The sequence below is a fragment of the Rhinolophus sinicus genome, linkage group LG02 (genome assembly GCF_036562045.2).
Source record: "Rhinolophus sinicus isolate RSC01 linkage group LG02, ASM3656204v1, whole genome shotgun sequence".
Taxonomy (NCBI): domain Eukaryota; kingdom Metazoa; phylum Chordata; class Mammalia; order Chiroptera; family Rhinolophidae; genus Rhinolophus; species Rhinolophus sinicus.
Genome location: NC_133752.1, coordinates 91025238 through 91135758, shown reverse-complemented (window position 1 = coordinate 91135758; position 110521 = coordinate 91025238). Strand labels below are relative to the sequence as shown.

The 110521-nt window shown below is 35.9% G+C and overlaps 2 protein-coding genes across 3 annotated transcripts; one reads left to right on the top strand and one right to left on the bottom strand.

The window, feature by feature from the left end:
- Positions 1-3690: 3690 nt before the first annotated feature.
- STAM (signal transducing adaptor molecule) lies at positions 3691-62388 on the bottom strand. 2 transcript variants are annotated; one of them, XM_019752083.2, is made up of 14 exons: positions 62107-62381; positions 49061-49145; positions 29603-29678; positions 29424-29519; positions 27714-27860; positions 23353-23443; positions 21279-21471; positions 19959-20053; positions 16639-16727; positions 14946-15033; positions 14404-14458; positions 13667-13820; positions 11748-11923; positions 3691-5006 (listed from the first exon to the last, which is right to left on the bottom strand). In XM_019752083.2, exons 1-14 carry the CDS (start codon positions 62144-62146, stop codon positions 4772-4774), a joined length of 1620 nt encoding a protein of 539 aa, XP_019607642.1. In that variant the 5' UTR covers positions 62147-62381; the 3' UTR covers positions 3691-4771. The 2 variants fall into 2 exon arrangements, with proteins under 2 accessions (XP_019607642.1, XP_019607643.1); XM_019752084.2 differs by lacking the exon at positions 49061-49145 and having other exon boundaries at positions 62107-62388.
- Positions 62389-81559: 19171 nt separating this feature from the next.
- On the top strand, positions 81560-108953 carry HACD1 (3-hydroxyacyl-CoA dehydratase 1). The gene is made up of 7 exons (XM_074324825.1): positions 81560-81915; positions 90241-90358; positions 90549-90567; positions 90644-90732; positions 93726-93847; positions 98418-98596; positions 101256-108953. Exons 1-7 carry the CDS (start codon positions 81659-81661, stop codon positions 101336-101338), a joined length of 867 nt encoding a protein of 288 aa, XP_074180926.1. The 5' UTR covers positions 81560-81658; the 3' UTR covers positions 101339-108953.
- The last annotated feature ends 1568 nt before the right edge of the window (positions 108954-110521 follow it).

Here is a 110521-nt window from a genome sequence, read left to right as displayed (position 1 = left end):
TTTAAAGCACAATTTTTCTTCCGTGACTGAGTGCAATTCGAAGAGAAGAACACAAAATTGTACTGAGCTACATGGTAGAGCCAATGACCTGAGGTATCGTCTGTTATACAGAGTAACTACACGTTACGGTTAAGAGTATCAATTTATATGTACACTTATTTGATCTGAGCCGGAAAATTTTAGATTCATCACTTTTAACCATAACCCATATGGTTCTGATTGTAATTCTTTTCGGATTAAGTCATAATAGATTATAATGAGAATAGAGCACCAAGTTAAATAAAGAAGAGATAAATCCAGAATGTGGGACATTCTACAAGACAACTGGTATAGACCTTTAAAAAGTCAATGTCGTGGAGAGAAAAAAGACAAAGAGATTAATCTAGATTAACAGAGAATAAAGAGACATAAAAAAATGTGTTATATGTTCCTAGATTATTTTTGAAATGTATAAAAAAGTTTGGGGGGCATTTGATAACAGATATATTACAGAATTACTGCTAATTTTCCTAGATGGGTGTACTTACCTTTATAGGATATATGATGAAATACTTAGGAGCAGTTTGCAATGTCTATAGCTTGTCTATTCACAGAGTAAAGAAGGTATACGTATACATACACACCAACACACATGAACATGTACACACACATGTATATATAAACATACATAAAGAAATAAAAGCAAATGTGACAACATGTTAATGATTAATGAATCCAGATGAAGAGTTATTTGGGTATTCAATGTATTATTCTTTCAATCTTTCTGTAGGTCTGAAAATTCTCAACATACTTGTAAAGTTGCTAGGAAAAGCACCACTTACAGTATCAGATACTTACTTCATGGGACAACTGAGCAATATCCCACTCCCTCTCTCTGTTTAATCTCTTAACCTCTAGAACAGTGGTCTCCAAAGCACGTATACACTTAGGGCACTGATTAAAAGAACCAGAGATACGGGAAGAAAATATTAGAATTTCTACTAATAATTTTTTCACTCACCCTCTTAAGATTTCTAATTTTTGATGTGTTTTATAACGTACAATATATATTTACTCATATACAGAACTTCTGCAATTTATAAATACATATATATATATGTGTATATATATACACATATACATACATACTTTGGCGCTACATACTCAAAAATATTTGTTATTGATGAGGGTATCAGAAGAAAAAACTTGGGTACTACTTTTTTAAAACAGATGAAAAATTTTCTTAAAGTCTCTGATCACCAAAAGATCATTGAAACCACTACCTTTTGTTTTTGTCCAGGGCCTGCTGACTCTTATCATTTAATACATAATCCTCCTCAGAAATTCTGTGAGTCTATAAGAAGCAGCACACAGACAATGATGGCAGTGGGCAGTATTAGCATAAACTGCAGTCAGAAAATCATCAAAGTTCAGTATAAACACAAGTCATCACCAAAACACTGTTAAACTTTGTTCAGCAAGGAAATCTAAGATTTTTACATACTGATTTTTAAAAACAACTCTGGAACTCCACAAGGAAAAAATATGTTGAAGCTAGGAAAACTACAGAAAAAAAATTCCTAAGTTTTACAATTTCAAAGGAAGATCATACTAAAAAAGAAACAAAAAACTCAGAAAGCTTTGCTTAGAAACCAGGGGGTGCAGATCATTATAAATAATACAGAAAATAATCTAGGTACTTGACAAGAACACTTAATCGAACCATGATTCTAAAATAAAACTAAATATAAGGCCTTTGAGAAAATGTTTACATAAGTTTCTTCTAAGTATTTTATTCTAAGGGGTACAAGCAGTTAACAACAACCACAACAAAAAAATCAAAAAAAAAGAAAAAAAAAGAAAATGATGTAAGAGTGAAAATTTTAAACTATAATTCTTAAATATTTAAAAAGTGAGATAACAGGAAGCCATAATTATTAGTATAATTGGTAAACAAACCAAGGAAATATGAATAAAGAAAACTGATCTTCATGTATTAAATGGAAAAAAATTTGACCAAATATAGCCATGGACCTAATTTTAGAAAGTAATTTATACAGTTTTTGTAGCTGCATAGATTATCATACAGGGCCCTAATCTGTCTTATATAATCTTGGAGGTTTGGACTAAAGATATTTTCAAGCTGAATTATACATGTCATATATGAAAATTGTATTAGCATAGAAAAGAATATTAGTGGTCTAATAAGCATTTTCAATACAAAATAGGTATAGGCACAAAGCCGCAGAAGTATCTAATATGAAGAAGGGAATCTACAGGTACATAAAAAGGTCCTTCACTCAGTGGAAGGGACCCGTGACAGGGAAGGACAACCACAGAGTTAGAAATGTTGTAAAGCCACAGTAAGTACGTACGTACTCCACAGTGCTCCTAGGAGGTTTAGGGCACTGATTTATTATCACCCCCAATCAGCCATGGGGTCTGTTGGCTATTTATGCTAGACGGTAACTGAACTGAATTTTTCCAATTAAATGTCGCTGGTTTTGGGATACGAACTCAAACTTTATCAAAGAAATAAATTGAGAAAATCTGCTTCACAGAAATTCACATTATAGTTAGTTCATTTTATAAATAATTCTATTCCTTTAAAAAAGGACAGTTAAATTTTAAAGACAGATTTTTCTTGAAAGTACAACACATACACTGGTCTCAGAACAAAATCACTATGCTCCTAACTGGTCTTTTCCTATTTCTGTCCTCGCCATGTCATCTGAAAGATAGAAAAACCAGTGGTTCCTTTTCGTTGGAATTGTTCCATCTGGTATTTTTGTATCTAACAAATAAAAAGCACAGACTAATATAGTATCAGTTTTAAGTATTTATCATTTATAAGCATACTAACGTAATAGATAAAAAATGTATATGCACTGTAGTAAGGGGAGCTTTTTCATTTTCTATTCTTTGACTTTCACAGGGCAAAAGCAACTATGAAATATGTAACTGATTTTGCAGCATGAAGGATATCAAAATAAAATGGGAAAATAATACATGTGTCATTGGTAAATAGGAATTTATCAAAAGACAAAGAAAAAAATGCAATATGACTTGGGGAAAAGTGTATCAGTTAAACAAGAATATTCAAATTGGAATGAAGATTACAATCTGACAATATTTATCAAAAAGCAACAGATTAAATCGTTTTAATGTAAAGTTTGAATTCAATTTTAAAAATTACTATTTGAGGGCAACATACTCTAAAGTCAGGAAAACACAATACAAGGGAAAACACTTACATTGAAGATGGTGCTTTAAACTTGAACCTATAACATTGGTCACCATTAAGATTCCTTGCCAAAGATGGAATCGTTTGTCAAAAGAGAAAGCAAACAAGTTATTGTTACCTGACTACAATAGTCTTAGAAAATACAAATTAAATTTTCATTTATGGTATGAAACCTGTTACATCAATTCATTTAATATGATGCTCAACTCAATTTTTCAGTTATTTAAATAATAGAGTTAAATAATTATATAGCACAACCAGGAAAATTATAAATATTTAAGATTAAAATGTCAGTGGAAAACATTTCATATGGATTAAAAGAAAAGCATTCATTCAAAAATACTCCCAAATAGGAAGCCAACATAATTCCATTAGAACTTTAAACGAGAGAGAATGAGCAGCCCCATCATCCAATTTGAAAGATAAGAATAAATATTCAAACTGTTAAGCAAAGCCGGGAATACTGATTACTTTGAAACATCTACTTATATCCATTTTAATGAAGAATTAAAGGATACAATGCGCAGATTAGTAGCGGGATAAGACAGATGAATCAATTTTTTTATATCCTAAATAATTACAAGAGACTTTGAAAATGTAGTGTTATTCATGGTTTCTTTCCAGTTTAAAAATTTCTATCCATTGCCTCTATCTTTGGTGTCACTGCCACCAATGAACACAGTATACAGCTTATAAACCTAATTAACTATTTTCAACTAGGAAAAAATAAATCAACATTGTCTTTCAAAATAAGATATAAAGAACATGACCCTACCTAATTTTGTCTCATGGTCCCACAATATTCTCAAATGTCATGCCGAAATGTAAAAGTTTAAAAGGGAACATCATTTGCTATAACCGCACCAAAAATTTAGCTACTGTATGCTGGTATGATGACAGCTAGTAGTATGCAGAGGCTACAGAAAGACAAAAGATACAAGTGTTTAGCTCACAATTAGTCAAAGGAAGGTTCAGTTTAATGTGAAACTGAAACCTCGACAACACAATGCCTTCATGTAAATATTCTACAGCTTTGTTCTCTTGCAGTTGAAAAGGATAGTGTAATTATCTTAAATTTACACAAAACATTATGAAGCATGGTAGTTGTTCATGATTAAAATACAACAGCGATGTAAATTAATTTAAGTGTTAAATATATTCACATGATCACCGTCGTGATTCAAAATGGCCACTAATGAAGTTACACAGCAATATATGTACATAACAGTTGCCACAGCAGTTTTTGTAAGTTTTTGACTTTTTGCAGACCAGGTATTTTTATGAGACAAATAACCTTGTATCAATTCTTTCATATCATGAAAGGAATTTAAATGTTGTAAGTAGTTTCATTCCTCTGGGGGAGGGGGCGGGGAGAACCTCTCAAAAGTCAGTGCAAATTGAAGAGTTCTACTTTATTGAATATTTGAACTTGTTGACCACGACAGATTCCTACCAGCTGAGGATAAACAACCCTTAAGATATCAAAGACTCTCGTAACATTGTCAGCGGCATTTAGCAGGTATTTGCCACAAACCAGAATCCCAAATCCTATAGCAGAGCCTTCTGAGAATATGGTTGCTGTGGCTGAGGTGGTTGTTGACTGCCTCCTGGTTGAGGCAGCGGTGATGACGTTAAATTATAGTTTGGCACATGGGACATATTAGTTCCTGCGTTCTGGTATATCGTGACGTCCGCAGTAGCAGTAGCAGCAGCAGCAGGAGGTGGGCTATACACTGAGGCTTGGTTGGGATACGCGTTTCCTTGAACAGAATTGACCATTGCACTGTGGAAGGGAAAAGAACAGTCAGTTAGATCAGTATTGATTACCTACCCATTTAGAGATAAACAGGAAAGCTACTCATTACACATTCACTGAATAAATATTTATTATATACCCATGAGATGCCAAACATTGTTATTTTAGGCACTGGGATATCATCAAAAAAAAAAGAAGAAGAAAAAGTCCCAACCATCATGGAGCTTACATTGTAGTAGGAGAAAAAAAGTAACAAATAACTTTATAATACGTCAAGTGGTGATAACTGGTATGAAGAAAAATATAGGAGTACCAAGAGTTCCTAAGACAAGAGATTCTGGCTTATTCAGGGTGGTAGAAGAAAAAGATGTCTCAGATAAGGCAACATTTTTAAGCAGAGACCCGAAAAAAGTAAGAGGGAGTCCTATCGATCATCTAGAAAAAAAGCTTATCAGGCAAAAAGAATGGCAAACACAGAAGCCTTTGAGAAGAGAAAATGCCAGGCATATTCAAAGACCAGAAAAGAGGCCACGAGAGCTGAAGCAGAGTGAGCAGAGAGGAAGGCAGCATAAGATAAAGTGACAGAATTAAAGGGAAGAGGAGCCTTAGAACATATAGTGCCTTACGGGCCACAGTAAGGATTCTGGCTTATATTTCAGTGAGGTAGAAAGACACTGGTTGGTTTTGGACAGAAAACTGGTGCGATTTGACTTAGGTTTTAACAAGCTCACCGTGGGCCAAGGACAGAAGCAAGGAGACCTGACTGGAGGCTATTACAATTGTCCCGGTGAGAGCTAACAGGTGGGTCGAGCCATGGTGGCAAGGAGAGGAAAGGGTCAGATTTTGAAGGTATCGCTGTCAAAATTGGCTAGTGGGCAGGGTGGTCAAGAATGCCTGAGGTTTTAGACATGAATCACTAACTGGTCGAAATAACTGGTAGACTGGCCATTCACTAAAAAAAAAAAAAAAAACAAACACACAAAAAAACATCACACATGAAAGATAAGGACTAAAGTAAATTTGGGGAAGGAGAATCAAGTGAGGTACCTGTGAGGTTCACAAGAAAACATGGTGAATAAGTGGTCAGCTATTCAACCTGGAGGCGAGTGGAGCGTTAGGACTAGAAATACACATACGGGAGGCATGAGCACACACCCACGGTTCAGAGTCAGGGATCTGAATGAGGTCCCCTCAGGAATGATACAGAGAAAAAAGCAGTCCACGTTCTGGGCCCTCGATCTCCAAGTCAGGAAGACAGAGGCAGTAGGCGAAGAAGCCTGAGGAGGGACAATAAGGTGGAAGGAAAACGAAGAGAGAATGGGCATGGTCAAGTGAAGAAAGTATTTCAAAAAGAAGTGACCATTTCCATCCAGCAATAGGGAACGCACCAGTCCTGGTGGATGGGGGGAGATGAAATCTTGACAACCTCTTTTATTTCCCTGAAAACACAGACGCAAATAGAAGCCCTTCCATCTACTCCCACCACCGCCACCACCGTTTATCAACTGCACCTACACCCATTCGTATGCTCTACCTTCCCTCCTGTAACTCATCCGCCGTCACTGCTCCCCTCCAAGGTATCCGTTGCACCAAAAAACTTCCTTCAGAGTTGTTTTTATTCACTGTCTCTGCCTCTTCTCTTCCCATCCCCAGCTTTATATTTGAGTTTCTACTATACGTAAGACACTATCTAGTTTAGCTATATAAAGAGAAATACGAACAGCTTCAACAGAGACTTTTCTCCCACATGTCTATTAAAAATGTAAAACAAGCTATACAATGGGCAATGGCCCAAAATTTTAAAATATTCCCTATTTCTAAACTTCTACTGCTAGGTTGTTTATAAATCAATTGCTGGTCAATTCAATGCTCTTCTACTTTGAACAAGTTAAACGAATTCATTATTATAATTGATGGTCTTTTGTGGATACCTTCCACCAACCAATATAACCACTGAGTAATGCTTCAAAAGCCTCACCCATTATCTTTCCATATGTATTACTTTCTGAGATAAAAAGTATTACAAGAAGTCAGATTTCATGCTGATTTACATCCATGCTATAGTAGAATGTTGAGACTAAGTGCTAAGCTCTGGAGCCAACATGCCTGGTTTTGTATCTTAGCTAAGTGGGACCTTACTCCTCCCTCCGTGCCTCAGTTTCCTCATCTATAAAATGGGGCTAATAGTGTACTATTTCATATATTATTAGATAAGTGCATTAGTCCACGTAGAAAATATAGCATAGCACCTGACACTTTAAACATCCCATAAATGTTAGTCATTACTGTAATTTTCGCACTTTGTACTACGTTCCTCATCTTACCTCACAGTCCCACCATCCACCCACCCACTTGCCCAACGGCAAACTCCAGCAATTCCCTAATACTTTCTCTCTTATATCTGCTCTGCACTATCTTCCCCACCTTGTCACCCACATGCAACCACTTGCTAATCTCCTAAGTAACTTTTCCCATCTCTATCACTGTATCCGGCAGTTAGACACTCATTTCTTATCTAATATGCATAGTAGCTAGGCTTTTAACCTAGGTACTACGAGTTCCCCTATCCTACTGCCATTTAAAGCCCTGCATGGGCTTTCCCAGGTAAGAGCCAAGCTCCTTAACGTGGTATCAAGGACCATTCATTATCTTTGTCACTAACTCCAAGTGTCTCTCCTACATCTCCCACCAGAGACCAATCCTTTAGTAACACTGTACTGCTGGCCATGTCCAACATGGAACACGTGTTTTCACAATGCTCCATTTTACTCATTCCATGGGGACCAAGCTACTTCACACCACTATATATTCGCTCGTGATAGAAAAATCTTTCTTACTTTCTTCCTCTAGGCTAAGAATAACTCAGCTTGAACATGGAAACCTTCCTGAGCCCTGAGGCTCCTAAAGCACCCTGCATGTACCTTCATCTGTGATTTATGTTGTAACTGCATATTTTTTGTGTGTTTGCCTCTACTAGCCGGTAAGCACACTGACACTAAGGAACTCTAAATCAGTGGCCGACTAATAAACCAGGGAGCCAAAAATACTCAACGGAGAAAGGACAGTCTCTTTCCTGAATGGTGTTGGGAGAACTGCACAGCCACATGCAGGAGAATGGGACTGGGGCCCTGTCTTACACCACTCACAAAAATGCACTGGAAATGGACTTAAGACTTAAATTTAAGACCTGAAACCATAAAACTCCTAGAAGAAAACACAGGGAAAAGGTTCCTTGACAGTGGTCTCAACAGAGAAAATATCTGCAAATCATATATCTACTGAGGAGTTAATATCCAAAGTATATAAAGAACTCAGGCAACTCAATAGCAAAGAAACTAACAATCAGATTTAAAATGGGCAGAGGAACTGAATACAGTTTTCCAAAGAAGACGCACAAATGGCCAACAGGTACATGAAAAGTTGCTCAATATTAATCATCAGGAAAATGAAATCAAAACCAAAATGAGACAATACCTCACACCTGTTAGAATGGCTATCACCATAAAGATAGGACACAAATGTTGACGAGGATGTAGAGAAAAGGGAACCCTCATACACTGTTGCTGGGAATGTAAACTGGTGCAACCACTATGGAAAACAGTATGGTGGTTCCTCAAAACATTAAAAATTGAACTATCATATGATCCAGCAGTCCCACTGCTGAGTATATATCTAAAAGAACTGCAATCAGAATCTTATAGCGGTATCTGCATCCCCATGTTCATCGCAGCATTATTCAAAACAGCCAAGATATGGAAACAACCCAAGCATCCACAAACTGATGAATGGATGATGTGGTGTGTGTGTGGCGCACACACACGTGCACACACTACGGAATATTACTCAGCCATGTGAAAGAAGAAAATCCTGCTGTTTGTGACAAGTTGGATGAGATTTAAAGGTACTATGCTAAGTAAAATAAGCAAGAGAAAGATAAATACTATTATGACCTCACTTACATGTGGAATCTAAAAAAGTCAAACTAAGACACAGCAGAGTGATGGTGACTGGCGGTTGGGGAGTAAGGGAAATGGGGACAAAGAGTACAGACTTCCAGTTACAAGGTAAACCAGTTTAGAGATCTAATGTAGAGGATGGTGATTTTACCTTACAATACTGTATCATCTACATGAAAGTTACTAACAGAATAAACCTGAAATGTTCTCACCACAAGAAAGACATGGTAACTGTGAGGGGATGGAGGTGTCAGCTAATAGTATAGCAATCAATCTGCAACACATAAATGTATCATCACATCGTACACCTTAAACTTACACAATGTTATATGTCAATTATCTCAATAAAGCTGGGGGTGGGGAGTAAATCACACTTGTATGTCAAGTGTCTAGCATAGTATCCGGCAGAATAAATGTGCAATAAATATTTGTTTAACAGAAGTAAACAAATAATAGACCAATAAGTACATGGCTTTGTTGCCGTAATACTATCATCGCCACCATTACGACAGGCAGGTTTAGGAAACTCCATCCATACCACCAGTGACACATAAGTGTGACAAAGATATAACCCTAGAACCAAAATTATATGTAAAACAATAAGAAACTGCCTCCTCGACATGAACTAGGGCAACTAAAACACCTGCCTACCAAAAATGGAAAAAACAATTTCCTCCTTGACCTTGACTTGCAATTAGAAAGCTTGAGTCAAATGTGCAGTAGACCTTCGATCAAGTATACTTCCAACCCCAATTCTCTTCCTTCTAATTTTGTTATCCTACATTTGCTTTGCCATCAATTCCCTCATTTAAATACAGACACACACACAAATTATTCTTACATATTTATAAATATATTTTATAAATTATATATTTTATACACTTATATATCCTTTTGAGACTTCACTCAAAGCCTTTGTAAAGCCCTTGCAGAGAATTTAAAAATATATCTTACTGGCTTAATGCAGCCATTGAAAGTGTCCCATCAACACTTAAACATTTATTTATCAAATATTTACTGAGTTGCTACCAGGTGTAAAAGTCCGTGCTACACAGTGTGGATGTAAAGGTGAAAGAGACTCAGCTCCAGGTCTCAAAATACGGTAACTCAGCGAGGACACAGACAAGTCTAAAGGCGATTACAAGACAGTACTCATTGTGCTGGGGTCTGGGACGGTAAGAGAGGAGGAACAGTGTTGGAGAGGTGGGAAGGCATTCTAGTAAAGACGCAGCTAAGAACGAACAAATAAATAGGAATTAGCCAAGCAACGAGCACTAAAGGTTTCCAGGAAATGCTCTACACAGAGCACCTGTTCAAATGCATGTGTTTCTTGAGCGGTGACAGTGACAGCGACGGTGTGTCGGCAGAGTCAGATTCTGGAATACAGCACAGGCCCTGCGCCACCTGTCACAGCCCAACTGTGGGAGCAGACGGAGCCACCCCAGAGAACAGCCACAAGTGTCACTGCTCGATAGCACGACATGATTAGAGCACCCACCAACAGATTCTCTCATTTACAAGGAAATTTCTCAAGGCCCTGAACTAAACATGGGCCCAAGTAATCTCCAGGAACAAGGTAGGCAGACGTAATTTCAGAGGACCTGCTGAGAAGGAGGTAGCATTTCCGAATGACACAAAAACTTCTAAGAGGTTCCTACGTAACTCACGCACACCGGCTGATTTCTTGACAATCCATAAGGCAGCACGCTTCTCTTCTCTCCATAGCTGCTCCCTACCTGTTTACTTATTTTCCATGTAAGTGTATTCATTTTCATCACATTTCAATTAAAAAAATAAAAAGTCCTGGGACAGAAAGAGTCATACCTACCATGTTCCCTGAGCTCCCTAAGGCAGTAGAGAGGCTGTGACCAGCCTCCTCATTATCATCCTTCTTAAGGTCACCTCAGAATACCAGAGGTGACCACAAAATAATATCTGCAAATCCCCAAGCATCTCTGGAGCAAGACTCTTTTGAGGGCGAATAATATAACAGTAAGGGCAGTACAGAAACATCCCTGGGCAACTCCAATACTTAAGGAAAGGTTTCTAGAAACTGCCTGTGCCACCAAGGAACTTCTATCATGTGTCAGAACACCATGACTTCTAGAATTCCACACTGTGAACTCTTAAAGCCTATCTTTCATTGGTTTCAAGGGAAAGACTTCAGCTTAGAAGAAAAGGCATTTATATAATTATGAATTACAAGATATATAATCCTTTCACTACATGGTAGAGGGCAGTATACGTAAATGACCAAAACAATGAGCCTATCATTTTATATTCAGATATTCGCTCCTTGAAACACAGGGACAAATGGCTTTTGCACCGTCTCTTTTCAAATGGTTTATCTTGCTGTGATATACACTAAATTTCAATACAGGGAAAAAAGAAGGAAATAGTTTTCTTAGAGACAGCCTTCAACCATAAATTCTGAGGCAACAACAAAAAGTTAGATTTTATATGAAATTTGTGGAAAATTATAAATTATAGTCATCAAATCTAAGTCATCAAAGTCTTTAGCAAATATCATCATAGATTCAAATAAAAACAAAAACAAATTACGGCAGAGTTAAAACCAGACTCCCGCAGTTCAATGCGTCAGTAAGAGGACTGACTGGCTTGCTGACTACACTGCAATACTGCAGGGGTCTGTGGGAACCTGCTCAGGACCCCAGAGAGGGCTGATCATACGGTATCCGTGATGCCGTCTACCCTGGATTTTTCTTGTCCGGTTCTCATGGTGACAGATGACCGGGGGCACTGAAGAGTTTTAACAACACTAACTCCAAACAATAGTCAATAATCAAATTACTTTGGGTAAGGAGCCTGGGTCGGCTGACTAGGAAGGGCTGGGTTTGCAGATGGTGGCACCGCTCCTTGGCTGAGAGAAGACAGCTGCTCTGGCGGAAGACTGTAGCTCTGGAGATGGCTCATCTGGGCATTCCCTGCCACCAGGTAAGCACCACTTTGAGGGGGCCCTGGATACACCTAGAACAGTTCATGATAGCACACATTAGATTTCCTAAGATTTTAATAGGCATGTCAAACTTTCTTTGTAGAGGCATTCAGTTACAAAAAGAACAACACTTACATCTCAGAAATCTTTTTGTTAAATTATTTCTGTTGACAGGCATTTTAAAAAAAAACAAAACTTTTCAGTGAAGCTGGCTTCTGATGATTTTTCTTAGGTAAACATTAGCTAAACTTGTGCTTCCACACAGAAGCAGTGAAGGAACTTATCTTGAAACTTTATACTAATATAATCTTTTTCCATATTGATATTTTAAGTACTTCCCTAAAAGGAATTCCAAAGGATGTTTAAGAAGTGTCTTTGAATTGCTTTCTATCAAGAGATTACACTTGCTTATAGATATAATTTATATTTCCTAAATGACAGTTGATTGAATATAGAGTTAGCTTACTTTCTAAAGCACGGACCAGCAAACTGTTTTGTAAAAGTCCACATAGTAAATATTTTAGGCATTGTGGGCCATACCATCTTTGTCACATAGAAGTCAACTCATAGAGAAAACAGCCAGAAACAATGAGTGTATAAACGAATGAGAATGGCTGTGTTACAGTAAAAGTTTATTTGAAAAAACAGATGGGAGGCTGGATTTGTCCCTTGGGCCACTGAATGCCTACTCCTGCATCTAAAACTATACTTGTTTTAATCTAGAGACTGAAGTCTTAAATGCCTCAAAATCTTAAACACACATAAGTTTCGGAAATATTCATTAGATCCTTCCATTTCATGTTTGAAAACAGAACTCCACTGTCTATGCAGTCAGACTCTTACCAGCTATTAAGATAGTAACACAAGCATCAGGAGACAACACAAGCATCTTAGCACTTGTGTGAAGTCCTAAGAGACTCAGCAGGCATCAGAATCCAAAAGGTCTGTATTATAAAGGTGGCTATTCTAGTCCTCATAAATGCTTTTTTTCCCCCTACTTTGCAAATTGAACGTGAAGGTGTTTTTGTTTTTTTGGCTCAAGTGAGTGGGTGTCATCTAGTCCCACGTTACTCAAGCCTGCCTGCTTATTTTCAGGGTTCTGGCCCCTTATTTCAGTGGAAATGGACCACATTAAAAAAAAAAAGAAAAAATTACCCTGTGCCACAATGCATGGAAAAATGGAGTCCTTGGCTCATTACTCCCTATACCCTTAACTTACTCAGTTTGTGGAAAAGAGGTTTTTTCAAATAGTTGCTTGGGGTAGATACAAGGAAAGGGCTTTGTATTGTACTACATGTGTTTTCATGTAATGATGGAGGAAAAATCCAGACTAAAGCAGCTCACTGTAAAACTGAAAATTACAGATATGCAGAAGAATTCAGTACTAATTTAGAAATTTTACTCAGATAAAAACTGCAGTTAACCAGATAATTACATGCGAAGCTTTAAAAATACACAGATGTTTGGGCCTTGCGCCTGAAGATTCTGATTCAATAGGTCGGAGGAAGGGCCAAAATGCATCTGTATTTTTTTAAAAAAAAGCTTGATGGCACCCCTGCAGAAAAAACAATAATAATAATAATAAAAGAACTATTTATATATTATAAATCGTATTTGTCAAGTAAAAAGTTCTTTTAAACTTTATTTTTATTCTAAAAATTACTCTTAGAAAGTTTCACATTTTACAAAAACATAGCTAGCTATTCCAAATAATCTCATCTACATTAGAGAATCTAAAATGACATACTTGTATACTTGAGTTTTTAAAAGCTTACCTGAGAAGCAGAAACACCAGATGACTGCATATAATACTGCTGATTCTGTAATTTTGCATACATGGAATATACTGGGTCTTCATTCATTAACTTGGTATACAGTGAAAGTGCCTCCATCACTTTAACATTAAGTTCTGAGAGTTCTGAATGTTTTCTGAAATAGCATACAATAATTTGAAACATTATTATTTGAATAATACAATGTTCTAAATGATAATATATTAAAATAGCAAAAAAGTGGTATAAGTAGATATTATTAAAAATGTAACCTTCTGAAAGACAATATCCTGTATCTTAGTCCCTAGGCAACCAAAACTATTTAAATTTTAGGTACTGTGCTGGGATAACTCTAGCTTATCATACTTGACTTTACTTCCAAATATCTAGGTTTCCCTAGTTAATAACAGATGGCTCATTTGGGCTCTAGTAATGCCACTTATTGCAAACATGATTATAATAGTTAACCTTTGTTTTTTTAAAAAAAGACTAATACAGTCAAATAAATCCTCCCTTTTTTAAAATAAAAAGGGAGAGACAAGTCTAATTCTAATTCCCACATCTAGTAGAAAACAAGTAAATAAGAACTGGGTCCTCTGGCAAATACAAATACAAGTAAAAACAAAAATAAATAATAAAATACAATAAACTGGCAGCTCCACCCCAGTGTGCAGTTTATAGAGAGCTTTAGGGAAGAACGGTACACAATACAGAGGCAGCACACCTGCCTCTTCTTTTACCTGTCAATATCTTCCAGCTTTTCATCAATGAGAGGTCCCATCTGGTGACACATTGCTAAGATGACAAGATTTGAAGAAATATAAATGCAGGAAAAGAAAGCAAATCTCTGAAGGATAGTCATATAATTTAAGAAATACAAGACCTAATTTGGAGTAATAAAAATTACATTAATTAACAGCCCACAGGATGCAAGACTGATTTATCTGGGTATTTAGAAAATCAATACTTTAGATTTATTGTACTGATCTCAAAAATATTAAAATACCAATTTTTTTTACAACATTCTAAAACGTTTAATAAAATATTTGGATATTTTGAATAAAATATTTAATTTGGATAGGAAAGTGTAAGAATTTGAATTCTACCAAAGGTTTAAATTGTATATACATGTGAAACTGGGTCACATGTATATACATTGTGATATATTACTATTTTTGTATCATTCTCAATTTTATTTACATATAAACCATTCTGTTAACAAAACACTAGATATAACCTCTAATTATTCTTTATTTGCAGGTAACTGGAAAACAAGTTTTACCTTCAAGATGCAGTAACTCTGGAAGATCTGGTTGATCATCACTGGGATCTGTACTTTGCAACATCTGTAGCAACTGGTCCATTTTATCCTACAGAAATGAAACAGTTAAAATAAAAAGTAACACATTATTATGCAACAATATGTTCTCACTTCCCAATTAGATAATGGATAGAGAACTTCTGGAATTCGCAGCTATGGAGATTCCAATTTTGCTTTTATGTATTTAGGATCTGCGTACTCTCTTTAGTATCCGGTGAAGTCAAGAGCCTTGAAAGCTCTCCCTACTTATTTTTGAAATTGCTAAGAGATTCTCTTAAAGGAGAAGAAACAGCCACATTCAAACTTACAATGTGTGAGTTCTTCAATCTCTTATGTCATGCTAGTGGGTTTCACTGTTTTGAAGCAGCTGTAGCCCTGCCATGCTGACAGGTGTAACCTCTCTCTCAAGATGGCATTACTTATGACTAACAACTCAGTTATTACTTCTCCCCCATGGTGAATACAGCAGCTGTTTTAGTAAGGCATAGCTCAGCTATGTTACAGCTGTTCTCTTTCTAAGTAGGGCTGTAAAGACTTAGTCTACATTTTCTTCCCACCAATGTTTCAGTTTGTGGTATCTCTACTCTCCTATGTGGGAAAGGCTGGAAGGTATCTCAAAGCAATGACTTAGATCTAGTTCAGAATCTTTTAAGGACCAGTGGGACTAATGAAATCATCATAACATAAATACATCTATACATTATATAAGTACATATGTATTTACATGTAGGTTTAAAAAAATCAAAATATAGATCTCATGTACCAAAGATTATTACTATAATAATTACAGACTTTTCTCCACGCATGGTTTTTACATGGTTATATTATTAACCATAGGTACATTAGGTAAATAATGTAAAGGCTACCAATTCAAAGCAAAGTAACTATTTAAACCAAAACAAAAACTTTGTATTTTGTATAGAACAGTTTAATAGATGAATTAATTTCTAGACAGTGAAAGTGACACAAGTATATAAAAAACGCTTCTGAAGGCAAAGAGTTTTGTATTTTGAAATGGATACTATTTTTCAATGTAAAAGATTAACAATTTTTATTTTAAGTAGTCTAAAAAAGAAAGCACATGTCAGAAAAGTTTGCCTACAGCAAAAAAGGGGGGTGGTGGTGCTAAACTGAGGTAAGAATCAACAAGTGGATAATTATTGTCTTGTTTCTTTATAAAATACTACATCCTATTTGAAATAATCTAGCAGAAAAATAAGGTTTCTAGATAGACCACCAGTCTGACCCTACTTGCATCTTCTTACGTGATGCATCGGCCCACACATCTACCTGACCCAGTTGGATTCCTTGGAGCCCAGCACAGTCTTCTACCATTTACTTCTCTAAAACAACACTCTCCATCAAACTTTCTGCTCCTGGCTCCCTTAAAGAAAGGCTAAAATCCTGTAAATCCCTTCACATATTTTAAAGATGACATCTCATTTTTCATCATAAGTTTAAAATGTTACAAAGAACATAATTTCCAGAATATTAAATACTGACATTCAAGGGGAATCTTTGCTTTGTCTGTACTGTTTGAATTTTTATAACAAAATACATGCATTAATCAAGTAATTTTTTTTTAAAGAAGGTAAGAAAAACGTTTCAGCTTCAATACCAAGTATGAACTCCTCTCATGGAGAAAATCACTTACTTCATCAATAAAGGCTTGTTCCGGCTCTGGCTCTATTGTTTCTACCTGAACATCATCACTAAATTGTACCGTCTTCTTCTCCGTTTTAACTGTAAAACATGTAACATTCATCTTTTCCTTGTAAAATTTAAAATTCTATCTGAAAGCAATTTAAGTCCCAAGAGAGAATTTCAGTTTTTCTTATATTCCCATTAAGCTGATATACTCAATTTAAGAAATAATTAGTTTGCAGATTTAAACAATAACGACAGAACATAACTTCATGTCAAGATTTCTTAATTTTCTAAAAGGTTTTTCATTTTTGATAAAAGATACTTTATCAAACATAAGAAGTATATCTCTAAAACAAAAGTTAATCAATCACCTACTACACAAGAGAGTTTAGTATATTAAGAGGGAACAAAAAGCAAAGGTTTAAAATAGCATAAATGGACTCTGCAACTTAAAATAAATTCTCTTTTTAAATAACCCATCCGTTCAAAGAAAAATCTCATTTGTTAGACCACGCTATTTCAGGGTAACAAATTGGAAAGTTAGCTGTATGTTCTTCAGCATGCCACTCAGACTCTTTACTAAGAGAATGTAACCAAGCCAGTGGAGAACTTTACAAACGGCCTTGGCAGGGATCTGAATTTTCCACTAAATCAGCCTATATTGTTTAGTTACATTATTTTTTGCAATGAAGAAAACAAATCTCAAATCGTTGGCCAGAAACACATATTTTCTTGCTCAATAAAGCAATCTTTAAAAATCTAGTCACTGTAACCATTAACTAGTACATATAAGATTATGATTAACAGAACAATTAACCTTCTCCAAATAACACTGAGAGGCACACAGAGCTTTACAGAAATGAACTTCATTTCTGAATTTTTCATCCTTGTACCAATGTGGTCAATCAGTACTCATAAAAAATATAAAGATGAAAAGGGGGGTGGGACAAGGGCAGAATTAAGGAAGGGAAATAATATCCATTAAACTATTGAATGTGTTTAGTGGAATATATACTACATTTCCTCCAAAGATTCTACAGTACAATCCTATGAGCTATACCCATTTCATAAATGAGGTTAACAGTGACTTAGAAAGATTATATAAACTCTTGCACAGGTGAAAACTAATGAATGGCAAAACCTGGATTTGATTGCCAATCTGCCTGGCTCTACTTGCCCCCACCACTGGAATTTGGCCTGTGATATTATTCTGAGAACAAGAAGTTTTTATACCACTTATATATTCTACATTCAGAGATTCCATATAAAATAGAAATAGTTTAATTTCCAACATAAGGAATATATTCATCCCATTCAAGTCAATACAAAGCAAAATTCTACATTCAAAAAAGTTTCAGCTGATTTCATTTTCCCATGAGGGAAAAGAGACATCTACTATATATGTTTATGCTTTTTATATCTCGAACTATTAACAAGTAGAAAGCCAGGATAGCACTGTATTGGCTGAAACCCATAACATACATGGTAGACTTCACGTCCTACCAGCTGACATGCACAAGTTTGCAGTGCTTTTGTCCCTAGGAACTATTACTGTGTACACAATATGTGTATATTGTGTGTATATAACATTATCTTTACATATGTAAATGAACCTTAATGCATCTCCAAAACAAAAGAAGCTAAGCAGGGCAGGCATTTCTACTTGATACAAGTGAAGTGGGCTTGTTTCCTAATAAAGAATGATGCTACGAGGATCATGCTAGCACTTGTTTTCCAAGCTTGAGAACTATAACTCCATTACCTAAGCTCTGACGCACCTGTTTCCCTTGTCGGTGGTCCAGAGTGAAATATCTGAGATAAGCTAGAATACTCATTTTAAAGCTGCAATGCTATATGATGGGGGAAACATGATATGGCTACATGATCTATACACATGAGATCTTGGATCTCATCTTGAACAAAAGTCCAAGATAATTCTGCTCTTTCCAACAATTGATTCAGGAGAAAAAAAAAAAACAAAAACTCCCAAGCCCCCAAAAATCACCACCATGAGCAGCCCATGTTAAAAAGCTGGCACAGTATGCACTGCCATTTAAATAAGATTCTGCAACAATGTTTTTTGGCTTCTCATGAAAAAAGAACTCCATTAAAGGATTGGGTGTCAGGAATCTTTCTCTATGAAAGTTACACAAGACAACCACGCAATAACTATGAGAGGGCATCGTTCTATTAAAGATCTGTAATATCTGGTTTACTAAAGCCTTCTCTTGAAAGAGAAGTGTTCTTATGTTTTTTAAAAAAGTATCTCTTTATTGTTAACATATATATTTACATATACATGCACTTTTGTATCATTTATTGTATAAATATTTATTTACATAGTCTGTATTCTGGATAAGATTCAGTACTAGGTACTGTTGGAAATAAAAAGATGACTAAGACAGATCCTTTCTTAAAATTCTTGTAAACTAAAAAAAAACCTAAGCCTCTTGTGGTTTATAATTTTGATTCCTTCCACCTAGCATTATAGAAAGATGAGATGAGCTGAGATATTCCGCCAGATAACTGTAGCTTACTGACTTATATAAAAAAACTTTTAAATTTTAAATATTTCAATCACTAACAGAAATCTTTCTAGACTAGAACATATCTGTTTCCTTAAACAGAGGAAGGTTATGACTTAATCTTGATGACTCAAACTCATCATTATGAAGAGTCATTAAAAGTGCAGTATTATGAAGAAATATAGTCAACTGTCTACCAAAGTTTTGATAGGATACCGGCTATTACATCTCCTGCAACTATTATGCCTATCAGTGATATCACTTTTCCTCATTGGCCCCACTTTCTAGTTTATTTTTCCTAGTCAGCAAAGATTTGGAAATCAAACTGATTAGTTATGGCTCCTTCTGAATATGACATAGAGGCTAGGAAAGCCATTATTGTTGCTTAGTGACCACAGCTCCCAAGTTTGAAGCTAGAACACTAGAGAAATAGTCTCAATCTTTGAATGGGAAGAATTCTCTACGAGGTTACAATGCACACTTTTATCAACTGATGATAATGAAAAAACATAATGCATAAATTCCATTAACAGTTCTTAGCGTGCATTTTTACAGTGCGGTGTGTGTGTGTCTTTGTTTTTAAGAAAGTCCATAATCTGTCTAAAGATAATCTTGGTAGACAGATGACTGCAATTCTTAGATGATTTCTGGTAAATAATCTACTGACCAGGAAGCTACATTTTTAAACAAAACACCTTAGAGGCACTAACATTTGAGAGTGCCTGTCGTAGAAAGTTCAACTTTACTCAACTTAAGAAGTGGATTATAAATTATCATCCACTGACAGGTGGAAAATACTCACTCATTTCTGGTTCAGCAGTGAGATCTGCAGTCACAAAATTAGAAGGAAATAACCCTATGCCTTGATGGGTTTCACCTTTCCACCAGTTGGGATCACTGTGGGGAACAAAAAAGAATGCTTTAGTATAATAAAGATTTTTATTTCTACAAATATTTTACCTTTAGTAGTGTTTAGCTCACATTATTACCAGATTTGAATCCCACAACAGTCCAGTGGAGGAAATGAATGTATAATTATTACAAATAAGAGATGAGGTCTCAGAGAAAATAAGATGCAATTAAACAGATATTCCTTTATCTTTTGGAAGGCTGGTGAATGCTTTGGGGATCTAATACAAGGCTCTTAATTCTCTCCCCAAAAAGAGGTCGCCACAATTAAAAATTGTCAACTTCCAGTGGTTCATGGGCTCCAGAGTAAGAATCCTTTGTAGTAAGATGTGGGGTAGGCTCTTAATCCAGATTTCATTCAGTGCTGTCTAGTACATATTAGCAAATGTTTCCCCACAAGAGAACACATACGTATGACAGATGACACTTTATTGCATAAAACGTTCCCAAGGAGCATACTCCCAGGTGCATCCTCATGTTCTCTCCATATCCTCAGTGTCAAGTATAAGAAAAGCTAGCAAAAAAATAAATATTGTTTGAATGAATGATCAAGGTTTTGTGCAATTTCCAGTGAACCAGCTCAAACTTAACTTCATTTTCTTCCACTCAGGAAAACGCATTATAGTGTGATATTACAGGAATAACCTTAAATGTACTTGAATTTATTTTTAAAAACCCCTTGTAAAGTTTAGTACTTCATTATCAGTAACAATTTTCAAGTAAACATAAAGCTGTAGTATCACATAAAACATGTATCACCTCCCCTATGATAATGTAAATGTGTAATGCAATGTAAGGTGAATTTGTTCCACACATATACACATTTAGTATATACTAAATGATAAATAAATTCCATATATTATGTATTTCTTACAAATTCCATAAATACATATACATACTTGCTGTGTTCTCTAAAATTTTAACTTTTTAAGTAACTTAACAATTTTCATTATTAGATGGAACCAAAAATGAATAAATTAAACTAGGCCTCCAAATAAACCCAAAAACTAAATAATAGATGAGAAAAAAATTAAACTACAAAATAAGAATCTAGCTAGTCTGACACAACCAAAGCAACTGTCATACAAAGAAAATATCTACATCAATGTTTTTTATTACACCTGGTGGTGGCATCCAACAGGAATAACGTGAAACACAAAAGTAACATGTTATATATGTTCATATAAATGCTCAATTTAATATTAACCATCACCTGTCATCAAGAACTGTAATAATTTCTCCAGCTTTAAAAGTAAGTTCATTATCTTCAGCAGCTTCAAAGTCATATATAGCACGAACTTTTCGGCCTTCATGTTGGTGGTTAGTTAAGAGATTAGATGTGCTTGGATACAAAGCGGAAAGGGTGGTTGACTGCTGCCTTTGTTCCTTCAGGGACAACTCAATGGCTGGAAAATAATGGGTTTAAAAAGACCCCAAATGTTAATATAGCCAACAATCCAAAGAAGTACAAAAAGAAAACTGACGGTAAAAAAGTATTCTTTCCACAGTACAGCTGAAAACTAAGAACATATCCTCATATAATATACTGAACAAAAGTCACTTTACCAATTTTATGCATTAATTCACAACTAACAGTTTAAAAACTAAACAAAAATACTGAACAGCATGATGACTATTTTTACTGAACAATTTATAGTATTCTGAGTAATAAAAAGAATAAACGCTTAGATCCATTTTTTGAAGTTTAGCTGCAGATGTATTTTCTTTTATCTTTTCAATGTACTTCTATAACTTAAGTTCCCAAAATGATAATCAAAATCACTTGGAAAGTCAGAGTGCTAAGCCTCTTGGAGGACTTACTAAATCAGAGCCTCCAAGGCAGTGTTTGAGAACCTGCATGTTATTGCTCCAAAGGTAATTCTTATGTAATCAGTCTCAGAACTGGATTTTAGAAATAACTACAGTAAAGTCTCACCTAACAAATCCCCCCAAATAGAATTCAAATTTGTATCCTCTATCTCCTCCTGTGTAGGCCAACGCCACATGTCACTCAGGTTCTGCCATGTAATCTTAACAGACTGACTGCCCTGCTTTTAACTCAACCCAAAACTTTATAACTACCATAAGAAAACGTAGGAAAATATCTTGTAGGATCTTGGGGTAAGGAAAAATATCTTAAGACAAAAAAACAAAAATAGTAGAAAAGCAAAAATTTTGACATCAAAAGTTAAAACTTGTTTGATATAACATACCATTATAAAATTTACAGTATAAACCAAAAACCAAGAGTAGGTACCTACAACAGATATAATAATCAAAAGATTAGCATGGAAAGTAAAAGTTTCTAAGGGTAAATAAAGGAGGTCAAGTATATAGTGATGGATGGAAATTTGATTTTGGATGGTAAACACACAATGCAATATACTGATGATGTATTAGAGAATTATACATTTGAAACCCATATAATTTTCTTAACCAACATCACCCCAATAAATTTAATAAAATTCACAAAAAAAATAAAATTTTCTACATACCATTAATTTAAAAAAGACTCAATAGAAAAAGAGAGACAATCAGAACAGCTAATAAACATACAAAAAAGGCCTCAACCTCACTAGTAATCAAAGAAATTAAAATTAAAATAATTGGACATTACTTCAAACCTAGGGGGATTCACAAAAATTAAACTCTGACAGTACCAAATGTCACGATATTAAAAACAGTAATAATAGCTTTCATTCATTTCTGATAGAAGAGGAAATAATACAACTATTTAGCAAAGTTGAAGATGTACCTATCCCATGAGCTAACAATACCACATTCAGTCACACAAAATAGTTATGTGTGTGGGTATGTGTGTGTGAGTGTGTACACAGAGAACATGTAAAGGGTACTCAAGGCAGCATACTTGTTATAATAAAAATAAATACATCGGAAAACCAAAATGTCAATCAAGAGAAACAAATTACAGTATATATTTACTAGTACACTGGACTATTATACAGCAGTTTAAACAAACGAACTGTTTGAAATTTACATGTCTCATCATGATTAGATCTCAAACACACTTTTGCATGAAAAAAGTTGTAGATGATGTCTACTGTTTATGGATATACAGTGTAGTAAAAATATTATAAAAATATAGGCCGAAAGGACATGTGATAGCAGTTGCCTTGGGAGAGAAGAAACAAATGATACTGAGGAAGGAAATAAAGTAGATTTCAGCTTTTAGCTATAAAGTCCCATTTCTTTCATTTTTAAATATCTCAGGGGAATAAATATTGAGAGACCTATCTTCTTTCCATCATCAAGGAATTAAAACATACCTTTCGCTAAATCTTCTTCTTCTTTTTTGTTAGCCACAGTACCAGGATCCTTGGCTACCAGAGCTGGGCTTGCTTTTGCTTGTTCTGCAGCCTAACATACAAAAAGGAACACGATATTTGAGGGTTGTCCTCAAATTTTCCTACCCCACCTAATTTACAAACTTGCAAGACCCTTCTCATCAGTCTACCACAGACTTCTGAAGAAGAAATCCAAACTGGAGCAGCCTGAGAAGGAGAAGAGTTAGAAATGGGGCAAACAGCCTGAGAGCCAACAGCCTAATGACTCTCGTAGATTTGTGTAAAGAGGTGAAACTAAAGCAGACAGCATGCAAATCAGAAGAAAGATTAGAGGAAATTTTTAAATTTTTAGAAAAATTCTAAAACCAGAAAAGGGGTTGAGAGAGCGAAGAAGATGTCTATTTTAAAAATGAGGAGCTTTTAAAAGTTTTAAATATGTATTTGAGAGTTACACTTTATTGTTTCCTTCCAGATAAAAGACAGGGTATATATCTTTAGGAACCCAGGTTTGTATATAACAATATAAATGCTCATAAAATTATAATATTTTGTAAACCAAAATACAAGTAGTTAATTCTGGGACTATATTACTGTCCATCTAAACACATTTTGTAAATACTAGTAAATAAATACATAAATTGATTCACACGGAATTATAACAATCTAAGCCTCAACGGCCACTAAATTTTTCCATGGCAATCAAGGCAAATCAAACTGACTCCAGCTTATCTTACCAACCTTATTCTCAACCATTCTATTGGTTACCAGAAACTGCTACCACACACACACACACACACACACACACACACACACATCTTTGACACACACTTGCTTCTACTTCTAATGTCCTCCTCCCTTCTGGCTCCTTTTACTCCACCCACATGTTTCTCTGTTGAGTTTCAACTCACCAGTCCATAAACAGCTAACACATCACTTTCTACGTGAAACATCTCTAAACCCCTTAGTTAAGCATTCCCTCCTTTGTGCTCCTCTTTGAAACACTTTTAAACAAGGTACAATGATATGGGTAGTAAGAATGTAACTTGTGGAGTCAGGCAAACATGGGATCCAATGTCAGATCTGCCACCTTCTAAGGTATGACCTTGGGTACCCTGACCTCTTTGTGCCTCAAGTTCCTCATCTACAAAACAAGGACAGTGATAACACCTACACATCACAGGCTTTTAAGAGGATTAAATTAACACATGTACCTTCCAAAATTAGATAAGATGCAGGCCATTTGGAGTTTAAAACAAAATGACAGCATTGTCTCCTGGGATTTATAATATATGTAGAGAAACGTATGTCAGACATATGACTATAGCATAAAAGATGCTGAAGTGAGGAGTAAATGAACCCCATAGAGTTGCAAGGTTTCTACATTTTATATGAAATACCATATTAACTCAAACTAGAGTGCGAAAAGTTACAAATGTATTTTGTAATTCCCAAGCAACCAATTAAAAATTGGAATTCTAATTTAAAATGATTGTTGAGTAAATGAAAGGCAAAATATTCAACATTATACTAAAATACAGTTCGATATTCTTCGCTTAGTATATTTTATAATGTCGAACAAATGAACAAGGCATTTGTTTTTAGAAAAGCTGATTAGAAAAAAGCTTTTTATAGTTCACTGAATAGAACTTTAAGCACTTTCAATTCTGATCCTTCTCTTGCAATGTTTTAATCATTATGCAACTCTGAAAATTGAAGGTACTCTTAGCCATCGGCAACCTTTTTCATTATGTATGAAAATTTTTTCACAATTTGGTGAATTTCACAAAACAGACATACTGATCTTTTGTGGTCTGTGAAGAAATCTCTATCGGTCAAGAAGGAAGTGCAGAAGAAGCTACATCAAGCCCAACATTCCGGAACTGCAGGCTTTTCAGAGTTCCTTTCTATCATCAGGTTCTACGTGCAGCCATGACGCTTCTCTTATTACCTAGTCAATTACAGCAGCAGTGTAGCATTATTTTTATCTTCATGTCTAAAGTGAGTGCTGAAAGAACTGCAGCAGCATAAGTTAGGTGACTAAAGTATGACTTTTCTTAATAGTTTTATATCATTTTCTTCTGTACTTGGATGAAAAAAATGTACTTTAAAAATCCTTATATTTTCAAAGGCTTTCGTTAAGTATGCTAACAAAGATCTAGTCTGACTCAATGTAGTCATGACTTAAGCAACAACTAAGTGAATCTAGAGGGACTTCTACAGTTGGTCCTAGGGGATAACATTTTTTCATTAAACAGGCTTTTCAATATGCTTCTCAGAAACTACCGTAAGAAAACCAGCATTCTACCTTGTCTTTTACTTTGTATGCGTTTTATATATTACTTGTGGCTGAAAGATAGCAACTATAACAAAATTAGTTTTCACGTATTTTATAACATCTAGATGAAAAGAAGAAAGGTAACTCTTCACTTTATTCTTGCTGATTTAGGTCCTGAAAGTCGCCTAACTTTTATGCCAACCAATCACTATATACTCTTGCCAGTGTTCACTCCACGTCTTGTCCTTTGAAGCCTCGTCCGGACAGACACATATCCACTAACCTCTATGTCAAACGGAAGGCAGGATCGTGTAGTGGAAAGAACACTGGACTGAGAGTCAGGAGGCCTGTGTTCTAGTTCCAGCTCTGTCAACTACTAGCTGTGACCCTGGGCAAGTCACTTAACCATTCTGGGTCTCAGTTTCCTCATCTGTAAAATGAGGGGATTAGATTAGAGAATCCCTAAAGTTGTTCCCACAACTATCTGAGATTGTAGGTTAACCAAACAATGTTACATTATCAAACAGATCATTAATTCTTCTTCCTTCTCTTATAGGAACAAGTTCGTCTGTGGAGGGAAATGCAGTTTTCACTCGCACTAAAAACTGTACTTTAGAGCAGTGCTTCTCAAACTTTAATGTGCACACAGAATCCTCGGGGGATCTTATTAAAAGAAGATAATGAATCCATGGGTCTGGAGTGGCAGGTGAGATGCTGCAATTCTACTAAGCTTCCAGGTAATGATAATGATGGTCAATGAACTGTATTTTGAGTAACAAACCCTAGAACAGGTACCCAGGGTACAGAAATTAAAATTCCACTAAGCATGTACACTCTTTGGTTCTCCGTAGTGAATCTACTCTTTGATAATTAAACATTGCTTCTGTTGTCATAGAATTTATTATAAGATAACCTTGAATTTTCTACATAAAATTATTCCTTACTTACATAGATTTTAGAAATTATGAGTAGTAAAAGCCAGCTATCAATTATGAATGAATATTAACACTTCTCAAAGATATAATTTATCATTGTAAAACTATTCATAAGTCAAATTTTTTCAAATAAGAAAAATATCTTTTCCTTCCTTCATCTCCCAAGTATATTTCTGGGTCTTCACAGCTTAGGAGTATACAGATAAACTAAAAGCACCTTGGGAAGAAAGTCTACGTAAGTCTGGATGAATCATTTCATGATTCCCTAAAGTGGTCAAAACCCCAAACTTGAGCCCTCCACAGCTGACAGCTTTCTACTTATGCTTTCACACCACTTGCTATATTCTACCCCAATCCATACAGTGGGGAAATACAATATAGTAAAGTACCACACATTTTAAGCCCCCTTGATTAGTTGGGTAGCCTAAAGGATGGTTACACAAGATAGAAAAACAATAAAAATAGATATCCTTTCTTTTTTTTTTTCATATGACATTAATTAGAGATTGGTCTAATTACATAAACACTTGTTTTTATTTTTTTTTCCGGAAAAAGCAAGTTAAGCCTTTCAATCAAAAGTTAAGCCTTTATTAGGAGGAAGGAAGAAGACGTATGCACTGGTCAGCTGTTATTAAGAGAAAAGATATTTCATGTGCTTCTCTGCTCATTGACCATCTTGTATCTCCTTCCTTTTTTAATACAAGTATTCATAAATTTCATAAAAATAAAACGAATCTCTAAATCCATCCTTAAATTTTAAGGCTATCCTGATTTCTGAGTTGTCATTGTTTGCAGATAAAAGTATCACAGTAAGAGCATTTACAAGATTGTCAGTGTTACCTGATATAATAAAGCAATTTCGTCTACACCATTAAAATTAAAAAATTTAAAAATTGCAAAATGTTAAACCAACTCATTTATAAAGGAAAAAGGAGAAACAGTGGGAAAGTGGAAATTAGAACATATTAATATATCACTATATTTTTTTGACACTTCTAAATCCAAGATCATTAACAAAAATTTCTCCAGAATAGTAAAAACTGCCTGCGTTTGGAGGAGAGAAAGCAAAATTCAGATAAACATGGCTACTTTAGAGAAACAAACTGTAACAATCACAGAACTTTACAAAATACCTGAGAGCCAATAGCTGGAAACGTAACTCCTTGTTCCTTAAGGTTCTTAATCATTGCTGATATTAGACTAAGCTGTGGATCATTCTTAAATTCATCTGTCCACTCAACCATGAGAGCCTTTAATTTTTCACACACTTTAGGATGACCCTAAAAACAGAGAAAAAAATTAATAAAAAGGTACTAATTTCCAGGCTAATGATTTAATATAGATATCTTAAATATAAAAATTATAAAGTGTTACAGATCTCGTTTGAATTACAAATTACCCTAGCTATAGACAATCCGTAAGAAAACATCGTTGGTTATTAGAAAAGGAAACTAATTTTATTTTCACACTATGAAGAAACAAGAGAAGATATAATCATACATACCTCACATCAAATTAAAACGGATTAAATATGTAATAACTTATTTTGGAAGTCAGAAAGACAAGACTTTGCAAAGCATTTTATAATTAAGCAAAATATGTACAGCAGGAAAACAAAGTGGTTTTGTTTTGTTTTTTGTAGACGAATAAAAAAATAAGGTGGAAACAGAGAATAAATGGTATAGTTCCTTTATTTCTAATTCCTGACTTTTAATGTGTATGACTGTATGTTTTTCCCAAGTTGCTTAATTATTTGAGTCCTGGTTTGAGATCTACTGCATGTCAATATCCCTGGAAACTTTATTTCTTTAAAATAATGTCTCCCCCTTAAGTATAAAACCAGTACATTCATTGTAAAATATTTGGAAAATACAGAGAAGTGCTCTCTCCTATATGTAGCTATTTGCTTTTCAAAAATAGTTGTTCATGCTACTAAGTACAAGTTTGAGTACCACATCTTCAATTAAATTAGAGAAAACATTGCAATAGAATCTCTTCATAAACAGTGGTACATTTTGATGACCATTCAGGACATTAAAAGAATGGTTATTAATTAGTAGAAAATACCTAAATATAACTGAATAAAAGTAGAATAGGAAAAAAAATTAGGATGTAATCATAATGTTTGAAAAGAAGTACAAAATTTTAAATTCTTATCTCATTTCTGTACTGTTTTCCACTAAAACCTGGAAATACTCATTTTCTCCAAAAAAGGGCATTTTCTCTTTTAACATTAAAAAAATTTTTCTTTATATTACACCCCTCTCTCAGCCCCACCCCCCCAAAGCCCGTAATAATTACCTATAGAATGCATAAATTTTTACTGAGAAAACTCACATATTACTTAGTAACTTAGATTTTTTTAAGTCCTTGAATTGCAGGATTTGAATTCTTTATTCCACATTCAGTTATTACATAGTAGTATAGTACTAAAATCCTATGATGGTCGGGTAGTGGCCTTTTTCATGTCAAGATAAAACTCGACAGTGCCATATTTTGGCAATATTTCTGAACACTTCTACCTCGGGAAAATACCTCTGTGGCTACAAAAACTGCCTAAAATCAATAGTATTATTTAATCATAAAGAAATTCACATACTTATCAGATGAAAGGAATGATAAAGAGGTTAAATATATTCTAATTTAGCTTGAAAAAAGTCAAGGCATGAAGTTATATAAACTTGTAGTCTCTTCAGCAAAACACGACATTTACTTATATATTGGATAGACAAAGCCTAGAAAGAGTTAAAAAAAAAAAAAAAAAAGAGCAGCACACACTAGTCCTTTGTGATTTAAAATGTGAAGAACTGAACAATAAAAGGTCCGGAAACAATGTTCTTTACCTTGTTTAATACATTGCTTACTTCACTAGCGAAATCTCTTGAACATACTTCCAAATGAAAAATTTTGCCACAGTTTGATACACATGCTCCTAGAAGCTAAAGCACAAAAAAATCAGAAGTTAAAAGGGCTCAATTTCAGCAGATTGTTTTGTGGTAGAACTTAAACTGAAATCACTCACAGTCAGAGCTTGCATGGCAACATGAGGATCTTTATGGTTCACCCTCCTCATAATAGACCGAAGACAATCTTTAGGTCTAAAAAATGAGAAGTATAACAATCAGTTAGTAGTACATCCAGTTTTTTCCCCTTAACTATAATAGGCAATAGCCTACTATATACAAAGGGGAGACTATGGTAGAGTAGTTGTTTTTATTAATGACACAATTGAAAAACTGTACACTAACAAGTCCCTTTAAATTTTTCAAACAAAATTAACAGGCTCTCTTCCTTAGCAAGCATAGACTATCTGGCTAATTCAGGGTGAAAAAAAGTTTTGAAAATAAAATGGTAGACCAAGACTTCCATTTCAGTCATGATGGAGGAACTGACACCAGACTTATACTCCTGCTATAAACAATTACAAAACTGGAAAAATATATTTAAAATATATATTGAGGTAACTGTTTAGGACACAAAACCCTGGGCAATGTTGAATGATGATCTCGAAAAAGGAATACAAATCAAATCAGTCGGACAGTTGGCTCAGCTTTCTACCTAGATGCACTTTCCAGATACGACCAGCACAGGCTTTCAGCCTAATGGCAGTTTCGGGATCTCAGTGCAGAGGAGGTAGTCGCACGAAGAGAACCATTATCTCATTGTGTTGAGGAAACAGAAATCAGAATTCAGAAAGGCTGAGGGAGCTAGAATTTGCAGGACAGACTAGAAGGAGCTATATGAAGAGTTCTAGATACTTGCACAGAGGTCCACTTAGGTCTGCTGTGGAAAAAGCCAAGCATACACAGGTAAAAACTCCACACAGTTGGGCAAAAAGTGACTGAGAGCTACATGCTGAAATGGCAGACACAAAAGAACAGTACCTAAAACAGGCAAATGTATAGAGACCAAAAGTAGAACAGAAATCACCAGTGTATAGGAGCGGGGAACAGAGTCCTTATTAATACACACAGAGTTTGGGACGATGAAAAAGTTTGGAAATGAATAGTGGTAGTGGTTGCACAACATGGTAAATGTACTGAATGCCACTGAATTATACACTTAAAAATGATTAAAATAGTAAATTTTATGTTACTTATATTTTGCCACAATAAATAAAATTTTTTAAAAAGGAATGAAGTACTGCTATATACTACCACGTAGATGAACCTTGAAAACATGTAAGTGAAAGAAACTGGTTACAAAAACCACATATTGTATGATTCCATTTATAGGAAATGTCTAGAATAGGTAAATCCATACTGATAGAAAGTAAATTACTGATTTCTGGGGCTGAGGAGATGTGGTGATGGGAGAAACTGCCAATGGGTTCAGGGTTTCTTTTTGGGGTGATGAATATTCTGGAATTAAACAGTGGTAACAGTTGCACAAACATCTGAATATACTAAAAACCAATGAAAGGCATACTTAAAATGGTGAGTTCTATGGTATGTGAAATAAATACGTAAATATAAATACAACCACAAAAGAAAAAAACCTTATCAAGTGATTTGAACTCCAATGAGCCCAGGAAAACTTGGCCAGTAAGAATAATTATCCTACAAAATTTCTTTAAGAATTGAAAAAACAACTACCAAGCACTTCAGAAAGAGGGAAAAAGTCCTTCTTAACCGGGAAAAATGAGAATTAAAAAACAGGATTTCTATTTCTAAGGCTGTTTCATTCCTTGTTTGGATGTTTCAACTTAAAGCACATAGGGAAAAGAGGAAAATAATAAACAAAAGTAATGTTTCTTGAATACCTATTATGTGTCAAGCACTCAACTTCTACGGATTCTAAAGCGCTTTCTCCACTGATTTTAGGTGATATTAAAAGTATCTGATAGCAGTCTTACTGAAAAAAATAATACACTATAACACCATTATTTAGATTTTGCCTTTTTCACAGTTGGACTTCTTTTAGGAACCAGAATCTATGACACCACATTAATTTCTGCAGTTGTGAAAACCACGCTGAAATAAAAATGCAAAATTATCATTTCAAAGCATTGGTAAAGGCCATACATTAAAAGGATTATCTGAATACTAAAATTAAAACCATTAAAAATTAACAATCCAATGATGATTCAGCTCATTGAATGAACATTTTAGAAAATAATCCTCTATATTTGCTTTACCACCAAATTTTTAAATGAAATTTCTGGTGTATTGGTTATAAACCACTTTCTTTTTTTTTTTAAAGTATGAAATCTAAACTTGTGGTGACTTCTGAAAAGAGGAGTGGGGGAGAGGGGATGTGAAATGGAACTTTTACTTTTTATTTTATTCACTTCTATAGTTTGAATGTTTTACCACAGCCAATTTCTAAAACCAAGGCAAAGATATCTCTGGCACCTAAACAAAGTTGGCTACTGCACCAAAAAACAATAGCATTGCAAAGCCAATCAGAATGCTTAGAAATGCTGATGAACACTATGCATGCCAACGCAGCAGTATCTTTTAAAACATAAGTTAAAAATGAAAAGCACCACAATTGTGTATAAAACTGGCCCTATTCAACAACAGACGTGACCCATAAAAACCTAGTATTAACTACCTTATTCTGCTCCATGCATTTTTGTCATGTCAGTTTTTCAATATTTCTACAAGACAATAAGTACAACTGAAATATGTGTTTTTTTATTAAATCTTGCGACTTAATGAGAAATTACAATTAAAATACTGTTTTTCAAAAGGCTTAAGATTTATAAGCAAATATAAAGTAGGTATACTGTAGCTGTTATCCTCTCAATACCAAAGAAAGTTGACCACAAACACAGTGTCTGTATAATTTAACATCTATGCAAGTACCCTTCTGAGAGAGAAAGGGGGTACCAACTGGGCACAGTACGGGAACAGCAGACATAAACTGTACTTTCAGGTAGTTCTGGCTTCTAATGTCTTCTACTCAAACTGTAGACACACTTTGCAAGAATGTACGTAGCGGCCTTGGATCATGTCAGTCTGATGAAAGTCAAAGATCAATGTCAAGTTCACTTACTCATTATTCACCCCAACAAACTGTACTTCAACTTACTTCATTCCACCTCAACAAACTGTATGGCCAGCTTCAAAGAAAACAGAACTCTAAGAGGAGGCTGAATCCCCTCTTTTCACACTCCCCTCCTGTCATACCAATCTCAGTCATTCAGTTTCCATGTAAAGTCACAGCTACTAAAACTAAGCTACCTATTGCTTCGAGGTAAATGAAAAATTAAGATGTGAGCCCTGCTTAATCTTCAGACATATATACCACAGAGGCATGCTACCGTGCTTTCTTTTGCAATTCAGACTCTTCCAGTTTCCCACACAAAACACAGATCTGCACAACTCAAAGCTCTGAATGGAAACCTGGAAAGGATATATTCTTTAAATAAATTGCATCAACAGTCACTCCTGTGATCTAACAATTAAGAAAATCTCATTCTTGCTCATTCATTTTATTGGAAAACTATTCAGAAAGTGAGATTCCTCCACATATAGTGCTGTATGTTTATATCAGTGCTAAAGGAAACCCTTATGATTAATCCAGTTTGGTCAGGAATACGTCAGAGTAAATCACCTTCTCCATACAAATTGAAATGACACTATGACAAAAATATTCAACAGGCAGCAAATAATTCTGTTGGTAGACCTCTTTCACTAACTGGAGTTCATGCCATCATCTTCACTTTGGCTTTCATGAATTTTCATAAACTAAAGGTACTACAGGTCACGTGCATAAAACAAAACCATGAAAGGTCATCATGAAAAGTCTTCATGACTATCACATCAATTAAGACTTCATCTGCTAGCTGCTCCTATTTCGTATAAATATCTATAAATGCGCAGATCTCTCTCAACACAGAATAGTTTGTTTTCTATGTAAGAAGTCACAAGTAAGTGTTGTGAAAAAAATAATAAAGGAACCCTTACATCACATTTTGCCATTCAAGTTCTTAAGGATTGTGTCTCTCAAGTATCACAATCAGAATTTACTATGTTGTTTACTAAAATCCATTGTTTTAGTCTAAGAATATATTTCATTATTTTGTTATCTAGTTTAAGTTCTGACTCAACCTTTATAAAAATAAGAGGCCTCTGTGGGAAATTACGTATTCCAAAGATAACCACAGTAACTCCCTTCCCACACGTTCCTCTATGTGTTTGTGACCTGGCTACGTCCCATCAAGAGGTAACGTCTAATAACCCTCCCCTTGAGTCTGGGCTGAACCCAGTGACCCTCTTGACCAATAAAATATGCGAAGTGGCGTTCTGAGACTCAGAGTTCATAAGAAGCCATGCAGAGTACACCTCGGTCTCTTAGAACATTTGCTCTTAAGATGCTGCGTCTGGGAATCCAGCTACCTTTCTGTGAGAAACTTAAGCCAATGCAGAAGCCTCAGTCAGCGTTTCAAATTGATGTCCCCAGCTGAGGTCCTACCTGACAGCCAGCCATCGACTACCAGCCATACTGAGCTTTCATCCCAGTCAGGTATTCACATGACCCCAGGCCCAGCCACTATCTGACTGCAACTTCATAACAGACCTCAAGCAAGAAGTGCCTGGTGGTTAACCCACCCACCCACAGAACCGTTAACCCACAGACCCATGAAGACAATGACAATAATAGCTCGTTTAAGCCACTATGTCTTAAGACAGTTTGCTACGTATCAACAGATAACTAGCATTGTATCTCGCAAATTGTACTGATAGCTGTCAGCTTTAAACAGTATTAACTTGCATTATTTAGAACTGTTTGGGTTTTCTTTTCTTCTTTTTTTAATAATAAAATTTCCTTAACTGTTTATCTCCCCATCTTGAGGATTCCTGAAGAAAGGGTCCAGGGCTACATTGCTTGGCTCCCTACACCCCAGCCATTGCACACAGTAAATTCTCAAGTGAAATCTGAGAGAACAAAAATAGGAATTATTTAGCAACTACTGCTGTTCTCCAGTGACGGAAAGTAAAGCATTTTCACTCTGCACGCTGCCTAGAATAGTGCCTTCAACGTGGCCAATGCTCAATAAAAAGTCACTGAGCTAAATACAGAAAATACTACTTTTCACTGCTGCACAGTAATTCGTATCTAGAACTGAATAATCTTCCTTATAAAGCTCTATTTGTTACTGATTTCTGTATGTCTTCCCCTGACTGAGGTGGTGTTCTGCGTGAAAAATGTACATACTTTCATAACATTTCTTTCTTAGAATTGTAATAAGACTATGATAAGGGAAAAAAAGGAAAGTGGTGATGGGAGAAGCACAGGAGGTGAGGAACGAGACTGACGGTAATACACACAAATGAAATACTTTGTAAAAATACACTCTAACATAAAATTTCCATGTGCACTTGGAATCTAGCAATGGTTTCCATCGTCTGCCTTTGTAAAGGGTTGTCAAAACCTCACCTCTGTCAAAACCCTATTTTGATATTTTAAAACTCTTTGTAAGACATGTCCTCTTTTCTTTATCTTGACACAGGAAAACAAGAAGACAGAGGTCAGGGATAGGCACAAAAACAGGGAAAGAATTATTTTTCACCTCTCCATCTTCCAACCCCCAAATAAGTGTTTCTCTTAACTTACCATGTGATAAATGACCACAGCACAAATCACACCCTTGCAAAATGCAACAGAATGGGACTCTTCCCTGGGGCTTGTCTGCAAAGTCCAGGTATAAGGTAAAAATTGCAGTTAATCAATTTTTATTGTTTCGGGAGATTCCTATTGGAGAACATACTCTACTATCTTTCATATATGCTCAATATAGCCAACTCTTCCTCAGTTATTAAAGCAAAACATTACTCTGAGCACCAGTTGCAGACGTTGACTTGCACATAGTACCAGGTTGTTTAAAATACACATACTCTGAGGAAGCACCACCTTCAGGGCACTGAGCAACAGGAACAGTCATTGTGAGAGCACATACATATAAGCTCGCTAAATGGACAGCAGGGACAAGTTTCTAGGCAAAGCAAAATTTAAGGGGGCTACAAAAGAGAAGTCAAATTCAATAAATTAAACATGCACATGATACAGCTCAAGTCGAAGGTCAGAGGATCAACAAAAATTAAAACTAATTTTGCATTCCTACCATTGTCTTTTGAAAGAATAATGAAATTTCAAGTCTCTTTGAATAGCCCCAAGTAAATTTCCAAAGCTGTCACATTTATGAATGCCTACCTACTTACAGCTATGTGGTTGCACAGTTATGACAGATAAACAGCTCAACATTAGGCTACAGCCACCAGTTAGAGAGATGACATGAAATGGTCTTTCCATTAATATATAAGGAGAAAGTCAAAAACACCTAACGATTTTGCTGGATAAAGAAGTCAAGATTTGTGACATCTTATGCGTTACAAAACTTTTTTAAAGTCTTATTTCAAATGTCTCATCTCTACATCTCATTTGAAAAGTACTTTTGTATCATAAAAGTAACAGGTTAAGCTGTGACAAAAAGGTTATTTTATATCTTTACACTTATACCTTAAGGAAATTATTACATTGAAAAGACAGCAAATTTAAATTATAATTGTATCTACTAAATCAATAATATTAAATCATCAACTTTTCAAAATGATGGTATCACTTCTTTATTATCTCCTTTATGGGGCCTTAAAGAAGAATCACAGGACATTTTCCTTAAAGTATTGCAAATATTAAAAAAAAACAAAAAGAGTAAATGTATATTAATAGTAATAATATTATTAAGATCAGTTAATGAATGTGCTTGCATAGTTAACTTTTTTTTTTTTTTTTTTAAAGAGGGTGCAGCTCACAGTGGCCCACGGGGGATCGAACCGGCAACCTTAGTGCAACCAGCACCACGTTCTAACCAACTGAGCAAACCAGCCGCCTTATAGTGTTAACTTCTAATCACCTGTGAAGTAGAACTGAAAAAATACAAAGCTACTAGCAGTATGTCTCTGTTAGGTTGGTGCAAAAGCAACTGCGGTTTAAAAGGCTAAAAATATCTGCAAAAATCGCAATTACTTTGGCACCAACCTAATAAACAGGAGCACACCTGGGAGTTCGGGCAGAAAAATGATTTGCAGAGAAAGGCTATCTGGCATGTCACATCCCTGGTCCCCGCCTAATCAAAGTCAGCAGTAAGTAACCCTCTGTCACTGTGACAGCCCAAACCATCCCGACTAGCGCAAGACCACACAGGCTGAGAACCACTGCTAAGACAAAAGCAGCACTGTGATACAGGAGAAAAAGATTTGTAGCTTGACAGACCTCATCTGTAATTCTAATGATTCCTTATCAGTATGTTATTACAATACTAGAATCGTGCCAGGGACTTAGAGACACTCAACAATATCAGTTCCTCTAGAGCACAAACATGTCTTACTTCTCTATCATGCTACTTTTACGACGTTAGTTTTCAAAGCTATTTTACCTGACATGCTATAAAAAGTGCTTTACTGCAAAGTAACCATTCAAGGTTACTTTTCATCTGACATGCTATACAAAGGACTTCACTACAAAGTAACCATTCAAGGATATGGGGGGGGGGGGAATATATACAAGTGGACGCTTTGGTCGACATTGCTCAAGCAGTAGTTCGCAGTAAACAGAAGTGCCTGGATGCTGATGGAAACCACTTTGAGCACCTCTTGTAATTGCAGAAGTCAAACGTGACCTGTATTTATCTTTGTTATCGGTATACATTGAGTATTACAATTTTAATACAGTTTTCCTTTCTTAAAATGTGTATACATTTTTTTGCCACCCTGTGTGTGTATCTGTACTGTGGAGGGTATATGTCTATGCACAGTTTTTATAGGTCTTAGTATCTAGCAGGCACACACTAAAATGATATGGGAACTCAAATCTTTGCTGAATAAAGAGCACGCACGTAAACCTTCCTTAAATACTGAGGGGAGTCTAATTTAGAAAATGCCTTTCCAAAGTTTAAAGGCATTACACTAACTGTAAGGGAATTCTAATATAAAATATTTAAAAAATCAGAACTGGAATGAACAATAACTATATGTTCAATGGCATATTCAAAATGCATATTTGATTTGTAATACATGTTACATAAAACTGTCTACATAACACAAGGGGAAGAAGAGCACAACACTGAGTACATATATCAAATTCTTGATTTTGAGCTTGTAAAGTGTGCATATTTCATGAGATGATTGACGGAACACGAATATTGTAGACAAATAATGCTATTGGGCTATTTAAAGAACAAGTTCATGATCCCAAAGGACTTCATCACAAAAGGAGGTAAACTAAATTTCTCTCTACTAAATATTAATGATTAATGGAAGGGTAGATAACAGTCACCACATACTTAAATTCAGTATGATGATATTTTGAATTTCCCAGAGTATGTAACACTGAGGTATAGTTTAGCCAAAGAAAACACAATGCAGTGTAATGTATAAGAGAGAAAAGAATCACTAAAAGCTTCAATATAAAATCAGTATGTCTTTATTCATGATTTCAACTTTGAAATAACCGTTCATTATAAGCACTTAAGGACACAGAAAAATGAAAAACACATAAAATTGGGAGTAAAAACCTAACTACCCTGTTTCCCCGAAAATAAGACCTAGCCGGACAATCAGCTCTAATGCATCTTTTGGAGCAAAAATTAATATAAGACCCAGTATATTATATTATATTATACCAGATCTTATAGTAAAACAAGACCAGGTGTTATATTAATTTTTGCTCCAAAAGATGCATTAGAGCTGACTGTCCGGCTAGGTCTTATTTTCGGGGCAACACGGTAAAAATTTTGCCTCTGCTACTACTTTTGGACAAGTGGCATTAAAATCTCAGAGAGCTTTAGTTTCCTCATCCATGAAAAGATCTCTACAGTCACTAGAATTCTATAGGTCCCATTCTTTAAAATACATGGTGTTTAGAAAATCATAATAAGACACGAAAGTAAAACCATTGTCTCCGGCAAGTAAAGAGGGAAAAATCGAATCTAATGAGATCCACCCCCTACTGCCTAGAGGAGGACGTGGCTCCTGCTACTATCCGCACTTCCTCCTGAATCATCTCACCTCCCCCCTTTCTCTTCAGCACACACAGATGTTATAATACAATTTATCTTTGCAAAAAAGAAAATTCCCAGCAAACAACCAAATTCCATTTAAATCGCAGCAAAAAGGCCAAAATACCTTATAAGAAACTTTACCAAATATGTACAAGATTTAGAGGAAAACTTTACAACACTACTAAAAGAAATAAGCAGAAGATATGTTATGTTCTTGGAGAGAAAGATTTAATATCATAAAGACAATCTGTTAAGTTAAAACTCAGGCATATAAAAAGAAACAGGTTTGTACACTAGTCAATCCCAAAGTTTATCTGGGGACAGTAGGGAGGGGCAAGAATTATCTAGAAAATGTCTAGGGAAAAATTGAGAAAAAATAGCTCTGCCAAATATTAAAATGTATTACAAGGCTTTAATAATTAAAACAACGTAGTAGCAGCACATGAATAGACATATACCAATGGGTCAAAAGAGGAAGATCCAAACACAATGGGAACGTAACATGTAAAAGTGGTATTTTAAATCAGAAAGAAAAAAGACTGACTATTCATGAAATGATATTTAAATTTTGGGGGTAGTCAAACAGAAAAGCATAAAGACATACTTCATTCTACATAACAAGATAAATTCCAACTAGATCAAATACTTAAATGTAAAATTGAAACCACAAGTACAAAGACTTTGAAAGACACTTTGGTGATGTCTTACAAAGATAAACACAGTGTTACCATATGATCCAGCAACCATGCTCCTAGGCATTTACCCAATTTAGTCGAAAATCTATGCCCACACACAAAAAGACTGTACACGAATGTATTTTATAGCAGCTTTATTCCCAATCACTTAAATCTGGAAGCAATCAAGATGTTCTTCAATACGTGAATAAACTATGGTACATTTATATAATGAAATATTTATTCAGAAATAAAAAGAAAAGAGTTATTGAACCATAAAAAGATATAGATGAAGCTTAAATACATTTTGCTAAGTAAAAGAAGCCAGTCTAAAAGGCTACATACTATAGGATCCCAATCATATGACATGTTGAAAAAGGCAAAAAAACAAACAAAACAAGAAGTTAGTGGTTGCCAAAAGTTCAGAGGGAGGGGAAACAGGAATGAATAGGTGGAACACAGAACACTTTTAGGATGGTGAAACTGTCCTGTGTGATACTGTAATGACAGAAACATGTCATAAAGGATTTGTCAAAACCCATAAAACTATACAACAGAGTGAGTCTTAATGTAAACTATGAACCTTAGTTAATAATAACGTATCAATATTCGTTCATTACTTGTAACATACGAGGCCTGCCAATTAAGTTCGCAAACTTGTTCCAACGATGTTGTTAACCTTTTTTGTTATCAGAGGGATTATCCATTATGAATTTGTACCAACTGGACAAACAGTTAACCAAGTTTACTATCTGGAAGTGCTGAAAAGACTGCATGAAAAAGTTAGACGACCTGAACTTTTCGCCAATAATTCATGGCTCTTTCATGACGACAATGTACCAACTCACACGGCACTGTCTGCGAGGGAGTTTTTAGCCAGTAAACAAATAACTGTATTGGAACACCCTCCCTACTCACCTGATCTGGTCCCCAATGACTTCTTTCTTTACCCAAAGATAAAGCAAGTATTGAAAAGAAGACATTTTGATGACATTCAGGACATCAAGGGTAATATGCCGACAGCCCTGATGGCCATTCCAGAAAAAGAGTTCCAAAACTGCTTTGAAGGGTGGACTAGGCACTGGCATCGGTGCATAGTTTCCCAAGGGGAGTACTTTGAAGGTGACCGTAGTGATATTCAGCAATGAGGTATGTAGCACTTTTTATAGGATGAGTTCACAAACTTAATTGTCAGATCTCATATGTACCACACTTAATGCAAGACTGTTAATACGGGAAACTATGAGGGGGTGAAGAAGGTATACAGAATTCTTTGTACTATGTGCTCAATTTTCTATAATTCTAAAATTATATTAAAAGAACAAAATCTGTTAATTATAAAACAAAACATGAAACCATAAAGGAAACATGAGATAATTCCACTAAAACCTTGGAGAAGTCCTGTGTAATTCTATATACCATAAGGAAAGACTGATAAATCCAACTGTATAAAAACCAAAAACTTTTAAACAGAAAACAAACAAAGCAGAGTCAAAAGAATGGAAATGTGCACGCGCGCACGCATGTATACACACACACACAAAGAAAGGATATGGTCAGACAGTTCACAGAAAAGGAAATACAAACAGCTCTTAAACATAGGAAAAGATACTCACCCTAGCAAAGGATAAGAGTGAGCCTCTGTCTCAATTTAGGACTACCCCACTTCAAGCCTCTTCACCTTTATGGATGGGGGTCAAAAGAGAACCCCAACCTCTCCTTCCCAGGCCTCCAAGATTCCATGTGCAGAGGTTAAGAGGAGGTCTTGGGCACCCAACTTTCTCTACTACCCAGTAACTGAGAACCTGAGAACATATGCCTATCATTCTTGTTTATACCAGTTCCTAGAAGAAACTCCAGACTAGCTTTCCCATCATTAAATAGCTATGCATAGCCGTTACCCCCCAACTTCTGAAACCATTCTACTGAATCCCCTAGAATTCACAGCACACTATCAACAAAAGCCCCTATCCTTAGTCCTTTCGCTCTACAGAAATCTGCTGTCCATGGAGGATACCACTTGTCCTGCAGCCACATCGAGTGGTAGCTTTGTCCTTCCACAGCTCCTGTACCTACTAAATGAGGTATGGGTCCTCTTTGCTCCCGTTGCTACTTCCAAATCATTCTCCCTCCCTCTTTCCTAAAACAGTCCAGTTCTGATCCTATCAAACTATCTTCCTGTTGCAGCCCATTTAAAAATACCACAACAGCCAAGGCCCTTAACTCTCAATGATTTTAACTCCTGGTTCACTGACACGCTTTCCAAAATTCCTCCGATCTTAATTCTCAGAGACGTTAATAATAATGTAAGTGATGCTTCCCTTATCTTGGCTTTCAGCTTCTATGCCACCTTCCTATTATTAACTGTCATGGCTACATCCTGGAACATGTCATGACCAAACACTGAAAACCCCTCTGTAATCTCAATTTCAAGCATTCCGACTACTAACTTTCATTTTTCTAATTCACTCTCTCTTATACCCAACTTTGTGCTGTTAGGGCAACTCGCCTCTGCTCCAGCTACACTGTATCTTGCAGGGCCTTAGAAAGCAACAAGTGTCCCCACCTTGCAGCACTCATGTGGGTGCTATTCCCTGTGCCTGGGACCTCTCCTTTCAGCTCTTTGCTTCTTCTCAACTTTAAAATCATAGCATAAATGGTATCCCCGCACACCAGTTCCTTCCTGAAAAAAATATAAGTAGGTCTCCCCTTCTATTCTCCACTAAAGCACTGTGCTCACACTATCTTCTTAGCTCATTATCTGCTTATCGATTTCTATCTTCCATTAGTAGACTGTTACCACAGCTGATGACAAAAGCTGTGCTTGCTTCATTCAGCACTGTATGTGAAAAGCATTATGCCCAGCCAGTACTCACTGTTTGTCAAATAAAAGAAAAAAATGACTGATGCATAGAGAATGAAGCTGACTACCATAATTCTGTCATGTTAAGAAAGTGAAAGACACAGGGAAATCAAGATCAGGCTTTACAAAAAAAACCCTTTAATTTTATTCCTGGTGGAATTCTTATACTAGTTTAAATTACATTAAAGAACTCCAAATATGAATCATTTTCTCATTTGTAAACTGGAAAAACCTACAGTACCTAGAGCTACCGTAATGATTAAATAAAATGTTTATAAGGCACTTAAACAAGACCTGGCAAATAATAAGCAGTCAATAAATGTTGGCTATTATTCTTTAAAAAGCACTTAAAAGACTGAAAAATTAAGACCTGTAAATTGAGGAAATGATTATAATAAAATATGTATTGCAAGAGAACTATTTCTCTCCCTGATGCTGCCCTTCCAACTTGAAGATGTCTAGGTCAGAGATTACTTTTCCCTTAAACAATCAGGAATACCGGTATTCTATCAACCTCCAGTTGAATGTCAGAAATAGTCACAGCTCAGGTACAGGACAGGACAATAGAGAGCCAATGAAAACCATTTTTAACAAACTCTTTCTAAAGATGTGTGTTTTTCACAAAATATTAATAATGACTATTATTTTATCCTTCTAATTCTGTTTGAATAAATCAAAGATTTACTATCTAAATAGATCCCTTAGCCAAGTAAAGAAAATAGGTGTATCATGTTTTTCACCTTCAGTCAACTATATCTTATTCTAAAGCTAAGCAAAGACAGTTAAGATATAAAATAATAGCACAAATTAATCTGGCTGTTAATTACAGAACTTTAATTTTAACTTGTTTTGTGGATAATCAATACCTACCTCCACAATTTTTACATAAGAATATAAACAAATCAATCAAAACTAACAGACAAAAGCTATTTATATGTGAAGGCCTGTTAAGGAAAACTGCTACTATCATCTTGAAAGTTCTCGATTCTAAACAGAGGCTTTTCAGTCCATCCATCATATGACCTCACTGGCTAGGCAATTTTTTTGTACTTACTCATACACTGGAACTGCACACTAAAAATCATGTGAATATCTTAGGAAGTCAGAAAAAAATTCAGAATGTTTTTAACGTTTAAGTGCAGCATATTCAAACATTTAAGACTTAAAAAAACACACCCATAACCTATATGAAGCAAATAGGAATTACATCTATTAGTTTCTTGAAATTGATAAATTTGAATATTAATTTTAATTATTAAAGTATGTTAAATATTCTACACACCATTAATCAAAACTAATGCTAAACTAGAAAATTATTTCTAACTTGTCAATTTTTACAACCACTGTAATACTAATAGACATTAAAAGAAATACATTTATAAGGCTGACAGGATATATTTATAAGTAACTAATTAATTACAAATGTAGACTAGTGTTTATAATATGACTGTTGCTTATGAATGGGGGGAAATATATTCATATTTGGGTGAAGATACAATGGAAAGATGCAAAAGAAACATAAGTGGTTACCTACAGAGAACAGGGGAGGGAAACAGGGATAGGAATTATATTTGTCAATGTTCATCTTTTTAAATTATTTTAATTTTTGAGCCATGTGAATATATACCTATTTTTAAAACAAAAAAGTCTGTTTTTATATAAGCATAAGTATTTCTTTAAATTAACAAACATTAACACACACACATATGCATATGTGATTTAAAGAACAAAACAATCAGATTTTTTAAAAGAGGAAGAATTAAGGAGGGATTTTCAAAACACCACTGGAAGTCATGCTTCTGGGTCATAGTTCTGACCAAACGAAATTTCACAATAATAGCTTTTTTTCCCCTTTAAAACTGGAGAATATTTTCCAAACTACCAGAGCTCTAAAACAGATGACTCTTACAAAAAAAGAAGAACAAGCAGGAAAAGCAGGACAAGAAGGAGAAGATGAAGATGAAGAAGAAGAAGAAGAAGAAGAAAAGGCCAAAGATTTTTAAAAATTATTTTCTTAGGAAAAAAGGCTTAAATTAATATAAACTATTTTATTTATTCAGTAAATAATTTTATAATATATTGCTGTTTACAAATCATTTTGATAAAAAAACGAAACTTACTGAAAGAGAAATGCTTTTCCTAAAGTTCTCTTCAACATACCTAAACCAGCCCTCTTAAATACAGAGGGTGCCAAAAAAATGTACACCCATTTTAGGAAAGGAAAGAACTGTATTAAAATTGCAATACTGTATACCAATAACAAAAGAGCAACACAAGTCACCCTTGACTTCTGCAATTACAAGAGGTGCTCAAAGTGGTTCCCATCCAGACAATTCTGATTACGGTGAACTACTGCTTGAGCATAGATTAACATTTCTTAAAATGTGTATACATTTTTTTGGCACCCCCGGTATATCTGTTTGATAAAATTACAGATTAACACCAAATGGTAACACTTTAAAAAAATCTAAACTGTTGTCTAGTATACAAGCAACTTTATGAACTGCACTCCAATCCATAACTCCGCTCTACTTTAATCTACCCTATCTAACTCTGTCTTAGGAGAACTCACGTTCCCTTCCCCAACACACACACAAATTACACGGCTCAGTCTTCTCTAAACGCACACCTGGTATCGAGACTACCTTGCTGACGACGCACAATACTGTTCTATATGCTTATGCCACCATCAGCAACCCACACCTAAACATCTGTATCTTGGTTCCTACACAACACGAGTTAGATGGACCTCCCTAAGTTTTCCATAGATACTAATTATAAAATAATTTAAAAGATTAAAAACAAACTATAAGTGGTTTCCAGGTGCTGGGGGAGAGGAGAATGGGAAGTTGCTTAATAGTACAGAGATGCGGTTGGGGATGATAAAACGTTCCAGAGATGGACAGTGGCCATGATAACACAACAATGTGAACATAACAAATGCCCTGAACTGTACAATTCAAAATGCTTAAGGTGGTAAATTTTATGTTATGTATATTTTACCACAATGACAAAAAACCCACAAACAAATGACATATTACGAATGCCTCGGTAAGTATCTCGGAGTTTACTGCTCTCCTAAAAAGAACCTTAATGATTTTCAATGACTAAGTTGACCTGAGAATATGAATCAATTCTGTAATACATGCATGCAGGCACAACAACTAGGGCTCACAATTTTAAGGGCCAACAAAAATGTCCTAATTTCTTAAAATAAAAGGAAAAAAATGAACTTTTAGGTCAAAGAAAATGTTTTAATGTATAATAATACACTTACCTTTATAACAATGTAATCATAAAATATTTGTGTTCTTTTTTTTTTTTTTAGAGAAAGGGACCCAGGAATGCAAAGGTGCCAATTTTCAAACAATTCTTTATTAACAAGAGCTATAAAGAAACACTGCATTTACACAAACAATGCTTAGAAATTAATTATGAAAGTCATAATGTGGTCCTAATGCATATGCAAAACACTGTTCTGAAGAGAAATCACACACGAGAGCAAATATTGAGGGTTTGACATTTTTTAAAACCTCAATAATATTAGAATAGTATCTCAATTATCACTTAATCCTTTTCAAACAATTCTTTATTAACAAGAGCTATAAAGAAACATTGCATTTACACAAATAATGCTTAGAAATTAACTTAATGAGGATTTAAAGGAGCAATAACTGCCAAGGGAAGAGAAAATAACTGAAAAGAAAAAAAGAAAGAGAAGGAAAGAGGAAGGGAAAAAACACTGATTAAACAGACAAATAAAACCACCCCTCATTACATAAATTAGGAAGTATTTTCAATTTTGCTTAGTAAATTCATAGATTTAGCACGTCAATTAAAATCCAAAAGGATAACTGAAATATTAAGTAATAATACTAACAGAATATGTTGTCTAAAAATAAATTTGAAAATATAAATAAAAAATAAAAAATGAGTATTTTGATTACTGGATTAAAAAAAATGATGGAAAATAGTTAAAGCTACATATTAGTACATCTTAAATATATGAGGACAACATGGATGGACCTTGAAGACATTAATACTAAGTGAACTAAGTCAACAAAGACAAATACTGCATGAACTCACTGATATATGGATATACCATGTTTCCCCGAAAATAAGACCTAACCGGAAAATAAGCCCTAGCATGATTTTTCAGGATGACACCCCCTGAACATAAGTTCTAATGTGTCTTTTGGAGCAAAAATTAATATAAGACCCGGTTTTATTTTCGGGGAAACACATTAATAAAACAAAACTCACAGAAAAAGAATAGACTGCTGATTGCCAGAGGTGGGGGGAGGGGGAGATGTGGTCAAACGGTGAGATAAATAAGCTGAGGCTATAATGTACAGCATGGTGAGTATAGATGCAATACTTTACTGTATATTTGAAAGTCCTCAGAGAGTAGATTTTAAAAGTTCTCATCACAAGAAAAAAATAGGGAAAAGAGTAACAAACAACTGTTTCTATTATAGTGTAATAACGTTAACATGAAGGAAAACAAATTGATCTCTTCCTCTTCATTATACATCATACAGAATTTCAGATGGATTACAATTTTATTTTTTAAGTAGAAAAATATGCAATATTTCTAGTAATGAAAGGGAGGTTGTCTTTTCATGTCAAGCAACTAACCAAATTATCATAAAAAATATCTACAAAATGAAGAACACCAAGATAAAGATAAAGAGAAAACCAAGAGTGGAAGAAAAGAGACTTTGCAACTGGAATGCTAGATAAAAGTCTTATCTCCAAAATATACAGGGGTGGAGCTAGGTTGATACCCAGTCCTCAACAGACAAACTATCACAAGACAGGACTTTAGTCAAAAAGAGACAGAGGTGCACCCATTTAACCATGTGCCAGGTACTAATACAAGCAGTGTGTGTGTGTGCGCACGCGCATGTGTGTGTGTGCACTAATATACTAACCTCATACTCACAACAAGCCCCCTATGAAGAAGATACTATTCTTATTCTTATGTAGTAAACTAGAGGTAAGTTGCTTACCCAGTGTACGTAGCTAAGTGGTAATAGGTCGGATTTGAACCCAGGCAGCTTCATTCCAAAGATCATATCTCAACTACTTGGCTATTTGCTTCTTTCCTCAGTACAACAAAACTTCAGGGCCCTTTCATTCTACAAATCTAAGTCCACTAGACAGATATAAATTACTTGATATTATAAAAGGCAAAGCAAATAAGAATAGTTTTAATATAGTGCTTTAAGGATTCTGAGGACCATAGCATGATTTTGGGTAAAAAGGGTAAGTACAGCTCTGTAGAAGAAATAACACCTATATTGGGTGGGGAAGGATATGAGACACAGAGCTGGGAAATGGCTGAAGGCTCCATACTGAGGGGTAGAATGACCAAAAGCACTAAACTCAGGTAGAGAAGCACTGACAATTCAAACCCTTGAGTTGAAAAGAACGGTATATATAAGAGAAGTTAATGGAACGTAAATGATTCAAAGGCCTAAGGAGGTTAGACAACTCCGCACAGAAGGAAGAAGAGTAACATGGTCACAGTTTTTATAAGGCAACTGAAGATAAGAGATGGAAATGGAAAGACTTCCCGGTTAAGGAATGTCTCAAGTAAAGGGGGGAGATGGGATAGAAAAAAAGAAGAAGGGATAGATATCTAGCACATGGGAGCTACTCAGATTTCGATAAAACTGAGGAACTAACAAGGTCAGAAAGAACAGGACTACCATGTAAAGACAACAAAGGGGATGGATGAGGCCATATCCGGAAGCCACATTTTGAGGGAACCTGACAAAGGGAGCACATTAGGGACTGAAGCAAAGGGGTAGAAAGGCCCTAATGACAAACTGCTCCAGCCTGGTGTGGCCACGTTCAAGAACTTAACTAAAGGAGACTTTATAACATCGACATTCTGAGGGATTATGGAAGCAGACTAACAGAATTTGGTCACAAAATAAATGTGGAGGTCACTGTGAGGTTATAAGTGCAAAGGAAAGAATAATCGTTTCATTAACAGAAACAGGGAACAAAGAAGGGAAAGGAGGTTTAAATCAAAAAGAGACAACGAGTTCAGGTTGACAGATGGTGAGATTAAGCCTTATACAGCATGATACTCAGAAATAATCCTGTGTCCACAGCACTAGTGCTTGAGGAAGAAAAATCAGAGCTGAAAATACACGTCACCCACATAAAGACATCTGGAAGTTGTGAAACTTCAAAAGAAAAAATGTTAGAAACGAAAAGAGTGTGACGGGGAAAAAAAATGGATCAAAAAAAGTTTAAGGAACTATTTATATTTAGAAGAGAAGGAAGAAGAGCCAAAGAAGGCACATCAGAGGGTTAAGATCACCACAGAAGAATCAAACATGCCTAACATTTTTCACATGAAAGTACATAAATAAGACAATATTTGTGTGGCACGAAGGGGCAAATGAAGCTGCTAATAGCTGGATGTTATGAGCCTAGGAATTAAGGAAACCATTAACCTATACACCAGTTAATCCACTCACTGCACTTTTTAGAAAGCTCTGTTATTACCCAAAAAGCCATATGCCAAAAAGTTTAAGCATCTCCTTCCTTAAACTGTCTCTCTTTCAATAGTCACTCATCAGTTGAGTAGAACGTTGCAGATGTGACAACGAAGAAAAGAACTCAGAAATAACCATCAAACTTTGTAACTGAGACATCACCGGTAACTGTAAAAATCAGTGAAAAAAGCTAGATTTCAGGAGGAAAAGAGTGATTAATTAAAGTAGCAACATTTCTACCATATAACCTAACTGGTTATAAACAGTAAACTAAATGTTTTTCCAAGAAAGAGTTGATGATCATCCCATTCTCTTTTAAAATAAACTGTAATTTTCATATGCTCACCTTCTTACCCTTGTTTTATTCATATTAATAAAAAGGAAAAAGGAACAAAAAGCCTTTGAAATTTGCAACACTTACCCAGTACGAGACTGACCGACTTTATCACAAATATCCAAAATGAGGCCCCAATCCTCAGCAGTATTCATCTCACTGGTTGCTTTCTCTGTATATTATAAAAAGAAATTACAGAAACATTGTTTGAAAAATCTTTAAGAGGAAACTAATCAGGTTCATATTGTAGTATAATCAAATATCAACAAGTCAGAATAAATTGCCAGCAGTCTGGTTACTGAGATGTTCAAGTCCATCTTTAAAAGGGGAGAGGGGTACCTCTACTACCTATCACTATTTTCTCCATTCACATTTCAGTGCTTGTACTTCTTGCAAAAAATTAGTCATTGATTTTTCTTTAGTAAAAAAATTATATACTGGTCTACCCCTTTCTACATACAGAAAAACAAAAGTAAGAAATATTTTCATCATCAAATAATTCTCAGCTTTATTTGCCAGTGCAGTAACAGATCCCTATAAAATGTTTCAGGTAATTAAATTAACTAATTACCTTGCTTTGTTAATTTAGGTTTCTGAGTAGAAGAAACTGAACAAAAGAAAACCAAGCTTTGACTGAATGTTCCCTTGACTAATAACTTGACACATTGAAGATATCAAAAGAGGGAAACCATGAGAAGCAACAGCACAAACAATACCTCAAAAGCTATACAGCAATAGATACATAGCAATAGATACAGATATACAGTAACCTACTCAGGAGACCCAAGAAAGGTGAATCATATACTGGCAGTAAGAAAAAAGCATTAAGAACCAGCCTGTTTTATACCACTGTATTCTCAAAAACTTCAAGTACTGGAAGCAAAAGGAAATCTGTAATTGAGAGTGAAGAATAAAGAGGACTTCAAGTTGGGCGGAATAGTTTTGAAAGGTGGTACTTTAGTCCCTATGCTCCCTTCCTTATTTGAGCTCTAGCAAGCACCTCTCCCCCACCTGAACAAATGTGTGAAGGTTTGTTTTCTGGAGGTAAAGCAAAGTTTTTCTAGACAAGTAGACACCAAACATAGTTGAGACACAGGCATCAAAAATAAGGAATTACTTTGGGTTTCCAGTCCAGCACGTAAGAAGCTTAGAAGTTATCACTCCATCCTAAGAAGTAAAACACTGAAAAAGTGAAAAATCAACAACTCTTCTTAGATGCCTTAGAAGTGAGGTCACAGGGCAAACCACTGCCCCCAAAATTAGAAACACAGACAGGTGGACACCCAGAATCACCACTTAACAGAGCAAAAACCCATGAGCAGAAACATCACCAGAAACCAGTAACAGGATATAATTTAAACTGGAACCGACAAGTTGCTGGATATAGTGTATGCCAGTCTGGTAGTTAAAACTCCAAAGGGGGCCCAGTCACAGGGGAGCCCCCACATTTTTGTGAGTTTTACAGGACGAAAGTTTCCTTAGTTTTCCAGCAGCGGGAAGGGAACAATAACCATTTTGAAAGACACCAGAGCATTTTCTTCTTAATAAGGCCTATTCCCAAGAGAAACTATTTACCAGCACCTAACAAACTAGGGTTTTACCAGAGACTAACCCACCTAGGTAAGGGAAATACCCACCTCCAGCCCACTCTAGCCATCCTGTTCCACCTGAGGGGGGCAGAGGCGACTGATAACCACGTGAGAAATTCACACTCGAGGCAGAGACTCACTACAAGACTGAAACCTAATCACAGAACCAGAATGTGTCTCCTCCACTGACACCTTAACCATGACTACTGTAGGCTTGTGCCTTCTGTCTAATACATCGTGTCCAGCGTGCAGAAAGGCACACTGAAAGACAAAAAAAGTCTAAAGAGACAGAGCAAACATCAGAACCAGACTCAGACATGGCAGGGGTGTTCGAATTATCAGACCAGGAATTTTTTAAACTATGGTTAATGTGCTAAGAGTTCTAAGGGAAAAAATGAGACAGCATGCCAGAGCAAACAGGCAATGTAAACAGAGATAAAAATTCTGTAAAAGAAATACTAAGAATATTTCTAGATAAAAATTCTAAAAAAGAAATACTAGAGATCAAAAATAGTATAAAATGAAGAATGCCATTTGATGGGCTCTACAGTAGCATGGGCATGGCTAAGAAAAGAATCTGAGCTTGAGGCTATATCAACAGAAACTTCCAGAACTGAAAAGCCAAGATAAAAAAATGACTAACAGAAAATTGGAACAGATTATCCAGGAACTGAAGAAAACTACAAAAGGAGCAACACAGACATGATTGGTATACCAGAGAAGAAGAAAGAAAGGAAAAAAAAAAAAAAAAAAAACAGAAGAAATACTTGAAACAATAATGACTTTGAGAATTTTCCCAAATTAATGTCAGACCCCAAACCACAGGTCCTGGAAACTCTGAGAACACCAACCAGAATAAAAGTCAAAAAAACAACACCCAGGTATATCACATTCAAACTGCAGAAAAATCAAAGATAATGAAAAAATAAAAAAAGAAGACAGCAGAAAAAACACCTTACCTATACAGGAGTAAACATAAGAATTACATCTCATGTCTCAGAAACCGTACATACAGGGAGAGAAAGGAATGAAATCGCTAGTGTTAGAGAAAATAACCACCAACCTAGGATTAGGTACCTTGTGAAATTATTCTTCAAAAGGAAAAGAGAAACAGACTTTCTCAAAGAAAAACAGGACATCTGTTCCCAGTAGACTGGCCTTGCAAGAAAAGTTAAAAGTTCTTCAGAGAGAGGAAAATGACAGAGATGTATGCATGTGTGCTTCTGGATAAGCGAAATGAATGACAGCAAGGAGAATAAAAACTCAGCAAACTAGGCCTAAAGGGGAACTTCCCCAACATGATAAAGAACATCAACAAAGAACCTACAGCCAATATATTTAATGGTGAGACACTAAGAGCTTTACCACTAAGATCAGGAAAAAGAAGGATGTCCCCTCACCACAACTTTCCACCGTCATACCGGAGAGAAGTCCTAGCTAATGCAGAAAAACAAGAAAGGATATAAAGGTAGATAAAGAAGGAAGAAATAAAACTGTCTACTCACAGATAGCATAATCATCTATGCAGGAAATCCAAAAGAATTGTCAAACAAACAAACAACACCCCCTGGAACTAATAAGTGATTATAGTATAGCAAGTGTGCAGGATACAAGGTTAATACACAAAAGTCAATCACTGGGGAGTAAGATAGATGCTGCTTCCGAGAACAAACTTGCAATGAACAGTAAATAAGCAATAGAGATCTAATGCACAGAATAATGAATATAGACAACAATGTTGTAGTATAATTATCAAACTTGCTAAGAGACTAGAACTTAATTATTCCAACCACTGAAAATTACTTATTTGGTAATAAGAAGTACTAAATATTGCTACAATGTCAATCATATTACAATATATAAATGTACCACATTAACATGCTTTACACCTTAAATTTACACAATGGTACCTATGTCAAATATATTCAATTAAAAAAAGTCAACTGCTTTTCTAGTTACCAGCAATGAATAGTGGAATTTTAAATTAAAAACACAATACCATTTAGCATTACATCAGCACTCAAAAAAATTAAATACTTTATTTAGTATGCATTTAACAAAGTATATATAAGATCTATAAAAGAAAAGCTGCAAAGCCCTGATGAAAGAAATCAAAGAACTAAATAAATGGAGAGCTATTCCACGTTCACAGATAGAAGATTCAATACTGCCAAGATGTCAGTTCTTCCCAACTTAACCTATAAATTCAATGCAATTCCAGGCAAAATCTCAGCAAGCGACTTTGTGGATATCAACAAACTGACTCTAAAGTTTATAGGATGTCCAAAAAAAAAAAAAAAACACAACATAATAGCCAACAAATTAAAAGAGGAGAATAACACTTCTAGACTTCAAGACTTAACTATAAAGCTACAGTAATCAAGAGAGTATGATATCACTGAAAGATCTACAGATAGTTCAATGGAACAGAACAGAGAGCCCAGAAATAGACCCACATCAATATAGTCAACTGATCTTTGACAAAGGAGCAAAGGCAAGACAATGAATGGAACAAAGACACCCTTTTCAACAAATGATACTGCAATAACTAGACATCCACGTGCAAAAAATGAATCTGGACACAGCTCTTACAAACTTCACAAAAACCAACTCAAAATGGATCATAGATGTAAATGTAAAACACAATTTATAAAACTCCTCGAAAACAGCACAGGATAAAATCTACATAACCTGGGTGTGGCAATGGCGTTTTAGATATAACATCAAAGACATGACCAATGAAAGAAATAATTGATAATCTGGACTTCATTAAAATTAAAAATTTCTGGGAATCATTTATCTCAGTCTGTGGAGCTCTTGCTTCCAGGCTCTGTTTGGCTTACATAAATTTTTATTAAAATTCAAAAACAAACAAACAAAAAACCTTGCATGTCTGAAAGACTCTGTAAAGAAAATGAGATAGTAAGCCACAGATATTTACAAAACACATATCTGATAAAGGGCTGTCATCCAAAAAAATACAAAGAACTCTTGAAACTCAGTAAGAAAACAATCCAATCAGAAAGTGTGCAAAGACCTGAACAGGCACCTCACTAAAGAAGATCTACAGATAACAAATAAATATATGAAAAGCAGCTGCACATCATACAGCATCAGGGAATTACAAACTGAAACAACAATAAGATATCGTTACACACCTACTAGAACAGCCAAAATCCACAACACTGACACCAGCACATGCTGGGAAAGATGAGGAGGAACAGGCACTCTCGTCCATTGCTGGTGGGATCTCAACAGGGTACAGACATTTTGGGAGACAGTTTGACAGTTTCTTACAAAACTAAACACACGTACTCTTACCATACAGTCCAGCAACTGTGCTTCTTGGTATTTACTCAAAGGAGCTGAAAATATGTCCATACAAAAGCCTGCACAGGGATGTCTACAGCAGCTTTATTCATAATTGCCAAATCTTGGGAGAAACCAAAATGTCCTTCAGGAGATAAATGGATAAATTGTGGTAACATCAGGACAATGAAATATTTTTCAGTGCTAAAAAGAAATGAGCTATCAAGCCATGAAAAGACACGGATAAACTTTAAATGCATACTGTTAAATGAAAGAAGCCAATCTGAAATGGTTACATTACAGCATATTTCTAACTATATGATACCCTAGAAAAGGCAAAACTATGAAGCCTGTGAAAGGATCAGTGGTTGCCATGGGTTAGGAGGGTGAGATGAAGAGGCGGAACACAGCAGATCTGTAGGACAGCGACACTACTTTGTGTATTATAATGTGGGACACATGTCACTATGCCTTTCACAAAACCCTTAGAATGTGCAGCCCAAGAATAAGGATTAGTGTAGGCCATGTTCTTTGGGTGACGATGATGGGTGTAGGTAGGTTCATGGATTGTCACAAGTGTCCCATCTGGTGCGGAATGCTGACAGCGGGGGGAGACTGTGCACGTGTGGGGGCAGGGGGGACACGGGAAATCTCTGTACCTTCTGCTCAGTTTTCCTGGGAATCTAAAACTGCTCTAAAATATAAAGTCCATTTTATTAAAAAAAATTAATAAAAGACTTAAGCAACTACCTAATGCTGATACCTGCTGTGCAGAGAAGAGTTCACATGCAGACCTGGCTATAACAGTACCACTTACATGGCCTGCGCACAGTTGGTAAAAGCGCATTCAGATTTCAGGAAGGGTCCCACCATTCTCAGAACTGAGAAAAGTGACTACGCCTTAACTGGCAGTACCAGGAGTGTGATTTATGATTACCTGCTTTCCTTCCGAAAGCCTGGAGTCTGGATATGTGCCAGGTAGTGTGTGCCTACAGAATCAGGTCCCAATGAAAACCCCAAGTGCTAAGTCTGTCGTGACCCTACAGTCCCAGGAGCCCACCATGAATGAGAAAATTGGTCCTGTCACTCAGGAAATCCCAAGGATTTTGAGACTCCTTCCCAGGAAACAGGGCTAAATACCAGTCAAATTCTTTATTATTCAACACTCTCTTCTTATAAAAAAAAAAAAAAAAAAAATCTTATCTTAAAAAAACTACATAAAGGAAATCCAGGTGGAATTGTTCTAATTGAGGAGCCCATAGCCCTAAACCATGGACCCCCAGCCCCTGTGAAGCCCGCGGAGACTGACTGAGTCATCCTGTACGTCCTCCAGTCTAACATTTACTTCTTCTTAGGAAAGGAAATGAAGTTCTGACTTTGATTTGATACATTTAAATAATTAATGCTTCATCCTACTGAATGGTAGCCAAGCAGGCTTTTTTAAAAGCATAGTGCTTTTTCTAAAAAAAAATAAATAAATAAAAGAACACACTTATATCTTAAAACCTATCACCTTATTTGAAAACATACTAGCTATGCTTATTAAAACTTAACCTTAAACAGTTAACAGTTAACTAGAAATGACAGGCTTATGTCTGATCAAATATAAACTGCCTATTATCATAACTAAGTGTGATCTTACAGTTACTAAGTTAAGTCATACCCAGGAGTGTCTGGTATAATCATTAGCAGATATTATGCTGAACGCTCATAAACTGCCTCTGTTACTTTCCTATGCATGAACAGGGTCAGTTTCTGGCTCAAACTTACACATACAGATCAGAAGTGCAACGTACTTCAGAACTCTGAAACTGTTCCCATCAGTTGTTGATGCTGCTTTACGATCAACAACAGCAGTAGCACAATTCTGCTCAGTTATTAAACAACAAATATTTTTTAAATCAGAAGAATATTAACTACTAGTAGCACTTCAACATGGTTTTGTGACTAGCACAGTCAAAACTATTTTCTAAGACAAAAACCGGGTTTGTGGGAAACGGAAAAGTGAAAACAAAAATAACAGACTTGCTCCTAAAGAATTCAAAGTGTCTTCATGATCTCATCTTATCCTCCGATTATTCTTACACGAACACTCAAAAAGGGACTGAGAAATTTGCCTAGCAATACCCAGAAAATAACACGCACAGCCTCATTTGACTTTCAGTAGTCTCAATGGATTGGAGAACTTTTTTCTAATAAGCAGCTTTTATTGATTTTTCTCAAAATTTATTGACTGTCAAAGATTTGGGGAGGTGAGAAATGCCGATAGGATGCGAGCCCACCATGGCAGACTACAGGAAAAAGACTGCCACTCAATCAGCGTGGAGATGTTCATCAAAAATGGCCAATGGAGAAAGCGAGGCATAAAATATCACCTGCTTTTTGTGATTATGGGAATCTACGTTTCAAAAATGTTTCATCTAATTCCGTCCCTCCTGACCACTGGAAATTGTATCTACAAAGAAAAGCAACCTGAGGCTCTACTAACCAGAAAGGGAAGTAGGCATCAAAGGAACAGCATGGAAGCATCTCAAAGAAGAGCACAAAATAGAAATCAAAAGCCTAAAAGCATTAGAAAGAATAGTTTACAGCAGAGGTAAAATAGGAACATAAGAAACAGTGGATACAATTTCTTCACTCCGGATATCTGACCTTAACATATCTGTATCCTGAATTTCCACATGTCTCTCCTGAGTATGTTTTGACAGTAACTAATTCCACCCGTAGAATCTAAGTAGTCTCCAAACTATTTCTAATTTATTACAAGAAGAGCTAAAGTGCATCCATTGCTTGTTATATGCCAGGTGCTGTGCTAAGTGCTTTGCATGCAACAGCTCCTGAAAACAGCCCTAAGGATGACTAAGGAAGAGAAGGGTGAGTCAGGCCAGAGGACCCACACCTGAAAAAGCAGGAGGGTAAACCAATAAGGAGTGAAACAGCCTTGAAGCAAAGTAGTGGAAGGTGAGGCTGACAAGGGAAAAAGGAGCCAAATGCTAGAAGTTCCAATTTTTGTGAAAGTTGTAGATTCACTAAATATTATAATAAGAGGAGCCGTATGATTACATTTGTATTTTAGAAATATCATGATTAGCCATCTGGAAATGACTGGAGCCCAACTGGAGGCAGGGCTAACAGTTAGAGGCGCTGAACTAATCTAAGAAGCAGTGCCCTGAACTGCCCTGGCAGTGGCAATGAGAACAGAAAGGATGGGAGGCACGAATGAAGGGACAGATGAACGGATTCAAGAGCTACGAGGAAGACGAAACAGGGGGAGCACAGCAACAGCAGGATTTTGAGGACATACTCAGTGTGCCTGGCACACAGCACACAGTACATTTTTGCAGTTTAGAATGTAGAGAATTACAAGTACAGAAGTCAGCACCGACCCCCAGATTCCTGACACGCGACTAAGCAAACTGAGGAACTAGTCATGGGAACAGAGGAAAAACACACTAGAGAAGAAAAGTTGGAATACGATTTTGAACATGCTGCATTTAAAATATTTGAAGCATATTCAACTCCAGTAAAGAATTAGAATGTCGTGTGTTTTTGTAAGTATTCCTCATAGCAACCCCATGAGGTAAATATTTTTATCCCTGTTAACAAAGACGGAAAGTGAACTCACAGGGGTTCTGTACTTGCCCAAGTCCATACTTTGCCCACTGAGCAATAGCAAATGCTGCAGCTGCAATTTAAACCTAAAGCCCAAGGTCTTTCCATCACACCATATTGCAGGCGAATAATGGAACATTATCATTTATGAAGATTAATCTGGCTGTGGTTTATGATGTTGACTGGACTATGCAAAACACATGAAAAACATGTCCAAGTCTGTAGGACCCAAACTGGTCCAACTAGGAATGCAAATGTACTATTATAAAAACAATGATTTGATGATTTAGCAGAGGCAGGGGAATGATTCAAAAATGCCTCTTGGGTTTCAAATCAAGATAACTAGAACATTATAAAATTACCAAATCATGAAGGACCAGACTGGGAAAGATAAATTCAGTTTTTTGATAAATTAGTTTTTAGGTAATAGAACACCAACTAGAAACACAACCCTGGAGATCTAGAAAAATGTCAATAACTCACTATTTTATAAATACTGATCGAGTGCTTACTATGGCACTGTCCCTAAGGTACAAGGGATAGAAACGAAAAGTTCTCACCCTTGTGGAGTTAACATTCCACCAAAGAGTCAATTAATCAATCAATTAATGTCAGGCAGTTGACTACTACAAAGAAAAATAAAATGGGACAAGGAAAGAGTGAGAAGGTAAAGATGGATTTTTTTCTTTCTTTTACAGACGGGAATTAGGGAAAGCCTCTCTTAGAAACTGACTTGAACAGTCTTCATCGCTACCTTCAAATGCCTGAAAGAACATCCCAGGCAAAGAAAACAGCACAATATAGATACAGACGCAGGAATGAGCTTGGAGTGTTCAGACCCAAGAGGTTTAGAATGAGGAGGAGGGTTTAGAGATTATAATCGCGTCAGAGACACAGACGGAGCCAGACTGTGCGCCACAAAAAGGAATCTGCGTTTCCCTGCATGTGGGACGGGAAGCTACATACAGGGAAGAGTGCTGAGCAGGTGACATTCTTTGACATTTTTCAAAGATCACTGACCTTTGTAGATGAGAACTGATCATAAAGGGCAAGAGTGGGCAGCAAAGAAGCCTGCGAGCAGGCCCTGACCATAGTCTGTGGTAAGGTGAGGTAAGGAAAAGGGATGAGATTCTGGACATATTTTTAAAGTAGAGCCAAAAGCTCTTGCTGATTGAATGGATGTGGAGTGTGAAGAAGGATCAGTGATGAATCCTACACTACAGACGAGTAACAGGAAATACCGATGGTGCCATCTACTGAAATAGGTAACGACAAAGAAATGTGCAGGTGTGGGGAAAGAAACTGACAACTATTATTATCTCTGTATTCCATGTTAAAGATAAGACACTGAGACACAGAGTAGCTAAGGAACTAGACCAAAGTCACATTGCTGGTAGCAGCAAACCGGGGAAACGAATTCAGGCAGCATGGTTCCAGAGTCTGAATTCTTAACACTAAGCTGAGTTGCCTCCTAAGCCTCCAAGAGAAAAAAATGTCAAAGTTCTAGATCTGAACCCCAGACTCAGAGCAACATTTGGAAATCCCAAAAAGAAGCAGCCAAAAAAAGACTAAAAAAGAGCTAAGCAGAATAATCAGAAAAAGTTTGGTGAACTGAAAACCCCGTGAATAAAGTATGTCAAAGAGGAATGCTAGGAGGTCAACAAAGAAATGGACCAGGAATTAACTGGATTTGGCAAGATGGAAGTCACTAGGACTTTGAAATAAAAGCTTGATGGAATGAGTGGTCTTTATAATTCAAAAGCTGAACTTAGCAAAAAATATAACATCCAAAATGATTCATTTATTCAGTAACTACTTACTGAATGTTTATTGGTGCCAGACACTGGTCTACATGCTGGAGATACCGCAACAAACACATCAAACAAAAATCCCTGTCCTCATGGGGCTCACACGTTCAGGCACTTCTTCAAGGGAAAAGCTATCACCAGTATTTTGCTTCATTACATAAAATGTTACCGTATATTACATAAACCAGTTCATGAATTTGATTCACTGTTTCAGTTTATGACTAAAGCTGAAGATCATTTTGAAGAAGTGCAAATGTATACTAACGTTAAGTGATAAGTCATGACATCAAGTCAGTTAGTGGGAGTACTTTACTTTTTTAATATCACTGACATACTCATTGATGGACAAAGTGAGAAGGAATATGTATTGTTAAATGTATTCTACATACTATATTGTACATGCTATTCTAGGAAAAAATTAGCATGAGAGTCTACTGGACTCTGTCCAAGGATGATTTACTGGGAGTCTCTGAGGGGTCTTCTTTGGTAACCTTTCATGATCTTTTGATACATGCATCATGAGGAGAGAAGTGGTCCAAATACCAAAACCTGACTGACTTTGAAAAGTAAGCGTTTCTAGAGTGAAACAATGTTCCCACACTCAAGAAACTATCCAACAGGCTCAACTGGCAAATTCTCCATTCAACAAATATTTACTAAGCATCTACTACTATATAGCAGCCAATAAAATAACTAAGGTGCATAACACAGGATACAACTATCTTTAATGCTAAATAATTTGGTAAAGACAAAAGGTGTTAGGAGTTTTGAAAAGAGTGGAGATTATGGTGAGCTACACAGTGGTTCTCAACTGGGAGCTACTTTGCCCGCCAGGGGACATTCGGCAATGTCTGGAAATCTTTTAAATCATGACGAGGGAGTGGGGGGGCGGGTACCTCTGGCATCCAGTGGGTCGACGTCAGGGATGTCGCTAAACACCTTACATTGCTCAGGACAGACCCACACACAACAACAAAGACATTTATCTAGTCCAAAGGGAGAAACACTAGGCTAGAGTAATCAGGAAATGATTCAGGTATGAGTCGGATCCTGAGTTGGCCTTTAATTATGAGGACATGTAGAATGGTAGAAGGAATAGAAGCAGAAGTAAAAGGCAAGAAGGAGCCTGCTTTGAACCAGATGTTTTAAGTACCAGAAAGGATTTGACATTAATAAGAGATTTATCTGAATACAATGGAAATGTGCATTCGAGAAGTCAGTGGGATATAAAGGTGATTGGGTAACTGGAAGCTAGATTACATGTGACCATGAAAACTAGATAAAGGTGCTGGAAACAGAAGCAGCAGGTGTTAAGAATCTGTTTTAAGCATTTCTCCTAAAAACTAATGTAATAAGTTGTAAAACTGCTTGAGAGCAGCAACCATGTCTTATTCTTATTCACAAGTCTCTTATGTCACCAAGCAGTGTTGGTTATTAAATTAAACGAAATTTTCCAATTAAAGTATTATTGATGATAGTCTCTAAAGTTCCATGTACTGTTGTATTCAGGACGTTCATTTAAACTCAACCAAAAAAAAAAAATTATCATTTAATAGGTACCTATTACATAAAGGCACTGTAGTAGGTTTTCTACACATATTATTTCATTTAATCACTAACAGAATGTGTTTTTCGCTCTTTCAAGATGAGGATACTGGGACTCAAAGAGCTTAGCAACTTGCCCATGCTTTTACTCAGCCAAGAAGTGGCTGACATAGGATTGAACCCTTTTCTAGTCTTAACCCAAACCTCCAAGCTTCAGCTATGTCCTGTAAGAAAGAGTAAAAAAAGCAGAGTTGGACACCCACCTTTCACAATTAAAATCTACAAAGCAACTCCGTTCAAGGCTGTCCTTACATGTCTTTACTATAGTCATCAGTAAACTCTGCCTTAAGGGATTCGGCTTGCTTTTTCACTCCATACCTGTGTGCCACGGTCCTTCCTACCTGAATTCAAATCACCCCAAAATTCTCCTCCTGGAAACGCAAGCGCCTGCAATTATGACTCGTAAGCCAGAACAAGATAAACAGAAGCTAACCTGTTGAATTGGTATGATCAGTACCCAATACCAATGATTCACAAAGCAAAAAAAAAAAAAACACAAAAAAAAAAACCACAGCATTTCAAATTCAAAGCAAATGAGCATGTCAGATCCCAGGTCCTCGTCCCCGCTTCTCCAAGCACAGAGAGCTTAGCTGGCGGCTCGAAAGAAGGCAGCCCAGTGCCTAAGTCCTCGACTCGGTTTCAGCTGTTGCCAAGTATTCCACTTTCATCTCTCCCCACATTTTTGAGAGTCTACCCTTAAACAGAAGCTTTCTCCTACCGTTACAGTCATAAAAAAGAAGGGGAAAAAAAAGATTTCAAAATCCTTTAAGGAACCTAACGTAACCCTTCTCCTCGTTACAGGCGCTTCCCGTGAGTCCCGGACATCTGTCCCCGGAAACACTTTATTCTAAGGCTCATAACCCTCCCCAGGCCGAGACACTCCTCCGCCCTCAGCTCTGTCCTTCCAGAAGCACTGTCCCAGCACCAGATGCGACACCAGCTGTCCCTCCGAGGCTCTCCACAGCAACCCTTCAACCAGTTCTTCCCAAACCCAGAGCCCCAGCTCAAGGCCCATTGCGCACAGGCTGAGTCCCATGTCTTTCAAAAAGGATGCGCCAAGCCCGCGACCGCCTCCAAACTCTTAAGGAAGGAGCCTCAGAAAAGGGGAAGAGCTCGGCCCTGGCCCGGGGGTCCGGAACGCGCACAGAGGGCGGGCAGAGTGGGCTTGCAGTCCGGAGGCGGGTGGACAGAGGGCGGCAAAAGCACTTACCAACATCCTGATCGAAGGGATTGGTGGCAAAGAGAGGCATCTCCACTGCGTGCCGAGGTGCCGCAGGCACTCCCCCTCGACACCACGGGAGTCAGAGTGCGACCAAGGAAGGCAGGCTCCTCAGGCAAAAACGGCGACCGACACGGACTCCACAGGGTCCGCGACACCTCCTCGTCGCACCGACCCCCCTGCAACCGCGGCAGAGGCGGCGGCAGCGACGGCGGCAGCGGCGGCAACAGCGAAAGCGCCGAGGAGGCCCCCGCGTGCCGCCAGTCGGGAATCTAGGCGACTTCGGCACTGCCTGACCAGAACCGGCCCAGAACCTGCCCCACCAAGATAGAACCAACCAAAACTCCCCCTCCGCCCGACTCCTCTTTTAATTAGTCATGCAGGAGAGTGGCAGTAATGCCCGCGTTTTCCGCTTTTGCCTTGGCCAGCAGTGTCCGGAGGACGGGGTCCTCCAGGCACGCTGAAGCCGCCTAGCGCCCCCAGTTGTGAATCAGAGCCTGAGGAGAAAGAAAAGGGACCGTGTTTGGGTTGAGCGAGACCCTCTTTTCCTCCTGTGTCGGTTGTCAGAACTTTGTAGTCCCTATGGAAGGGGATGGGAACGCCTTCATTTGGGGTGATCTAAGTAAAAAGGCCATGAGTTTAATTTGGTGTCTGGGGTGACAAGAAACTTGCTGGGATGAAGTCATGTGAGCTGAACAGATTGGCTCGAATCCCTACAGAGGGGAGTGTCAGGGAGCGCGGCTGCCCGGGCGAGGGCTGAGGCAACGCTGGCACCTTCCCGCGAGTCCCTGACGCCCGGCTTCAGAATCTGTGGAAAGCACTCCGAGTTGGGCGTTGGTTAGTCCTGACTAACTGTGCAGTCACGAAGCAGTTGTGCTGATCGGAAAATAAGTCTCACAGCCCAAGAATGTCCCCCAAAACCGAGCAAAAAAAAAAAAAAAAAAAAAAATAGTGGGGCTAGAAATTGATTAGTGATTCCTAACTATTTAAAATGTTTCTTTAGTAATCTTACTTACAAGTTTACTTAACACATAAAAAATGTTCCTTGTATCATGTAAACATTTTAAGGAGCATCTACTAGAGTTTGCGCCCCACTTGGAACAAACTTAGAGCATCTTGCACGTGAATTGAAATTCTGTAAATTATATACAAATTGGAGCACTTCCAGACGTAGCATGTAAACAAGTATTTGCAACATGTCAACAACAGGATCAGTATCACGGTACACAACGTGCTTAACAAAAATCCATTCATTAAGAATGAAATCCCACTTCCAAAAGTGAAAAATGCAAATTAAAGTAGCATTTAGATGCATTTTTACCATTCAGACAAAGATTAGAAAGAATCAGGGGTGTGGGGAATCATACACTCACATTGTTGAATAAAATATAAATTAACATAGTCTCCCTAAAGGAAATATTGGAAAGTATGTAATAAAAGCTTTTAAAACTATGAACACCTTTGGACCCACCAATTCTACTGCTTGGAATTTATCCTAAAGACATTCTTTAAGAACATAAACAAAGATATTTATGCTAACATTGTTTATATTGTCAAAATGTTAACCACTGAAAGTCCAACATTAAGAAATTGGACAAATTACTGCACCCTTTTGTGCCTCAGTTTCCTCATCTGTAAAAAAACAGGAATAATAATAGGGTTGTGAGGATCAAACGGATTAACACAATCGGAACCCTTAGGTGCCCAGCACATAGTAAGCACTAAATAAGTGCAAGCAATTGTTATAATTAGTATTGGTTCAACTACAGTGTAGCACACATGATGCAAAAACTCCACAGCTACTAAAGGTGATAATATAGATCTATATATACATAGATATATAAATATGTGTTCTTAAAAGCAGGTTACAAAACCATATAGAATTATAAAATAGCCCAGATTTTTAAAGTCCGAAAGGAAATATATGGGAGTATTATGACATGATTCTTTGAGTGATAAGATTTTGGATGGTTTTTTGTTCTTTATGTATCTTACGTTTTCCAAATATTTTAATGATGAACCTAAATTTCTCTCAAAAGCAGAAAAAAAAAATTAAAACACAACAATGTGAAAAATGTGGTATGTTTGTACCACTGTTTCTTAACATTTTGAGGAGCCTGTACCAAAAGCTTGCTTGTGTTTCATTACGACAAGTAAAAAAAATTCTTCCAAAACATCACTATTAGTGTGTGAAACAGAGCAGTCTCTCTCAAAAACCAGTTCTTAGTTATGGGGCTGACAGAATCAAGTGACAACTTGTTCACCTCAAGTTTCTGAGCAACCTCAGGGGCACATTATCATAATCGCCCTGTATCACAGCCAAATGTTGATGAAACTGCATTTGGATGTGCTTTGTGGTTCAGTAGTTAGACTGAATTATTCTGTTGCCAGCAGTAAGCTATTGATCAAATTATTCAAGCCTTGATCAATATGTGTTCATTGGGAACAGTGAAGGAATAGCAACTATTAGTCCTGATAGCATTGTCTATGTATTCTGACCTAGAAGAATGATGTTAGCTATTTGGGGCCTTTAATGATTAATACACTATAAATAATAAACATTTTTTAAATATAAAACTTCTAACATTATTGTTGTGTTTAACATAAAAACAAAATATAAAAAGTGAAATGGATTTGTATTTTGAGGTTAGTTTTTCGTTATTATCCCTTAAAACACTGAAACTGCAGGAGTTTCACTTTTAGTATCAGCATAGTTTTTAAAACATTGTAGAGCCTACAGATCAATTTCACATTAAAATGTGTCTGTAATATGTGTTTACTAAATTCTCTGGTTGATTTTAAAATGCCAAATCCCTTTTTTTAAAAAAATTCTTCTAGTTAATAAAATATGCAAATATAGCAATATGCAAATTACAGTTGTCCCCCACTATGTTTTTCTCATTTCCTGGAGAAAAATAAATGAGAAAATTTGATCATGCTATCCCTTGATGATCAAATTTCCTACCTCTAGATTTGATCAAAAAAGAAAAAACCCTCTTGAAAGAATCAAGATGGATAACACATAATATATGTGAAGGACAGAAGAAAGTATGAAATTTAAAAGGAATACTCCCTCCCCACCAAAAAAATTAAAAATTACAGCACTCGAAAATGTAAAATTCTACAATGACTAACCATAATTAACCCTAACCATAATTAACAACAGCAACAATAAAAACTGACATCAAGGGATAGCATGATCAAATTGCTGAAAATCACGGATAAAAACAAAATCTTAAAAGCATTCAGAAAAAAAACCACATTATGAACAGAGGATTACAAGAAATAAGAATTAGAGTAGACTTCTAATTAAACCATGCAAGATTAAAGAAAAACAAAAGAGTTGAACAGTTAGTACGTTTAAGGTCCTGAACTTAAAAATTGTCAACCTAGAATTCTCTATCAGCAAAAATATCTCTCAAAAATGAAGGTGAAATATAGTATTACATACAAAAATATCATCAACAGCAGACCTATATATTGAGAAATGTTAAAACATACAAACAAAAGTAACTTCTTCAGGCAAAAGAACTATGGTATCTATGATATAAATTGAAGAGCATCAGAATGATCATGTATTGATCATTGTTAAATTTCTTTAAAAACAAAAATATTAACTGTGTATTATGGGGCTGATAACATAGGTAGAAGTGAAATATAGGAAAACAATAGAACAAAAGATGGGAGGAGGAAAAAGAAATGTAGTGTTGGGAGAGTTCTTACATTATACATAAAGAGGTATAAATATTATTTAAAGTAAACTGATAAAAATGCACACTGTGAGCCTTACAGCAATACCCCCCCCAAAAACAAAAGTAAAATCAAACAAAGGGGTATAGACAGACAATTGTGGAAATAAACGAAAATTTTAAAAATTCAAATAATTCAAGAAGCAGTAAAAAAGGACAAAGAAAAAAGAATTAATGGACAAATAGAAAACAAATAGTAAGATGATAGATTTAAATAACTATATTAAAACTACATGAAAGACAAAGGATCAAAACATTCCAGTTAAAAGTAGGGATTCTCAAACTAGATTTTTTAAAAAGCAAGACCCAACTATAGCATGTGTATTAGAAACTTGTTTTAAAAATAGTAACAAATCGGTTAAAAGTAAATGGATGGAAAAATATACTTTGAAAACACTAATCTAAAGAAAGCTGCTGGCTTTATTATTATTAATTATCAGACAAAAGAGACTAAAACACAAGAAACTTCCCAGGCACAATGAATGACATTTCATAATGATAAAGGGGATAACTCACCAAGAACAATAATAATCTTAAATGTATATCAACCTAATGACAGAACTTGGAGGTAAAATTTACCAAACTGAAAGGAGAAATAGATACATCCATAGTTTTGTTGGCTATTTTAACACTTCACTCTCAGGTAAAGATAGTACAAATAGAAAATCAGTAATTATATACAAGACTCAAAGAACTCTGTCAACCAACTTGACCTACCAGACATTTATCATGGCCCACCCAAACACTGCAAGGTAAACATTCTTGTCAAGTGGACACATTATTAACAAAAATAGACAATAGTCTCGGCTTTAAAATGACTCTTAATAATATTTAAAGGATAAAATCACACAGATTTTGTTCTTTGACAAACAGAATTAACTTAGAAAGACAATAGAAATATATATAGAAACTTTCAACTTACGTAAAGATTAAACAATACAGTTCTAAATAACCTAGGTGTCAAAGAAAAATCAAAATATTTTGAACTGAATGAAAGTGAAAACATCAAAATTTGTGAGGTGCAATTAAAGTGATGCTTATAGGAATACTTCAAGAATTAGATATTAGAAAAGAAAGATCAATGAGCTAAGCTTCTACCTTAAGAAGATAGCAAAATAATACAAATAAGTAGAAAAAGGAAATAATAAAAATAATATCAGAAGTCAATGAAATAAAACACAAACAATAGAGAAAATCAATAAAACCAAAATTTAAAAGATCAATAAAATTGGTAATACTACCCATATCAAAAGATAAAGAGGAATACACAAATTACCAGCATCAGAAATGAAACAAGCAATATGATTGTAGATCTTTTAGTTAAAATATTACAGGAATTAAATGACATTAAACTGAAACATTCATAAAAGAATATTATTTCTAAAGAGTTTATGACAATAAATTTGACAACATAGGTGAAATGGGGAAAACAATCCTTGAAAAATGCAAATGATCACAACTCAGTTTAGAAAAAGCAGAAAACCTGAAAAGAAATATACCAACAATACAAATTCTCAGTTTAAAACACTCCACAAAAATTTCCTGGCCCATGAATTCAATAGTTAAATCTATCAACTTGTAAGGAAGGAATAATATCAAACCTATACAAAAATCTTTTAGAAAATATACCTAGAGGGAACAATTTCCTATTCATTTTATGAGATCAGCATTACCCTGATACCAAAATCAAAGAAAGGCATTATAAGAACTCTTGAAACAATATCCCTCATTAACATAAATATAATAATACTTTAAAATAGAAATTTACAGCAATATATAAAGAATACATCATGACCAAGTAGACTGTATCCCAGGAATTCAACGTTATTTTACAATTTGAAAATCAATCAACACAGTTCACCATATTAACAGAATGTAAGGGGGAAACCATATAATAATCTCAACAAGTACAGAAAAAATTGACAAAATTCAAAAGGCTTTGTGCTAAAAGAAAAAAACTCTTAACAAACTACCTGACATCAAATTAGGTATATTACAGTCTATAGTAATCAAAACAGTATGGCATTGGCATAAAAACAGACATTGAGATCAATGGAACAGAATAGAGAGCCCAGAAATAAATCCATGCCTATATGGCCATTTAACCTGTGACAAAAGGAAGCAAGAATTTACATTGAGGTAAAGAGAGTCTACCTAATAAATGGTGCTGAGAAAACAGGACAGATACATGCAAAAAGATGGAACTGGACCACCTTCTCACATATACAAGAATAAATTCAAAATGGATTAAAGACTTAAATGTAAGACCTGAAACGATAAAACTCCTAGAAAAAAATATAAGAAGTAAACTCTCCAACATTACCCTTAGTAATATTTTTATTGATATATCTTCTCGGGCAAGGGAAACAAGAGAAAAAATAGACAAATGGTACTACATCAAACTAAAAATTTTTTGCAGCAAAGGAAACCATCGACAAAACAAAAAAGACATCCTACTGAATGGGAGAAGATATTTGCTAATGATACATCTAATAAGGGGTTAATATCGAGAATTTATTTAAAAAAACTCATACAACTCAACACCAAAAAAAAAAAAAAAAATCATTCAATTGAAAAATGGTCAGAGGACCTGAATAGACAATTCTTCAAAGAGGACATACAGATGGCCAATAGACATATCAAAAGATTCTCAAAGTCATCAACCATCAGAAAAAAGCAAATAAAGACCACACTGAGATATCATCTTACACTTGTCAGGATGGTATCATCAATAAATCAACAAAAAACAAGTGCTGGTGAGGATGTGGAGAAAAGGGAACCCTTGTGCACTGTTGGTGGGATTGCAAATTGGTGCAGACACTTTGGAAAACAGTATGGGGGTTTCTCAAAAAATTAAAAATAGAACTACCTTATGACCCAGCAGTTCCACTTCTGGATATTTATCCAAAGAAATCCAAAACACTAATTTGAAAGAATATATGAACTCCTATCTTTATTGCAGTGCCATATATACAGAGGGTGCCAAAAATTGTATACACATTTTAAGAAAGGAAAAACACTGTATTAAAATTGTAATACTCAATATATACCAATAACAGAGGATGAATACCAGTCATGTTTGACTTCTGCAATTGCAAGAGGTGCTCAAAGTGGTTACCATCAGCGTAATTGTAATATAGTTTTTTCCTTTCTTAAAATGTGTATACATTTTTTGGCACCCTCTGTATATCTATCTATATCTATATGTATGTTAAAAATTGTTAACAAGATACAAAATGTCACTTTATCATGAAAAAGAGGTCAAATAATCAAGAGAGCATGACAATCTATATGGTTTTGCATATAATAACAGAACTTCAAAGAAAATGAAACAAAAACTGATGGAACTTTAAGGACAAATCAACAACTCCATGATTAGTTGGAAATTTCAACTCCCCTGTCTCAACAGTGAGAAAACAGAGACAGAAAATCACTAAGGCTGTAGAAGACTTGAAAAATACTATCAACCAACTTGACTTAATTCAAATTGATAGACTACTACATGCAATAAAAGATGAATATATAATGTTTTTAAGTGCACATGACGTATTTATCAAGGTAGAGAATATTCTAGGCCATAAAACAAGTCTCAATAAATTAAAAAGGATTCAAGTCATATAAACTATGTTGTCTGACTACAATGGAATTATAATAAAAATTAATGCAGAAGGATATTTTAAAGTTCCCAAATATTTGGAAAGTAAATAACACACTTTTAGAAAGCACACTTCTAAATAACCCATTGATCAAAATAAAAATAAAAATTGAAATTAGAAAGTATTTTGAATGAGAGGAAAAATAAAAACATAACATATCAAAATTTGTAGGAAGCAATTAAAGCAATGTTCAGAGGGATATTTATAATACATAGCATATATATATAAAAAGAAGAACGGTCTCGAATCAATTATATCAGCTTTCATTTTAACAATCTAGAAAAAATAGCATGTGAAACCTACAGTAAACAGAAGATAGGAAATAAGGAACATCAGTGAGGAAAGTGAGGAAAAAGAAAACAGCAAAGCAACAGGGAAAATTAACAAAACTAAAAGTTACTTTTTTGAGGAGATAAATAAAATTGATAAAACCATAGTCAGACTCATGGGTAAGAAAGAGAAAAGACACAAATTACCAATTTCAAGAATGAAACAAGGGATGTCACTACAGATGCTACGGATGTGAAAAGGATAATAAGGGAATATTATTACCACTCTATCCCTAAAAATTGGATAACTTAATGGAAATGGCAAATTCTTTCAAAGGCACAAACTATGAAAGCTCATAAAAGAAATAGTTATCTTGAATAGCTCTATTTCTGTTAAAGAAAGGCAATTTCTTGTTAAAAACATTCAACACAATTAACTTCGGGCCTGAATGGATTCTCTTGGGATTACAAAGGAGTAAAAGGAAAGTGCGGGGGGAGGGATATTTGATAGGCTATTTTTATTATTTTGATAGTGGTGATAGTTTCATGGACAGACACACATACACATACACATGTCAATATTTATCAAATTGTACAATTTTAATATGTACAGATGATTGTATGTCAATTATAACTCAATAAAGGTATTAAACATTTCACCAGAAATTCTATTTGCAACAATTTATAGTTTTGAAGAAAAATCTTAGATCATTTAAAACTATGAGTGAAGGTAAATATGTCGGAAAACCACAGCCTCAGCACATTCTACATCAACCAGATTGCCCCACCTCCCTAACCTCTCCACATAGATTGTTCTGGAAGAGCTGGTTCCTCTGACTAACATATTTAACATCTTTTTTCTTTCTTTCTTTCTTTTTTTTTTTTTTTTGAGCAAGTTGGACCAATCAGTATAATGCCAAGGTCTATAGATAGCCTTTTCACAACAAATGGTAGTTTTCTAATAAACATCAAGTCCCTTGATTTATTCTAGTTCAACTTGTGACTTCCACTTTTGCCCCCTTTTATATTATTAACATAATGACCTTACATTTTCTTTAACCTAATAACTGCCAAAGACTGTATAACAAGATTAGCACCAGTCACCAGCTGGTCAGGGTTTGTGGTGATTCCACTGACAAGGTCTGAATGGCGTATCCTGAAGGATCAATCTTTGAAAATAAAGACCTCACCACGGAATCTGCTCCTCCCTCGCATTTACCATTCAGAGACTTTTCAGAGGCTTTCATGCTTATTAAAATAAGCCACAGATTTTTAAAACAGATGACTCCAATTCTGAAGGCAGTTCAAAGTTTCTAGGCACAATGAAAAATGCGTGTGCTGACTGCAGGAAAATTTACAAGAAGGAAAAAAGACAAAAAGACATCTTCATTCTCAAGTTCCCTATACTGTATCTGTGCCTATGTAGAAAATGTTCCCAAAAGGAGCATTTAAAATATTACTTTGTATATTGTCTTTAGTCTAACATTATTAATGCTTATAATACAGTAGCATATGTGTATGTTTTGTTTCATTTGCATGACCAATTTTGTAAGGTACGAAATGGTTCTTCAGGAATAAAGTTCTTATTTATAATAATCTGTCTATAGATCAGAAGGATTTTACTTACGAAGATTTTGCTTTCAATGGTCAGTCTAGAACCAAATTTGTACGATTGATTCTGTTTAAGAGGAGACTCTAGATAAGCTCTAGATAAGGATATCACTGGCCTCTGTTTTCACGTCAATAAGAAATTAATTCCAATATTCCTTCCAAATCACAGTGCTCAATTTGTCCCTTTCTAGATTAATACTTCTGTGTTTAGCGGTTTCGCACTCTTCACATTTCAGTTCTCATTCTTTCTTTCTCTTTGCTTTTTAGTTGTACTTCCATTACTCACTTCTGCTGCTTTTCACAAATACTCTCCTCCTGAATCCACCAGCCTTTCTTCTCTCTCATTGTTTTATTATGTTATCTACAAGTAGAAAAACTAGTTAAAATTGATTATTTTCTCTTAACGACATCTCTTCCAAGTAATGATATTATTCTCCTATCCTGCTGAAATAACCACACCAAACCTAGTCAAGTTTTATCACCGTATGCTAAAAACATGCGTTACAGATTACTAACATCACTACCACTACCACTAACACAGGTCACTAACCCTATCTGATTTCAAGATTTATCATAAAGCTATGATAATCAAGATAGTATGGTACTGGCAGAAAGATAAACAAATAAATCAGTGGAACAGAATAGACATTCAGAGATACATCTATACATATATGGACACTACTTTTGACAAAGGTACAAAGGCGGTTCAATGGAGAAAGGATAGGTTTTCAACGAATGGTCCTGGAACACTTATGTAAACTTTAACCAATATCTCACATCATATACAAAACATAACTCAAAATGGGTTACAAGCCTAAGTGTAGAACTTCAAACGATTAATCTTTCACATGAAAACTAGACAAAATCTTCTGTGACCTTGGGTTGGGCAAAGATTCTTAGATATGACACCAAAAATACAATCTATCAAACAAAAAAATGGTAAGCAGAACTGCATTAAAATTAAGACCTTTTGCTTTTTGAACACTAGTAAGGGTATGAAAAGCAACCCACAAACCGGGAGAAAATATTTGCCAACCATCTATCTGATAAAGGACTTGTATCCAGGTTACATAAAGTATGTGCTCTCAAAACTTAATAAGAACACAATCGCACCACTGAGAAAATGTACAAGAGATTTCAACAGTCCCTAAAACACAGAAAATATCCAACTGACAAATAAGTATATTAAAAGAAGGTCAGCATCATTAGTCATTGGGGAAATGCAAGTTAAAACCACAGTGAGATAGTACGGCACAGCTATAAAAATATGTAAAATTTCAAACACTGACCATACCAGGTATTGGCCAGGATGAGGAGCAAATGAAACTCTCATGTATAGTTAGTTGGTAGGAATGTAAAATGTTATAGCCACTTTCAAAACACTTTGGCAGGTCCTTCGAAAATTAGATACATACCTACCATGTGACGTAGTCATTCCTCTCCTATTTATCTAAGAAAAATGAAAGCATATCACCACACAAAGACTTGTCAACAAATGTTCATAGATGCTTTATTTGTAACTTGAAAAAAAACCAAAAGTCTAAACAGGAATGGATAAACAAGTGGTGGTACATCCATACAATGTAATACTGCTAAGCAATAAAAGAATTATGGGTACACACCATAACGTGGATGAATCTCTAACTCAGGACCAGCTACATAATTCGTGGGACACAGTGAAAAACGAAAATATGGGTTTCCTCACTCATAAATTATTAAGAATTTCAAAGTAAAGACATTAGAGCATCATGCTAAATGCCGGGCCCCTTTAAGCACAGTATCCAGTGAGACTGCACAGGTCCCATGCCCATGAAGCTGGACCTGCTTAAAATAATTATCCTGAGTGAATTAAGCCAGACAGAAAAGAGTACGTAATGTATGACTTCATATATATATATTATTGAAAATGCAAACTAATCTCTAGTGATGAAAAGCAGATCAGTGGGGATGTGTGTGTGTGGCGGGGGGGGGGTAGGAGGTGAGGATTAAAAAGGAACACAGGGAAACCTTTTGGGATGATGGATATGTTCACTATTCTGATTGTGTGAAGGTTTCAGAGATGATACATATGTCAAAACTTATTAAATTATACACTTAAAATACATGCACTTCCCTGTATGTCAATTACATTTCAATAAAACTATTTAAATTGCAAAACATTGATTGAACTTTGAGGATTTTAAAAAATATAGTTCACAATCTCTGATATGCAATTCTTCCCACGGAAACAACATAAACAAGTGTAAGATAAGTAAAAGCAGAATACATAAATCAAATGATAAAAATGAATGACACATTATCAGTACAAACTATTTCAGCTGAAAATAAGGGAAAATAAGCATCCAGTATGATGGTCAGGGAAAGCTAGTTGAAAAAATTGGTATTGAATGCAGCCCTGAAGAGTGAATGAGATTTATACAAACAAGAGAGAAGGAAAACTAGCAATCTGGGTAGGATGAAAGGAATGGAGATTTGGGTTAGTTTATGGACAATAACAGTCCTGCTTGGTTAGATCATAGTATTTTGGGGACAGGTACTTACTAAGAAATAATGTTCCACTGGCTCCCCTGGGTTCAGGCTATAGTAGAAAGCTCTGAAGTAAGCAAAGTAATCAGTTTTTATTCTAAATGCAAGGGCTAATCTGTAGATTGTTAAAATAAAAGATTTGGGGGGAGGTCAAGCTTATATACAAAAGGCTATTCCAAACCGGCATTTTAGTTAGGCTACCTACCTCAACTTTCTTTTCCCTGCCTCAAAATATATCTCTCTCCCTTTTCTTTATTCTTCAGTATCTATGAGTCTGTTATTGTTTCTTCTATTCTTTAGATTCCACATATAAGTGAGATCATATGGTATTTTTCTCTCTCTGCCTGACTTATTTCATTCAGTTAATACCCTCTAGGTTTATCCATGTTGTCGCAAATGGTAAGATTTCATTTTTTACGGCTAAGTTATATTCCATTGTATCATATCTTCTTTATCCAATCATCTATTGATTAGGTTGCTTCCATATCTTGGCTATTGTAAATAGCACTGCAATGAACATAGGAATGCATATATCTTTTCAATTTAGTGTTTTGGATTTCTTTGAATAAATACCCAGAAGTGAAATTACTGGGTCAAAAGGGAATTCTCTTTTTAATTTTTTGAGGAACCTACATAAAGTTTTCCATAGTGGCTGCACCAATTTGCAATCCCACCAACAGTGCATGAGGGTTCCCTTTTTTCCACATCCTAACACTTGTTATTTGTGATTTATTGATAATAGCCATCTGACAGGAGTGAGGTGGTATCTCACTGTGATTTTGATTTGCATTTTTCTGATGATTAGTGACGTTGAGCATCTTTTTATGTATCTGTTGGCAATCTGTATGTCCTCTTTGGAGAAATGTCTATTCATGTGCTCTGCCCATTTTTTAATTGGGTTATTTGTTTTTTTGGAGTTGAGTTGCATGAGTTCTTTATAAATTTTTTATATTAACCCCTTATCAGATGTATCCATGGCAAATATCTTCTCCCATTCAGTAGGATGTCTTAGTTTGTTGATGGTTTCCTTTGCTGTGCAAACACTTTTCAGTTGGATATAATCCAATTTGTTAATTTTCTTTTTCTGTTTCCCTTGCTGGAAGTGATATATCAGAAAAAAAATATTACTAAGAGCAATGTCAGAGAGTTTACTACCTATGTTTGCTTCCAGAAGTTTTATGGCTTTGGGTTTTACACTTAAGTCTTTAATTCATTTTGAGCTCATTCTTGTATATGGAGTAAGAAGGTGATCTAGTTTAATTTTTTTGCATGTATCTGTCCAGTTTTCCAAACACCATTTATTGAATATACTGTCTTTACCCCCCATTGTAGAGCCTTGCCTCCTTTGTCATAGATTAAAGAACCATATATGTGTGGGGTTTTTCTGGTCTATTATATATCATTGATCTATGTGTCTGTTTTTATGCTACTACCATGCTGTTTTAATTACTGTGGCCTTGTAGTACAGTTTGATATCAGGTAGTGTAATACCTCCAATTTTGTTCTTCTTTCTCAAGATTGCTGTGGCTATTTGGGGTCATTTATACTTCCATATAAATTTTAGGACTTTTGTTCTAGTTCTGTGAAAAATGCTACTGGTGATTTGGTAAGGAGTCCATTGAATCTATAGATTGATTTGGCTAGTAATGATATTTTAACTATGTTAATTCTTCCTATCCATGTGTCCATTTATTTGTATCTTCTTCAGTGTTTTATAATTTTCTGAGTACAGGCCTTTTATCTCCTTGATTAAATTTATTCCTAGGAATTATATTTTAATTTTTTATGCAATTATAAATGGAATTGTTTTCTTAATTTCTCTGATAATTCATTATTGGTGTATAGAAATATAACTGATTTCTGAATATTAATTTTGTAGTCTGCTACTTCACTGAATTCATTTATGAGTTCTAATAGGTTTTTTTTGGAATATTTGGGGTTCTCTACATATATAGTATCATGTCATCTGCAAATAATGACAGTTTTATTTCTTCCTTTTCAATTTGGATGTCTTTTATTTATTTTTCTTGTCTGATTGCTGTGGCTAAGACTTCTAATACTATGTTAAATAAAAGTGGTGTAGTGGACATCATTGTCTTGTTCCTGATCTTAAGGAAAATGCCTTTAGCTTTTACCCTTTGAGTATGTTAGCTGTTGGTTTGTTACAGATGGCCGTTTTTATGTTGAGGTGTAGTCCTTCTAGTCCCACTTTGCTGAGAGCTTTTATTATAATAGATGCTGGATTTTGTCAAATGGTTTTTCTGCACCTATTGACATGATCATATAATTTTATTCTTTCATTTTTGTTCATGTGGTGTATTACATTCATTGATTTGCAGATATTGAACCAAGCTCCCGGGAATAAATCCCACTTGATCATGGTGTATGATCTTTTTTTCACATATTGCTGAATTCGATTTGATAGTATTTTGTTGAGGATTTTTGCATCTATGTTCATCAGGGTTATTGGCTGATAGTTTTCTTTTTAGGTAATATCTTTGTCTGGTTTTGGAATCAAGGTTTGGAATCAGACCTCGTAGAATGTGCTTGAGAGCTATCCCTCCTCTTGAATTTTCTGGAATAGTTTGAGAAGAATAGGTGCTATTTCTTCTTTGAATGTTTGGTAAAATTCACCTATGAAGTCATCTGGTCCAGCAATTTTGTTTGTTGGGAGTTTTTCCATAACTGATTCAATTTTGTTATTAACCGGTCAGTTCAGATTTTCTGTTTCTTCTTGACTTGATCTTGGAAGATTGTATGTTTCTAGGAGTTTATCCATTTCTTCATGACTGTCCAATTTGTTGGCATTTAATTGCTCATAGTATTTTCTTATAATTGTTTGTATTTCTATTGTGTTTACTGTCACTTCTCTTTCATTTCTGATTTTATTTATTTGGGTCCTCTCTCTTTTTTCCTTGATGAGTTTGGTTAAAAGTTTATCTTTTTTTTTTTTCTTTTCAAAGAACCAGCTCTTGGTTTCATTGATCTTTTGTATCTATTTCTTTTATTACCGTGTTTCCCCAAAAATAAGACCAGATCTTATATTAATTTTTGCTCCAAAAGACACATTAGGGCTTATGTTCAGGGGATGTCATCCTGAAAAATCATGCTAGGGCTTATTTTCCGGTTAGGTCTTATTTTTCTGGGAAACACGGTACTATCTGAAAAAGAAGTGTCTTTTCTCTTTGAAACCGAATTCCCCTAATCTATTTTCTTAATCCCTTACCCTTCCACAAACAAAGGGATCTTTCTTCATAAAATAGCCAATTTCACATAGACAATCAATCTCTCCCTATTTTATGGCACCTTTGCTTCAGCAAATAAACACTTTTTTTTTTTTTTGATTCTGCTGTGTTTCAAAATATCCCCTTATTCATTCCCCTCTTCATGCTGAAACTGACCACCAACTTAGTTCTGGCCTTTCTTACTTCTTCCCTAGACTACTGGTCTCATTTCCTGTCCCCCTGCTGCAAAATTAATTCTCGAGAAAAAGTTTCTTTCACATGATTTTCCTCCTCACAAGTCTTCGGAAGTTCACCACTGCCTTTTAAAATAGAGTGGTTCTCAACATATTTCTATTCTATCTTTCTCCTAATACTTTTTAAGATGTAGTCAAACTACACAATTCACTCTTCCTCTGGCTTGTTTTTCCTGCCCCCATGTTCATGGCATGCTTTTAGCCTGCAATAGCCTCTTGCAATCTGTTGGAATCATACTCATTCTTCAAGCATTCAGGTGATTTCCTGCATGAAGCCTTTTCCGAGTCCCCAAACAAGTTACACTTTCTGTTAGCTCTTTAACTCTCCCAGCACTTTGCCACTTACTTTTCCAATTTATTTTACTCTGCATTTGATAATAGAATATGGACTTTGGAGTCAGGCAGAACTTCAGAATCACTACTTATTAGTTTGTGACCTTGGACAAGTTTCTTAATCTCTCAAGACTTCAATTAGCCAATTTGTGAAATGTGGATACTAATATCTCCCTGTGAAGATTGTTGTGTGGATTAAATCAGCTGAAGTGCTTGGCATACGAGAGGTGATATGTTACTAAAATATTTTGGAAAACACTTATTTGTATGATTTTCTTATCTTCTATACTGTTAACATCATGAGGACAAGCCCCATTTTTGATTCATTTTAGTATCAACTGTGTGTACATAGTACATAGTAAATTATTTACTTTTTACAGGGGCAGTTTTACAAATCTCTAGCATGTTATTTATTCTTAGGAGATTTAAAAGACTTTTTTTCAAAATGTTATATTCAACTTTGTAAAAAACAGCTATTGTGAAAATGAGTTACATTTCATATCATAGTCAATGTTTTAAAGGAATAATTGGAAGAGAAACTGTTAACTGCAACATATAAATCCATTCTGCCATAGTATTTGGTTTTAGGCTAAACATATCATAGTGTTGTAAATTTTACACTTTAAGATATTATTCGTGACACTTTAAAATCAACTCTAAGTAATTTACAAAGAAATGCATCCATATTGTGTTTAGTGTGAGTAGTTTTGACAAATGTATAAACCTAGATAACACCACAATCAACAAATAGAATATTTACATAACTCCAAAAGGATTCCTGTGTCTATTCCCAGACTATTCTCTCCACACACATATCCTCAGCCCCAGGCAACTACTTTTCTGTTTTTTTGTCATTATAGATTTTCCTTTTCCAGACTTTCATATAAATGTAATCATATGCTATTAATTTTTGTGTCTGTCTTCTTTTGCTCAACATAAAGTTTATGAGATTCACTCATGTTCTATGCACAGTAGTTACTTTTCATTGCTGAAGGATATTCCACTGTATGAATACAGTACATTTGTTTATACATTCATGTATTAATAGATACATGGATTATTTTCAGTTTGGAGTTACTATGACTAAAATTGCTATGAATATTTGTGTTCAAGTCTTTGTGTGGATCTGTCTTCCTTCTCTTGACTAAATACCTAAGAATGATATTGCTGGGTCATATGGTAAGTGTATGTTGACCTTTTTAAGAAATCGCCATTGTTTTCTAAAAGAGTGTTCTGTTTAACCATGTATTGGTCATGAGAATGCCAAATGCTCATATACTTGTCAACATTTAAAAATATTAGATATAGTAGTATCTCATTGTGGGTTTAATTTGCATTTCCCTAAATGACTAATAAGACTGAGCATCTTTGCATGTTTTATTGTTATTTCTATATCTTCTTTGTAAAGTGTATATTCAAATCCTGTGCTCATTTAAAAAAAGTTGGGTTGTTGTATTATTGAGTTGTAAGAATTCTTTGTATATGGTATTCTGGATACAAGTTCCTTGTCAGATACATGTATTCTGAATATTTTCAACTTTAAAGTGATGTTTGGGGGTAATAAGTTTTACATTTTGATGAAGTTCCACCTGCTTTTTCTCTTTCTTTCTTCCTTTTTTTTTTGTCGTATACCTAAGAAATTTGCCTTCCCCAAGGTCACAAAGATTCTGTTTTCTTCCAGAAGTTTTATAGCTTTAGCTTTTATAAGGTCTATGATCCATATCAAATTAATACTTGTCTAGGGTATAAGGTAAGGATCAAGATTCATTTTCCCCTCTCTGGGTATGCAGTTGTTTCAGCATCATTTGTTGAAGAGGCTTACCTTCACATCTTTGCTGAAAATCAGTTGACTAAATATATATATATAGGTCTGGACTCCATTCTGTTTCATTGATCTATATATGCATCTTTATGCCTATCACACCATCCTATAGTTTTATGCCTTGGCTTGAAAACAGGTATCGATGTGCTCCAACTTTGTTCTTCCTGTGTATTTCTGTGTAAGTTTTAGAGTTACCTTATCAAATTTACATATATGTATACATATATACATATATAGTGTTGGGATTTGGGGAAAATTGACAATTTTAACAATAGTGAAATTTCCACTTCATGAATATGGAATAGCTATTTATTTAGGTCTTCAATTTCTCTCAGCAGTGTTTTATAGTTTTCAGTGTTCAGGTCTTTCACACGTTTTGTGAAATTTATCACCATACATGTCATGTTTCAGGATGCTGACGAGCATTATATGGTATTATTTTCAATTTCAATTTCCAGTTTTCCTTATCCAGTATGTAGAAAACGACTGGTTTTTGTACATGGATCTTGTATCCTGCAACCAGTTCCAGTAGCTTTTTTCAGGGATTCCTTAGGATTTTCTAATCATACAATGTTGTCATTTGAAAATAGTTTTAATTCCTTTCCAATTTAAATGCATTTTAAAAATAGTAGTTCATGGTTTTTTCATTAAATTTGATCAATTTTGAGCCATTATTTTTTCCTCTAGGGGTGCCTCAAACGCCTCATCTCCCCTTCTGCCATCCCCTATTGGAATGTCTTCCTCAAAACTAAAGGCTCTGGAGCAGGCTGGTAGTACTGCCTGTGCGATGGGCCCAGAGCCTGGACCGAGACCCACAGACAGGGTCCTCTCTTCTTCCTTTGGTGCTCTCTCCAACCCTCTTCTCCACATGAGAATGACTCCATACCCTGAAGAGCTCCCTGACTCGGTCTATGTGGTTGTCAGGTCGTTGTCCCTTGGCTGGGGTGAGGCTCAGATTCCAGGAGGAAGGCTTAACAAGCCCATCATTTCTGTTGGCCTGTGCAGAATTTCTTTTACTGGATCAAGAAGTTCCAAAGTCGCCAGAAGAGTGCTAACATGCTGATTTTTGGGTGACTCAACGGTTTCAGGCCTGTAAGTGGTTTACATGGATGATTTCACTTAACAACAACCCCTTAGGTAGGTTTTAAAATTCTTCCCATTCCGGAAATTGAGGCATAGAGAGGTTTAGTTTCCCAAGTTCACACAGCTAATAAGACTGGTTAAGCCAGGAATTTGGGGTTTGTATTTCAGTAATCCGACTCCAGAGCCTGCCTTCTTAACTGTGTGCTTTAAAAAGGAAAGAGTAAAGAGCTATTAGGAGAAAGCCTGAGTATTTGGAGGAAGATTTTCAAAAGGAAAAGAGATACAGAGTGGAGAACAGTGGGGTGGATACTATCTTTCCTGCGGGAAAGGGTCCTTTTTAGCCTTGTATCTGTGGATTGTCTATATCTGTTCAAACTTTTCTCCTTTGGTATCTTGTCTTGTCCTCTGTCCTCCAGCTTTCCTTTAACACCCACCGTTGTGCGCTGCATTGAAATCACTGCCCTTAGGACACCAGGCTCCACGGAATCCACACACGTGGGCCTATTCTATTGTATTCCCGCCTTGCAAGCCCCACCGGCCGGTAAAAGTGAAATGGGGGGGGGGGGCGGGGGGAGGAGAAGTAGGCGCTTCTACCCCAGAAGTTCTTAAGAATAAATCTTTGGCAGGAAGATCCCACTACCTGTCTCCTCATCCAGAAACTACCTTATGAAAGGCTGGGCGGGGCAGGGCCACGCTAAGTCCAGGTGTGTTCCGTGTGTCCGGACTTGAATGAGCTAGCCAGGCGCACGTCGCCAGGACACATGACGTCTGGGGCGTCTTTCTGAGTGGAGGTTCCCCCAGCCAGCAAGGCGGATAGGTTTTCGGTGAGCGCCTTGAAACCATACCTGGGCCTCGCGGGACCCCGAGCTCCCGCGCGCTGGCCTGGGCATCGGGTTCCCCGCGTCGCGCGCGCTCCCGAGGGCCGGGGGCGGGGCCGCGGGGCGGCGGCTGGGGGCGCCCGCTCCTCCCCCCGCGGGCTGCCGGGCTGGCGGCGCCGAGCCCCCTGCGCGCGGCACATGGGGCGCCTGACCGAGGCGGCGGCAGCGGGCGGCGGCGCTTCAGCTGCGAGCTCGGCGGGCCCCCCTCCCAATCCCCTTCCCCTCACGGCCACCTCCCCCGGCTGCGCGGCCACCATGGCGTCCAGCGAGGAGGACGGCAGCAACGGCGGCTCCTCGGAGGCCGGCGAGGAGAGGGAGGCCACTGGCAAGAGAAGGCGCCTCGGTTTGGTGGCCACCGCCTGGCTCACCTTCTACAACATCGCTATGACCGCGGGGTAGGTGCTCCCCGAAGGGCGCTGCGCTCCCTCAGGCCCTTGGCTCGCTGCTGTCCCCCGATATTCCGAGCCTGGGACACCCGCTGGGCGGCGGGGCGCGCCGGGCTCTGGGGGCGCGCGGGTGGAGCGCGCGGGGGTACGTACGGGGCCGCGCGGCGGAGTGGTCGCCGCGCGGGGGGCGCGGAGGGCGGCCGTGGGGGAGGGGCGCGGGCGCCGCCGCCGCCGGGTTGAATGGAGCGGGGCGGGGGGACGGGCCCTGCTCGCCGGGCATTGCCTAATACGGTGCACGGCGTGGCGCGGCGGCCGCGGGGCGCGGGCCGGAGGTTAAGTATAGACCCGGGCTGGAATGCGGGGCCGACCCACGGGGGAGGCGGCTTCGGCGGGACAGACCCAGGCGCCTCCGCTGCTGCTGCTGAAGAAACACCTACGTCCAGTCACCCCGGAGCCCGGAGCGGCCGGACGGGTGGCCCAAATCCGCTTCCCCGGCCCCCGGCCCCTAGTGTGCATTTCCTCGTGCAGCGGATCGCTGGGCAGTTTTCTTCATCGTTAATGTCACCACGAGTTCTTTTCTTTCCTTTTTTTTTTTAAGCAATAGTACTCCGTAGAGCTTCATGCTCGGGACAGTTTTTTTTTTTTTTTTTTAAATACCTTATTGAAGCGTGGTATTCGCGTCTAGCATCTTTATGTCCCCATGTTCCATTACTGATATTCTGTACTTTTATTTTTGGCTTTGAGTTTGACTTACACGTTAAGGTTACACAATGACTATCGCTCTTCAAAGAGCTGTCAAAGTGACTTATGTGTCGACTGCTTTTCAAAACCTGTTAAAGAACATGCTCTTCGTTTCTAAATTGCATTACCTTTAAAAATAAGTTATTTTCATTGTCGAATGAATCTTACTAACCTATACAAATGTCGGGGAAAGTGTAAGAAACTTTTATAGAAAGTTGATAGAAAAATGTGATTGACAAAACTTTAACAAATCATTTGGCACAGTACTGAGTACCTACTATGTGTATAATCCTGAATACCAAATACAGCTCATAAGAAATACAATAATTTATTGAGGTCTTATCATGTACCACTTTAGGTGTACCATCTCATTTTTAGTCCTCTCCAATCCTGTGAGGGGTACATGATATTATATTTGATAGATTAGGAAACTGACGAGCAAAGAGGTTAGATAACTTGCTCAAGATCAAACAACTAGCAAGTGTCAGATTTGGACTTCAGCCCAGACAGTGACTCCAGAGCTGTTTCTTTTTCACCTTTCCGCTTTGCTAAATCTTATAATCTTGAAAGAGAAAACGAATATATTCAAAGCAACTGGAGGACAATTGAGCACCTATTAGGCCCTGCTACCTTTAGATATAGTGGGGGCTGAAAGAATTCTCTCGCCTCTGTAATAGTCTCATCCAGTTAATAAACATTTTTGGAACACCTGCCATTTCTTAACTGGTCTGTGCCTTCCCTTTCCAGTCCACCCTCCTTTCTGAAGGCCAAGTTACCTTAAAAAAAAAAAAAAGAAAGTCAATGCATAACTCTAGTTTTTAGCTTTCAGTGACCCCCCGTTCCCCTCAATTGAAGGGCTGTAGGCTGTCTGTCATTCAAGGCTGTTTGCAGTGTGCTCTCTGACTCCCCTTTCCAGTTGTATTCCATTTGAAAACTCCTCTAACTCATGATGCCCTCAAAGCACCATGCATTTTTATTTTCATGACTCTCTCCATCTTTGCTCAGGCTGTTCACTCCTATAATATCTTCCATATTCTTCCCATGACTCCTAAGCAGGCCACCCTCTTTGAAGTTTTCTAGGTCTCTTACCCAACCTGAAGCAGAATTAAATGTTCTCTCCATTGTGTTCTCATACTTTATTCCTATCCTTCCTACCTACCCCCCAGCAATTTACTGCTTGTCTGAGTCCCTTGTCATTTTCATCTCTTTTTATAGGCAAGGGTAACTATAATCCACATAACTAACTCTTTGGAGGTTTTCTAGAGGTGTTGAGATTTGAAGAAGGAATAGGATTTGCACATGTAGAAAGTAGATATTTCAAGTGAGATAAATTCTGGAAATAGGCATGGGATGTAAGAAAGTTAGGTATATTCTCTCGATTTAATTGTAAGGTTGGGGAATAATGGCAAACAAGGTTGGAGAAGTTTTGGTGTCGGAAGTGGGACACAAATGTCTACATTTAATGGGGTGGATAGCAGAGGCTTAGCTGAGGGGTTTTTTGTTTGCTCATTGAACTTGCTTCTTTAGTTTTTCTCTTAGCAGAACTTGGAAGTGTTTATTGGTGTGGTTTTTTTTTTAAATAGTTTGGAAAACAATAAAATATTTAAGAAATAAATGTTTTACATAAATGTAAAAAAGAACTTGCCTAATTCTATAAGCTTAGCACAGCCTTTCATTTTTCCTTATTATCTTCCATATGAATATCTAACCTTCAGGGTTTTATTCAAATCTCCATTCTCAGGAAGGCCTTCTCTGGCTGTCTTCATTAAAATAACAACCCCATTTGAACACTCCGTTTCTCCCTTGCCTGCTTTCCTCTGTCCCACTTATTGGCATATAATTGTACAATGTATTGTACTAACTTGTTGCTTTTTGTCTGTCATCCCCCCAATAGAGTATAAGCTCTGTGAAGCATTCAATATGTATTTATTGTGAATGAATACATATACTAAAGCATTATAGTTCTATCATCTGCTCTATTATGTATTCTATTTTCACTTACTATTCTATCAAATATTTCTATATAGTTTTCATAATTATAATCTTTCATGTTTACATAAAAGTGGAGAGTTAATGTACAAGAACAGATTAAATTATGCCCCAATGACATTTTGCTTTTATTTCTGTTGAACTTGTTATTTAGGATGAATTCCCAGAAGTAGAATCACACATTTAAAAGATTCGTTTGGTATTTGTTCATAAATAGGTGCTTCATTTCATTTTTTTTGTCCTCTTTTTCTTTTCAACAAATACTTTTGAGACTGTATATGTTACATGCGTTGTCTTAGCTCAAGTAAGAGACGTGAGATTAATATTTTAGGCCCTGTCCTTGAAGAAGTGTAACTTGAGGCATTTATGTATTGCTCTAAGAGACAGATGAAATAAGTCTCTACAGAGATGTCAGGCTAGACAGGAAGGGAGAATCAGAGAAAGCTTTGTGGGGGAGACCACTGCATTTCAACTGAACTTTGTAGGATTTCATAGACATAGATGGGAAAACAGCATGAGTTGGGGTACAGAGGTGTGATATTACTAGACATGCTGTTGAGGCAACAACAAGTGGGCTTAGTGTAGGGTGGGAAATGAAGATGGAGGGGCAGCTTGGGCCACTGCAAAGGCTTTAAATGCCTTGCTAACGTGTTAGGATTTAATCTGTAAACAGTACAGGAAGGTGTTGATTAAAGGTTAAGTTTCACTCCTGTTGAGCTGGATAACCTCAGATACGTTACTTAACCTCTATGACCCTGCGTTTTGTCATCTGTAAAATTGGAACAGCACAACTCTGCTAGCTTATTACAAAGAATAAAGAGATCATGGATAGGAAGTGTTCCGCAGGATGCCTGACACACAGTGGATGTTTAAAAATGATAATTCGTACTCCTAGTGGTTAATTTAAAACCACACTTCTTACAGAAAAGTATCTCTTTCAGATATTTTCACAGTACGCATAGTGTGAATTATTAGAGCACCAAACCCAAGGTGCAAGCATGTTTTCCAAAATGTTAAGTTATAAACGTATGCTTTATTCCTGAGGAGGACCGACCCGTGTATTGGTCTCCCACAACTTGTTTATTCATTCATCTGTTGCTGGACATTGGGGTTCTTTCTAGTTTTTGTCTATGACCAATAAAGCTATGAACGTGCATGTACAGGTCTTCGTATGGACGCAGGTTTTCATTTTTCTGGGGTCAATACCTGCGAGTGGAATGGCTGGATCATATGGTAGTCACAGTCTTGACTTCTTAAGAAATTGTTAAACCATTTTCCCAAGTGGCTGTGCCATTTTCCATTTCCATGGGCAATCAATGAGAGCGCCAGTTGCTGTATGTTCTCACCAACGCTTGGGATGGTCAGTTGTAATTTTAGACATTCTAATAGGTATGTTGTGTTATCTCACTGTGATTTTTATTTCCATTTCCCTAGTGACTAATGACACTGAGCATCTTTTCATGTGGCTCCTTACCAATTATATATCTTTGGTATAGTATCTGTTCAAATTGTTTGCCCGTTTTGGTTTGGTTTTCTGTTATGAAGTTTTGAGAGATCTTTTCATGTAGTCTGGATACAAGTCCTTTACCAGATATATGACTTCTCAGTATTTTCTCCAAGTTGTGGTTTGGCTCTTCATTGTCTTCACAATGTCTCTCAAAGAACAGATGGTCTTAGTAAAGTCCTGTTTATCTGTTTGTTTGTTTTTTATGAACCTTTCAGCTTAACTCTATTGGCTTGAGTGTCTATGTGCAGTAAGTTGAAACATGCATTGGCTGCTAAACAAAAGTTTCAGTGTAGCCTAGGAGAGGAAATTTAGGGGTATTAGTGAACAATATCGGAAAGTACAGATGATAATGAATGTGAAAGACCATTACTCGTACAAGCCTCCAAATGGTTACTTTAAAGGAGGTACCAATCACTAACCTGTTCAAAATAAAAGAAATGAACTCACTGGGATTAGAAAGGACCATCAAACCATAAAGAAGAAATGATAAAATTAGAATATCATTTTTCAATAACTGCTGAAATAATGGATCTGGGCAATAATCATCAATGACTGCGCTCCCTAGAGAAGTACACAACACAGTCTATGAATTAGCCTGGAATTGAACTATCAATTTACAGGAATTACAGGGGACAGAAGAACATAATAAATGACATGTTTGTATCTGATTAGCAAAACCCAGACTGCGAGTAACTCTGCAGGACAAACCACTCAGTGTCTTCAGTATACAAATTGCAAGAGAACACAGGGAAGAAGAGATGAATGGATGGAGGGAGGGAGTGAGGGGAAAGCTGTAGATTAAAAATCATAAAAGACATAGCAACTAATTACAAGGTATAATTTTTATTTCCATCATGATTTGAAAAACATGAGACAGTTGAGGAAATTTGTATCCTGTTTTCTGATTTAAGAAGTTATTGTTAGTTTTTTAAAATGGGATAGTGGTATTATGGTTGTTTATTAAAAATAATCCTTTTAGAGATGCATAATAAGCATTTATGAATCATAAGCTGTATGAGTTGATTCAAAATAATGAAGGGTGGAGCCGGTGGGGAGAGAAGTGAATAGAGGTTTGGATGAAACAAGATTGTGCGTAAAATAATGATCGAAGGTGGGCAACGGGCACGTTATACCATTTTCTGTATCTTTGTATATGTTTAAAGTTGTTTGTAATAAAAAATTTTAATTAATAAAAAGAGGATATAGATGTAGATAACCAACTTCTTCAAGGAGCAGGAGGTGGTCTCCAAGAAATCTCAGGGGAGAGAAGCACGAGGAGACAGTCCCTCTTCCCATAACGTTTTTCAGGGTCATTGCAGATGAGAAGGCCCTGTGTTCCCTAAGTGTTTCCTTGTACTAATTGCGTTCCTTGAGACAAGAACTATCTCCTATTTATCTCTAATTCCCCAGCATCTAGCACACTATCTGGCTTAGCCATACAGGTTGAACCTGAAGGTGAATGAATAAACAATTGCAGTAAGCAAGCAAGTGAGCAAGAAACCTTCTAAATATGGAACACAAATTTATATTTTCCAAGGAGAGTATTTTATCAAGGACTGAATGTATCTATTTGGGCTCATAATGGTAATCAATAGCTCTGCATATTTTAAAAAAACAAAAACTAAAACACAAGAACTTTTCCAGAAAAGAATTCCTAGTTGTAGAAGTTCTAGTTGTTTTTGGAATTACTTTTGGTTTCGTTACAATTACTAAACCGATGGATGTAGGAAGTCTAAAGTTAGGTAAATGTAGGGCCCTTATGAGAGACTGATTGTCATGCCTTGTAATGGTGGGCTTAGGCAGTGAGTGCTGATTGGTTCAGATTACCGTGTTTCCCTGAAAATAAGACCGGGTCTTATATTAAGGTTTGCTCCAAAAGACACATTAGGGCTTATGTTCAGGGGACGTCATCCTGAAAAACATGCTAGGGCTTATTTTCCGGTTAGGTCTTATTTTCGGGGAAACATTTACTGAAAAACAGAGAGGTTAGCATAGATGGTTTAATGGTCTTTTCTAATCCCAGAGAGTTAATTTCTTTTATTTCCAACAGGTTAGTGATTGGTATTATCATAATAGTATACTAGTTGGCACAACACTGCCACCTATGGAGCAACGGGAAAATTTGTTATGAAGTTAACAATGTGTGGAGTTTTATATAATGCTGTTTTTATAAAATTGCTGTTAAAATAAATCCTTTGAGGAATTTTTTGGTAGGTTAATACTTCCCTCTCAAATTACTCTTCTGTAAAAACCTGATTTTGGATTTGCCTTAAAAAAAAAGACAAGTGTATGGAAAATGTGCATTAAAACATCTTATTAAACTGTTTGTTTTGTAGTATGGGGACCTGGGATTGAAGATAATGAAATTATAACATTTTAAACTTAGAAGGTTCCTACAACACCGTCCAAATTAGCGGTCTCAGGTTAGCCCAACACAGACCTCAGTGAGACTGTCATATGGGGTGACACCTTCAGTTGAATTCAGTAAAGCCGTGGTGTAGTGGAAAGGAAACAGCACCGGGGTTTGGAGACCTCAAGGGTTCTATTTACAACTCGACCGTTAACTGACTCTGAGACTTAGGATAAGTCACTTGAGGTCTCTGCATGTTGATTGTCTCTTATAAAATAGTGGTCTTCAAACTTTTTTGATATCACACTCCTACCAGTTAAAACATTTGAGCACAACTCTCCATATAACTTTTAAATTTTCCCTATACTTTAAATACATGAATCACTAGAATGTTCCAAGGCACAGTGTATACTTAGAGCCAGACCAGTACTCTGAGCTCAGTGGTGAGTTTAGGTCCCAGGTAAGTGGTTTTGTCACCGTTGCTGCCTATTTCCACAGCAGCAAAATGGGGTAATAGTAGTCGCTACTTCAGAGGGTTATTGTGAGGATGGAATATTAATATGTTAAGTGTGTATTTAAAATAGTGTGTGGAACGTTGAAAGCACTCTGAAAGTATTGTTGTTATTATCATTCATGTTCCTACATTTCAAAAGTCTTTGTGATAGTTTTAGACATTTACCTGACCTTGTCGTCTCATAAAAAAACTCATGGTTTTCACCTCATTGCATGCTGAGGAGCAGAAGTTTCCTTGTGCCATTTTCTTACTGTTCTGTATAGCTTGCGTTGTCATCTTCTTCAATCAGTAGTTTTCTTTCCATGAGTCTTTCAGCCATTTGTCCATTTTATGACTGTTCTTTAATTAAACAGTTAAACCTGTATAATAATTTTCTAATTCATAAATCCTTTTATCTAGACACTTTGGAGATCACTGATTTAAAAGCCTGGGGTAGCTATTCACTTCCATGGTATATTATTAAAGATTTTTTAAAAGTTACAGATGTTGCAACTTTTTTTAAAAAAAGTTATGCTTTTGTAATTGTGAGGGAAAACAGAAAAAAAATACCTTTCGTCAGTAACTCTAGGAGGTTGTATAGTAGGATGAGAAAGCTGTTCTCCCCAAGTGTAGTTTGTTTTAAGTTCTGTTGATTCACAGTATAGAATCTATATTTAATGTGCAAATATAAATTGTAAAGGGATAGGTATTTCTCTTTTTAAAAAATTTTGAAAACAGGCACATGCCTGACCTTCTATATGTATCCCCTCTGTGGCACAGCAGTTGTTTTTAATGAAAATTATAAAAATATTAATTGATTCTTATTAAAGATTTTTAATTATAATTACATGTAATTATATACTATGTATTTGAATAAAGTACATATTTATACACACACAGCTTTTTACCTTAAGAACCCTTTATATAATTGTTTGATGCTTTATAATATAACTTCATTTTTGGTAATAAGCCTGATATTTTCAGTTGTTCAGTTAATCTGCTGAAACTAAAAATACAAACTACATTTGTATGTAGTTGATTTCTAATACTTGTATGTTCCATTTATCCCCTTGTAGAGTCAATGTAAAAATAATGTTTGTCTTTCCTTCCTGTGGGGTTTTAATAAATAGAATAATGAACTGAGAACATAATAAAACATACATGTTATCACTGTATAATTATGGCATTTCTTTTTAGGAAGTCATTGGTAATTATTTTGATAGGACTTTATAAAATACTTTTATTTTTCTCTAGGTGGTTGGTTCTCGCTATTGCCATGGTACGTTTTTATATGGAGAAAGGAACACACAAAGGTTTATATAAAAGTATTCAGAAGACACTTAAATTTTTCCAGACATTTGCCATGCTTGAGGTAAGTTTTCAATGATGCCATTTTTCTATCATTGTAATATTTATTGGAACATTTATTTGTTGAGCCAAAATTAATCGTATTTTGCTGATTACATACCACCTGTGGATTTGTTTAAAACGGATGTCGACAGGGATTAATTTTATGTTGTACACTACAGCCTTGTGATTTTCTTTTTCTCGTTTGCTTACAGATAGTCCACTGTTTAATTGGTGAGTTTTGGATTTAATTCTTATTTTTGGTACTAATTGCCTTGAGGACAATGGCTGACTTGTTTTTCTCTTTAAGGAATTGTACCTACTTCTGTGCTTGTGGCTGGGGTCCAAGTGAGTTCAAGAATCTTTATGGTGTGGTTCATTACTCACAGTATAAAACCAGTAAGTGACATGAACATGTTCTCTACTTGAGCCTGCAGGGCAGCGTTTTTATAAAAGGAATCTGAAATATTAACATTGGTATATTTCAGGAAGCAGAATCGTTGGACAAAAATGGTTGGGTTTGGATTCACCTGGGATTGCCCACTGACTTGGTGAATTAGTAGAATCATTTTAAAACTAGCAAAACCAAATATTGGCATTTTGTATTCATAACAGATTCTCCTCTGATGTTCTGCAGTTTTTGAAATTAATATTCATATTCTGTCAAATAGTTAAAAAGAAAATTTTCTATTGAAGTTTACGTGTATCTCTTTGATTCTGTAATGGAAGTTGTCAGTGTAAACAGTTTCTTTCTCCTCGTTTAGTATTGAGTGTTATAGCCACAGACACACACACACACACACACACACACACACAGAGAGAGAGAGATAAATGTAGTTCTGGAGATCTGAACAAATGGCGAAGACTGAAAGTTAGAAGAGTTAAGGAACTTAGGAAAAATAAGCATATTATTTATTGAGGCAGACCTGACTAATTACTGGCTTAAACCCTTTTAGACAAACAAACACCATGCTTACTATATCAAGGCATGGGGCCTTTTAAACCCATGACAGAAACATTTCCCAGATGGGCCCTTCTGACCTTCTTGACAGCCTCTGGAGTCTCCTGTCTACTTGAGGACAGATCTCTGGCCTCCTTTCCATTCCTCAGATGCCTTTCTTGTCTCCTTTGCTTGGAATGATACCTAACCTCTCTTCCATTGCCTGTGAGACTCGCCGGCCTCCTGTGTGTGTGGGGGTACAGATCGCTGACCTACCTTGTATTGCTCTGTACTTCAGCCCTGTTGACTGGTATCTTTCACTCAACTTACTCAATCCACCCGGTCCCTAACCGGTCCCTAACTGGTGACGGCCATACAGATAGCAGTGAGCACATGTCACCCGGACAGGCAGACATTTTTATTCAGGCAGATAGTCAGAGAGCCTTGCAGTTTAAAAGCAGGACCCCAGTATTAACAGACTGAAAGGGAGACTGTTCCAGACCAGGAGTGAATATAACAGCTGGGCCAGAACCACAAAGAGCCTGAAGACTGTGGAAGCAGAAAGACAAGACAGGGTGGCCAACATTAACTGGAGAAAAGAAGTTAAAGAGAAGCTGAAGGGTGGCTAGTCCCCAAGAGAAAAAAGATCCATCTGCTCTTTTTCATCCTCCAGAGGATCTCTGCAGTAATATTACTATTTAATTTTCTTCAACAATGGCTTCCCACTGGCACCTTTCCACCACTCTCTAATTAATTCAACCAACATTTATTGGGTGCATTCTATACACCGGACACTGTGTATAATTTCTGGATTTACAAAAATGAGCCAGGCAGTCCCAGCTGTCGTGTGTACTGGCTGCTGAGAAGTGAGGGGCAGTCATACAGATGTTGAATCATTCAACACATACTAATTGTGCATCTATTCTGTGCCCGGCACTGTGCTGAGATCTGGCTATTCATAATACAAATATGGTTCCTGCCTTGTGGAGCCTATAATTGGGAGAAATGCTAAACAAGTAGTTGCACAAATAATTGTTTCATTATATTAGTGTTAGTGCCTTGAAACAAGAGATCTGTAGGCCCTGCAATATACATACCAGGGAACTTATCCCAACCTAGGGACTGAAGGAAGGCTCCCCGAGGAAGGGATGTGTACCTTGAGCACTGATAGATACACAAGAGTTAGGCGGACACATTTTTATACAAATAGGCAAGTGTCACAGATATGAACAAAGGACTGTGAGAACAAGGGAGGTGAGCAAATAACTGCTCAGGGTGAGAGGAGGGGTTTGGGAAAAGTTTCCCAGAGGGTGTGATATTTTAGCTGGATCTTAAAAGAAGAGTTGAGAAAGGGTTTTGTATAGGAAGGAATAAGGAGTAGCATTCTAGGTAGAGGGATGTGTTGCCTGTGTTAAGATGCAAACGTGCAGAAGATATTCTGAAAATAACACAAAGTTTAGTGTCACCAGAGAGAGAGGGGATGGTGGGGTGGTGGGGGTGGGTTGAGTGATTATCCATCAAGTTAGAGAGACTTCTGAGCTTGAATTGTAAAGAACCTTGAGTATCATCGTCATGCTCAGGTGGGAGGATTGTATTCTTTTCTCCTGTTAAGCGGTGGGGAACCAATGTCATTTTTCAAATCACAGGACTAGTTGCTTCCAATTTTTGTTTACATCTTTGTTTTGCATTTAAGAGAGAACTTCCATCCAATGAAGATAATAAAGAGTGGACGGACTTTTTTGGAGGCTGTGACAATAGTCTGGTTGAGAGACAATAAGGTCCTGGATTAAATTGGTGGTACCGTGTTTCCCCAAAAAATAAGACCTAGCCAGACAATCAGCTCTAATGCGTCTTTTGGAGCAAAAATAAATGTAAGATCCGGTCTTATTTTATTATAATATAAGACCGGGTCATAATATAATATAATATAATATAATATAATATAATATAATATAATATAATATAATATAATATAACATAATATATAATACTAGGTCTTATATTAATTTTTGCTCCAAAAGACCCATTAGAGCTATATCTTACTTTCGGGGAAACACGGTAGCAGGGCCCAAAACAAGTGGACAGATTCAGGAGTTAGTGCTACAGTAGAATGGGTCTGATTTAATGTCTAATAGAAAGTTGCAAGGTCAGGTTGTTCCCACACTGGTTTTGAGGGGGTGAGGTTGTCCTGGGATGGTTGAGTTACTGGGGTAAAGGGTGAGAGAGAGAGAAACCAGTAGAAATTTGGCCATTCATCTGCTTAGGACATATTGAAGTTGTGTGTTTGTAATGAATTATGTAGCGACTGTGTTAAATTTTCTCGATTGCATCTGTCTAATACTATCATTCCATTATAACAAAGGACACATCGTAAATAATTAAGATAAAATACCTTCCTGGAGGAAAAAGTTCAAGGTTAAACGACACTGTGGATTTCTCTGTCATTCTGCAGATCCAGAATGAGGAGAGTGTGGTGCTTTTTCTGGTTGCGTGGACTGTGACCGAGATCACTCGCTATTCCTTCTACACATTCAGTCTTCTCGACCACTTGCCATACTTCATTAAATGGGCCAGGTGGCGATGTCTTGCAGCTTAGTTTCTCACAGTCCTGTGCATGTGTATTTTTGTTGCTGAGCTAACACCAGAGAATTAAAATTTGTGCTGCCAGGGTGCTGTTGTTTTTTGGTATTGTCAGTGTTATAACTTGCATTGTAAAGGCTTAATTTAATAATCAGAGAGGACTCAGCAATACCATGTTTCCCCGAAAATAAGACCTAGCCGCACGATCAGCTCTAATGAGTCTTTTGGAGCAAAAATTAATATAAGACCTGGTCTTATTTTACTATCATATAAGACCTGGTCTTATATTATATTGTATTATATTAGACCCAGTATTATGTTATATTATATTGTGTTATACCCGGTCTTATAGTAAAATAAGACTGGGTCTTATATAATACAATAATAATATAATATAATATAATACCGGGTCTTATATAAGACTGGGTCTTATATTAATTTTTGCTCCAAAAGATGCATTAGAGCTGATTGTCCAGCTAGGTCTTATTTTCGGGGAAACGGTATATATTGTGAGTGAAATTAATACAAGACAAATTATATTATTATCCTCAAATACTTAAATAACTTTTGAATTGGCCATTCATTTTTTTTTAAAGCAAAATATTTATTTTTCGAATTATATTAAACTCTGTGCCCAAAATATGGCATTTTGTCTGGTTTAAATTATTTCAATATTCCATCTAGTATAGCCACAATTTTTGATACACCTATATACATATATATCCAATGTCAACTTTTTTGTGTTTTTTTTTCTTTCTTTTTAAAGATTTTATTGGGGAAGGGGAACAGGACTTTATTGGGGAACAGTGTATACACACTTCCAGGACTTTTTTCCAAGTCAAGTTGTCCTTTCAATCTTAGTTGTGGGGGGTTCTGTTCAGCTTCAAGTTGTTGTTCTTTCAGTCTTAGTTGTGGAGGGTGCAGCTCAGCTCCAGGTCCAGTTGCCGTTGCAGGGGGCGCAGCCCACCATCCCTTGCGGGAGTCGAACCGGCAACCTTGTGGTTGAGAGGATGCACTCCAACCGAGCCATCCAGGAGCTCAGCGGCAGCTCAGCTCAAGGTGCCATGTTCAATTTTAGTTGCAGGGGGCACAGCCCACCATCCCTTGCGGGAGTCGAGGAATCGAACTGGCAACCTTGTGATTGAGAGCCTGCGCGCCAACCAACAAACTGAGCCATCCTGGAGGCAGCTCAGCTCAAGGTGCCATGTTCAATCTTAGTTGCGGGGGGCAGAGCCCACCATCCCTTGCGGGACTCAAGGAATTGAACTGGCACAACCTTCTGGTTGAGAGCCCACTGGCCCATGTGGGAATCGAACCAGCAGCCTTTGGAGTTAGGAGCATGGAGCTCTAACCACCTGAGCCACCGGGCCGGCCCAACATTTTTGTGTTTTAAGTCGAAGAGACAGACATTTTTAAAAGTCACACTTATTTGAAATAGTAATTTTCAGAATGGGGAAAAATTTTATATTTCAAAGATTCTCAGTATGAGGTCTGATAATAAAGTTCGCAAACTCATCCTAGGAAAAGTGCTACATACCTCATTGCCGAATATCACTATGGTCACCTTCGAAGTCCTCCCCTTGGGAAGCTATGCACCAACACCTGTGCCTAGTCCACCCTTCAAAGCAATTTTAGAACTCTTTTTCTGGAATGGCCATCAGAACTGTTGTCGTATTACCCTTGATGTCCTGAATGTCATAAAAATGTCTTCCTTTCAATATTTCCTTTATCTCTGGGTAACGAAAGAAGTCGTTGGGGGCCAGATCAGGTGAGTGGGGAGGGTGTTCCAATACACTTATTTGTTTACTGGCTAAAAACTCCCTCACAGACAGTGACGTGAGCTGGTGCATTGTCGTGATGCAAGAGCCATGAATTGTTGGCGAAAAGTTCAGGTCGTCTAACTTTTTCACGCAGCCTTTTCAGTACTTCCAAATAGTAAACCTGGTTAATTGTCCAGTGGGTACAAATTCACAATGAATAATCCCTCTGATATTAAAAAAGGTTAGCAACATCAGTGCAACAAATTCACGAACTTAATTGTCAGACTTCACGTATCTACCCTAAAACAATTTGTAAAGCAAAAGATGTTTTATTCTTTTTGAAGTTTGAATTCTTTGAGCAGATGTTACATATTTTTTTCAGACTTTTTTTATATTTTCTAGCTCCTTTTTTTTGTGGCTTGCCATTTTGTATCTTAATAAAATGCTTTAAAATTATAATTTCAGCTTAAGCATACTCTTGTCTTAAGAAGGTTGCCCTACCATTTATACGTATTGGATTCATTTTATTCCTATTGTACTTGAAAACTTACTCACTTTTAGCAATTGGGGCTTTCACAAGATTGGCGGTTTGGAAGGTTAGCTGGACTCTTAAGTCTAGTGCCATTTTGCATGACCTCAGTGAGTTTTCCAGACCCCCAATGCTTTTAAAGTACTAATTCATGATATGCCTCTTTTCATTTGCTGTATTCATATAATTTGTTTGCGGAAGATAATGGTCTTTAATGCTTTGTCTGTCTGCCTTTTGGAATGTATTTGCATATCTTGAATTTCTGGAAAAGTTCACCACTCTGCCACTGCATGTTTAAATTTGCTGTTTTGAAATCCTTTGTCAATTGCCTTAATGTTAAACAAGGTAGTATAAAATCTTTCAACTTTGAGATGAATATGTTAGCATAATATATCATATCAGTTCATCATTACCATGAATAATTATATTTTTGTGTCAAAAATCTTAAAGAGCCCAACCATCTCTGTATATTTGCCAACCACATTAAGAAATGGCCTAAAATCATATTTGTGCTTAGTTCAGATTTTGAAGCTATTGTTCTCAAATAAAACTTCACTTTAGAAATGACTTTTTATTCATAAATAGCTTGCCTACTGTGACGATAGAATATAATTTGATTCTATTTATGTGTTAGAAGTGTTCCTAGAATAGTCCACTGAGTAAATAATTGTATATTGTTATGTTTTCATATTGATTTCCTTTTTAATTTAAAAAATGTGTTCCCTTCAAAAAAGTTTAGGTGACAATTAGGAATCTTTAATGAAGCATTATATCTTTTTCTGAATAGATACTGAAGTCTTTTAAAAATGCAAATGAAGTCAAATCAATTATATAATTTCTTCCCATTTATTAAAAATAATCACTGCCTTTAAAGCTTTAAACTAGTTTATTCTAGGAATGATTTTTTTTTTCTATTAAAGAACAATATTATCTCCCCCCATAGCTGAGATTCACAAAGTTAAAAAAAACAAACCTTAAATAAGTTTGAATGTTTTATGTGAAAAGGGAATATAATAGGTTCAGTTATTTGATTTTAAATTGACATAGGAAAAGATTGATTTAAATGATATACAGATCATTACACAAGACTGGTAAGAAAGCAGGTGATATACTGAAGAAAAGGAGGGGATAAACAGGACAGTGAAATGAATCCTTTTTCTTTCTTTGTCAGTTAATCTAATTTGGCAAATCTGTCCCCCTCCACCATCTCTTATCATTGTATATTCTTGGCATATAGGAGTACAGTGATTTTTAAGTTGTCTCCAAGCTTTTTCTGCCATATTGACAAATTTGACTTTATAAATATTTCTTAATGGCAACAAAATGGTTAAGCAAAATATGGATCTTTTCCACCAAAATTTTTACCTTAATTTTCTGTCACATAGTGACTGACTTAGAGGAAATTTTTTTTTTTTTTTTTTTTTTTAATGGACAAGGGTCATTTCCTTGGGTCCTCAGGGCTCCTGCTGCTGGAGACCAGTAGACACTGGCAGACGGTGGCATGCATGATGCCTAGCCTGCTCCGTGTCAGAGAACTTGCCACAATCCAAATGGTGGACAAATTGCGATTTTGGATTTTGAATAGAACTGTCTCAGTGATATTTTAAGCAAGCTAAATGATTTTTTAAATGTGATAATTCAGGAAACTTGTCTTGTTTTGATATGAAAGCAGTTTCAGACAATCTCTTCATTAGGAGTTATGATGCTTTAGGTAGTGTTGTTTTCTGAAATAGTAATTCTCTTTTAGTTAGTAGCCACATAGGGTTTTCTAAATGCCTCCAAAGAACTATTTTGGTAATTTCAAGATTTAGATATAAAATTAGAATCATAACGGGTCTTTGAAAGCATAGCATTTGAACAGTAAATGACTATCTGCAGGGGAAAATAATCAGTTATGATTCAGGTGTTAAAGAAGTTACCTTTACCATACCTTACAGTACTTACATATGCTTTACAATACAATACTTACATACTTTGAAATAATAAACTGCATATATGTTTTAAAAATTGTACAATTATTACAATACTGTAAAGTAAGTTGAGTTCTTATTTTATTATGATCTTGGCAGTTAGGTGGAAACTGCTGTGGGAAAAAAGGATGATAAATTAATAAATAAATGATTAAACTAGAAAAAATTAACCTTTTATGTGAGGTTATTGTAATTATGTATAGGAAAGAGGATTTTTAAGTCGAAATATAGTAGTAGCAAAAGAACCATGATATAAAATCAGATACTTGTTCTAGAAAAATAATTCTGTGTTTTCCTTTCTCCAGATACAATTTTTTTATCATCTTATATCCTGTCGGAGTTGCTGGTGAACTTCTCACGATATATGCTGCCTTACCATATGTGAAGAAAACGGGAATGTTTTCAATAAGACTTCCTAATAAATACAATTTCTCTTTTGACTACTATTATTTTCTTCTTATAACCATGGCCTCATATATACCATGTAAGTATGTATTATTTATTAATACTTTGATTTAGCGTACGCTGGGACAGTTTTTGGAAAGATGTCATAATCGCTAGCTCATAAGCAAGGAGAAATAATGGCGTACAAGTACATTGAAACCTCTGTTCAGTTCCACATGTATTCATAATTTAAAATAATTGAAGAGCGAACGAGTCAAAAATGTTTTTCTAGCTTTGAGAAAAAAGGTAAGTAAATTAATGCACAAATGATTGCCTTCCAAAATTACTTTAAGCTTAGTATGATTTATTTTTAAAGAAAAGATAAAGCATACATCAGTGAACTATTTGCAAGCAGTTAGAATTATGTATCTGAATAGAAACATTTTATCCAAGAAAATTTCAGGTGATTTCTATCTATTCATTAAGTGTATACTTGGAAAAATCATCTAGGAGTACGTTTTAGTCTTATGTGTGTTGTTCTGTGCACTAGAAAATAATGAAGCTGCTTTTCTTAAACTATTTTGAACAATTCAGCCTCTTCACTAATTTCTCATCACTTTCCAATAGTTGCAATGAATTAGTGAGGCTTTACTTGCTCCATTTAAATAATAGTGCTGTATTTTTAGGTCAAATGTTTTATAGTCACTAGCAGGAAATAGGAAGGTAAAGCAAGGCTGTTACCCTTCTCAATAGGATTAGGGACTGATGTCAGTGGAGGGAAACGGGAAATGAAAAAAGTTTATAGACTCTAAAATCTACATTGACACAATATGACATATTTCATTTAAAGGGGAAGAGCATAAAACGGGGCCAGTCCCTTGAGGCCTCTAACTGCTAAGCTTTTCCAAAGTCAAAATTGACTTGATGGTCAGGTAGTGTTTTTATTCCTCTCTTCTTGTACCATTTCAGCTGGACTCTCGTATTATCCACCAGAGCCAGTTCAGGAGGGCTAAGGAGTGGTATACCTATAATTCTCATTTATACCCCTGCTTTTCCCAACACTTAGCGAACACACCTGAGCAGAGCCAGACCTGGCTTTACCGTCTGCCATATCATACTTGCAGTTTCAGATAGTGGGTTTCCCTCTTCTTCATGACCACTGACACATCTCCACAGAAACCCAGGGCCCAACAAATCGCGGTATGAAACCAGCAAACCAGTAACTTTTGGGTGCGTGTTTTTAGGTGTCCTGGGAGATGTAGGCTCTGCCCTCGGCCCGGAGCAGCTTCTCAGTTTCCGATGCTGATGCTTACCTGAGAGGCCCACTTGCTGGGAGATCAGTCAGCCAGAGGGCTGTTTGCCACTTGATTATTAATATTAGTAGCAATAACCGCTAATTTTGCTTTCCTTCTTAAATACTTTGCTAATTAAAAGTACTTTTTTGAGTACTTATTTTGGTATTTAAAAGAAGTAGTATTTTCATTTATCCATGAGGATACCACCGATTAGAGAAGTTAAGTGAATGGCTTAAAAATCACCCAGCTAGTAAATAAGGTCAGGATTTGAACTCAAGCTCATACTTCTACTAAACTACTCAGAATGTTATAGAAGCATTTGAAATCATTGGTCAATTAGCTTTAAGTATGTATGACCTGAATATGTTTAGCCCCTTAGATATAATATGATAGTTACATTTATCAAGATGAGAAATAATTAAAAACAAACAAAAAAATCTGTTGTGCATTTTTGCTCCATTTGAGCTAAGTTCTAAAAACAGTTATCCTAAGTTGCCTAAGCAAGATATTCAAAGCTTGTTTTGTCATTAGCTTCATTGGTTTGGTTATTCTGTTCATCATTTTTGGCCATGTTTTTACATTTGTATTGTTTATAGCTGGTGTTAATTTGTTTATCACCTTTTTTTTTCATCTACCAACTTTTGCACTGTAATTTAAAGCACTGGTTCAAAGTGGCTCAAAATAATTTTCCGAATTTGACAGGGCAGATGACCATTTCTCTGACTGACCTCATGCATGTACATTTATGTGTATGTGTATAACAGACTTCCTTTCTATTCAGGCAAGAGGCGCTTTTGCTCTGGGCTCTGTCTGGCCCTCCACCAGTCACCCCTCCACACAGGACTCCCCCTCTTTTAGATCACACTCTGGAAACCTAGGACCATGGAATTTGCCACCCAAATGGCACTGAGTGTACATCTAGAGTCTTTATAGGACTCTTCCCCAATCTGTTCTCCTGAGGGGTGACCATGTCACCCGTGTACAGCCCTGAAATGAAAGGGTATCTAGGGGCATCTGTTTGTGTGGGTTATAGATGCGGGTATAGGTTGTGTGGGCTTGGATATCCACACATATATTCATGAGACCCCCTCATGGTACAGGACAGCCAGTAAAATGGAGAGAAGCGGACCAGGTAGGCAGCTTTCCGTGTGCCGGAATGTCTGGCACAGTATCCCAAAGTATTATGGGGTACTAAATTCAAATATGACCTCCCAGGTCATTGTGAAACTATAATAATCAGTGTATTAAAGTTTGCTCAAAACCCCCCACAGCTTATGGCCTTAAAATGTTTTGGCAAGTGGTATGTGGGCCTCCATTGGAACTGTTACACTGAGCTCTGTAATATTGGGGGAAGCAGTGGTATCTGAGGTACTGGCTCTCAAAGTTTGCCATGTTTAAGAGGTTTCAAGTGTATGTAATTTCCAACAATAGCATATCTTTCTGTGTTTTCTTTTTTCAATTCAGTGTTTCCACAACTCTATTTTCACATGTTACGTCAAAGAAGAAAGGTGCTTCATGGAGAGGTGATTGTAGAAAAGGATGATTAAATGATCCCTACAAACAAGGTGCTTTTTCCAGAATAACCAGGATTACTTGAGTCCAAGTTTTAATAACAAGAATAAACAACTTCATGAAATATTACAGATTGTATTATTTCTTCAAAAATAACTTGAGACACGTGGTATTTGCTAATATTTGTCTTCACATTCTGCCAGGTCTATTTTCTCCAAGAACTATGCAACTATTTATCAACTCCTGTGTAGGTGTTAATCATTAAGAGACTAATCAGTATGTTACCTGCAAAAAAGCCTTTCGTTAGTTTTTTTTCTTTTTTAGTTTTACTAATTTTTTTTGCAGCATATGCTCAAAGCTTTTTAAGTCAATATTTAGAAATTAGTTAAATGATTTAACATTATGATATCTGCCAGTAATATTTATAAATGAAAGTAAATACAGAATTATAACTCGTTAATAACACATTGCTATTTCTTGAACCCAAGATTGATTTCTTTCAAGTTATAAAGCAACATTTTTGATTCATAAAAATTTTTGGAAGCATGGATATAATTTACTACGGTATGGCTTTTGGTACAGATAAAGTAGCCGTATTAAAAAATATTCAAGGAGATGTCACAATTGAAAAATATTCTTTGAATATATATCTAGGCTATTGAAATTAATTGTATACCGCTAAGAAAATTCATACGTATTAACCACTCAAGGACAACCTTTTCAACTGTAAGGATTTTAAGGGATTAGAAAGAGCGTAAGTATATGCTTTTGCCTCCCTTAGAAAAAATAGTACCATTGGGTCTGGTCCTAATGTTATAGTCAGAATTCTGGCAAAGAAAGGCTGCTTTCTACCGTGGAATCATCTCACAAAAAGCATGTTATGATAACCCTTTGTGGCACTTAGGCAACGAGAAGTTTTGAGGGTATGATCTGAAACAGACTCATTTGAGTCTAAATTCCATTGAATAGCAAAAGTCTTATAATAAAGTTCCTGTCTACGTGTTTGATAGAAAGACACATTGAAAGATGAACTTGAATGCTGCTCAAATTCTTAAGTAGGTTCTTTAAATTGTTCCTCTTATGTTAAAGTACATTGCTTTACTGACCCAGTTTAGAGAGAGGACTAAATGCGTAACTTCAAAAGAAAAGGAACTTTTGCCTACTATAGATATGCAGATGTAATTTAGGCTCTAAATGTTCTGTATTATTTGTATGTACATTGACACATAAAATTACCTTCAGAATTTTTCAAATTATTTCATGGGGAGATTTGTAGTTCAGAGCATCAGTTTGCAAACTTTTATTTTAGATAACTTGACTTTTAAAAGGTGCTATCTCTTTTATTACATTACATTTTTAATATTTCCTCTGCAGCTGAATGTTTTAATGAGCAGTATGTATTTGGTTACTAATTCTTAAAATGCTGATGTTCATTCTTTGCTTACGTGGCTTGCTTGATCTGTTTTCATCTTGAATTTTTACATGGAAGACATTTGCAGGGAATTTTTATCTTTGGTAACATGTTATAAAAAGTTCACATATTTATCTTGTTAGATGCCTGTGTTTTGGAAAACATTTCAAATCCTTTTCCTAAAATTTGAATTAATTCAACTTGTATTTTCTTCAAGCAGCTGTAGTGCTCTTCCTCCCCCGCCCCCCCAAGTTGTGGAACATCTTGAAGTAGGGATTGTGATTGCCTTTAATAAAAATGAAAATGCATCAAACTATTCAGTGACCTATATTAATATACTCACGATGTTAGGTTTAGTTTATCTTCAGTATCTCCCATTGCAGCTAATTCTGAACCGTTCTTTGTGTGAAAATAAAGTGCTTAAACGGTACTTTTGTTTTAAAAAGATAAAATATTTGAAGGTGCACTTGTTTCCTGTGACTGTATCTTTGGATTTTTCCTTAAGTCACCATACTTTCACTAGATGAGTCAGGGTTTGAATCAAACAGAGCTTGAATTCAATGCTGTAGGCTTTAGCTTTTGCAAAACATACAGCAAGAAATTTTTATACTAGCAACTTTCAGTGGATTTGGTGACATTCCTTCAAATTCTGGTTTTAAGTTTTTTATAGCTTTGTTGTTTGATATACTATGCAATATATACAATATGCATCTTTTACTTTTCATGGCCTTAATTTGATACTAATATAGCAACATCCCTGATAGGTATAGCTTAAAAATTTAGCATGCCAAAATAAGTATAAAAGAGACATTTTCACCAAAAGCTTTTCTTGCTTGACATCTGTAGATTCTCAGAAGCATTTTTTTTTCATCTTTAGATATTTAAGCATCTGACTATTATGCCACTGTCCAGTGGTTCCTGAAGATATATTGCAAGTGATACAGAATTATATAATCCCTTTTTCCTGCCACAAATATTTATTTTGTGCCTACTGTATGCCAAGTACTGTTTTAAAGAATTACTGTCTTCCTCCTGTCAGACCTCTCTCCACCTTAAACCTTTGACACAGTTACTAGGTTAAATTGGTTAGGAAATCACATTGCAAAATAGTTATCTGTGCTTTAACAAAGTATATTGCATTGGTAATCTGATGTGGCACGGTTCTTTGTTACTTATATACTCGTATGGGTAAGTGAAGTGTATCAGAGCACCACTAAATAGATAACATTCTGGTTTAAAATGTTCAAACTAAAAACAATTATTGATATGAAACTGATAAAATAAATCATTAAGGTAATGTTTAAGGAAAAATAAACTCTAAAAAGCAAAATTTAAAAATGGAGGTGTAAAATAGGAGTATTTTCCTTTAACATGCATATAGATCTGGAGTATACATATAATTGATAGAATAAAAATAAGAGCAACATAGTTTTTGTAATTTCTAGTATGAAAGCATTAAGTAGAATTGAAAATTCAATTTCATATTTCTAGGCTACATTTACAAAACTTCTTAAATAGACATAACAAGGTCTTCTAGATACGAAGCTTAAAAATGTATTCTACATTTTTTATGTATTTTTTAGTGTCCCTGTTATAGCTTTTAAAAATATTTTTGTCACTTTTGATTTCAAATAATTTTAAACTTACAGAAAATTAGCAAAAATCTAAAAAGCCTTCACATGAATTCCACATTAACATTTTGTTCCATTTGCTGTCGTTTTCTCTCCATATATAGTTATAGTATTTTGTGAACCATTTGAGAGAAGTTGAAAACATTAACCCCTAATTACTTCAGTGTTTATTTCCTAAGAACAAGCCATTCTCCGACACAGCCATACTACAATGATCAAAATCAGGAAGTTAATGTTGATAGAATACCTTGAAATCACAGACTTTATTCAAATCTCATCAGCATGATGTTATGAATGTGCATGTTCTGCGTCCAGATCCAATCCAGGTTCAGACATTACATTTAGTTGTCATCTCTTTCAGTTTGGAGTAGTTCCTTGGGTTTTCTTCATGTTTCATGACTGACATTTTCAAAAGTATGTTGTCAAAAGTCCCTCAATTTGGGTTTGTTTGATGTTTCCTCATTAGATTTAATTTATTCACTCTTGGATAGGAATATTGATTTATTCCATTTACTGGTGATACTAACTTTGTTGTTTTAGGATTTTTGTTTTTTAATATTTTGCTTACAGAGTAACACATAGTTATTTGGCTAATAGGAGGTGTTTGGTCTAATTCATTGGAGTTTCCCTTTGATATAAGGAATAGGTGTTTTTTGTTGTTTTTTGTTTTTACCTGATTAATATTCCTATGCTCTGATACATGAAGACTGATGTCTTTTTAAGTGCTTAAAATTTAAATTATTTTACACATGCAATTTCTAGGCATATTATTAACTAACTCACCTTTACATTCGCTTTTATGCCAGTATCCTGTAAAACTGTGTAAGTAATTAATATACTTTGGTTTTGGTTTAAAAATTTTAACTACAGCATTCTGTTCTACATTATTATATACTCTTACCGTGGTATTCCACCTTACTAAAATGATATATAATACAAGCTTGAGATTGCTGTAAACACACATTTTTTTCTTGATTTTATGATAGTGCCTTACCCCTATATTTTTAAAAGCAATTTGCACCATTTGAAAATTAAAAATTATTCTTAAATCCACTTAACACTTTGTGGTTTTACTGTGAGGATAATGACTGGAGCAAAATGGTTTTCAGACCACAGCTTCGTAAGCATCACCTTAGGACCCCAGAGTCCCTCCCTTATAGATTTTGCATCAATGGCTGTGGGACTCTGCATTTTTAGCAAGGTGCTAAGCGGTTCTGAGGCAGATTCTTTAGTTGTCCCACCATCCTCTGAGAAAAACTGCAGTAGAGAAATACCGGAGGCAGAGGGAGATGACTTCTTACAAATGCCATATTCAATGTACTTACAGAATGGGAAAAAATCAACATTCCTACATCATTCTTTATTATTTCCAATGAAAAGGAACACCATAGTTTTAAGTTTATAAAAATGAAAAACTTTGTATTTACATAGTAGGAAGTAGGAAGTCATTTTGTATGTGTTTTTAAAGCAGGTATTATTTTATAGCCATACAATTGATCTGTCCATTTACCTAAGTAACATAGAGCATTAAACAGATAACGGTAGTAAAATACAGGCTAATAGGTTTTTCTTGTACTGAATTTAATCACATGAAATAAATGGACATCATTACAGTTAGAAACTATGTTCAAAAATCTTTCGTAGTATTATAATTGAACAGAACCTCTAGTCTTTATTTTTTTGTAAATAAAACACACATATCTTAGGAATATATTCAAGATTGTGGAAAACATATATGCTCATGTTTTTGAGAAATCTGCATGACAGAACATAATTATAATTTGCCTGAATGATTTCTAATTGAACTGTAAGTTGACTAAAATAGATTTGTGGCTAAATTAATATGTTCAGAAGCTATTTTATTGAGTTGAACTTTAACTGAACTTTATTAAAACCTTTACAACAGAAATTAATTTTAAGAACTGAGGAATTGAAAGATTAATTTACATTAAGTATACTCAAGAATTAAAAAATGACTTTTAAAGTTTTCAGCTGGGAGGGTGTAGATTTTTGAGCATCAAATATTAATTTTTTTTCAAAGCTACAACTTTGTCACTTGTATGTATGAGCATTTGCTCCAAAATCTGGTGTTATGTTTTTGTTCCAATTCCAAAATCAACATATATGAGATAATTTATATAGAAACTGAATTTGTAGCATTCAAAGTATTTTATGTATTTTTATGAAAATTAAGGTATGAGCATTAATAGCAGAAAGGCTTTTAAAAATTATATTATGAAAATGTTGGTTATTTTGTAGGTTATATATGTTCATAGTTAGGAAGCATTTTTGGCCCTGGAAAATTCCTAATTAATTATTATGCTTGTGGGGTTAACTGCTTTATGTAAACATACTCAGATTATTTTTGAAAAAGTACTTTAAAAATATTTTCTGTGAATTAACCTTAGATACATATATATTTTGTAAACACTCATTGAGTTTTCTTACTTAAAAATATGGTTTTTGTTGATTGGGTAAACATTAAGAGAAAAAAAGAAATCATTACCACATTTATTCAAAAATTTTCTGGAATTAAGGCTGAGCTATTTTAGTACCAACTCTACTTTGTAGGGAATGAAATATATTAAAGCTATAAATATTTGTTTAGCAGTAAAGAGTGTATGGATTTATTTATTGACAAATACAAAACTAAAATTATAAACAGTGCCTTAGCATCTTATTCTTGTTCTTGTTCTTATTCTTATTCGACTCTGATGACAGATATTTTAAAATTCTGTCTTGTCCGCTGCATTCAGTGGTGGAATGGTGACACGTGTAATGGTTATGAACTGGAGTCTGGGAGTTAGACCGGTGCTAGATTTTGGAAGAAATACTTAACTTTCTTAAACTTCAGAGTCCTCATCTGTACGATGTGGTAAGAAGTTGTCTGAGTTGCAAGTAGGTAACATCTATAACTATGTAGCACAGAGCTTGGCAAATATAAGTACTCAATAAATGGTATTAATTTTTGCTTTTAATGGTTTTATGACAACTCTATTGTACCAGGTGAAATTTGTCAAGTCATACCCAACCCACTTATTTCTTGGGTAGAATTTTTAGAGAATTGTTTTGGAATAATTTTCTTTTCCTATATATATTTTTACTTTTATCATTTTGTAATATTGCTTATATTGAACTATTTTTCTTATCTTGAATTCGAAGTAGAAGGCTATGGTTTCGTTTAGTAGTAGAACAGTGCAAAGGAGCTACCTATACATTAGTCTCCTTTGGGACATATGTTGCATCGTGATGATCGTGTCTTTTGATGAGGAGTGTTTCAAATATAGCAGAAGCTGTGGTGAGATACTCTCCAGCCAGCCTGGCTCTCTAGCCCCCTGGCAATGCGTGCAGTAAAGGAAGAGGGGAGCTTAGATCCACTGCAGGAGTGTTGGGGATGGAAGGGTATGATCTTTTTAGATAAGTCCCCGTGTCAGCATAGTATTAATAATTTCTATGGGTGGTATTAATCAAATAATTTAAATGTTTTATAGGTTTCTCAAATGAAGAATTCCTTAATCAGAATGCGATGAAATAATTTTGTTTGGAACTGCCTCATTAATCTGCCATTGTTAGCAATAAGATGATTTTTCACAAAACTTAAGCTCATCTTATATCCTTATTTTAAAAAATTAGATATATATCTCTGTCATCCTAAATGGTGTGCAAAATATAGGTTATATTTTGTGATCTTCTGTTGTTTCTCTCCGAAAAACTAGATGAACAAATTGTCTAGAATGGACTGAGGTCAGATGGTCCAGCTGAGGCAAGTTCAGTGGTTTTAGAAGGATCATTGCAACATTTTTTGGCTGTTTAGAAAGGTCAAAATCAAACAATGTAGAATGTCTCAGAGAAAAAAAATGTAAGTTTTTCTTCACTTGTTCCCTTTGTTCCATTACTTCAAGCATTAATAACAGCGTGGTATCTTCAGACCTTTATAAAACATCTTTCTCTTTCCCTTCACACACACACACACACACACACACACACACACACTCACACACACACACACACACACAGTTAAATAAATGGAAGTAATCTATACATATGTATATGATTTGCCTTACACAATGTCTTGAAGATTCATGTATGTACGTATTTGTGCATGTTATGTATTTCTCTGTGGATGGATGTTTTGGTTTACAATTTATAGGTGCATGAAAATAACCATGTCATAATGAAGTGATAATAATAATAGTAACATCAGTAGGTAATATTTATTGAAAGTTATTATATATCAGGCCATGTGCTAATTCTCATTTAAAATTAACATCCAAATGAAGTATACATTGTTATAATAAATATTTTACCAGTGAAGGACCAGTTTCAGAGAGGTTGGTAACAGGTACGAGTACATTATCCCTTTGTACAGTACAGATGTATACCTGTAAGAGAGATTTTTAGGTGTAAAATTATCAGGTGAAAGGGGACACCCATTTTAAATTTTGGTAGATACTGCTAAATTGTGTTCCAAAAAACTATGTGAATTCAATCCTGATAGCAAGGTGTGGAAACATCTGTTTTCTTATATTCTTACACTAAATGTTGTAAATCTTTTAATGTTTTCCAATTTGTATTTGTCTGATTATTAAAATTGAACATATTGTCTTATGTTTGTTGGTTATTTGTATTTTTTCTGTGAGTTGCTCTTTCACATTGTTTACCCACTATTCTGTGGGATTGTTAGTCTCTTTTTATTGATTTGTAGCTGCATATGTAAGTTGCACTCACATATATGCGTGCTTTGTCATACCTGTTTCTTTCCATTAAGTGCTTATATTTAGCTTTGTTTATGATGGCTTTTGTCCTATAGGAGATTTAAATTTTTATGTACAAAATCCGGCAATCTTTCCCGATTTTATATCTGCTTAAAAAGACATAGATACCTCAAATCTTGAGTATATTTTCTTTTATTTCTTGACTTTTTTTTTAATGGCTTGTATAACTTTCTTTTCATTTGAAATTTTGGGTGTATCATGTAGGGTAGGAATCTAATTTTATTTTTACACGAATCCCGAATTATTCTTACAACATTCATTGAATGCTTCCTTTCTCTCACCAAAGTGAAATGCTGCCAATGGTGTATGTCGGGAACTTTTCATTTCAAGGTTATTTGAATATACAATTACGATTATGAGATAAAGGAAAAGATTCTTGGGCTTGTCACATGTGTAGAGGATTTGTGTGTTTCATTTTCTGTTTTTTTCCTCTATTTTTGTCTCCATGTCTCTCCAAATATAAGCATAAATCTACTTTCACTTGACACTGAAATGGTTGTTTGGTGGAGGTGTTTTGTGTCAGCCTATGGGGAGTGATGCTATCAGCCAGGAATCCTGCGGCACTCACCTGGGTCCACACTACTCGCTGAAGCCCCCACAGACATTTTCCTGACTTGAGTCAATGTTATTGCTGGACAGGCCCTTGCAGTTCTTATTATGACTGCAAGATGCACCTCATCAACAACCATCGTGGGACTTTGAAAAAACAAGGTTTATTACTCACAGGTCCTTTTCGGCCACACAGCAAGGTCATGAGGGGAGAGATTGCGGACCAGGAGTTTTGCATTTATTGGGGTTGAGGGTGGGGAGGCCTAGGATTTAGGGGTTCACTCGTTATTGGTAAATATCCAAAACAAGAGCGGGAATTAAAGTGCAGAGAGGGGAAAGCAAGTGGTAAAACTCAGTTATCTAGGTCACCCAGGGCTTTCTAAAGGGGAACTTTATGGGTGGGGTGACCTGGCTCTTTATCCAGCTGTGTAGCTGGCTTTGTGTTTATTCCAGATGGATGTCTTTGGAATGAATGGCTCAGTAATCAAAGCTTAATGTCAGGCCCTAACATTACAATCAAAACTAATTGTCATGCACTTAGACTACAAGGTGAAATAGGAAAAAATCCATTTGTGATCTACTTGTTGATTATTTGTTCTTCTAAGGGCAGACCTCCATGAAAAATGGTATATTGGGTCATTTCTGAATCTAGAGAGGAAAGGGAGCCACATGTATTCTAAACTTGCTTAACTTTCAGTGGGCTCTAGAAATCCTTTAGTGGGACAAACCGCATTTTAATCTAGAACTAGCAATATGGTGAACGTTTTAGTTTTTAAGGAATCTGATTTTTAAATTGAGTTCCCTACATATAAAAATCCCCAAGACATATTGTTAATGGGGGGAAAAAACAAG

What these genes read in the sequence shown, in the direction of transcription:
- STAM (XM_019752083.2), bottom strand. Translation starts at nt 62,146, where the DNA reads ATGCCTCTCTTTGCCACCAATCCCTTCGATCAGGATGTTG. An exon ending in TTGCCATGCAAGCTCTGACT is followed by an intron (nt 29,520 to 29,602) that starts GTGAGTGATTTC and finishes TTTGTGCTTTAG; the next exon opens with CTTCTAGGAGCATGTGTATC. An exon ending in AAGCTGGAAGATATTGACAG is followed by an intron (nt 13,821 to 14,403) that starts GTAAAAGAAGAG and finishes ATGCTATTTCAG; the next exon opens with AAAACATTCAGAACTCTCAG.
- HACD1 (XM_074324825.1), top strand. Translation starts at nt 81,659, where the DNA reads ATGGGGCGCCTGACCGAGGCGGCGGCAGCGGGCGGCGGCGCTTCAGCT. An exon ending in AACATCGCTATGACCGCGGG is followed by an intron (nt 81,916 to 90,240) that starts GTAGGTGCTCCC and finishes ATTTTTCTCTAG; the next exon opens with GTGGTTGGTTCTCGCTATTG. An exon ending in TTACTCACAGTATAAAACCA is followed by an intron (nt 90,733 to 93,725) that starts GTAAGTGACATG and finishes GTCATTCTGCAG; the next exon opens with ATCCAGAATGAGGAGAGTGT.